The sequence below is a fragment of the Oculina patagonica genome, chromosome 2 (assembly GCF_052425735.1).
Source record: "Oculina patagonica isolate OP01 chromosome 2, crgOcupat, whole genome shotgun sequence".
Classification (NCBI taxonomy): Eukaryota; Metazoa; Cnidaria; class Anthozoa; order Scleractinia; family Oculinidae; genus Oculina; species Oculina patagonica.
The window spans coordinates 22,073,971-22,190,134 of record NC_135759.1 but is presented as its reverse complement, the minus strand read 5'-3'; the positions used below and the strand labels follow the sequence as shown (position 1 = coordinate 22,190,134).

General features: G+C 38.0%; 7 protein-coding genes across 9 annotated transcripts; 3 read left to right on the top strand and 4 right to left on the bottom strand.

Annotated features, from left to right (window-relative positions):
• The first annotated feature begins 758 nt into the window (after positions 1-758).
• LOC144643507 (mannosyl-oligosaccharide glucosidase-like) lies at positions 759-5,810 on the top strand. The gene is made up of 3 exons (XM_078502784.1): positions 759-1,130; positions 2,782-3,037; positions 3,685-5,810. Exons 1-3 carry the CDS (start codon positions 772-774, stop codon positions 5,563-5,565), a joined length of 2,496 nt encoding a protein of 831 aa, XP_078358910.1. The 5' UTR covers positions 759-771; the 3' UTR covers positions 5,566-5,810.
• A 1,258-nt stretch (positions 5,811-7,068) lies between these two features.
• LOC144643513 (small ribosomal subunit protein mS39-like) lies at positions 7,069-34,997 on the bottom strand. Of its 2 annotated transcripts, none has more exons than XM_078502792.1 (31): positions 34,922-34,997; positions 32,381-32,433; positions 32,001-32,043; positions 30,992-31,037; positions 30,813-30,896; positions 30,159-30,254; positions 28,893-28,956; positions 28,624-28,686; positions 26,567-26,664; positions 25,055-25,144; positions 24,227-24,288; positions 23,592-23,679; positions 22,407-22,467; positions 22,073-22,152; positions 20,658-20,706; positions 19,371-19,478; positions 19,088-19,174; positions 18,436-18,537; positions 17,791-17,819; positions 15,836-15,936; positions 14,962-15,043; positions 14,721-14,811; positions 13,109-13,191; positions 12,668-12,732; positions 12,025-12,093; positions 11,407-11,448; positions 10,711-10,774; positions 9,971-10,065; positions 9,032-9,072; positions 8,305-8,377; positions 7,069-7,709 (listed from the first exon to the last, which is right to left on the bottom strand). In XM_078502792.1, exons 1-31 carry the CDS (start codon positions 34,990-34,992, stop codon positions 7,688-7,690), a joined length of 2,202 nt encoding a protein of 733 aa, XP_078358918.1. In that variant the 5' UTR covers positions 34,993-34,997; the 3' UTR covers positions 7,069-7,687. The 2 variants fall into 2 exon arrangements, with proteins under 2 accessions (XP_078358918.1, XP_078358919.1); XM_078502793.1 differs by having other exon boundaries at positions 30,813-30,881.
• A 75-nt stretch (positions 34,998-35,072) lies between these two features.
• Positions 35,073-42,839, top strand: LOC144643572 (copper homeostasis protein cutC homolog). Of its 2 annotated transcripts, none has more exons than XM_078502881.1 (8): positions 35,073-35,222; positions 36,048-36,107; positions 36,941-37,109; positions 37,899-37,939; positions 38,124-38,159; positions 38,533-38,666; positions 39,206-39,233; positions 39,659-42,839. In XM_078502881.1, exons 1-8 carry the CDS (start codon positions 35,171-35,173, stop codon positions 39,877-39,879), a joined length of 741 nt encoding a protein of 246 aa, XP_078359007.1. In that variant the 5' UTR covers positions 35,073-35,170; the 3' UTR covers positions 39,880-42,839. The 2 variants fall into 2 exon arrangements, with proteins under 2 accessions (XP_078359007.1, XP_078359008.1); XM_078502882.1 differs by having other exon boundaries at positions 35,147-35,222; positions 36,048-36,111.
• Positions 42,840-42,963: 124 nt separating this feature from the next.
• LOC144643540 (uncharacterized) lies at positions 42,964-47,329 on the top strand. Its single transcript, XM_078502838.1, has one exon. It carries the CDS (start codon positions 44,285-44,287, stop codon positions 45,428-45,430), a length of 1,146 nt encoding a protein of 381 aa, XP_078358964.1. The 5' UTR covers positions 42,964-44,284; the 3' UTR covers positions 45,431-47,329.
• An 8,488-nt stretch (positions 47,330-55,817) lies between these two features.
• On the bottom strand, positions 55,818-73,940 carry LOC144638267 (uncharacterized). The gene is made up of 10 exons (XM_078497492.1): positions 73,791-73,940; positions 73,584-73,682; positions 72,949-73,122; positions 72,087-72,194; positions 71,591-71,690; positions 63,531-63,691; positions 58,835-58,933; positions 58,066-58,239; positions 56,708-56,818; positions 55,818-55,936 (listed from the first exon to the last, which is right to left on the bottom strand). Exons 1-10 carry the CDS (start codon positions 73,938-73,940, stop codon positions 55,829-55,831), a joined length of 1,284 nt encoding a protein of 427 aa, XP_078353618.1. The 3' UTR covers positions 55,818-55,828.
• A 5,610-nt stretch (positions 73,941-79,550) lies between these two features.
• Positions 79,551-88,310, bottom strand: LOC144642219 (uncharacterized). Its single transcript, XM_078501200.1, has 7 exons — positions 88,214-88,310; positions 86,659-86,750; positions 86,428-86,526; positions 85,732-85,905; positions 82,959-82,973; positions 80,045-80,137; positions 79,551-79,658 (listed from the first exon to the last, which is right to left on the bottom strand). The coding sequence occupies exons 1-7, from the start codon at positions 88,308-88,310 to the stop codon at positions 79,551-79,553; spliced, it is 678 nt and encodes a 225-aa protein (XP_078357326.1).
• Positions 88,311-103,197: 14,887 nt separating this feature from the next.
• LOC144642218 (uncharacterized) lies at positions 103,198-105,253 on the bottom strand. Its single transcript, XM_078501199.1, has 5 exons — positions 105,104-105,253; positions 104,873-104,971; positions 104,172-104,345; positions 103,737-103,844; positions 103,198-103,305 (listed from the first exon to the last, which is right to left on the bottom strand). Exons 1-5 carry the CDS (start codon positions 105,251-105,253, stop codon positions 103,198-103,200), a joined length of 639 nt encoding a protein of 212 aa, XP_078357325.1.
• Positions 105,254-116,164: the final 10,911 nt, after the last annotated feature.

The window sequence follows — 116,164 nt, the reverse complement described above, 5'->3', positions numbered from 1 at the left end:
TCTGTTGGGCTTCCCGACTCTCCTGAGGGGCGGGGGATTCTGTGTTTGGATGACTCTGTCGGGGTGTGCGCACGTCAGTGTCTTTCGCCCTTGTTGTTCAGAAGTGATCTCTGTGTCTGAATCTCGCCGAATTTTATGGTCGGTGGTGTTGTTGCTGTTCTGGAACAGGTCTTGTCTTTTTTGTCTTTTCCTAGGGAAAAATATATCATAATTTTTTCCCAGGAATATTCTATGAACAGCTGGTAAAAAAATGAAAAAAAGAAAAAAAAAAGAAAAGGAAAGGAAAACAAAACAAAAAAGAAAAAAAAAAAAACGGCTGGTCAAACAAAAAAAAAACAAAAAAAAAAGGAAAAGGAAAAAATTAAAACAGAAATGAAAAAAAAAGCAAAAGCAAAAGCATTAAAAAGAAATGAAAAAAAAAAACGAAAAAAAAACGGTTGGTGACCCTCGGGCCGCCGTATATTTCTTTGGGTGTATTGATTTAGGAAAGGATTTTTTTGGGTATTGAAAACAATCACAAGATTTGAAGCGAAGTACCAAGGGTAGCTTTTACAAGGTAATATACTTTAGCTTTTGGAGTATTTTTTCTCTGAGTATCCACGCAGGAAAATTACCTTCAGTCTCCATACAATACGTCTTTTAATAATTGGGTATCTCGCATTTCTTTCATTCGTTCGTTCTTCGCGCGAGAGAACGCGCGAGCAGCCCGCGTTCGTGCCCAGTTCTTTCCAGCTGACATCACAACTCGGTCACATGCTATCAATATGGCGGATGCTTTGTAAAAAGTTTCGTGGCGTTTTCGGACCCTGTTTCGTTCCTTTTGTTTATATTTTTTCAAAGATGGTGCGACAGAGGAGAGGGAAACATAGTGTAGATTCTTCAAAAGATCACGTCGATAGGACTAAATTCACTCGCCGCCGAGGAAAGGAATCTTCTCTCAAGCCTTTCCTCTTGCTAGCAGCTGTCCTTGGGGTTCCTTTGTGTTTGTTCGGAGCGTATAAATTCTGGAATTACAAATTATCTGCACGTCTCTACACGCCACTTAATGCACCATTAGTTATAAACAAGACCGAAATGGATATGAGCCGATTCTGGGGAACCTATCGTTCAAATTTGTATTTTGGGCTAAGGTAAGACTGTACACGTATAAAGGTGTATAATGTTAAATAAACTAATAATTAACTCTGTTAGCTTTAACTTATTCATGAATTTAACGTTGTATGTAAAAAAGAAAATACTCCATAAAGTCATAGTAAGCATATTCAAAAGATATGGGATATAAAAGGTAGTTTTACCGGTACGAAGGTTGCAGAGAAATTTGAAGCCATATAGTACACAAGAGGAGAATCCTGTACTATATTCAATAATTTTAATTAACACTTGTTAGTGTAGATACCCTGTCCTCACTAGCATATTTAAATGTAGTTTGCACATTCAATGCATGGGTATTTTCTCCTTGGGTAGTTAAAAGGGGGTATAATTTTCCCAGCCAGATTTATGCCCTTCCCCATAACTTTTCGGTGTATTCAGCTACAGTTTTGGAATACAAGTTCACCTACCCAATATGCTGAGGCAATAATTCTGTAAATGTCATCTAACTTCAAAGTGAAATGGTATCTTATGGGATTAAGAAAGGCATGATGGTCTCCCAGGGGGGTACTTGGGATTTCAAGTGACGGGGATGATCGAATGGGGGCAAAAATCAAGACCCAAAAAAATCCCTAGGGCTTCCACCAATACCCAAAAATATCCCTGGACCAAAAATCAACCCCCAAGAAATAAACAACAAAATACTTTTGTTTGTACTTACTACACAACTAAAGCACTACCACAAATCTTAAGATCATTTTAAATACCTAAGAAATCCCTTCTTTAATAAAAAAAAATACATGGCAAATTTTCCTACCCAAAAAAAATCCCAGAATCAAAGCATTCAAACCCAAAAAAATCCTTCTATCATCCCTGTCACTTTAAATCCTGAGTACCTCCCCCCCCCCCCCTCCTGGGGATGGTCTCTTTTAGGGTTGGTACCATTTAAGGGGTTAAGATTGGTCTCATTTAGGGTTGCATATGAAAAAATATAAAACATATGGGGTGTTAGCCTGCACATACAGCCGCCTCTCCGCACTCCCCTTGCTTGCGTGTTGACCTAGGCTAATGGGGTGTTGGCATCGAGAGGGATCAGGCATGTAAAATGGTATCTGATGGGACTAGAAAAGCAGACTGGTCTGAACTCAAAACGTCAAAAAAAGTTTTCACTTCATATGCACTTTTATTTAAATTTTTTGATGGACATCCCTATCCTTTTCAATATTGGAGTTCCCCCTTGTACAGTATGTTGGGGGCCACCTTTGGGACCAGAAGTAAGTGTCTGCTAAGAAGAGGTGCCTGCTTACAGGAGGTTAAATATAATTTATACTGTTTGTGTGTACGACTTTGACTGTTAATGAGTGCTCTAAAAGCCTGCGAACAGGCTCCCGAGGGGGTTACGCGAGCTAATTGAGTGGAAGAGCTGGGCGGCTGAGGGGGACTACGGGGGCCCCCTCAGGCCTCACGCCCCGCTCTTCCGCTCACTTCACTAGCGTAACCCCATTTGGGAGCCTGTTCGCGGGTTATCTTAGAAGAGGTTCCTGCTTGTAGGAGATTGAAACACAGTGTTAGTGAGTAACCATGGCAGTGTGTGTGTGTGTGCTTGGAAGAGGTATCTACTCATGGTAGGTCCCTGTCAGCCGAGGGTCAAATGTACTAACATATCTTCTCCTACCGTTTTATCTTTTACAGAACAAGGAGTCCTAAGTCCCTTATGACAGGTCTGATGTGGTTCCCTCAGTATGCAGCTGATGGTCAACTCACCATTCGCCACACCTGTGAACAGTCTGATGGGCTTCGTAAATATGGCTGGCTTAAACATGATGGCACTAATTTTGGTTCCCAAGAGATAGTCGACAAAGATTTTGTATTGAATACAGAATTTGTGAAGAGATCAGGTGGGGATCATGGAGGAGACTGGACTGCAAGGATTTCAGGAAAGGAAATGGTTAGTGTTTTTGGGCCCTTTTTCTCTAGAAGTACCCAAGTTCAAACTTAGAGCAAGATTCCTGAGTGTCAATTTGCAAAAATAAAATATTGCAAAACAAAGTCTGAACTGTCACATGAAAGAACAGCTTGTGACTGCAGTCTGTGTAGCAGCTTAAATAATTGCAAAAAGGCAGGAAAAAGTCTTAAAAATCCCTGAAGAGGATTTGAAACCACTAGCTTTGTGTAGCAGCTTAATAATAATCTAAAAAAAGGACAGAGCTGCTTGTCCCCCTTAGCCGGCGGAGCCTTTGCACAAAAAAAACATGTGGCTCTAGGGACACAGGATTTGATTGTCTACATTTTAACAAAGGGAGTTTCAAAGCAAGCCAATCAAATCAACCGTTTAACACGCTACATTTGATTGGCTGTTTCTTTTGTTAGAATCCAGCCAATTAAAATCACGTGTCCCCACAGCCACCTGTTTCTCATGCACAAGCTCAGCCGGCTAAGAGGGGCAAACAGCTCTGGGGACGGCAATTGAGAAAGGACAGGAAAAAAGTTCGAAAACACCTCATTGAACAGGATTTGAATCCACTACATGTAGCTCTATAATCGGCTTCAGGCCACCTCAACTATTGTTAATTTGATCTTGTATCCATTTTACAGGGCAATCCTAAACAAGTGGTGTCCTTGCTGTTCTATGCTACTCATGAAGGAGATTCTCAACTGCAGCCCGTTATCCAGAAAAACACACTCACAGCGCTGCGAGGAAACTCGCCCGAACTTGGATCATTCACTCTGCACTTCCCACGCCCTCCAAAAGTCGTGTTTTCCTCGTTTCTAGCTGCTCACACGCCGCACGTGCATTCTGTCAAGGATATCGTGATGCAGAACATGCGCCTGGCAAAACTCAAGAGTAACAAAAACATTCAGGTGCTTGCCTTAGCTGGTCACGTAACCCAGCGTGACCAGGAAGGGCGCGAGTTACCGGTGAACCTCTTCGTCCAGCTGTGGACCCTTGAGCTGCCATTCGACATGGAGGTCGCATTTGAGTCTGGAAGTTTTATAACCAGAGGGGAAAGGTTGTTGGGGTCTTCGTTCTTGAAACTCAGAGACAAATACAGCTCTGAGTTTGAGAGGAAGTTTGAAGAGAAGTTTACGCTAAAGGCGAAAGGGTTTGGCAATGATGAGATCCAGTTTGCACAGGCAGCCCTAAGTAACATGGTTGGAGGTATTGGGTATTTCCACGGCAGCTCGAGAGTGATTTCTCGATACTTCAAGGAACCAACGGATTACTGGAATAGCGCGTTGTACACTGCGGTACCTTCGCGGCCATTCTTTCCTCGGGGGTTCCTCTGGGATGAAGGCTTCCATCAGCTGCTCATTAGCCAATGGGACACGAGTATCAGCAAGGATGTTATCGGTCATTGGTTAGATTTGATGAACATCGAAGGCTGGATTCCTAGAGAACAGATTCTCGGCGACGAAGCTCGAACGAAAGTGCCTGCAGATTTTGTTGTGCAACACAACGAAAACGCAAACCCGCCAACTTTGATTCTGCCAATTAAGTCGATGGTGGATAAAGGCGTTTTGGACGAAGAGTATCTGCGAAAAATCTTCCCTCGACTGAAAGCTTGGTTCAACTGGTTTAACACCACGCAATTGGGAAGTCTGCCGTCAACGTACAGATGGCACGGAAGGGATGCCAAGACTGACAAGGAGTTGAACCCCAAGACGCTTACGTCCGGGTTAGATGATTACCCCCGGGCATCACACCCCTCAGATGATGAAAGACATGTTGATCTGCGATGCTGGATGGCATTCGCCTCTGGGTTGATGGCCGACATCGCTGAAGCAGTGGGTCAAAGGTCCGATGCTGTCCTGTACAGATCCACGAATCTCTATTTGTCAGACAATGCACTACTGGACAAATACCACTGGTCCTCCAAGGTGGAGTCGTACAGTGATTATGGAAATCACACAAAACTTGTAAAACTTGTTCAGCGTTTAGTTCAGCCAGCTCAGCCGGGCTCACCGAAGAAGACAGTTCGTATCGTGACCTCGAAGCAGGGACCTTCTCCGAGGTACGTTAACGCGGTCGGTTACGTCAGCTTGTTTCCATTCCTGCTCCAGATCCTGGATCCTGCTTCACCCAAACTTGAAAAAGTCCTCAAAGATTTAAAAGACCCCGAAAAGCTGTGGAGCGAGTATGGATTGCGATCTCTGTCCAAGAGCGATCCGATCTACAAGAAGTACAACACAGAACACGACGCTCCTTACTGGAGAGGGGCCGTGTGGATTAACATCAATTTCTTGGCCGTTAGAGCGCTGAACCACTACGCCAGCACTTCGGGACCTTACCAGGGCACGGCTCAAGCGATTTACACAGATCTACGGCACAATTTGATCAGTAACATCTTCAGCGAGTATGAGAGGTCGGGGTTCATTTGGGAACAGTATGATGATGGCACAGGACACGGTAAAGGGTCGCATCCATTCACTGGGTGGTCCTCTCTAGTGGTACTCATGATGTCGGAACATTTTTAAAATGAACTGGAGCTTAGTCTATTTAAATCACTTATAACTTATGGAAAATTACCTGTAACTGGCTCTTGGTCTCTTAGAAAGGATACACCAAAATGGCGCGTCCTGGAGCTAGGAATTAAAAACTAAAAAAACAAAACAAATAAACAACAAAATAAATAAATAACACGGGCCACAATTGAGCTATTCAGCCTTATGTGCGACCTCTTAGGCGCGACGAGGATTATTTATACAATGAGCTGAATACGGATAGCAGACCCAAAGAACTCTTCAGTCCCCCCGGTGTCCGTAATAAAGAGGTTCCAATGTACATGCATGTCGTTCGATTCCAGTCTTAGGTCGGACACCTTACCTAAAACAAACGAGTTTCTAGGGTCTTCCCGCTTTAAAATTGTGACTTCCAAAAACGCGCTCGAAAGTTGAGATACAACTGTTTCGTTTTGTTGTAAACAGGTGGAAAACGAGGCTCCATCGTTTAGAGCAATTGAAAACGGTAGCGTGGACAAAATATTTTGCTACGTTTTTAGCTCGAACGAAAACGGAGGCTTTTGAATTTGCTTTCATTTGACGTTGAAATTTCATCTTTGATATTTATCTTTTAAACTTTTTTCATCAACTTAATTAAAGTGAATCTATTTCATAACTTTTTACAGTTTCTTCAATTATCCGGACAGTATAATGACTTAGTTAGGATATGTAAAATAATAAGGAAATGAAAATAAATTTTCTCGCGTAGATTGTTTTGTTTTTCATTTGTGATGGTTGGTTGGGGAGGCGTTCGAGTTTACTTTATGCCGGTGGTGTCCAGTGTCTCTCAACCCAAATGTAAATGCCGGAATTGCCTGGGTACCAGCGAATTTCGGTCAAGCTGTCAATGTCATGGGGTGTGGGGAGGAGGGGTTGACATTTGGGGTTTCTTAAACCCCAAATTCATGATAACTGCTTCATCCAATGTGCTGGTGAAATCTATTAAACTCAATAAATCAGACACTACATCATACAAATAAAACTATAGTAACTTTATTGGTCAGCGTCACATCCGAAGTACAGTTAAAACCCGCATATCAGAACCTAGTGATTAAGAACCTGTTCCACTTAGACCTCATTTACACAAGATCTGTTGAAGCCTAAAATTTGAAACAGGTTCTTATTTTATACAATTCAGTTGGCACTTAGAGTTTCCTATACCAAATAATCAGTTAAGTCCTGTGTTTTCTTGACTGTGTAATGGGTATAAAGGGCATAAAAAGAAATAAGATAACCTAGAGTGGGGTTTGTTATTGTTAAGATTGCAGTCATCTAGACATAATAAGATGCATATTTTATATAAAGAAGAAATCGCACCAACATTGTACCAGCAACAAGCACCTTTTTTAAAATAAGAACCCGTTTAAGAACATAAATAGCCTAGTTTTCCAGTAAACACCAATTATATCAGAACCTATTTTATCTTAGACTCCAAGCCAAATCTCATAGTGAAGTAACGATAAAATGTTTATTAAAAATACTAGACTTATGCACGTTTGTGATGGTTTTTCCTGATTATTTTTCTTCCTTACCCCGCCAATTTTTAAAAGTTTCGTTCGGATTGTGGCGAGGTTTTTTCCTCTTCGGCCGTGACTCTACTGCTTCAGGGCGCGGTTGTTCAAAGCACGATTTAGTTAATCCAGGATTAGTGTGGATTTTAATTTCAGTTTATAACTTGTTACAAGAGTTAATATTGTCTTTAACCTCCAGTTCTGACGTTGACTAATCCTCAATACTCAACAAAACATTAGCAATCGTTGTTGTTGAAAAACACTTTTATACAAGAGAAAATAAAACCTCGATCAACTTTAAATCCCGGATTAGTCGGTAATTCGGCTTTCGAAAAACCTGGCCCAGATTACTTGCTATTCCTTCGAGTTCTAAGATGGTGGTTTCGTAAATAATTTGGTTTTAGTTTAACGACAGGAATGAGAAAACCGCTCTTAACCGGACGATGATGCGATTAACTCTAACACAAATATTTCCATGACAACTGCTTGGAAAATAAAGTTAACGTGTGTTCTGAATTTTCCAAGCTTTCCTCTTTGCTCAGTGGTCTTAACGACTTTTCAACCTCAGGTTCTGATCATGGCATCTCTTACGAGTCCCATGGGCTATCACTACAAAAGGAAAAACAACATAAAAAATGTACGTTGAAAGTAAATATAACAGGGATAAAGTAGAGTAACATTTGGAAAGGAACGGGAAAAAATGACCAAATTTTCATCAATTGGTTATATGACCATATATTTATACTATGACAAGCTCAACCTCGTTCCCAGGAACGAGGTTGTGACAAGCCCCCCCCCCCCAAAAAATAATATCCGTCCCTAAGCTTGTTGAGGTTTTCCTAAAACGAAAAGGGCGTATGACAACTGACAGTAGTTTAAGACTAGTTAGGACAGCTTAGGGGTGAGAGTGAGAGCGAGATATATGGTGAAAAGAACATCCAAAAATTCAGTTAAAAGGATTTTCTTCCTCCTTCTTTTTTCTGCTTTTTCCAATAGTCAAACTGCTAATATCTCACACTCGTAATTCTTCATCGGGCATTTTTGTGTCTTCTATTTCTTTATTTAATGCTGGTCAAAGAATAACTTCCTTGAAACGCAAGACTTGTCCTTTTTCTATACAAATCTCTAACATAAACACAACTAAAATAATGTATAAATAAACTACAAACAGGTGTTAAAATCTGTCGATTAAGATAATTTGTACCTCGTTTTGGGATCCACCTCTTCTGTCTCGTATTTATTTTTAAACCCTGCTTGATACTTTCTACGTCTTTCGTCTAGCATAAAAAAGACAAAACGGAGAGACTGTTACGTCGGCTACAGTCATTATTCTCTTGACAATGGTTCTTTGGAACAACAACAAGACGAAGCCTACTAAGCCTTAACCTGACTGAAGCCCTGCCAGGGGGGTTCTCGTGTCGCTTGTCTAAATTTAAAAATGTTCCGTGTCGCTGTTTTATCGGTCTTCATGTCGCTGTCGGTCATTAAATTGAAGCAAAATTGCTTGTCCTTGTCGGAATTTAAGTTTTTCCATAAGGGTTGTCGTTTGTCGCGGTTTTATTTTATGTGCTGTCGCTCCTTTTTGGGCCACGTCGCTTGTCGGAATTTACCCTGGCAGGGCCTCTTAACTTAAAGTTAAGGCTTAGTAGGCTTCGTCTTGAATGTCCGTTCCAAACGATATACTGTGGAACCCCGATTTCTGGAACTTCCAGACAACTCGAAACAAAAGTCGTTTCCCTTGGATTTGATTCTCTTAGTCGAACACTAATTTTCCTCCCGATTTCTCCCGTAAATTTCCCTTTCCCTTGAAGGGAGGGGGAGGGGGAGGAGGGGGCTCGAGAAACCGGAATTCCACCGTAAAGTTTATGTCCATGCCAGGATAGAGCAAGTGTACAGTCGTTGTCCCCCAAAATGGACTCTATACGACTTACCAAGAACGCCTAGGTCTTCAAAAAGAGCATCCAAACGTGTTCTAACAAATAAAACAAGAATGAATAAGTTAATGAAATATTATATGACAATGGTTTATCAAGCGAGCAGGGTATTCGTATGTTGTGAATATTACATTGCCTTGAACACATAACTGAATACCGAGATTTTACAACTGATTGAGCAACGGATTATACCGTAAAATTCCGGTTATAAGCCCCCCCGCTTATAAGCCCCCCAGGTTATAGGCCCATCAACCTGGAAACAAAAAATACATCCGATTATAAGCCCCCCTCTACCGGATGACAGTACTGAACAGGGCTAAATGTTGCTTTTTGTGCGTTTTTAACTTAAAAACGTATTTCGATCAACACTCCCGAGGCTCGTTTCGAAACGTTTTTTTTATTCCGCTTATAAGCCCTCCCGGATATAAGCCCCTCCGCTTATAAGCCCACCCAAAAACCCTTACGAAGTTGTATAAGCCCAGGGCTTATAACCGGAATTCTACGGTATTTGGTCGAAATTCGGTTTACATCGTTATCTTACCCTCACTCATATAGCCTGCTACGCAGACGTTTTTTTTTTGGCTCGTCACGCAAATCTTTCCTCCGCAGCGTTCATTGAGGAGAAATGATTGCGTGACGAGCCAACAGAACGTCTGCGTAGCAGGCTATCATTCAAAATAAGGTGCGCATTTTGGACGAACAAGTACTGAATATCGAAAAGAGAGAGAAGGGATTGGGTGAGTGGAAAAGTGACAAGAGAGTGGGGGACGGGTTGAAAAGCGAGTCATCGAGGAGAAAGGGGATGGGGCAATTCCAGCTGCGTGAAGCTTCTTTTTCTGCTCATCCACTACCAACTATCCAGTGGTTCCTTTCGGTTGGTTTTGACAGCGTGGTTGTATATATGTTTGATATTTTATTTAAAATGCTAACACTTACCTCTCAGCCAGAGGAATGTTCGCTGTATCATAAAAGTGATTTCGCTTTCTCTGGTGCAAGCTGTAACCAAACTTGCCAAACATTTCAAAACATCTCTGTGGAAAAACAATCAAAAGTTATTGATGCTAACAGAACTGATCCGCCGAGATACAAAAAAACAAACAAACAGACAAACAAATGCACAACTTCAGGCAGAATTGTTGAATGCATTTTCACTTGTACATTTATATGCAAAACTAATGAGAAACTCCTCCGGATGAAAAAGCGATTAGAGGATAAATGTGATACCGAGTAAATGCATTGTGTCTATAATACAGGTAACAAATGCAAGGAATGTGCATTGGTGTACTTAATTGTTTTATTTCGATATAATTCTATATCATCTTCAGAGTAAGGCGACAAACAACTAAAACAAGTAGCTTAGATTTAAATACTGGACGTTTAACTGAAATTCTAAAACAAACACAACGCTCACACCCCCTTCCTCAATCAACGTTGTTGCCTAAGTGAGTGGGTGAGAACTTTATTAAAGTGTCAAAACCTAATAGCCTGGGAATAATACACCATACTAATTAGGGGACACTGCTTAAAACTAAAAGAACTACAATAACGTCCCAACATTGATTAGGTGAGCAGGGAATAAGCCTTTTTGTGAGAGCTTTAAAATAGCACAAAACCGGGTATGTGTCTCCAGTCCTTTTTGCATATGATTGAAGGCAAAACCAATCTTGTTCACTCACCACTACTTTGAACTGATCCATACTATCCGCAGCAAGCATCATTATGTTAAGGAGAGCAGAGTAGCTTGAAACAAGAAGATAAAAAAAAAATCGTTATTTGTAGTTACAACAGTCAAATAACTTTAGAATAAACAAATAAGAAACAAGTACCATTTTTATATGGCCTGAAGCACGCAAGAGAAGTGCAAAAACCTGTTAATTTAGTGAGCAGTTGGTACGGTTTACACAAGAGTGCTTTAGAGTTTCCTCAAACTCACTTGATGAAATGATTTCGTTTCAGCGTATGTCATCACAAACCTAAAGTTTTTTGTCAGATTTTTGTTCATGAGATACAGAGAGAAAATACTGAGTGGAAGCGCTTAAACCCGGCGTGTTTTTATTTAAGAGAGACTTCCCGTGTTTCAGCCCATCCATACAGCACGCAATTTTATGACCTTTCCAAATCATTTTTAAAAAACAGGACAACCAGTCAGAATCAACGTTGCTATGAACAAACTAAAGAAGGGAGGGGAGGGGAGGGAAGCGGCAGAAGAGGGAAAGGAAAGGAGAAGAGGGAGGGGAGGCTCGTTGAAATCTTTTCTCATGGGGCACACATTGTAGCAATCTTCTTCGAGTTGCTGAGGCACGCAACAACAGATATAGAGAGAAATAGAGAAACAGTTAAAAGATACCGGCATAAAAAATGAATAAACTTACCTTGGCGGAACTCTCTTTTTCTCAAACATGTCCAAAGTTCTCCTGAAAGAACAAAAACCAATAAAACTCTTTAGTTTCTAGATTGAAATTTCGAGTCAGCGTTCACACATTTCTTAAACTAAAGGATCCAAATGGAAAGGATCAAAATAATTATTTCAGCTTAAAGAACAAAATAATTCTATCGAGGGATAGGCATGTCTTATCCTAAATCTATAGCCACCATGCTTATAATTCGACAGCCATTGTGGTAAAAAAAAAATTATCAGCCCTCATACATGTATACCCCACTAACGCCACCTCGTCCCCAGTCGCTAGCGATCGTTAGGAGAAATGCTAGTTAATTATCGAGGAAAGCGAGGGCAAAGGGGGACACGGGACTCATTTCTGTTTTTTTCCCTCCAATCACCCACCGCTCGCCCCGCTCGCTCCCAATCCTCCCACTCGTGCTACGCGCTCGCTCCCAATCCTCTCACTCGCGACTCTCTATCATAATCCGCGCTCAATCGGCCTTGGAAAAGCCTGTGGGGGAGGCAGGCACTAACGTGGCCAGAATTTGGCGAAAGTTTTCAAAGCCAATTCCCGTTTAAATCCGTTCTGTACAACGTTCACCTAACCTACCAGGCCTCCTGAAGCTTGCCGTTTAAACAGTACATATGAATGATACGAGTGATAATGAAAGGAGAAACCCTACAAGAAATAAAGATTTAGTGCATCATTAGCGACTTCAAACTAGAGCAATAACAAGGACACCCTGCGAAGTATATCAAGTATATCAGTGAAAAAGAAAGGGCTCTGTTCGCAAGGTGTAACAAGGACTGAAATACTATGACCATTTCCAAATTCAAGGAAGATAACAGACCCACAATAAAAACTTTTTTACAGTATCCCTTCCCTCCCTCTTCCAACCCCACGTCAGAAGGATTAATGCTAAACTTGCTTACAAGTCGAGCTCACAGAGAGAGAAGCGCGAAAGTGAGCACTACCAAACCGGAAACGAGAAGCGAACGACTATAAGAAAGTCTAGATTAATGCAATCATTGCTTCCAGCTCGGTATCATTCATTGCAAGCCCTAAAGTCTGATTTATATGTACAAAGCTGTACAACTACGACTAGACTGAAATCATTTCATCCCAATCCTGCCTCTTTTATGCCATATTCGTGAAGTACCCCATCCGATTTAGGTAGAAATCTCGTTGGCACCTGTGTGGCACTAAAATAGAATCTCTCCATCAGAACAGCGATAAGAACGATAAAACTTACTCCAAATTGAAGATCTTCATCCAGCGCAAAACATCAAGCATTATGTCAAGGTTCACCTTGAGATCCTACAATGGTATACAATATACAGTTAATACAAATTGCTGACTCACTCATTTCGCTCAAATTTTTTGTGAACTCGAATTTAGTTCATGTTAACTACTGCATTCATCATCGATCCTTATCCGCCATGGCGCGGCCTCTAACTACTGCATTGGAATTCATTATTTCCAGGCCAACAACGTTTGTTAGCACCCAAAACAGTCACTGGCTTCTATTTATCACACATGTTTCGGTCAGGTCAGATTATTGAAGCAATGTTTGCGCACATCGACCAATAAAGGTTTTCTTCAAAACAAAAAGAAAACGGCCGCAAAGGATGTACATTGATAGGGCTATATTTCTCAGTTTACAACTGTCACATCAAGAAGCAACTAAACAAACCTCGGATTTCTCAGCTACGCTAAGGGCTCTAAACAGAGCTGTCGCTACAGTCGTTGACAATGCCACCCTGTTCATGCGCATATCTGGCGAGAGACAGATACAATACCGTAAAATTTTGATAACAAGCCCCCTTACCCCCCTCTCCCAACCCCGACAATAGGCACCCCAGCTCTTTGTTCAGTTCCCACAAGCACAAAATGTGACAAACTACATGTACAAATGTATGTCTATGACACGAGGAACTGTGCAGCTAACAGCCAAACTGCCATAAGTGGAAGTGGAAGGAACCCTCGCGGCTTCCCCACTCGCGCGTGGTATCGCGCGTGTGTTCCCAAATATGAGCCTGCTCACAGGCTAGTCTCGTGTTTCCAAGAATTGACTGAGCCCCGGTTTTCGGTCGTGACCGCTTAGGAACGACGCGGGCCACGGTAACGTGATGTTTTGCGTGGTAATCGCGAGTGGTCCAAAAATAATTTGATTGGAGAATAACACCAGGGAACTATCTGTTCAAGTGAATTTGTAGCCAGGGGATTACTACTTATCAAGAAGTTTTGAGCTTGGGAAGGAGGTCATTAATCAGCTCGCGCACATAAGAAAAGTTATTTGTGGGCGGGGCGCCCCAAAAAAAAAAAAAAATAATAAAAAAAAAAAAGAAATAGAGAGAAAATGAAGTAAATAATTTTTTATTTTAAAAATTTTTTTGAAAATTTTTGAATAATAAAAAAAAAAACCCTCACATCAAACTATTTTACCAACCGGCCTACGGCCCGCGGCTAAGACAGGCGAATCCGCGCGATTTCGCAGGATAGCTGTTAAATATACATGTAGGAGGCAGTTTAATGCTGAAATAACACATCACAAAAAAGTAATAAATAATAAATGTGGGAACGGACCACCTCAAAATAGTTTTTCCTTATAGAAAGGGGCGCTTATGCAAAGAGGACGAGGTTCTTGAGGAGGGTTTATCGGACAGGGGGGTTAAAGACACGGAGCTTAACAGAGCTTTTACTGCATTTGTTGGATTTTATTTGTGCGCACAATATCTCTGTACTGAAAATTGCAGTTATAACGAGTTTTAGTTCAGACATACCTTATTATAGGAAATTTTAAAATGCTTGTGTTGATTAAGGTATTTAAAATTAACGCGACTGGGTAACATTTCAAAATGAAGTAAATTAACGCGACGAGCATAAAGAAACAAACCCGTTGAGACAACAAGAACGAGTCTATTTCAACACTAGGCGTATAATCCTAAAAGTAGGTATTAAGCGAAGGAATCTGACCGCCTCGAGCGTTTTTCACAGTTTCAGTGATACCGGCAGATTTCCACCCTATGAAATAATGCCTTTTCCTAGGAGTCAAGAACGCCTGGACTGTATCGAGAAATTGGGGCCAAAATGTTGGAAATTAAGGTCATGGAAATTAACGCTCCACTTAATTAACGGCACGAAAATTAACGTTAACGAAAATTGCTTTAATTTCATGTAGCGTTAATTTCCTATATAAGGTAATTTAACATTACATTACATTACTTTATTTATCCTCAAATCTTAATTAGTATCTTCGAGAGAAGAAAACGTTTAATTATAACAAGGTGAATGTGTCAACTTACCATCGTATAGTTTTGGAACTATTCCTGGGTTTTTGGTTCTACTGGCCAGGTTGAACAAGGCAGTGTAAACATGGTCTTTGGGTCTTAGTTTCTAAACAACGAGAAATTTTGTTAAAAGCATACTGGAAACAAAGATTAAATACCTTGCCGATCAAGAAAGAAAGACAAATGTACTCTGTAAAATACAAATACAAGTCAACTAAAGGCGTTGAAAAAAAAAAGATGCATGAATCGGATTTACCTCAGGAACAATTTCTTTGTAAAAGTCAAACAATATGGGAAATGCGACTTCAGCCGTTGCTAGGGTCAAAAGAAATGCCGAGCTGCAATAAACAACAACTTAATTAATATTTAATACACAAACCAACAAAAACGAACACAGATAAACAAACAAATAAACACCTCTTGTCAAAAAAATACACAACAATTAATTAATTAGTTCTGAGAGTAGCAAGGAAAGGTTGGTTGGTGATTTCAGTAAAGCGTGACTATTTCGTATTACCAACACAAACTCGATAAGGGACTGACCATTATTTTTTTGGAGGGGGAGGGGGGATGAAAAATTGAAAAATGTTTGCAGGGCCTAAAAGAAAAAAAATTGTTGCAAACCGATACGTATAACAAAAAATACTAGAAATTCGAAAAAAAAGTTTGCGAGGTGCATAAACTAAAAAAAAGGTTGCGAGGAAAATTTTTCACCCCCCCCTCCAAGAAATAATGGTCCGTCCCTAAGGCAGTTTTCAATAAACTGTCTGGACGTTGGTTTTAAACAACTCGCGCCACCTACTTAACCAATCACATACACAAACCAAAATTACGTTACACGTTTCTTTCCCGCGGTTTTTGAATTTTTCAGGTCAAATCTCTAATTTGAAGGGGTGGGGGTGGGGTGGTACAATTGAGGTCCAAAAGGAGAGGGGTTGGTAGATTTGAGGCACAAAGAGAGATATCTGTCACACTCAGCTTAAGCAGTCCACTCAGGTGTGCTTTCATATTGAGATGGTAACTATCCGCTAAAAGAGAAAATATTCCCTGCACCCCCGCCGCACTTTAACCAAAATAATTGAACAGAAACCAGCAGGGCAAATCAGAAAGAGAAATAATTTCATACTTACTAAAAAGGAGCTTGTTTTTCACCAAGAAAAGCTATGTTGCTCTGTTTCTTTAACAAGCTGTATATGCGTGTTGCTATATGTGCGTCCACACAAAGAAGAGCCTTCATAGAGAACAATGTAATTAAGTTAAAATGATAACGTGTTAGCGCTGGTGTTGTAGCTGCTGACCTTTGTAATAGACCATTTGCATTATGACGTAAAAGCGCAAAACTTCTGGTAGTTGTAGTTTGGTTCGCGGGAAAAAACCATCTCCTTATGATTGGCTAAGGGCAGCCAAGCGTGGGTGGACATCCAAGACTTTTATTTTGATCTGAAGTTGAGCTGCAAAGTTTACGCTCTTGTTGCTTCGAAATTTGTTTATACATTTATTTTTTCATACCTGTCAAAATTGAAAAGATGATAGCTTTGGAATGAAAATTGACTGAGTTCTGTGTTTTAACAAGAAAATTTCGTTCGGTGTGGCGGAGTTGACTGCTGGATTGGCTTATGCCTCCAAAGCACTGGAAAAATGCTTGAAAGGACGAGTCGAGGATATAACTAAATTGTGTGGAATCGTGAAGCAAGGCAGCCATTGACTTTGTTCTTAATCGATTTTCAGACGTTAAAAAATCGCTTCCTCGATCACGTGATTAATTTCACTGAAAAGCTAGAACATATCGTATTGCTCGCGGGACGGCAGTTTATTTTTACAGTGAGAAGAGAAAGAGTCAAAATTCCTCGTTCTCGGCTTCATCGTGTCTAGGGTTATTGCTGATTATCCCTTGCGGTGTCAGATCTTTTTTTTCTTATTATTTTTTCGTCCTTTCTTTTTAAAGATTTTTGCAGGTGGTTTCCGCGGGGCGCGAGCATTCCTTCTTGTTGTGAACGACTTGTGCGACTCGGGTGGCCTCAATTTGGTGATTTGCCCCATTTTGGGTAAAAATTGCATCTTCTATTTTTGTCTGGTAGCAAAGTTTTAGATACTAAACCGCGCGACTGAGACTGGAGGAAAACTCGTTGAACTTCACTACAAAACACATATACAATTTCTTGATGCTTTTTTCATTCGGGCTTGGTTTACTGAGAGGTTGTTTTTGCCCTTTAGGCCACGGGACGTCTCTTCGGTGGGTAATTTTCTTACCTCCATCACGATTTTCTTGGGCAAGCGAGCTTGATGACAATTCAAAATTTCCCGCGAACCTAACTACAACTACCAGAGTCTTTGCGCTTTTACGTCATAATGCAAATGGTCTATTATTTCCAGCGAACATGCTATGTTTCCTCTCCTTTTTAATAGCGACTTACCCTTCCTCATATCCGGAGCCTTCGTTCCTCTTGACCAGCGGTCGGGAAACGAGCGTTTCGTCAAGCGTGCGCAGTTAGGAACGAAGACTCGAGGTACGAGAATGATCGGGACTTCGATTACGAGTGTTTTCCCGCGCTTGGCACTAGTTGCAAGTGTTTGTAATCTCGGTTTCTGATTGGTTTATTACATTATAAGCACTTGTTGTAGTTGCCAGATGTGAATAAGAAAGCCATTAGAAAACGACTCTAAACCAAAAGTCCATCAGAGCGTGCGCTTTTTTCTTGGACCCCCTTTTCTTATCCCAGTTTTTTTCCCTTTTGCGCAGGCTTGAAGTTCCTGACCGCGGGTGAAAGGGAAAGAAAACCCTGGGTAAGAGGATGCTGGAACCCTTGTATCTTCCAAAAATACGAGTGCATCAGCAGCTACGAGCAAATGGCCTTATTCCTTGACAGCTGTCTCTTGTCCCCTGCTTAATTCATCTATTGAAGATTAAAGTCCTAAAATTTTTATACTGATGATGTACACGGTATATCTACAATGATCCGTGTTAGCTTCTCAGACTGGCTGATAGTAAAAGTCAAGTTTGGCTTTTATTTTAAATGAGTGTGGTTGTAAATCCCAAGTTGTACAATCATGTAGCTAATAACTTATTTGTAGAACAAACGCTTACCGCACTCATGGCTGTGCCAAAGAAGACAGCTGAAAAGACAAGGGAAATGAATTCATGTTAATATTCAGTTGGCAATCTTATGTCATTTTAAACTGAATTTCTATTATATGATATATCTTTTTTTTTTTCGCCCCCGGGGTTTTTTTTTTTTTTTTTTAAAAATTTTTTTTTTTTTTTTAAAAAAAAAAAAAAAAAAAAAAAAAAAAAAAAAAAAAATTTAAAAAAAAAAAGGTATTAAAAAATCCTCTTTTCCCTTTTTTTTGGGGGGGGGGGGGGGGGGTTTTTTTGGGGGGGGGTATTAAATTTTCCTACCTTTAGGGGGGGCGCTTATCGAGGGGAGCGCTTCTTTCGAGGTTGGGAGCTTAATCGAATAAATACGGTATAAAGGATATTCACTAAGAATATTGTAATTCCTTAAAAGGCTTGGTATAACACAGACGGTTTCTGGTTATCATACATGTGTACTACATTTCTGGTTGACAAACAAATTATAAATGCAGCAAATGAAAACATGTCAATCAAAAGATAATCCTGTGATGAAGATTTATTTCTTCGTGTGCAGAGGGTAGGGGTTCCTAGCTAGGGTTAACAGCACACCCCCACTAAGTTATCTACGGAACACCCCCTGGGATAAATTGCACTTACAATCATCTGGATCCTCTAAAGGTGGAAGCTTGGGTAGCGATTCTAGATGTGTGATAACCATATCAAGAACTGCAGGATTTGCAATCGACCTCGCCTTCTCTTCTGCAAAGACAAGCAAGCAAACAATTAACAATTATTGGATGAGGTTGAGCATGATAGCGATAATTATCAAGGCCAAAGTTTCTATTATCTGCCGAAGCCGAAGGCTGAGGCGGATAACAGAAACTGAGGCCTTGATAATTATCGCTATCATGCGAAAACCAATCCAATAATTGTTTTATTATGCACATTCCTAGAGCTGCACTTGTAAAGACAAGAGCGCGCACAAAATATACTTTTATAAGCTTACAACCTTTCGTCACTTCTGCATGCATAAAACTATTGTCTGTAGGTATGACGTCACTTCTACATATGTAAAATCTTATGTCTGTAGGTATGACGTAAGAGAAACAGCAAGCAAGAATTAGCTGCATGCTTATAGCCAATCAAAATCAAGCTGGTGACACCAATGTATAATAATAGTGAATTCTGGTTTGTTTTTGGCCTGACTGAATGACTCAGTCTGCTGGTCTGCCTGCCTATTATCTTCCCAACATCAGCAATGCCTTTTGCATTCCTAATGCAGATGGCAGTAACTAGTAAGAACACTCACCTTCATTTACTTTCGGTCTCCTCTTTTCTTCCCAACCTGGGAGATACTCTGCCCGTAGTAACTGGTTGTAAGTCTCCAATGATGGCTCTAATAAAAAATAATGTTTTGGTGAAGAAAATAACAATGCAACAAATCTACAATAATTATTGGTGTAAGGCAATTATTTTAGTGAACTTGGAAAACGGAAATTTTGTAAATTAGAAAACTAATTTTAATCTGTATTATAAACTGTTTTGTCAAAACAAAATTGCTAAAAAATAGTTTAATATGAAATCAACTTTACCCATTCCTATAGCTAGCATGTCTCTTATCAGGCCCAGGGCAAGCTGTGTACTGGTTTTGTCTTCAGTAGAGCTCACCACAGCTATCCTTACAAGAGAATTGAATGTTTCTAGTGACAATAAAATAAAGGAAAAGAACAAAATTAGGCCACAAAATTCTTTAACATTACACACAATGTTAAGCTAACATCCAACAATTTTTCTGAGTCTATCCTGGTCAAATAGCTGTTATTGCAGTTGAGCCAGCGATAATATATTCTTTTGTTAAAAAGGTATCCGAACGAGGCGAAAGGGTCAACACATCAGTGAACACAATGCAGAATGACCCTTTAGCCCTCGTTTGTATGTCAAACCGCTGAAAACTGCAATAACAGCTATTGAAATTTGGAAATGTTAGTTTTGTGGAGGAAAGGAAAACTGCAGTACCCAGAGAAAAACCTCAGAGCAAACCAAGAAACTCAACCCACATATGGCACCATGAAAGAATTGAACCCGGGCCACATTGGTTGGAGGGGACCATTCTCACCACTGCACCTTCTCTGCTCCCCCGATATAACGAAGGAGCTAGAGCAAAAACAACAATCGAATTTGGCTAAATTTAAATTGTACAAACTCAATTCTGCTTTTTACGCGCTAAACACTTTCTTGTTTTATTTCACTGTCTTTCTCTCGTTTTTGAAAAATAAACATGCAAAAAGACAAGTTTTGCTGGCGCGGCGTCTTTTTGACTTTTCTTTCACTAACGATCAAAGGAAACCTTTGTTAAAAAAAAGGAAACCTTTTGTTCCTCAAAACAATGAAGTCAGCTAAATTTTTAGGTTTTAAAATTTTTTAGGGTTGTTTTGAGAAACAAAAGGTTTCCTTTGTTTATCGTTAGTGAAAGAAAAGTCAAAAACACAAACCTTGTGTTTTTGCATGTGTTATTTTTCAAAAACGAAAGAAAGACCAGTGAAATAAAACACAGGACAGTGTTTAGCACGCGTAAACAAACTTGCATGCGAAATCTGGAGCTGTTTGTGACAATTTTAAATTTAGCCGAAATTCGATGTGTTGTTTTTGCTCTAGCTCCTTCGATTACTATCGGGGGTAGCATGAGAATTCCGTGTCATCTTGTTACAGTGGAGTAAGTACACAATGATGACTGGACATGTGATTTTTGTGAAACAGAATGCCAAAGTTATATTCATGATTGTGCAACTGTTGCCTCCATGCTGGTACTCTAGTTTCAAGTTCCATGTCATGAAACATCATTCAGTGAAATATCTTTGTTAATGAACGTTTAAACTCACTGAGATTAGGAAGGACAATAGGTTCTTCACCCATGAATTTGACCAAACTCTGTTGAAGAAAATTCATAATAAAAGCTTAGTAAAAACACCAATGAAAAGGAAACAAACTAACAATAAATATGAGTACTTTGAAAAGAGTTTGAAGAAAATTTTTTATAAAAGGGTTTACATCACGAGGATTTAGCAAATTTTTAATCCAAACTGCTCTGAAATTAGTGGTAGGCAACTTTACCCATGGAAATCATTATCTTTGAACATCTAAAGGAAGATGCAACAATATTTTGCTGTGAGGGATCAAACTACACCTAAAAATTTTGATTTTTTGAAGACTCGCCGAAACCATTTGAAAAATTAAGCCTTGATGTTTCAATTTGCAAACCATTTCCCCCGAGCCATCCGCAGCCAAAGACACTTGTTCACAGTTTCAATGATCTAATATACCAATTGTTAATGAAAATGGACCAATTTTTATTACGACACAAAAAAATTTTCGCTGTTCATAATTTGGTAGCCATGACAAACCCCTTCAGTGGTGGTTGAGGGGCATCAGTCCACCTTCTCTCTTCAATTTTAGAAAGTTTTTCTTTTTTTCACTTTTTTACATCCTAAACCATCTTCGTATTTGGAAAATATGCTAATAACAGCTTTATGAACGGCGTACTTGAGAGGGGACTGGCACTAGTAGTTACGGCATTTTGCTCAAAATTACCCGTACGCCCTACCTCAAAATTTATAAAGAATTGGCTTTGATTTATAATTCATGCAAAATAAAAAAAATCTGTAAGAAGAGAAAAGGAAAGTGAAGCCGATCTCTTTATTTGCGGTCCACCATTGTTATATCTCGGCGGGCGGCGCGCGTGTTCGGCGGCGGCTTTGTGTCCCGCGGTGTCGCGCCCGCAATTTTGTTGGCATTATTATTTTATTTATAAGCAACTGGTCTGATTTCGTCTGCATGATAATTAGTACCCTATTCCTACATCTTCTGGGCTTTGTGGGGTACGCTGTGTGTGTGGGTGGGAGAGAAGGGGGGGGGGGGGCGGGACACTGCCCACTTTTAGTGTTAAGGGTTGGTAATGTAACTTCTATCTGGTGTCTTCATCTGTTAGATAAAGTATGGTGTTCTGCCTTTAAAAATGTAAAGTATTTTGGCACCTTCTGTTGCCCCTCTAAAATGACTAATAGATGAATAAATTTAAGTTCTAAAACTTGTGACGGTCCCTGAGGGATACAATTAGTGGCAAATACACTTTAGGGCTTCGGTGTTCACGGTGGAATTCTCAGAGTGCTTTATATAGTTTAATTGCATGGGGTATATCTGGGGAAGGGATTAATCGAACAATGGGCTGGCTATGACTGCAAACAAGGATTTTAAAGTAACACATTAAAGAAGATCATTGTAAAGTTACTTGACCAACCTGTGCTTTCTCCCATTTGTCCTTCAAATCAAAGGATCTCGAAATCCCCATGAACATCAAGTTGTACGTCATTCCAGAGGCTGTAATAATAAATTAACAAAAAAATAATATTCTTTTTAATGATGCAAAGTTGTGAAATTGATCTTTATTTAGTGGTATAGAATAGTTCACTCCATGGCTTGTTGAATGATAGTGGCTTATTAATTTGAACATGATCCACCAAGACTGCCAAAAGAAAGGTTGAAATATGGCTGAAAAAATATACCGGTAACAATCATATTTTTTAGTTTTTTTCCTTTCATCCACAGAAAGTTACAAATTATAAAAATCTCACCTTGGTGTCCAGTTGCTTTCATTTCCTTGAACAACTCATAAGCCTCAGCATAACTTCTATGCTGTATAAAAAGATAAGCTTGTTATTACAATGTTCACATACAGTCCAGAAAGTAACAATTAAAAATATACATTATAATACTTTGAAAATTATAAATAAACATAGTCAAAGAAGCCATACATTTTTGTGGGTGGCAAAAGATGATATCCTTAGGCTGTCTGTTCAGTGCATTGGGAAGGGTTGTTCCAGTTAAGTGGATGAAATGGTTGTTTATGAGGTAATTGTGAAAAAAAGAAATGCAAAAATAATTTCTACCTCAACAAAGACAATGGCCGCGGCCGCACTGGCGAGTACCAAGTTATTCCAATCAAATCCGGGTGCGCGGCCGCGTTGGCGACTCTAACCAGGTAAGCGGTTCCCATGAAATTCGGACTGGTTAGGTTATCTTACCTGGGTCGTCAGGTGTGGCTCCCTTTTTTCTGTCATCTCTCCTTGGGATTTCTTTTCCATCACACGCACGCGCACTGGTGGCTTCCATTCCTTTGCTTGACCCGGCGGCCGGGCTCTCTGTTTCTGTGTCTCTTCCGTCTCTCACCGTTCCTTGGAACGTGCACTTGAAGGTCGGGCGATTCGGCGTGGCCGCTGCTGAGATCAACATTCGAAACAACTGGGCGGCGAAATCGGTGGCGGTGTAGCGAGAATGCATGAAAATCTAAAGCAGGAGAGGGAAGAAATCTGGCCGGTCGCCTTGTTTTCGCTATCATACTCACTCCTGGTCTGTCGGCGGCCGCAAAAACCGGGTGGTCCATACTTTAACCTAGTAAGTGTGGATCCGGGTTTCTAAAACCCAGTAACTTCAAGTGCGGCCGCGGCCAATAAGGCTTGTTTTATTAGTGAGGATTTTGCACAAATTCATTCATTTATAATAATTTGAGCATTTGTATGCCATTCCAAATTCTATTCCTTTCATGCGAACATTAGCCTGCGAATACAGCCGCCTCTCTGCACCCCGACCCACAAAATTTATTGGCCTGCTGCAAATGTGTGGTTTCAATAATACCTCAGGGACCTCAGTTGCTAATAAAAGCATCACAATAGAAACATTTATATCCTATAATTTAAAGACCTGAATTATTTCAAGCTTCTTTATTTCTTGAAATAAATGTCATTTCTTCACTTTATTACCTTTAACAAACCAAGAACCATTGCCTCGTATGTCCTGCCATCTTTGGTTGTCATACTTTCAAACATTTGCTCAGCATAGTTGCCTTTTCTGATATAAACACATAACAATTATTAGCCATCATAACCTTCAGTCATTAATCAGCAATGGGACATATAAAGCCACATTAAAACCCATATTTTACACATAACATGATCTTTGGTGGCTATCTCATAATAACAGACTTAGAAAAAATTAATGTCTGAGTGAGCCGCACATAAATTTGTTAAAAGTACATGTACTTCTCTATACAATGCATACATGTAAAAAGTCTATGTATAGAATTTGACAATATTTCTATGGGAAGGAGTAACTTGATTGCACATGTATACAAAAAGGATTATACCATTATAGTTTGTTACAAGTAGGTGGTGAAAACAAACAGAAGTTTGCTGACAAATATACTGTGTAAACAGGGCTCCCATTAAGATCAGCACTTGTCAGAGCTAGGGTGGGCATTTAGTCATGATTCATGAGATGTTTTCAGCATGTTATCATTCTTGCTCTTTAATGGCTGCCACACAAGAACAGCTACCCACTTCCAGTCTCATTAAAAACCTGAACAAAGGCCTATTTGTAACTTATATAATTCACTCACATCCACAGGATGCCACCAGAATTGTCTGCAATTTCTTCATTTGTCGTCTCATCAACAACATACTATAATAGGAAGTAATTAAGACTATCATAATGTATTCCCTCAAAACAAATTATTATAAATGTTTAATATATTTTAAATGATTATTAAATTACTGCTACATATACCTCCCTTTTCTGTTGGCGTGGTTGTGGGTGCGGTTTCGGCGTGCTCCGTTCGCGTCCCCCTTCCTCCCTCCCGTCGTGCTTTTGCTCGCCCCCGCCTCTCCCCTCGGCATCACCTTCTCTTCGGCTGTCCGTGGTGGTCTTGGGGGGGTTACTCACTTCGGGTGGTGTCGGGTGGCCTCCGGCGCCCGGCGGGGGCGGAAAACAGTGTTAAATGAATACAACTGGCCCAAGGTATAATATACATGTAACCGGTAACCTAATTTATAATATTATAAATGAATACTTTTATATGTTGTGTAATGAACAATGAAGCATCAGCAACTGATGAAATAAAATTATGTTTGTTTGTGCTGTTGTTAAATCTGTCTTAATGACAAATTATCTTTTCAGAAAGCAATTTGATGTACCAGTTTTTTTTTATACACAGTATTTCTGTCTTGTTAGAAGACCTTAGAAGAATTTTATTGACATCAACAATAGTTATTGATTATTATCCAATTTGATTTGGACAGTGTCAAAATAAAATAATTTATTCTCTTTATCTGAATGAAATAATAATTTCTCAGTCTGTATTATAAATTATTAAATTCAACATTACACAGCATATATACCACTGAAATTAAGTGTACATACATGATATTTGAGACAAAACATTACATACCTCTTCATCTACTAAATCTGAATTTTGTTCTTCATCACCACTGTCTGCTTTTTCTTCTTTTGGCTCAATAGTTAAAAAGCCTGATCCAGCCTGCAAGCATGAAGTAGAGTGTATTTAGAGCAGTTTTCAATTGAGTGTCGTAAAACCAAACCAAAGTAATCTCTCCTCACCCATCCAGTACCATCACCCTCATGTGGCACGCGCGGGACGCGCGGGTCACGATGGTGGTCCCGGGCGGCGAATCCTCACAGCGTAGTGAATGCACCAAAGCAAACGCAAATACTCCACTCAGTGACCGCTCTAGTAGACTACTTCTCAACAGACACCTAAAACAGATACTGTTACAAGGGGGATACCTCTCTAAGAAGACACTTCCCTTATACAGAAACTGATTAAAAACATACATTTTGTTCTTCAAAATGAATACCGTATTTATTCGTTTAAGCGCCCTGGGCGCTTTATTTGGCCTTGGGTGGGCGCTTTTCGGGTGGGTGCTCGGGCTGGCGCTTCCCTTTCGCTGGCAACGTGAGGTCACGAGGGAGTGGGCCGTCCGGTCTCGTGTCCTCATTCCACCTCTCTTTTCTTCGCAGTTTGGGGGTGGGGGTGGGCGCTTTCGGGCTGGGCGCTCTTTTCCTCCTCAGGGTGGGCGCTTTCGGGTGGGCGCTTATTCGAGGTGGGCGCTTTCGTAATACGGTACCTTTACAAGTAAGTTGAAACCTTTCTGACATGTACTGTAAAGGCAGCATGGCCTAGTGGTTAGGGTACTGGACTTGTAATCCACAGGTCCCTGGTTCAAGCCCTCCTCCCTGTCACTAGATGGATTTCTGTTCTGTGGTCCAGAATTCTACTTCCCCAAGTTTTGTATATGGTGAACTCGTCAGCCTCTCACCAGCTGGGATTTTTAACAAGTTCCTGTTTATTTTAATATTTGTTTATTTATTTAGTGTCCTTAGTATACGTAAGCTCAATACTTTGTTGACACTTAGGCCCCCTCCACACTGACCCGGGTACCGTAAATTTGAAAACACATCTTTTTTTACATGGATATGCCAACCGTCCACACTGAAATGGCGTTTTTGGTCACCGAAAATGGAGCTTTTCAAAAACGCTCTCCAGAGTGTGTATCGTTTTCAAATTTACCCAGGTTAATGTGGACGGAAAACATTTTACCCGGCGTTTTCAAATTTCTCCATTTTCAAATTTACCCGGGTTAGTGTGGACGGGGCCTTAATAAAGTGATTTAGTTTTTATTCATTTTGAATGTACCTCAGTCACTTAATTGACAACCTCTCTATATCAGACTACTTTCTACTACTGTAATTGGTCAGCTTAAGTGTACAACCATGTTACCAACAAGGCAACCAATTTTGAAACAAGCGTGTGCAAAATTCAAAACAAAACAAAGCTGTGATGCACCAAGCACTTATTGGTGAGGTTGAAATCGTTGAACACGGGGAGCAAAAAATTTTAAATAATTTTATTATGTCATGTACATGTATTATTTCCCTTTACCTCAACAGGCTCCAAAGCTTCTTCTGCAGACATATTTCCCAGATGTTGAGCAGCAAGATCAAGTAAATCATTCTGTGTTTCCAGTGAGACTTCAACCCCTAAAAGACATGCCCCATATCATCATCACCATCATCATCATCATCATCATCACTTTGTTTATCCTCGGATTTTGCAGAGTAGTTTATACAGCTTGTATTTCCGAGCATTTCACAGGACACCGCACAGTGGGCAAAGACCAGACCACAACACAGGGAACTCCATGCCCTACTCTTTACGATAAGTGTGTGGGTTCTCATCATATACAATGTGTGTTATATTCATCAGTTTCCCTAAAATGTACATCTCTACTAATTCAAGAGCCAGTGAATGAACATTTGATGTACATGTCCTGTCGCTGTACTTTAAGATTCATTACAAGAACAGGATGTTTATGAAGATAGTGATGAACAGGATGATGATATGTCTGATCAGTATAAGAGATTTTATTTTCTACTTGATCTAACAACTCAGTGAAACATTTCATGTACTAATATTTAATTTTCTAACATTTTATTTTTTGCACGGAGTTTTTTTTAACGAAAATTTGACATCAAGAAAATTTCCTGTAAATTATATCATGGTAAAACATTAAGCAGAATTATATCAGTTTTCAATTGAATGATGAAAGTAATATGCAATTGCCTTGGTCTTGCCTTACCAATGTTCTTTGATTGGTTTGAAAAAAAAAAAACTCACCACTTTCTTGACCAATCAGGTGAGAGTGATTTCTTTGGTTTTGGCCTAAAAACAACACTAACTGATGAAAAAAAAAAAAAAAAAAAAAAAAAATTGGGGGGGGAAGCGGTTTTTTTTTTTATTCTGCAAAGGGAATAAAAAAAAAAAAAACAAAAAAAAAAAAAAAAAAAAATTCAACAAAGAAAACCGCTCTAATAACTGCTCTAATGCATCATGATCAGATGTATGGGATAATTGGTCACAACGTGAACAGTGAAATATTGTGAGACACGACACAAATGTGCAACTATCTAGTTGTAATACTAGTGGCCCTAACCACAGGTTAGAAAAGGTGCCGGGCCTAGATGCACCTTTCTCGGTCACCTCCATGTGAGAGAAGCGCAATCTCAGTTGACAAACTGAATGTTATTGACACTTTCTTCGCATTCTAAACTTAAGGGACGACGGGGAAAAAACTTCTCAACTTCCTGTTTGAACAACTAAAAAAAATATCAAAAAACACATTTTCGGATCCTTTTGTAATGTTGCAAGAACAAATAACTTAGGTCACCTCATTTTCACGCCGGAAATTATTCCAACAGGTCGCGAAAATTTCTCAGAAGTGTCGTTAAATCGCTGGACAAAAGACAATTATTATTCCAAGTAACGCGTCACGCAAGGAATGCATGATTTAATCGAGCATGCGGTGTACCCGGTCGGTGTAATCGAGATGTGATCTTGTTTGGTCAGTGAACTCGCTATAGTTATCAATGTGATAAGGAATCATTCGTTTTGCCGTGGTTTATCTGTGATACAGTCATAGTAAATCTTCTCAAAACCAATGCCTAAACAACGTCGGCCAAACGTAGTTCCAATCTTCCATGTGACAGAAGCATTGATCTTATGTGACAAACAGTTAAGATTGACTTATGTTTCGCATTCTAATCGTTCTTGAATAACAGATTTTCAACTTCCGGTGTTTCAACAAACTGCAACTATTGTGATTGACACATTTTTCGCATTCTGATCGTTCTTGGTGGAAGAACAAAATTTTCAACTTCCGCTTTGCAGCTAGCCTTTATAAATGTGGTGCGCACACGTTATATGCAATCCGCTGGTCACTGTCAAGATTAGGGTTGCGGGCCTCTCTTGGGGCCCGACACACATATTATTTGTTATCAAGTCAGTCAGTTGTCATCTTTTGCACAGGAGACTTGTAGAGTTTAAAGGATAATTAACAAGATTTCATTTTCTGCATTTAGTATAATTACAAAGTAACTGTACTGTAAATTGAAAGCGGGGTACCACAATATTATTGTTAAAAGAAAAATTAAAATATCAACCTTGTTCTATGAGTCTTTCATAAGCCTGCACAGCATTTCTGGCATCCTGTGCCTTGATAAAACCTAAAAAAGTCAATCAATGTTTTAATCTAGATGTCATTATTTAAATTTCTACTTTCAACAGTAAGTCAAAATAATTGTTGTTTCTGAATTTTCACTTAGTCCCTAGAATTGTGTTTCATAATATTGTGACGAATCATTTATCTGAAATTTTCAAAGAGATATTCCGTCTTCTCCTGCCCTCCTGTTAGCTTGCCAACATAACTCACTTTTCAAGTGATCTTCAGTTTGAACATCTGCAATGTCCATGATTATTTCCTCTGTTTCCCACATCTGCCATGAAAAAAAAATGACTAATTTTAAGAAACACCAGAATTCTGTATGTGTTGCTGTTGAAATTTGTTTGTGGTTGATTGGGAGGATGTCACATGTACATTTAAATAAAACTAAAAATCAAACTGTTTTAAAAACTTTCAACTCCAAAACAATTGTGGCACACTGCTACTTGTGTGCACCAAATGTACCAGTTTACACAGTACATACATGTACATGTACTACAATGTACCTTGCACTTTACAGGGTTATATTTTGTGCATAACCATGAATGTCATGTAATGTATTTAAACCTGTCTGTGGGCATAAGGAATGTATATAATAGATGTATGTCAGGTCTAAGAGATACATCCAAGTTTGCTGTGTGGCTTAACACTACATTAATTTCTACTTTTAATCTATCTATAAGTAAAAGTCAACAACAGCTCACCAAACCAAATAGGTGTCGCTATATAATGTTGGGCTAACTACATGACTTAAATAATGTATGCTGTTTTTTTTTCTATAGGAATATTGATTTCTAGCGCAGGCAGAATATTCTCATTTTTCTGCTGATTTTAGGGCTGAAATATTCTTGTGAATATTCTTAGATTATAAAGTATGACATTTTTGTTTTAAAATGTATCTGGTATCGATTACAAGTGTACAACTTCTTGCAGATATGTTATTAGAATCAAACGTACAGCTAGTACTGCTTTTGTTGCTTTTAGCTAGTTTCGCCATTTAGAGAAAGGAACAATTTTAACGATTGAGTTGAAAACATGTAATTAATGTATTGTATTTACACATTTTCGATTTACAAAATTATGTTCTTTTCAAAATCTCAGCCTGGGGTTTACTCTTAAAATATTCTTAAAATTTTGCAAATTTCAGCCCGGGTATTGTTATAAAAATGTACTCTTGTTAAATAAAAAAAAGAGTGTATTGGCAGTTTGGAAAGATCTGCCTAAATCAGCTGACAGATATCTTTCAGATTGCCAACAGTTATCTGTAGGTTGGCCAACCATTGGTACTTTTAATCTGCTCTTGTCATATCTGGGCAGGATCAAATTCGACGAGAGCAGATAACAGTCAAATTATAGAAGCCTGTGAAATTCAAGGTCGAAGAGTGAGAGTTTAAACTCTTGTCAACTTGTTGACTCTCTGATCTGGTTTTTATATTTTATTTTTAATTATATTACACATCTCAACAGTGAACTTACAGGGTTTGGATTCCTGAGTGGAAAAATCCCAGGACACTTTGAAATCACATACTTAGCAGCTTCTTGTCCTGACTTCTTGGCCAGTAAACATTCCGTCTATACACAACCAGAAAATAATTATTACAGCCAGTCTACATGCAATCATATACTTCCAGTACATAAGGAAACATATTAACAACACCCCATAACAATATCCTCATGAACTTCAATATTACACATTACTGTCACATTTTCATCAGTGTGTGGTTCCCACCGTAGTACTCGCAAAAAAATTTCTCAGTCAAACTTAATACTTGTTAAATTTAAGTACCTCCACCACCTCAAAGGAAAACAAAATTAAACATGGTCGACTTGAAAAATTATTTTACAAATGGATGCATGCCAGAAACTTTGTTCCTTCTAGAAATGTAAAAGTTTGTTCAATTTCAAGTGAGTTTGTTCTTTTACTGAACATTTACTTCCATCTTAGCCATAATTATGTTCATTAAAACTGGTTTACCGATATCTCTAACTTTTCAAAATACTTGGAAAATCTCTAAATTAAATGGTCGCTAAATCTTGCTCAGAAAAAAATCGCTAAAATTTGTAGCCACTAATAGTAACCTTAAGGTACATGAATATCAAATTATAATCCAAAAAGTGTGTATAACAAACCTGTAAAGCCTTTGATCTTGGTAGCAAGAAATTATCTTCAATAAACTCTGGATTTGGCAAGGTAGGATTCTGTTTTGATAAAAACTGATTTAACATTATTTCACAGTTGTCTTATTAATTGCAGCTGCAATAAAATCCTAATAGTAAATGACACAACTTAGTAAGCACAAGATACTCACAGGTTGCACAGTTGATGCCAGGGCTTTTAGAACAGCCATTGGATCTCTATGACAATAGAAAAAATCCATGTGATAGTACTCTAGTAACGGAAAGTCTGTGTCGAGCCAAGTGGCCCATAATGCCGGAGCTTAACCCATTAAGCAACTAGGTTGGGATGCTAGTCCATTGCAGGGTTATCCCCCAACATTAGTTCACTGTTACCCATTTATACATCTGGGTGGAGGGAGGCAATACCGTAAAATTCCGGTTATGCCCCCCCGCTTAAGCCCCCCCTTTGGCCCATCTTCTCCACATCCTTTGCCCCCCCCCCCCCCGCCCCTCTCCGGATGACAGTCTGCAGGGCTTGTTGCTTTTTGCGTTTCGATTTCGATCACACTCCCGTGGCTCTTTTCAACGATTTTTCCCCGCCCTCCCGGTTGCCCCTCCGCTTATGCCCCCCCCCTCGTGTTGCCCAGGGCTTACAATCACGGTATGAGAGTAAAGTGACCCCAACCAGGGCTCAAACCTGGACTGCTCAATCCAGAATCCAGCATGCTAACCATTAGGCTGACATGTCTCCCTTGATAGTACCTGACAGGGCTCGAAAAAAACTTGAATTCCAACTTGCCCATAGGGCAAGTAACTCTCAAACTTTGCTTGCCCAGGAACTTTCCCCCCTTGCCCAGGCTCTCAAACTTATTAATAATTCATGAAATTAAGTTAATTGATGGTTTGCCAGGGCCCTTGCCCGTCGGGCAAGTGAGCATGAAAAGTCACTTGCCCGGCAGGAAAATCTACTTGTCCTGGATGACCGGACGGGGGTTTTGGTGAGCCCTGACCTGAGGTTAATCTCTTGAGTTTAATACCCATTCTCATTTCTCCTTAATACAGGAAATAGGAAATACTTTGCATTGATGTATACTTTTTGGGCCTTTTGTATTAGATAGCAAAGTAATAGTAAAGAAATATAATGCATCTCTCCTCCTTCTTTGGTTTTCTAAGGTCAATAATGCTGGTATGGCAACTCACCTTTTCTTGGGAGAAGTAAATAATGACCGAATGTCCCCTGAAACTTAAAGAAGAGCAATAACTTACACTCACAGATACATACATGTATACAGTATTGACTTTACACGTAAAGAACATTTCTTGCACATGTAGATACACATACATGTATGTTCACAGCTTTAGAACTGTTAGTTTGTGGTTTATACATGTAATGTAACAGTACATTTAGCCAGGCTTTCGATAAGCTCTGAAGTAGGTAGCTGCCCTTGTGGTGGCACCCATTGACATCACCTCACCATCCACTAAGAGATGCATACATGTACATGTATACTCTCTATCCAAATAAAATCCCAATGAAAAATTTGAACAAAATATAAAATGCTTTAAAATTAATGACTTACTTTCATCATCAACTTCATCAGATGATGATTTAGAAGATGCAGTGCACAGTGATCTGAAAAGATAAAACAAAACAAAAATAGCACGCCATTATACACATTTATTATTTGGCTACAATAGTACGCGCGCTCTGATTGGCTGCTGAGCGGGCATTATTTTCTTGTAATGACCGGGCATTATGAAAAATTTTCTCGGCTTGGCGGTTTTTTGAGTTGTGAGTAAAAGCTACTAGCGCAATTGCGAGAACGACAATTAAATACCGACAAAATGTAACAACAACTGAAAGAAAAATATTAGCATACCGATACTTCTAGTGAGCGACGAAGAGAGCCACAGAGAGCAGGAGCGAGTTTCACCTTGTTGTTTTTTAGATATTTCAGTTTAGAATAGCGCTAAAAGGCCATATAATAAATAACTTATTAACCTTGTCTGTTCGGTCATTACAGGGGAATCCCAGACCTCGGCCTTGATGTATTGACCCCGCTATCGCTCGGTCAATACATCAAGGCCTTGGTCTGGGATTCCCCTGTAATGACCGAACAGGTTAATAAGTAGTATGTACATTGTAACATGGCCATAGATCAGGTAACTGTCAGAGATAATCAACGTTGAAGGTGTTGAGGTGTTGTGGTCTTAAGGTTGCTTGGTTAAATTTTGGACCTAGAGGTACAGGTTCAAGCCCTGTCTTGGTGCATTCTACATTGTATGTAGGTTACGCTGAAGATCTTCGGCCTGGATTTCAAAATTACGTGGTATATTGGCATACAATTGCACTCGTCACCTTTAAACTAGCGTACAGATGACTTATTTGAGGTAAGAATAATAGAAAACCTTGGCGTAGACCTATAAAAAAAATTGGCATATCTCCAGCGTGGAGTGTACACGCCTTGCACCCTGGCAGTTCCTGGGTTTATGAAGTCCTGGATGTTGTACAAACACTACACTGACATAGAAAAAGATAAATGCCTGACAAAATTATGCTAGGGGTATGGAAAGGGGAGGGGAGAAAAGAAAAATGCCTGACAAAATTAATGCTAGGCCCTAGCATTAATTATGCTAGGGGTATGGAATCATATACCATGTTATGATGTACGGTGGCTTAATCTGGGGGTCCACCTCCACTAATAATATAAGAAGGTTGTTTAGGTTGCAAAAGAGAGCCGCAAGAGTAGTTCTCGGAGTAAGAACAAAAGAGGAGAGGACAAATAAGCTTTTTAAGAAATTGAAATGGCTACCATTTTATGATGAAATTAATGTAATCAAGTTATGCTTAGTGTTAAATGCCTTAATGGCCAATGCCCCAAGTATTTGTCCAATACACTGACAAGGGTTAGTGATATTTCTACGAGACAGTCGAGGCATGGAAGCATAACCCTGAGATGCCCGAAATACTTGCGTGAAACCGAGGGAGGAAGGACTTTTGCAGTCACGGCAGTGAAAGAGTGGAATAAGCTCCCTATTAACATTAGATCTAGTCAGAATGTTAACCTTTTCAAAAATAATTATGTAAATTACCTTAAGGAATCATACGTAGGTCTCGACCATTTCTCTATTTCTTAAGTTAAACTCTATTTTAGTATTTTGTTTTTAGTCATTTCAATTGTATAATATAATGAGGGCCACTAGTTTCTCAGTTTTTAACTGTAAAGTGTTTTTACCCTCGTTAAATAAAGTTATTTTTATTATTATTATGAAGGGGGAGGGGAGCCAGGGTGCATTCTGTGTACATCCCATGCCGAAGATATGCCAAGGTTTTCTTTTTAAGTCTACGCCAAGGACCTAAATCCTTGCCAGGGCTGGAAATAACGGCCGCGACCGGCCGCCCCGTCCCCTCGTCCCCCCCCCCCCCCCCCCTCCCCTCCCTCTCCCTCTCGCCTCGCTCCCCCTCTCGCCCCCCACTTCCCATCCCCGCCCCACCCCCCCCACCCCCCTCCCCCCCCCCCCTGTCTCATCGCCTCCCCTCCCACCCCACCCACATCCAGTTCCCGGCTCGGGGAAAGAGACGACAGATATGGACGTCTGGGAGGCCGAGCTGCACACATCGTCGGTCAGTTCCAACAGTGTCCGACCAGTCCTACGTCACAACCAGGGGCGTCTCCCAATCAGACGACAGTCGTAGGCGTCCAGCCCTCTCAAAGATCTTTGGTGTTACCTTCATAAAAAATTAGCAGTCTGGGAGAGGGAGCAAAATTGGAATTGACAGGGCTGTATAAATACTTAGTGCAGGGATATGAGTAAAGCCAGGTTTATGAAAACCAAGCAATAATTTCCCTGACACTATAGATAGGCTTTTCTAAATAAACTCTTGATGTTACAAGGCACTAAACAAATTAAGTAATAGACGCTACTATTGTAAAGCTTTCAGCTTAAGCTTATATGAGCTTATACATGTAGCAGATAGCCCATAAATTTGAACTTGAAGTCGAATTATTAGCAAAAGTGTCAAGAAAGCTGTTTTCTCTGGCACGATTGAACCGAAATCGTGACTTCTCTAAAGAGCACAGCTTCTTGATTACTATCTACATGTTAGTTGAATGTTTTACCTTAATGATCTGTTCCAAGCTATGCGAAGATGTTGTAGTTTTCGCGCACATCGACCACACATGGCCGCCATCTTGAGTCTTGAGAGCCCGCGATTCGGGATGCCGCTGGTTAGTCACCAGCTCTCCCCGTTTTGGAGGAAGGCCTGCACGTTTTACGTTTTGTGTTTGTGCAGGTTTTCGGTTTCTGTTTAGTTGGACGCTAAAATGTAATGTAATGACTTGTTTCCATTTTTCAGCGAAATATTCAAGATGGAAGTCTGTGTAGACTCGGTACAGTCCACTTTAAATGCCGAAAGAGGCGGTGAGTATTTTATTTTGAATGTTTATCAGCAATATCTATCAGCTAGTTGACAGCGCGCGAAAATGAAAGCCATTTTGCACACTTTCTCTTGTTGTGTCTGAACGCATTTTCGTTGAAAGAATACCTATAAAGGTATTCCCTATAAATTATTCAAGTTTCATTGTTGTACCAAATTGGAATAATGTGTAGTTAAAAAAACCAGTTTTGCATGCACATATATTTTACACTCCACATGTAAAAGGGTAGTAAAGATCAGTAAAGAGTCCATCTGAGTGGCAGGAAACTGCACGTCCGGCCAATGTTACAAAGTTATAATATTATACGTGCTACAAATGGGCTACCGTAAAAATCAGGTTATAAGCCCCCAGCTTATAATCCCCTGGTTATGGCTTATCTACCTGGAAACAAAAAAAAAATGTATCTACATATCCAGTAATAAGCCCCCCTCCCCTGGATATAAACCCCCCTGGATATAAGCCCCCCTCTGCTGGATGACAATACTGAACAGGGCTAAATGTTGCTTTATTATGACTTTTTAACTTGAAAATGTACTTCGATCAACACTGCCGTGGCTCGTTTTAAACATTTTCTTAGTCCACTTATAAGCCCCTCCATTTATAAGCTGACACAAAATCCCTTACAAAGTTGTGTAAGCTCAAATGTGCAATATACAGATTGAGAGGAGATGGAATTCTTTTGATCAGATTGCTGAATTGGGAAATGTCCACTTAGTTATCGGGTCTTGGTATGGATTTCTGTATGTACTCAATGACTGATGGCTGTTCGCAATTCACTTGTTAATAATTACTTGTACAACAATTACAGGGGCCGTTCGTGTTGAACTGTGCTCTAATCTGATGGAAGGTGGAACTACACCATCTTTAGGCAGGTGAATTGTATTGTGTTGTAACTAGGGCTACAGTGTTTATGCTAATTGTTCATTTTCAGCTCCAGAGTGCCAGGAACATGAAATACATTTTATTTATTGCCTCAACAGTCTCTCGAGTAAATGTTGATCCTATTCCTTCACACTTTTACAGAGGATCAGAACTTGCAACAAAAAGAATGTTTTGTTTTCAAACTATAAATTTATTGATTGCCAAGTCTTACAAATTTACTAGCCAAGTATATTTTACAGCAACAGTTACACACATGTTCTCACTCTGTACAGATTAACTAGCTGCCGTTAGTTAGAACTGCAGTGTAGTAATATTTAGTATCTTTCATGTCTTTTCATCTTAGTTTCTTTTCATTTTGGTACATGTGATATACATTGATATAATTGCAAGGGTAAATTTATATGCAGTTAAATGCAAGTTAACGGAGTTAACAGCAATGCAATTTAACAGAGTTAATAACAAAGAGCGTCAGTGTTCCTTCGTGGTCAGCGGTGTTTGGATATGCCCATGCGTCAGGGCTCCATGTGCTCTGGATTTCAGGCGTGTGTTTTTATAGTGTTGGCCAGGCCAGTGAAGAGTTTGCCCAGAGTTTAGCATTAAGTCCATCTAGGAGCTGGCTGTCAATAGTGGAAGCTCCCGGATGTCCCAGGCACCCAACATCCATTTAGCGATGCAGTTAACTTCATAAAACTTCATAAAATCATATTAATGTTGTATCAACTGGCCAGTAGACACATTACTGTATTACTGCACAGTCACATTACTACACAGTCCCATGAAACTTTAAATTTAAGTATTTATCTTTTCTTTTTTTTGCAGGAATGCTAAGAATTATCAAACAGAAGTCACCAATTCCAGTATTTGTGATGATAAGACCAAGAGGAGGTGACTTTCTTTACACTGAAGAAGAATTTGAAGTCATGAAGGAAGATATCAAAGTGCTCAAGGAAGCTGGGGCAGATGGAATTGTGTTTGGCATTCTTACAAGGTTTGTTAGTGACTGTGTGTATTTAATGAGGCTGCCGTGGCATAAATTTCTTCTCCCATCTTAACAGTCTCTGGATATGACTCTCAACTCATTCTGTTCATTCAGTCCTTTCCCTCTTTTCCCACTCCAGTGTCCTTTGTCAGGTCATTTGAGGCTGTGTTGCAGATACCGTATTTTCTCAATTAAACGCCCCCGGCGTTTATTTCAAACTTGGTTCTGTGGATCCAGCGTTTATTTGAATGGTGCAGTTTATTTGAGCAAAATGTTTATTAAACAAGGGTTTTTAGTCATTATTTGTGACATGAATGTACCTTGCCATCATACCTAAAGCATATTACACCTCAAATAAATGCCTAAAAGGCTTACTTACCACTCTGCCTTGGAGGCCCGGCATTTATTCGGGGCCCGGCGTTTAATCGAGAAAATACGGTATATTGTCTAAGAACAGATGAATAATGCTCACCATTCATAGGTGGTGTAATAAGTTCGCTTAGTCTAGTTACCAGTTGGACTTTGAGCAGCCCCTGTTTTCTTGTTAGTCTGTCAAGTGTGAGGTGAAAAAAGCGCGGTTGGAAAAAAATAATGGCATGTGCCAAACTTGAAAAAAAAAAAATGATGCAAGAGAGATGTTTTCCTTGATCCAAAATAGCTAGCATCTTACAAAAATAATCAAACTTGGCTTAATGATGTCAAAATTTTGGTAGCTAATTGGTGGCAGATTTACAGAGGTCCAATGTGTACAATTTATGCATTTTTCCAGCTAAAGATGTTTTCTTGTCTTCTAATCAGTGAAGGTGCAGTGGACATTACAAGATGCCAAGAACTCAAAGGTTGGAATACTAAATTTATTTTGTTTTAACATGTTATGGTATAAATTTTCTAAGTAATAATGCTGTACCAGTATCCCCCCCAACTTTTCTAAAGAGAGTAAACTCCAGAGCTACAAATCAGTAAACTGCCCATGCCTTATCTAACGTGTCTTGTCCGGTATTGATTTTCATTTCTTTTTGTCAGATTTAGCAAGTCCATTGCCAGTGACTTTTCACAGAGGTATGTTCTGTTTCTACTTTTCTCACTCATTATAATGATAAGTTGAAATGCCATTGATCATGCTGTGAATTCATGTATTTACCGGTAGCTTTGTACTCTGTCAACATCTGATCAATGTTGTGACACTGCTCAGATGAAGCTTTATTCAATTGTCTTATCCATGTTGTTCAGCTTGATGGTGTTACGTGTTATGTACAAGAATAAGCACATCATTGAATATCTATTGATTGCATTGTCACTATCAGCCAAAAGAATCCTCAAGCTAACAGCCTTATTGGGAAGTTTTTTAAGCTTATCAGTTGTCAAGACTAGGCACTGGAGATGGAACTATTTGACAGACCTGTTTTTTTTTTTTAATTCTCAACTTTTGCAGCATTTGACATGGTTAAGGATCCTTACATATCTCTAGAGATACTTATTAAGTTGGGTTTTGAGCGTGTTTTGACCAGTGGCCAAGACTCATCAGCGCTGGAAGGGTTATCAACAATAAGACAACTTGTTGAAAAGGTGGGTGTTGATGTAATTATTTGCAACAGCGTTGTGCATTTAGTTCTTTTATAATTACAGTCAATGAAAATCATTATTCACTAGAATGAAGAAACTAATAGAATTTTCAAAACTCAAAATATGTGCATGGTACTGTGTCATTTTTTTAAACACAGACACCTCAAAATTGCCAGTTACCATCCTCTTTAGTTCTATTTGACAGTTCTTACATACAGTCAACCCCCGCTTTGCAAACACCTTGTTGTTACAGACACCTTGTGTCTAATTGCAGACAGGAGTTGAAGTCCTGGCAAATAAGAATTACTGAAAATAGCTCCCACCACTACTGCAGATACTAAATTGTGGTCCCAAAGGCGACCGTTGTAGAGAGAGTTGACTGTAACCAGTTTAAGGAGAGACAAGAGACAGGTTCATCTTTGTCCTCCTTACATGTTAGTAGGGGGCAAGCGTACTTTAGTGTTCCAGTCACATTAAGCTTTAAAAGTAGGATTTAGATTTTTCTTTCCGCTCTTTTAAGTGATAGTCTTCTGTTCTTTTAGGGAAAAGACAGGATAATTATCGTCCCAGGTAAGTTGGCACAATTTGTTCCACTACCCCTTCCCCTCCTTATTACATTTGTAAGCTTCTCTTTAGAATTTTTATTTGTTTCCCTCTCTATTAAGCTCTTGTACCTTCCAATACATTTTATGAACCATAAAAAATCATTTTACACTGTATCTACATGTATAATTATAAAAGAGTTATTATTAAATTATAATTATCGTTATCTCGAGGTTGCGATATGTTTGTGGAATGACCTGTTCTGCTCACCACATTCGGTTATTGTTGCTTCATGTTTTTGTATAAAGATTTCTATGCTATTTTGTGTCATGTCAGAAGGACACCAGGAGGGTTTGCCTTGTTACCAACCTCCCCCCCCCCCCCCAATGTACTATTATTGTAAAATAAAACAGTCCCAAAAGAAAGTGAATAGTCACCTGTTATTTTCCCAGGTGGTGGAATAACTGAACGCAACTTGGAACGTATTCTGCAGGAATCTGGTGCCAAGGAATTTCATTGCTCGGCACGACATTCCGTGCCATCCTCCATGGAGTATAAGAATACAAACACTGCTATGGGTGGGACCCTGAGTCCACCTGAGTTTGTAACAAAAGTGGCAAGCTATGAGAAAGTGAAAAATCTTATTTTTGTTGCAAGATCAGTGTTATCATGATAATAATTTACTAATGTGGTAACCAGGTGATCTTGATTTAGGGAGCTAATTACTGTCAAACAGTTTGTTCATTATTTACACATACAAAAGATTATCAATAATTTATACCATTTTACAATGTGAAATGTTTACAAATCAAACCATTTATTTTTCACAGTACCACTACAAATTGCAGATGCAATCATTTTCCTCATCAGTCATACACTTTAAAGTTACCATTCAAATTATTTAGTACAAACCTATCAAATACAATTATTCAAAGTATTTGACTTATCTAACAATTACAGTTTGTTTGAATAAACATTTAGATACCTTAAAAGTACTGGTACAGTTCCAATTTCTTTTACCATCCCTAAAATTTACAGTGCAAGCCATTTACACCCTGTCAATGTTAAAAATTCAATTATTTCACACTTACAAAAAATACAGTTCCAATCATTTACACCTCAAAAAATAACTTTAATCCATATTGACACCCAAAACTTTCATTTCAAATCATTTCCATTGCCAAGAACTACAAGTCATTAATCATTCACACCCCTACAAATAACAGTTCCAATCATTTTACACACCTAAAGATTGCAGTCAGAATAATTCCATGCACCTAACAAGTTACAACTTAAATCATATACACAAAAAAAACAATGTTATTCAAATCATATCACACCCCTCAAATTAGTCCTTTCCAAAAACAGCCCAAAAATTATAGATTGAACAAATTATGTTTAACACCTAAGAAATATTCCAATTCAAATTACAAATGAAAATAATATTAATTATTGAACTCCAGTTACACTAAAAATAATACAGTTCAATTCATTATATCACATGCTTGAGACATATTATGATGTATTTATGAGTATTTATTTATTTATTTATTTATTTATTTATTCATTCATGTCATCACACGTGCATTGGCCATTTATTTGGTGGATCCACATCTCCTTACACATTGCCGAGACTTTACAGTCCCAGCCACAGCTCCCATATGTTTCCATATGGGGCTGGGGTTTAAAGTAACCTTCGAGTTTGCCTCTGGACTAAACGGTGGCTCAATGATGTTATGTGAGACCCTTATGCCTGGCTATGTCATGCTGAAGAGTCCTAACAAGGACGAAACAGCTGTCCATGGCTGCCAGTCCATGGGTAATAGGCTGTGCGCATGCATGTACCAGTAAGTCTTGGCCAGACCGTGGAGATGTGTAGTATGACCTTTGCATTCAGATGGTTTATTATGCCTGAGAGTCATTCATTTATTATTATACACCCCTAAATTACACTTTTAACTTATTTTACACACCAAAAATTACTCAGTTAAAATACACATTAAAATATTGCAATTCAAATCATAACCATTTCATATCCTCTTGCCTGCCCTCCCTCCCTCCATCCTTCCCTTCCTCCTCTAAATTTTTCGCATGCTATAAGTTGCGTTTTGGAACCCTTTGCTAAGTATTTATGCGGTATTATTTTAACATATGGTTATGATTAATGTTAATAGAAGAATAAGGGTTTATGTAAAAAAAGGATTTGTATGTCGAAAAGAATAAGTAAAACCCCAGGGGGTACTCCGGCTTGTAAATGACGGGGATGATCCAAGGATTTTTTTGGGTTTAAAGTTTTCGATTCTGGGATTTTTTTGGGTTGGAAAATTTGGCAAGTATTTTTTTGGGTGACTTGATTTGAATAAGGGATTTTTTGGGGTATTAAAAACGAACTAAAGTGCCTTGGCGTATTTATGGTATGATGAATAAAAAAAACACCAGCGTTAAATTTTTTATGATCTTCTTTGTGTTATATTATTGCCCCTCCTGGCAATTTAGGGGTAATTTGACAAGGGATTTTTTTGGGGTTATTTTTTTGGTCCAGGGATTTTTTTGGGTAATGTCGGAAGACTTGGGGATTTTTTTGGGTCCTGCGTTTTGCCGCCATTCGATCATCCCCGTCGTTTACAAGCCGGAGTACCCCCTCTGGGAGTAAAACTAACAAATGGAGCAGAACGACAAGTTACCCTCAGTCTGATACTATGGTCTGATACTTTGTATTTTTAATTTTTAGGGTCATATTAGACAGAATCTTCATTCCTTAGTTTATTTACTAACACGTAACTGCTATCTAAAAGTGAACGTTTGAGGGTTTTTGTACATGTATGGTTACTGGTGATCAATAGAAACTGATCCAGTAGCCAAGCTACATGTACTTGGCTATCCGTGGCACTTGTGAGATATGAATATTTAAAAATAGAAAACCAAATAAAAATTGACAACAGAAAAGGAGTAGAATTTTAAAAGTTAAAAAGTAAACAAAATAGTAAATGTTTACGACCATTTTTTAGTCAGGAACTGAGGGTTTAGAATTTTGCTGTTTTTTTCCCCGTGAAGGGGTGTCTTTCGAAAGTGCATTCGCGTTCAGGCATGTTCGGTTGGGCAGAAACTCCTTCTTTAATTAGTTCATGTGCTATTATCGACTCTTTTACGCTCTCATCGAATGTGAACATACTGGAATTTTTATGAGAGTTTTAACGAGAGTTTTTGTTTTTTGGCCCGTTTGAAGGCGCATTGATCATTTGATCATAGTGGACTGTGAGTTGGAATGAGAAAAGTCTTGTACAGCTTTTACCTTGAATTCTTCTCTCCTTTACTAACCTACCAACTAATGTAATGAAACAAGAGCATTCTGTTTTTAATCCTATATAGATTTTTTTAAAATACTTTTTAACCCACAACAGTCCTAATCGGCGGGTTTTTTGGGTCGCAAATTCAGGGCTTACGCACCGAAGCCAGTTTGACGTCATCAGTTTATACGTCACAAGGCTATTTTAATAAGCGTCTGATGCAAAAATTAATACCTTGAAAGCATATTGGTACAAACACGAAAAAATAAACACCTAGTGTCATTCAATTAGTTCTTTTAGCTGAAAAAATAAGAGGATATAGCGACAACGTAAATAAGGAAATGTAGAGAAAAAAAGGACTAAATTACACGTGCGGAAAAACAAATATTTCCAGTTTGACCTGTAAAGCTTTATGCAAGTGTTATACAATTTGATTAAAGCGTTTAATTTAAAATTGGGTTACTTTTGGGTAAAAAAAGGTATTAAAACTGAGTTACTTATTGGTAAAAAAACAAAAGGTAAGCAGCTTTAAAAATGCCATTTTTGGGCCAAAGCTTGGTGTCTCTAAAAAGGTTTAATCTTTCTTCTGCGTCAGATGGATACAGATTTTAGTCTTCAGATTATTTCTTTGGCATCCCAGTCATTTCAAAACACTTACTTTGTGTTATTGCTGCTGAATTAATTGTTATTGGTAGACAGTCATAAATTAGGTTTAACGTCATTAAACGCGCTTCGTTGCGTCAACCTCGACCCCAGAGACGTAGAAAATCGGCTGAAAAAAAATTTGAAGGGAAAAAGAATTGAGTTTATTGACTATATATGCCTTTTATGATTGTGCTGTGTACTCTACTCTTACTAAAAGTTCCTGATAGAGTTAAGTATAATGTATACTAAACATTATCAGCCATTAAATTGTAATAAATAAATGTACTTTAAAGTAGCCTTGCAATTCGACATAAAGAGTAAACTACCTCTTTTGTTAGTTTCCGGCAGTTCTTTAGTATACAAGTCTTGATTTACTGACGATTCTTGCGATGTGAAAGTTTTAGTTGTGTAACAATACGCGCGACTTTCAAAGTTCAAAAGGTACTGCAGATCGTTTAATGAAAACAATTGTATTGTGGTGTAACTCCTTTTAACACATTGAACTTCACTTGGCATGTGTTCCGCTAATATTGTACGTTTCGCAAAGAAGAATCAGATGAACTGCGAAGTTTACTAAACCTCCTCTTTTTTAGGTCTAAAAACAGTGAGATCCAAGGCCTTCTCCTTTGCTCCGGCTGCGTAGAGCTGCGATTTTATCGCGCTATAATTGGAAAATGTGTTCAGCGTTATTTTTCCGTCATGAATTTCTAATGACGTCTTTTTGTAAACCGCTTTGGAAATAGAGTACAAAGAAGACAATAGGATTAAAACAATACCGTTTACATGCAAATCGCTTCAATTGGCTCTGTTTACGCGCCTGATTGATTGCAAAGTCTTATTAAAATTTAATTTCAAGCAGTTACGTTTACGACAGCATGCATGCACTGTTTCAAGAGCAAAGGAGGCCAGACTCGACAGGCTTTTGTCTAACAAGTACTAATTTGTGAGCCATCACAGTTATCAGCGACACGTGATTATAATTCCTACATGTTCGTGAGGACAGAAAAGTTCCAAATCACTTTCGTTGTTTTGTACATCGCGCGTACGTAGGAAGTGAACACAAAAGGCTATTTACCCAGACAACATTTGCTAGCGGCTACAAAAGGTTAACAACAGTAAAACACGAGCGAAGGAGACAACGCTTTCATGACTAACGAAAGACTACTGTGTGATACAGATGTAAGGTATGGCCCACGTCTCTGTTTACCAGACGCTGATAAAGGTCCTGTAAAATCTGCTGTTGTGAATGGCGTTATTGGGCAAGACCGTTTAATAATGGAAAAGACGACAAAGAAAGACAATTCTCCGTCAGCTGTAGAGCGAATATTGGATTCTTTAAAATTATCGCCCAAATGGAGACGCAGTCCACCAGGAAATAAAAAACCCAACGTGGAAAAGCGTATCACAACCAACGCTAATAGTTGGTCAACAAGCGAACACTTATCGCTTGATAAGCGTAAACACGCAACAATATCAACATCGAGTTCCGACTGCTGCCCCGAGACAGAAACTTACGACTCTTTCTCCGATTCTACGTACTCGCAGAGTTCAGAGGCATCGGTCAATTCCGCCGACCGGAGATCGCTCAATACAACTTCAACAGACTCGGACAACAACCGAATATTTCAACAAGGGATTTCGCCAAGGAATCGGATTTCGTCGAAAGGCGATACTGATGTTATAGACGTGGACGAGGGATTCTTGAGGAGAGTTTTAATGTTAATGAAAGTTGTACTGTATCTGAGACACAGCTTTCCTCTGACCTTGATCCGCAGAAGAAAGGTTTATCCAGCTGAGACACGCAGAAATCAACTGACAATTCACGACAGTCCCAGTTTGAGTTCCAGTTCAATGGATTCACAGGACTCCAGTGAATTTAGCGGGAAGAGCCCGCGTACTCGAAAACGCATTTCCTTCAGTCCCAAGACATTACTGTTTTCCGCCATTACGGAAAAGGCCTTTGCGGAAGCTAAAACTATTTTGGAAGAACAAGATCTTGACGTGAATTCTCAAACACCAAACGGACAATCTTTTCTCCACATCGCTGCAGCAAATGCGGATTTGAAATGCATTCAGCTTCTTTTACAATACGGAGCGGACGTAAATGTTAAAGACTCTAATGGCTGGACTCCTTTGCACGCGGCAGTCAGACGCGGAAACTGGAAAAGTGCAATTCTCCTTATAGAAGCAGGTGCAGATTTCGGTGAATATGCACAGACAAGAATTCAGGAGTATAATCAAGTGCTGCAAATGTCCTCCACGTTTTACCGATCAGTGGAGATATTTGTTTAGTAAAGTGGTGTTTGACCACTTTGTATATATATAAGTACAGTTATAAATATAAGTACACTTTATGTACATTTTTCTGTATTTTATACCAGAGCGACAAATTCTGAATAATCATCCGGTTTATTTTACATAATATCAGAATTGTGCTACTCGATATATTGAATATATAGGGGCTATATAATCACTTTTTAAATAAAAGAATTTTTAAACACCAATTTCGATTAGGGATTTTTGTTTCAAATTCAGTGTTTGCTATGGTTCGTATAACTTATCTTACCCGTCAGAAGTCCATAATCTACTTATGGACTTAAACAAAAAACACAGTTGTACGGCACGTTTCACTTTCAATAAGCCGTAGGTCAAATACGATCATGATCGATGTTTTTCATAACTATTAGGACAATTCAAAATATTTGAAAGCGAAGAGCATTAGTACCCAAAGGCCACCCATTCAGATTTAAAGCACATTAAAATGTACTTTGTAAGAATTGATTTTAAAATCCCTCTTTTTCAGTGATAGTTCTAAAGCATTTTGTGGCAAATGAAGAACTAAAATGCTCGCTGCTGAAACTCAGACGATACAAGTAAATGGCACATGACTAATTATTCTATTAAACTCGATATTGCTCGAGTGGTCTTGACAACTGGAGAACAAGACTCTCAACTAAATATGGTTTTTGTAGACTAAAGCTTGATGCCTTGTTAGTCTTGTTCAACGCGGTTTAATATCTAGTTGTAAGGAGGTAAATCTTGTCTTTAACACGTAAAACATATTTGCCGTTAAGCAAGGGCTGTAGAGGGAATCATATAGTCAAATATTGGTCGTCGGATCACGTCCAATGCTTGAATGAACAAGAATTCGAAGAACGTCTGTCTACAAGTGTGCTGGTCATTAAGAACCCATTCAGAACAAGGTCTTTCGGGGGTCAGTCGCAAAATGGACATAATAGGTTTATCAATAAACTCATTGGCAGCTACTCTTCCTTTAAGTTCTGACACTAAACAGAACTGGACGCTTTGGTCCTCAGAAGAGTAGCCAATTTTGTTGTACTCAACCGGTGTTGATCAAGTTTCAAGTCGTAAAAGCATGGATATGGGAATGACCCTTTTGTCGTTAACGTTGAGCTACAACAGTTTCAAGTGACCGTGACGAGTTTGCATATTCTCATATTAGTCTGTGGTTTTTAGAAACCACACGTAGCCATATCATGCATCATCGTTTGCTTAAATTAAGTTCATTCGTCATCCGATCAAGTAAATGATCCGGCGGGCTTCATATGTCCAAATGGAGACACGATAGAAACCCTGGAAGGGTGTGTGTGTGGGGGAAGGGAGGGGGGGGGGGAGGGGAGATATTTCCATGGAGCCAATATTATTACGTGCGCATGTCGTCCTTCCCAGAGGCAGGGATGGTCAAGTGTAACGCGGGCTCTAGAGAAGAAACTGGAAACCACACGCGGCCGTATTTCCCAAGTAAACTGCCGCTGCCAAATGCAAACTGCTTTTGTCAACTTAATATCCTTCCAAAACCTTGAAAAACTTCCCTTTTACGTGAAAAACTTTGTAAGTATTATAAGAAAAAGCAATTTTCGCTTTCCTAGCTATTAAGCTGGTGCCCTTTTAAGACCTTTTAATAGTAAATGTAGCCGTTCATGCAGAGGGAATCCATGTACAAACTCTTAGCTTTCTGTCACTGAATGGGAGAAGACTGATCTCTGGTCATCTTGCTTAACTTATTACGGTTGAGCTAACCTGCATCATTTACACAACGTACAACTGACTTGTAATCGGGAATGCTGTTTTGGGTCGTTTTAATATTTTGTTATTGACTTTTTTTCTAGTCACTACATTTAATACACGTTTATTGTTACTTTAAATAACAACACGCTTGCAATATTTACTGATTCAAAAAAGTTCTAGGCATAGCATAATAATAAATCACTGATCCTGTTAAAGATCCAACGGGTAAATGACAGATATAATTTTACAGTATTATCAGTTGTTCGAAAAATTGTGATATTGAAAAAAAAAACTGTACAATGTATATCATAAATAGGGATATCATTTATTATTTCCATTCCCTGATCCTTCCAGAGTGGATGTCGTCAGTCGATTTTAAAGGATCGTTTTCCATTAATAGTTTAATATGCAGCTGTTACTCCCAGATTGAAGGAAGCCTCAAAATAATAGTTTTTAAAGTAGAAAACACTAAAGAAGTGGTAACAAAACAAAACAAAACAAGAATGGCTACGATTGAGGAAGATTAAGGGCGCGTTTTTTTATATTCACAATTCTGGAATTGAGAATTGCCAGAATGTGAAATACGCGAAATTTTGTTATTGCGCATTCCTATTCCATCCATTCTGCTACCAGGGCAGAATGAACAAAATGTTGCGAATGAAAACATGTTTAAGATGGCTGTCGGCATAGCCTGTGATTTGAGGGATGTGTCTCCTCTTCTTTGTAAATAACACTGCCAGAACATTCGGCTATTCCATTAAAGTCTTTATACTTTCTACCTCCTCTTTATTAAGTAGAAAAATTGCTGCAGTAGTGGCCATGGAGCCTCTTCGTCGACCGCCATTTGTTACGCAATGCTTACTCGTGCTTGGACCGCTCAAAGCATATCATCTGGACTACATGGGCGTTTTTTAATGCAGGCAATCCGAATTATTCCAAGCATTCTGTACTAGCCATTCTTATTCCTAAATTGTGGTTAAAAACGCACCCTAAGACGGATTTAATTGCGGACGACATCACAACAAATTTGAAAATACTGGCTAAATTTCAAACTGCACCGTTCAGTACACTGTTTTAATGAAGATATTAGACGGACCATTTCTCGGGAACATGATTTGTCCGCAAAGAGTCCAAGCGTTATAGGTGGGTTCTGCAGGTTACTCGACGCGTTTATGAATTGGTATAGGCCTTTAATCTGCAAAGATTATGAGCAGAGGTTAACTAAAAAAATACGCAGGGCTTGAGATATATATGGGTTATTGACCAAGCGTGAGATCAGCATGGCGGGATATTGGCCAAGGAGGGATAACTTCTCTTCCAATCCATTATCTACCGAGCGTTTATATGAGAAAAGTTGTCCCTGCTGACCTAGCCAAAAAATAGCCCTCCTGTTTCGAGTGACCCTCCAAACCCTTCCCCCGAGATAACTTTGTGATTTTTCGTGCAAACAGTTCGTTGCTTTTTCTAAACCAACGTTTAAGCTTCCCTTGTCCGGGTCGGCTCGGAGTGTGGGGGAACTGTCAGATATGTCCAGGATTGAACGCTAATGGTATGCGCGTTCCTCATGACAGGTATCACAAAGTGTCCTCATTAATAAAAGTTCAACAAAACACACCCAATTCTGTCAAATATGAAGTAATATGGAAATGTCAAATTACACAGTCAAACATGAAGTACTTGTTAAATAATACTTGCGTTCAATCCTAGACATAATAAGTGAAAACTGTCCACCAAGGAAAACTTTTCTCCACTGAAATAAAAAGGTCCCAAGCTCACCAGTGGAAAGTAAATGGAAGATATTATCTACCTCTGCAGTGGCATTTATTAGGAGTTTTGGGATGACAAAGTTGACTAAGACTTGAGCCGTAGATAAGGAACGAGCTTCTGCGCCCAGCGTGTCTCCCTCGCAGCCGTTTTTAGTGTCGTCACGCAACATTCCTCCCCAGGAGGAATTTTTGTTGCGTGACGACACTAAACGCTGCGAGAGACTCGCCCAGCGTTGCACTGACGACAAATATCGCGGTAAATATAATGATAGAGAATGATCCCATTCCTAGCTTGAAGGAAAAGTAAACTCGCTTTCACAAATTTGTTATCTTTATGCACAGAGATTGCTTTGATTTCGCGATTTGAAGGACAGATAATGCTTGATGCTAACCGCTGGCGAACACAAGTTAAAAGATATGTTTATAATTAGGTTAATATATGAAAGGACATTTTTGTCTCAGCTTTGGCTTCACCCTAAATTAAATAGCGAAGAATAACATTTATTTTGGTACGTAACGTAAGTTGAGTTCATATGTTGTGGCTCGTCTTCTCGGTGGGTGAAGCGAACCCAATCTTCTTTGACGTTTTTTTAGGCTCTATCTTCTCTGTTTTGTGCATAAAACGCACTGGCTATCAATGATTTGAGTGTAAATTTCCAATATTAGTCGAAAATTAAAAGTAAGCTATTGCCAGTTAGTTTGACTTGCGTTTTCTGGATAAGTTGAGTTGTCTTAGTTAATCTTTCCATTGACGTTTGACAGCTTTTGAAGACCAAAAAGACCAAAATTTTTCCTTCTTTTACATCAACTTGATGAAGGGAAGTTTCGCCACCTGTTAAGTTTAGCGATTTTAAAAGAAAGATACTGCGCGTTAATTCGGGTGTTTTTGAAATTTGGATAAATTTTCTTCACTTACTTGTTCCTTCTATCTGGATGCTAAGGAGAAAACCAATAGCTATGAATGAACTTTAACTCACGTCTAACATTTCCAATAATATTCAAGCAAAAATTATAATCTGCTTACCAGCCTCTTTACTTGTGGATATATTCTTCTGTCGTGATGAAGTTTGATTAATTTGTGCTCTCTGGAGACGTTGACGTTGAGTTGCCTTTAGGACGCTATTTTATTTCTTTAAGAAAAATATTGTACGATAGTTCACGGAATTTTTGCGAACAGAGACTTTTTCACCTACTTCTTCTGATCTTTTTAGAATCGCCAAAGCAATAAATATTTCCTACTGCCACACTAACACTAGCAAAATGTTACAATTAGTTATAATGTTATGGGGCCAAGAAAGGAAAAGTTTGCTTTTCATGTTAACTAAAATGTATTGTGGTAAATCGAAATAAAGCCATTATACTAATTTTGGCCCGTAATCTATGTAAATTGACTTTCCACTATACTATGATTATGGTTCGTGCTTTATGTAAGTGAAAAGGAATCTTTGTAGTATTCTTCTTCCTCAGGTTCAAACCTCTCTTCTTTTTTTAACAAATTAAAGCGCATTGATTGTGAATGAACAGAGTGTACCAGTTACATCTAACATTTGCAAGTTTAGTCTAAAATTAAGAGTTAGCTACTGCTTACCCTTCTGTTTACTTGCGAGTATATTCTTCTGATTGCGGGAAGGTTCAGCCTATATGTTTCGCTCAGTCAAGAAACGTTAATCTGACTGTCTATTGGAGAGGCAGGCCTACAAGATCATTTTTCGTTTTTATTAATATTCAGTTAGTATCGTGGACCAATAGAAAGCTAATTGCTATTCTTTTACATAATTTTACATCATTTTATAGCGTGTGACATCATTTTACATCATTTTAATGGGGTGCCGCCGAGAAGTTTCGCGACCTGGCCACGTAGCAGTTTGGAAAGAAAAATAGTGCGCCATATTTTATACATGTTGTCCACTTCGTTTTTATTGAAACACAAAAGCTATGAATAAACTGTGCGTAATATTTTCTTCCATCTAACATTTCCTAACCATAAAGAGCTAGTTACTGCTAGTGACGGCTTGACCGCCTCTACTTGTGGATATATTCATCTGTGTTGAAGTTTGATTAGTTATTTTCTGCTCTCTCTCGCAACGTTGTCCCCCTATTGCAGGTTGAGGTGCCTTCATTTGAAGACAAATGGAACTTACCTTATTCTCACTTAATTTCGCGAGTACTAAATTTCGCGATTTTCACGATTTTGAAAAACATTGTGTCTAGATACCCGGCAGCCGGGAAGTGTTTTCAAAATACTACATACCCGGCAGTCTGAAATTATTCTAGAATTTCCACGGAAAAACCAATCCAATCCTCCTCAAAACTATAGATCTTTGCTTGGAAATGCCAAGCGATTTCAATTATAGTTTTGGCTTTGTGTTTGAGGAAATTTTCGAGCTTGGGCATACTACAAAATCTTGATTCTTCGACACTTAGAAAAAATTCGTACTCTGACTCCGGTGTCAACTCTTATAGAATAATTTCTACAAAAACTGAAGTTGAAACCCTGCGAGAGTATTCGATATTTGCTGAGAAATGCGAAGCTATTCTAAATAATGTTTTGCTTTTGTTGTGGACGAATTCTCTTGGCTTCGGCGTACTATAAAATCCTCGACTCACGGGCACGGTTGTTCAAAAGACTAGATACCCGGCAGTCAAAAATTCATGAATAATCAATACATTCAATATCCACAAAAATGATCATTGAAACCTAGCTCCCGAGAGTATTTCAGTATTTCAATTTTCGGTCGGAAATACCAAGCGAGTTTTTACAATGTCAATTTGGTTTTGCACAAATTGTACGAACTTTATGTGACTCACGGGCACGATTTTTCAAAGACTACATACCCGGCAGTCAAAAATGCTTCCCGTTTTTCCATCAAAATTTCCATTTGAACCTGCTGAGATGTCGGTGTAGAAATACCAAGCGATTTTCCAACTTAAGGCCTCAACAATTGCCTCGGCAAAGTAGTACAAAATAGCTACAAATTAAAACGCTTGAGCGTTCGGTGACGAAAGTCCGCCACCGATGTAACTTCCGGTGTGACACTTAAGTGGCGTGACAAAGGTGGCACGTGGTGTTGGTTTTCGCGCCAAAACGAACTCAGCGTTGGAAGCGACGAAGTTCTTCTTCTTCAAATTCCCAGTTTTTTAAGACAATGAATGATTAACTACAACGAAATGACAAAAACATTGATGTTCTTTCGCTCCGTGTAGCTTGAAATCGCTCTTTCTAACTCTGCGAATATGTTACTTGCGAAGGGTTTCTTACCTTATTGATAAAACGTTTAACTTACCTTACAAATAACTAAGAAAACCGAGAGCTTCGTCGCTTCCAACGCTAAGCCGTTTAGCCCACAGAAGAACTTCGTCGCTTCCAACGCTGAGTTCGTTTTGGCGCGAAAACCAACACCACGTGCCACCTTTGTCACGCCACTAAAGTGTCACACCGGAAGTTACATCGGTGGCGGACTTTCGTCACCGAACGCTCAAGCGTTTTGTAGCTATTTTGTACTACTTTGCCGAGGCAATTGTTGAGGCCTTAAGTTGGAAAATCGCTTGGTATTTCTACACCGACATCTCAGCAGGTTCAAATGGAAATTTTGATGGAAAAACGGGAAGCATTTTTGACTGCCGGGTATGTAGTCTTTGAAAAATCGTGCCCGTGAGTCACATAAAGTTCGTACAATTTGTGCAAAACCAAATTGACATTGTAAAAACTCGCTTGGTATTTCCGACCGAAAATTGAAATACTGAAATACTCTCGGGAGCTAGGTTTCAATGATCATTTTTGTGGATATTGAATGTATTGATTATTCATGAATTTTTGACTGCCGGGTATCTAGTCTTTTGAACAACCGTGCCCGTGAGTCGAGGATTTTATAGTACGCCGAAGCCAAGAGAATTCGTCCACAACAAAAGCAAAACATTATTTAGAATAGCTTCGCATTTCTCAGCAAATATCGAATACTCTCGCAGGGTTTCAACTTCAGTTTTTGTAGAAATTATTCTATAAGAGTTGACACCGGAGTCAGAGTACGAATTTTTTCTAAGTGTCGAAGAATCAAGATTTTGTAGTATGCCCAAGCTCGAAAATTTCCTCAAACACAAAGCCAAAACTATAATTGAAATCGCTTGGCATTTCTAAGCAAAGATCTATAGTTTTGAGGAGGATTGGATTGGTTTTTCCGTGGAAATTCTAGAATAATTTCAGACTGCCGGGTATGTAGTATTTTGAAAACACTTCCCGGCTGCCGGGTATCTAGACACAATGTTTGAAAAAATCGCGAAATTTAATACTCGCGAAATATAGGACACGCGAACTTTAAAATCGCGAAATTTAATATCCTACTGAAAATATAAAAAAAATAATGAAACTTGATGTGTCTTATCATAGTTATTTTAACATTTCTGAGCTTCATGTTTAGGAGTTTTTTGTTTATATTTAATTTTATCCATTAGTTATCTCCCATTCTATCAGTCGCACTGTTCGGACTGTTCTCTGCCGCCAAGTTCCTCAAAATCTCGCTCTTGCAGTCGTAGATGAACCTATTAGGGATTTAGACTGTTTCATAAAAATACCTTATGTTTTGTTATGTGTATATTGTTTTGTTTGCTGTTTTTACGATGACTTTCATATTAATTATGTTGTTACAGTTACGAGGTCAAAGCTTCATATTGAAGAATAGATAAAAATCGCGAAATTTAATACACTCCAATTGTACCTTCCTCTCAAAATCGCGAAATTAAGTACTCGCGAAATATGGCTCTTGCTTTTTCGCGAAATTAAGTACTCGCGAAATTTAGTGAGAATAAGGTAGCTATTTGACCTTTTTTTAGCACTATTTACAATTTCAAGGGAGGAACAGTTTTGCGAACTGCCAATTTAACGAATATATTGCACGATCGTTGATGTATTTTTACGATTCCACAGATTTTCCTCTTCATCAGCACACACTTCTTGTGATCAATCGAAGCACCATTTCGACAATGTTTTGTGCTTACCTTCAGTAATGCAACCATAACGTGAACTTATTGACTTAACACACCCTGATTCGTCTTCTAGATAAGGGAAACACAAATTTTATCGATACTTTTTAAAGCCCCAAGCTATCCATCAATAAACGCATTGACTATAAATGAAATATTTCTTTCGAATGACATTTCCAAGAAATGCACCATTACCTGTCTCTATACTTGTGGATATATTCTTCGGAGTTGAAGTTTGCGTGTGATGTGTTTGTGTGGAAACGTCGATGGCTTGATTGGGAAGGTAGGATGAAGAGCAACAAGAAGCAATTTTCTTAGATCTTACATTTCCAAGAAATTCTACCTACTTCTTTCCCGTTTCTTTACTTGTGGATATATTCCTGAGTCGAGGCCTGAATGCATTTTTTTTAATATCATTAGAAAGAATTTTCTTCACTTCTTGTGATCGTTTCTGAGTGTAAAGAATTGAATCTGACCGAGAGCAAACTTATGATTACTTTCGACAATGGATGGAAAACAGCTCTATTAAAATCAAATCAAATTTATTCTGCAATTCAATCTTGCTTGCTTTCGATACTTATTATGTCAGGAATCAAAAGCAGGAAGTCGAAAGGTATCCCAATATTTTCAAGGGACATTTCTAACCAAAACTAGTCTGAATTTATCCGCGTGTGTGTTAACCATCGCGGTAGAAGAGGCCAAACGCTGACCATTTCCAGGCGCGCATATGGGAGAGTGATGTCATTTGCGGACTGCACAACAATTTCACTACTGGACGATGCAAGCTTAATTTAGTAAGTTAAATTCCTTTTTCAATCCTTCTATGTTTTTCTATATATCGCCAGTTATCCTTCTGTAGTTTGCGTAATCTTTGTTTAAGAACTGCAATCGTGAATGCTTTCGGAATGTTGTACCCTATTTTGATTCCAATGATTGTGAATAAGCTGTGTAACAGGTTATGGCTTCAGTTTTAATATGTAATTGATTTTTACGTTTTTAATATAATTTAAACATATGAAGTAGATTCCCATTTTGAAGCTATGCAAATAGGGTATGGTTTTGAATTGGAAATTAATATCAATTTTATAACTTGATGTTTGTTTTTAACAACGATATTGCTATTGATATTGATATTGCGCCTTGAAATAATTCCTTGATATGGTCAAGCCGATCGATCAAGCAGCTGATAAGAATAACAAACTAGAAAGATAAACCAAAATGATTTAGTACCCAATTTTCGGAACTAAGGTTGACAGACATGTATCAGCCTGAGAGTTTAGTACTAGTAGAATGTAGATTGAGTTAAGTTACTCATGATTTCTCCCTTCCATACCAGAGGATTGTTTCAAATTATTCACGTGAACGAAAGTATCAAGGTCTATTGATAGCTTCATTTATATATTTCTAACCCTGTTTTCCCCGCTTATAGCGCCACATTGTAGAAATTTGCTTTAAAAATTAATTGAAGGGCGAAGCAACTACAAGCCAGCAAACTAGTTTTTTTAAATATATTTTACTTACTTCATTCGTAGGCAGTGCAGAAATTAGACCTCAAGTCGTTTTTTTTTTAAATTGAGACACATTTATTGTTACTTTAAATAAAATGATTACATGTTTACTGAAACTTTATAAGTTCTATCTGTAATATCAAATAACTGATCCTGATCAGTTAAAGATAAAATAATATATTGCAAAGTGAATATCTCTCACAGAGAGCACCTTCAGTAAAAACGATATAAATAGTTTAACTCTGCTTCTTTAAATATGTTATAAATAGTTTCAACTTTATTTTATTTCAAGAATAAACACTATTTAATTGCAAATTTTCTCAAATTTTCCGAAACCGATATTTGGATGTATGTAATAAATAGGAATATTAATTGTCTTGCTACTCCCAGAATGCATGACGACAATTGATTTAGACTCCAGCTACACACGTAAACACCTCACTGATGACGTCATGTAATGTGTATAGGATGACGTAGTTTCTGTAAATCTTCACTACATTATCGGTAATGACAAGGGTCTGTAAAAGAATAAGAACGCGGATTAAAATGAATACAGCGCAATATAGTACCGTCAAGCTCATTTACAGATACATTTATTAAGGATATTTTGATCGGAATAGAGAACGTGTGCGAAAACAACTTTGGAAACCAAGTGCGGTGCTCATGATAATCACATGCCACGCTAATCTCGTTTGCAGGCCCCTCTCTTCCAATTGCTCAGCAACAGGGTGGAGCGGGAGCCGTGGGGATGAGATTTGTTTCAAAGTAGATTTTGTACTCGTTCACACATTTGTACTTTCATCTGAAGAGCAATATAAACGGTAACAACAACAAACACAACAATTTAAAAGACTAGTATGCTAATACCGTAAAATTCCGGTTATAAGCCCCCCCCCCCCCCTTATAAGCCCCCTCGGTTATAAGCCCATCTACCTGGAAACAGAAATATACATCCGATTATAAGCCCCCCCCCCCGGATATAAGCCCCCCTCTGCCGGATGACAGTTCTGAACAGGGTTAAATGTTGCTTTATTATGCGGTTTTAACTTCAAAACATATTTCCATCAACACTCCCTTTATTATGCGTTTTTAACGTTTTTTTCATTCCGCTTATAAGCCCTCCCGGATATAAGCCCCTCCGATTATAAGCCCACACAAAACCCCTTCGAAGTTGTATAAGCCCAGGGCTTATAGCCGAAATTAAGGTACAAGAAAAGGAGAATAGTTTACAAAGCTCATCTTTTTTCTGAAATTCGGTATAACTTAGTTGTATATACAACGAAACTTACCAGCACTTTTCTGTCGACAAGTATTTGTAGGTATTCACGAGTATATTGATTCAGTTGCTTCTCCTCCAAAATAACTTGGCCAGCGGGCAAAGGGAATTTCCTCCGCAGCAGCTGAAATTCAACCAGTAAAAAACAGGATTAAAAGTTGTTCCTTGTAGGATGTTTACCCTCCATACCGAGCAACCCCCAAATGGCCCGGGTGCTAAGCAAACCAGGGAATTTGTTCTACAGGGCTCCAAGATCTTGGACAAATCACCCATTTGGAGGGATTTAGGAGCTCGTGTTATGATTTGCACTCGCAGGGCATCCAATCTTAGAGACCTTTTGTACAAACGTAAGGCTATTTCTTTGTCTGTTCCGGGTGAGAGCAAAGGGACACTTCCATGTGGGGTTAAACGATGTTTATCCTGTAATTTAATTAATCCCATCAACACCGTAAATAGTACCACTACAGGGAATTCTTTTCGTATTAATTGCAAATCTTCATGTACTTCTAGATCTTTAGTTTATATGGCAGAATGTATATTTTGTAAAAAACAATATGTAGGTAACACAACCCAAAAGTTGCGTGACCGCATTACTGGGCATAGAAACAGCAAGGAGTCTGCCCTTAAAATTCATTTAGATTTCCATAATTCCACTTTTAACCAAACATTTAAGTTTGTAGTATTAAGCCATTCTTCTCCTGAGAAGTTAAATGAGTTAGAGTCCATTTGGATAAGTAAGTTGCGCACTAGTGAACCTGATGGCCTTAATAGGGTTGATCCGTGTGCATTACGCACCGGCGTTACTTAATTTTATAAATATCTCGACACACCCTATCTGTACTGTAATATCATGTTACTGGTCGTTGCCATTTCAAATGTTACTACACTGAAGAGGACCGTTACGGTCGAAAGGCCTATGTAGTTTATTAAAATCGTAGCTGTATGGCGATACACAATTTGTTCTTTTTAGTATATTTGAACCCCCAAATAGCTGCGAAATGTTTAAGTGGGAAAACTCAAAGTTGGCTTGCTTGGGGAAGGGGGAGGGGTGGGGGGTGACCATGGGTGGAGGGTCACTCGCTTTGGTTCTTTTGACACGTCTACCAGGGACAAGTTTAGACATACAGAGCATGCGTGGTCACACTTTTGGGCTCATCATCATGGTCGATCTAATGGATCTAGAATGCATACACGGCAAGGTTTAGTTATGCATCTCTCGAAAAGCATATTTGTTAAGCCTTTAGCTTCGGCTGAAGATGGGGTGGGGGGGGGGGGGTGGTTTCGTATGCTGGTAGCTGTAGTTGTAATATAATAACTTGTTTCCTTGAAGGGTTGCCCTAAGGGAACATTAAAAGGTCCCTAATGACTTACTTCATGTCTTAGAGTTGTAACTGTACTATTGAGATAAAAGCTTGTCTCCCGGAGCACTTGTGCCAATTGAATGTGCTGAAGTCCTTGTTTTTCCTCATAAGAGTATGCCATGTACAGCGGACTGATGTAGTTAGACAGCTTCATGTACGCGACAGTAAGTTTGTCTTTCAGTTGCTGGAAAAAGAATAAAATATAAAAATGTATTTCTTAGATATAAACCATTCAGCCATTTCCAAGAGACTTAAATTACTGAAAAAAATATTTCGGCCATGTGGGATGAACTGAACAAGAAAGGTACAGTAAAACAAACAGTGTTTTCTAACTTCTTTGGACATAGAAATCGCACAAGAAACTTAGGCAGCCAGAATACTAGATTATTGGAGCTGACAGGGCGCTCATTCGGAGCTGGCGCTCATTTCAACAACAACCCACAATAAACTTTGAACTTTATTAAATCTGCTTCAATAGATTCAACTACTCTTGACTAAGAACAAAACAAGTAGTCGTCAAACTAACTGATTCGGTAAAAAGAGAGCTTATATTGGAAAAGGACGGTGTTGAGTGCAGAGGTAGCTTGCCGAAATAGAGGGCGCTTGTTAGAATAGTGGCGTGAGAAATTTATTTGAGAGGTTCTCAATCGAATTTTTATGGTATGCAGCGGTTTACTGCGTTTATATTGTTTTGCTTTAATAGTTTAACAGGCAGGTGACATGCAGCAGTCATGGCTTAGAGTACGGTAATACTGTTCCAGAGAAGACTTCATACAGACCTGATTTATAAAGCATCTTTTTGTGACCACGACTCCAAGCATTAGCATTGTTTCCTCAAGGTCGTTCGTTGAGGTTATAAACGGATATAGGTTTTTTATCTGCAAAGATTTCAAAGTAAAGGTTAACCGTTTAAAAAAAAAATCGAAAAAATTATTGGCTTTCTGACTGTCGCTGGAGCATTGCATCAGCATTGCGCGTGTCATTTTTTCGACTTTTTTTGCTTGTTTACAAGCAAAAAAGTAGAATAGCGTTTACATGGGCTCAAATCTGAACCGGAAGGGATCGCATTTTTGTTAACTCTCAAGGGAATACTTTCCGCTGTGGGTGATCAAAGCGCGTGACTTGTAAAGTGTCACTCTATAGTTGTGCTTCAGCACTTCCGTTCTTGTAGTAAAAACGTGGCTTGTCAAATTTACAAACATTATATAAGGATCAAAAACGTGAGTAGCCCAAATCTTACGTCACATAACCAATTAAGAATGTAAGCGGTTCAGCGCAATTTTTACTAGTACAAGTCTTTAGGCGCTAATATTAATTTAACCTAAAACGATAAACAACGCAAATTTGTACTCGTACAAGTCTTTCACACACTAAAACGTTGCTAATAGTTAACCAAAGGGAACTCATTTCGTGACAATTGATTATTTCTGCTGAGTTGCACAATTTAGAATTGCACTATTACTAAAAATAGATTTCGCTGCATGATACCCCTCGCGTGAGTCGGACAACAATTTTAGTTTCGGCAGAGGCTTTGTATGGAGGGACGCATTCTTGACAAAAAAAAAGGGCGAAAAAGGCACAATTTGAGGCCGAGATTCTCGAAAGGCTCGAAAAATGATAGATTCCAAACATTTTTGCTTTAGTAAGTGAAAAACAGATTGAAGGTATCCAAAAAATGGCCCAAAATTGAATTTATTAGTCGAACAGTCAGGCAATGACACCTTGATTCCCACTGCAACATTATTCAGGCTGCCGAGAAATTTAAGCGGCGGATAGCGAATTACTATCGAATTATATAATTGCGAAGGATAGCACTTGTATGTTCGCTTCATTTAGGCCCCGGAAAGATCGTCGGTTGCAAGAAATTCAGAATTCTTCCCGAATTTGACGGCACTGATCGCCGGCCATCCGTTCTCAGTCGACACATGATAGATAGAGGGCGAAAATATTATGCTATTCAAACGCCTTTCTAATGGAATTGACGGCAGGGTTTGATTTTAATAATTTAAATTTATCCCCATTACTATTACAGACTGCAGCTACAGCTGCCGAACTCGATCAGTCTATATTAAATACGCGACAATTGTGTAACGAAATTGACCTCTATAAATATTCGGGTCAGGCAAGGAGACCGATCGGACGAGCGTTTCTTTGTGTAATTTTGTGGTGGCATAAATCTGAGGTTAGCTCTGTTGTGTTGCAAAATGTGCCACTAAGAACAGTGTAAACGTTTTGCATTTCTCATAAAAATAAATGTTTTCTTTCAGCAAATCCCGGCAGCAAATCGGGCCTTTATAATCCATTCAATAACTGAAAGTAAAACATTTTACACATTTATTGAATAATCACTCTGTTTGACAAACCTTTTGTTTCAAACCACGGTTTAAGCTTTCTACGTTGTACAGGTAAGGCTTTCTCTCGAATTCCGAGCCAATCTGGCCATGGTTTTGTGCCTGGGTTTTGTGAAACAATCGCCAAATATGCCTCCGAAGTGCCCGCCAACCATATCATTGTTCTTACAGAGAGCGGTTTGTTTGTCCGAATTTTATCTGACTCACACCGGGGGTCAAATTCTGTGACGTCATTAGTGCGCTTCGCTAATTGCAACATCATTAAATGTGTTAAGTGATATTTACAAGTGTTTCTGTAGTAGGCCTTTCTCGATTATGCTAGCATTTTTTCCGGCATTTTTTGGGAAAACGAGCATTTTTTTTCGTTTTTTCTTGAAAAAGAATTGCTAGCATTTTCTGTCATTTTTCATGACTGTGATCCATATTTCAGAACTCAGAAGGATAAATAATCCTAAAGTTTCACAATTTTGACTACTTAATTTGATTGTTTTCTGTCTGTTTCGACTGTTTGTGCGTTGTGTTACTTGTTTACTTGTGTTGTGTTACTTGTGTGTGTTTTTTTAATTTTTTTTATTTTTTATTATTTTTTTTTTTTATAAACAAACAATTATTAAGTATCACCTGTTGTTGACTGATATGAGCATATAATGTAAGAGTTTGTACGTTTTGTTTGAAATAAAACAGAGCATTCTTTGGAATTCAAGTGGCATTTTTTAAAGAAATCAGGCATTATTTTAGCATTTTTTTGGCTTCATGCGAGAATTTCTAGGAGCATTAAATGCCAGTTTTACTAGCATAATCGAGAAAGGCCTATTCTGTAGCCTGTTGTGAAATTACTTCCAGTGGAAGCAGTAAACCCCCGGGGGGGGGTGCTCCCATAAATTTCGGATAGGGGTGTGCCCCCAAGGTTCTTAAACCCTTACCCTATTCAAGGATAAAGAACGCGAAAATTGATACCCTTTTTAAGGGTCCAAACCGAGAAATGACACCCTATTCAAGGGAAGGAGACGCGTTCCGTGATGACCCAAATAACGGCTAACCGCGCACGGCCAAACACAAATCTTTATAAAATCGCTTTACTAATACTTGAACGGGTAGTTCAGTTTTAAGATACCTTTTTTTGTTTATCTGGGCATTTATTAAAGCTGATAGAATATAGGTACCCTATCTAAGGATCACACCAGGAACAAAATGCCAAAAGGAGCAAAAATGATACGCTATTTAAGGACCGAGAACCTCAAAAATCATACCCTATCGGGCGGCACATACCTATATAGCCCATATATGGGAGTACCCTCCCCCCCCCCCACCCCGGGCAGTAAACGCTAAACGTTTCTTCTGTTCTGAATTAGAAACATTAGAAAAATAAACAGCAACGGTTTTACTGGAAATGTAGTCGTTAGAAATGGCATGTGTAGCCGTAAGGTAAAGAATAACGCGAGGAAAAGCGGCTTTTGGTAATATTCAAACAAAAATGTACTTCTCAATGTGGGGTTAAGATTGCGTGACGAGACAAAAGGTAACTCTGTGGTGCGTAACCTAACGTGCGATCAGGCGTTATTTTTCTCGCTCAACGGAAAAATGAGCCTTCCCTGAGCCTTCCCTCCGCCTTTTTAACCAAGCCAAAGTATATGAATCGCAAAGCACCCAGCCGTCGCGACTGACAAATACAGCATTTCCTCCGCGAAAATAAAAAAAATGCTTGAACTGAAAGACGTTTGAATTCTTCCATGATATGTTCGAACAACAATGCCCAGCATAAACCTTTTACTCATACTAACTTCATGCAAAAAAAGTCGATATCTCGAAGAGACCTTTGATTAAACGACGTGGCCACACGCTGTAATATTTGTAAAAAATTCGTGGCGTGGTTAGCAAGTTAGTTTAGCATGTTTATATTTACCTTCCAAAATGGCTAAGGTTTAACGATAAAGTAGTTAATTAGGAAGAACAAACCGTGGCAGCTTGGTGGAGGAGAAAAAAAAAAAGAAGAGAGACAGATTGCCGTTGTCGGGTTAGAGATCGGACAGGCAGGGAATGGCTTAAAGTTGTGTCACGTGATTGCGTGCAATATTGCAAATAGTGGGTATTCGTTGAAATTGTTTCGTGCAATATTTCAAATGTAATTTTGCGTAACGTTGTGTGCAACGGGGGGGGGGGGGGGTACTCCCTATAGGGGAATATACGGGAGGCTCCGCCCAAAAGGGGTACCTTTTTTGTAAGTATATTTAAAGGTTAGGGTTTTCTCGGGATGAGGTATATAAAAAGGAACGGTAAACTGTATTTAGGTATTTAAAAGCACTTTTCAAAATATCTCAAACAAACCCCCCCCAACCGGTCGATTCATTTAAGTGATTTAAAGGGTTTGTCAAGTAAAAAATTAAGAAAAGAGGTGGAGTATCTCTTTTGTTAGTATGAGAAATGATTACCAAAATTTTTCTATCGACGGCATATGAAAGGTTTACCTTTTCTGTCAAAATGGTATATAAAAGACATAAAAGGGTAAGGGTTTTGACCTCAGGGCGGAGCCTCCTCGTATAAATATGTTTTGAGTACCCTCCCCCAGTGTGCGTAACAGCTTCGGGATTAGACACGTGGTGCAACATTGCGCGCGATGTCGCAACTTCTAAAAATTTGATGGTACATAAAGAAAAGCTTTCTTAGTTGATCATTTTCTTTACTCTCATTAACTGTCTGCGTGTCAATAATTTGATGATGCAAGGAGAAGCTATATTTTGATCGCTCGAAAAAAGCAAATATTTGAATTATTTTAAATTCTGGTAATTTTTGTGATCGTTTCATAAAACTTTAAAACAATTTTTAAATTTAGTGATTGCCTAAATTAGCATATTGTCATAAATTGGCTAAATTAAGTAGTTGCTAAAGATAGCAACATAAGCATAGTTAATTGGGCTATCTTACGCAATTTTGGCGACTGTCGTCAAAACAGTTAAGTAAATTTATCAATTTCAGTGTAAATTTAAAGACAGAAAAAATACTACAAAATCTTTGAGAAGCACAAATTCAAGATTATAGATAATAGTAACCACACAACAGGAACTTGTTCACCTTGTAATAAATCTCCTTAGAGTCAAAACTTCTTCAGTGGATATCAGTAACTTACCTCTTGGGTTGCATTAGCGACTCGCGGTGCAAGGACCACTTTGATAAGAAGTTCAGTTCTACTTGGCGGTGATTTTAATGAAGATGGAGCACTTTGAACTGCTACGTTCAGAGTTATAACAAATATTGCGGAAAACACGAACTTAGGGAAAAATTCCATTTCTAGAATGAGGAAAAAGTAACACAAATTTAATAGTTGCCTTTATGTGGGGAAATATGGCGGTTAATTTTTCACGATTTTAAAAGAAAGATATATGCTGCGCGATTCTATATGTTTCCATTTTTTGTGATTTGCAAGAAATAGCTTCATTACTTGAGATCCTTATGTCAAGTCGCAAGCGCAAAAAGATTTTTTCGAAATGGTGAAAGTTTTCTCTGAATTACGATAATGTGAATAAAAATAGGAAAAAAAAAGAAGAGTACGTGAATTATTTTTGATATCCTTTTCGTTTTCTCGAGAAGTAAAAAACAATCTTAAAGAACACTTTGCATCAAGTTCAAGACACTTTCCTTTTTAAACTTAAAACGCAAAACCATCAATGAAATGGGTGTACTATTTTCTTACATATAACATTTTGAAAGATTTTTCTTAAACCAAGAATTACTTAATACTTACCCTTCTCTTTTGTTACTCAGTAATTTTTCTTCTGATTTAGTGAAGTTGATTTGGGCTCTCCGGAAACTTTGACTGCCGATTGCAGGTGGAGTTGCCTTTTTATTGTGGACCAGATGGAAGCTATTTTTCCTTCTTTTACATCATAGTTTTCCATTAAGATTCTTCCGCGCCGGAATTATTTCCGTAATTCATCAGTTTCTACTACTACTAGGTCCTCTGTTTCCAAGAAATCCCAATCCTGCCAGTTGGAATTGTGAAAATATTTCGATGATAATGATGTTTGGTATTCAATAATATACTTATTACGCGCGTGAAACTAACCATAATCCATTAATAACCGTAAAAGAATTTCACGACTGTTGATTCCGGTTATGGAACATGGTTGAAGCGAGTTGAAGTTATTCCACAACGAAAGTCCTCTTAAACCCAATGGCACGCTATAAACACCGTGGCTACTATAAAAAGAACTCTACCCTCTTTATTTCAACAGCATTTGATTTGCTTTTTTGCAAAATGTTTGCACTTGCTCAAGTATTTTTTATAACGGTAATAAGCAAGATAAAATATCAATTAGGTTTATATTACAGATATACTCAAAGATAATGCTCAAAAGAAGGAAGCATGAGTTCAATTAAGAAATAAGAATTTAAATTTCGCGTTAAAGGATTTTTCAAGTAATATATCAAACATGAGAGACAGCCGTTTCATCGGGATATCCAAACAACCGAGAAGAGAAATACGACGCGCAGCGGAGTATTTTTGACTAAATTCGAGGTGTTTGGATAGCCGATGTAGCACTGTCTCGAGTGTTTGATATATCTTCTCAATCGAAACAAAAACTACGGAGTAAACGGAGAAATAAAATCGTAAAAATCTATGCTCATTAAGACCGGATAGCCAAACCTCCTTTACGGTTAAGATTTCCCGGCTTTGTTTTAACTTAAAGAGTTTGAGAAGTACAAGGAAATTGAGTTCCTTTGGTAAAAGGTAATTGAGTTCCTGACGTAGAAACCAAGCTTTTTCGTTTGATCCCGCATTGAATTACTAAGAAGGAATAAAAGGTTCGTTTCGTGACTTCGTAGTTTATATTAGGCTATTCATTTACGTCCTTTTGCGTCGAAATTTAGAAGTGTCAAATGAAAGTTCTGTTTTGGGAAATATGTAGTGTAGCATATTTTAATGTTAAGCAGGTGTTGTTCAGTCAGATTTTTTGAATTGTTTAAGTTTTTATAAGTATAAGGAACATGGCTGTGTTAGTTGTACTTGTACAGCTATTTAAAGTGCGTTATACGATTAATTTTATTAACTAGAATGTAACAATGTATGTATCATATCAAATGCATGTACCGCATTTTTCATATTTGAATAAAGTACAAAAAGAGACCATAACATTAAACTCATTTAGCGTTAATTGAAATAACAAACTCAGCATACGACTTAAATTTTCGCGAGGTTACTTTAAGAAAAAAAAATGCACTTAATTGTAGCGATGATTTGATTTCATATTATAAATAAGTATTTTGCTTTCCAATTCATAAAAATGTGTTAAAATATTTGACATTAATATATGACTGAAAAAAAAAATCGAAGAAAACTTGCACAGTTTCTTTCATCACTACTTTTGAGCTATTAGCGGGCTAACTCGACGATGACATACAAGCCATATTCCCTGCACTTTCATGTAGTCGCTGTGAATAAAAAAAAACGCGCAATCTGATTGGCCACAGAGGTACCGGATAATGATCGATACAAACGCGCGCATGGTTTCATGCAATATTACATAACTGAACATTAAAAGGACTGTGTCACGGCTGAGTTAAGTTTATTTTAATAAGTATACCAAACACTCGCATGAATCCTTAAAATGATGGAGAAGATATTACTTCTATGGATCTAAATGACAAAACCATAGCTTCATGATCATTACAACCAGATATGTCCCCGGGCGTTTTAATTTAAAGCTATAAGCAAACGCGATTAAACTTTGAAAACTGTTCAACCTAATAGTATTTCAAAAACCTATATTGAAATCCGTTTCAATCTTCTTCACTTTTGGCCATCCGTACCTTCTTTTGTATTTTCTGTGTTATTGAAATGTTCCTTTACTGTTTTAAGCGATTTTTGGGATGAATTATCCTCATGTACCCTGCATCCTAAGCCGAGCTAACATCGTCGGGAAGTACGTACTGTACAAAATTGGAAAAATCTCCCAGCATCAGCCGGGACAAAAATTTCTCAACTAATTGTAACAGTAAGAGACTCAGCTTGTAACAGCGTCTGATGATGATGATGATGATGATTCTATTCCCAGTTTTGCATGTAAATGTGAGTAAACTTGGCCGGAAAACATTTCGTTTCTAATCTCGCTCTTAAACTCAAACTAACTCGATGTCAAGCAGGTGAAAATCGAGAAATATTCTGTTCCCTGGGAAAGCCCCTGATTATATTTGGCCTTTAATTTTCTAACATGTTAGCCCGCTTGCAATGCCAGTGGACACAGTTTCTAATATAGAAAACATCAACGGTGATTCTTTGACAAATAGTCTTCAAATCGAATAAAATTCTCAAGGCTCAAAACGATGAAAAAGAAAACACGAAGAGATTTTAGGAAAAAGAAGAGGTCATTTGATGCTGAGAACTTATCAAGATCAAAATAGATGGTAAACAGAAATAGGGTTACTAGCGTGGTTTTGTATGAAAACATACTATAGGTTGCTCTGATTCCTATAGCCGAGATCTCAAACGTTGACTTGTATTTTTACATTTTTAAGCTTGAATTTCATATGCAAAAATTGCAAGATGTAACCTTATCCTTTCCATAAAATAAAGCACTTCTAACCACTTCATCTTTAGTGTTGAAAACTTTTGTCAACCGTATAAAGGCTCATGACCTCATCATATTCATAAGAGTCTCCTATAAGAGCCACACTCAGCAGAAAAAGTGTTCTTAATGCATCTTCCATAAATTTAAGAGCGTTAACGAAAGAAAGAAAAAAAAAGGGTTTGCATGGCAGTAAAACTTCCTCTACGAAAACATATCAAATATACAATGTTGACAGTGTATCGTGCTTCTGTCGCTTTACTAAGATCAGACAGATTTATAAAACTCGAGGCTGCAAGGGGGCTTGTTCACCGGCTTTTACATTGATGTATAAACAAAACATTTTTATGGATAATTAGGTCGCGACTGGATTTCTTTTGTAGACTTGTCTCAGGTGGCTAGCTGACTCCAAAGTGTCCTTGGGTCTGGTATTAAAAACAACAATGAAACAAATATGACATGTCTGTGTCATTTTGATAGATGTATCATATACAAGTTCGCCATGTTTTTATTGTCATTTTTATTTTTTATCAATTGTAATTAAATTAGGTTATCCTTGGCGTATTTTTATCTGATTGTAATTTAAATCGGGTTTTTATATTTTTACTTTTAAATTTCAAATGTAAACGCACTGAGACGTATGTAAAGTGCGTGCTAAGAACTGTTATTATTATTTATTATTATTATACGATATATGTTGCCTTTAGACGTTTCAAAACATCGTGTCCAGACAAGTCGCATCTGCAACGCAAACGTTAGCAAACTGGACATATTTGTAACGTAAACGAAACATTGTTCCCACTTGTAACGCAATCGTAAGTGTTGATCATTCTTGTAACATAAGCGCAAGAGAAGATTCTCACATCTCTGCTATAAAACGATCTCAAGAGCTTGATCAAGCAGTGCTCATTGTTTTAATACCAGAAAAACAACAAATGCTCATTATTCAATATTGCAAAGCAAGAGTTCGCTGGACTAATTGTTGTAACGTCAGAGCAAGTAATGCTTACTCTTGCAACGCACGGGCACACAATAATCCTCCTTGTAACCCAAGCGCAAGTAATATTCACTCTTGTAACGCAAGCGCAAGCAATGTTTATACTTGTACCGCAAGCACAAGCAACATTCACTCTTGTGAATGGAAGCGAAAGTAATATTCACCCTTGTAACGGATGCTTAAGCATTATTCACACTTGTGCCGCAAGCGCACGCAAAATTTACTCTTGTAGCGCAAACGTAAGGGATCTCTTGTCTTGTAACGCAAGCGCGAGAAAATGTTACACTTGTACTACAAGCGCAAATAATGTTCACTGTTGTAACGGAAGTATAGGCAAAGTTCCTTTTTGTAACGCAAGAGCAGGCAATATTGAAGCACAAGCTATATTCTCTTTTGTAATGCAAACGCAAGCAATATTACACCTGTACCGCGAGTGCAGGTAATGTGCACTCTTGTAACGCAAGCACAAACATTGCTCATTCTCGAAACGCAAGCGCAAGTAATGTTCAGTCTTGTAACGCAAACACCAGGAATGTTCAATCTTGTAACGCAAACGAAAGCATACATTTGTAACACAAGTGTAACCAATGTTCACACTTGTAACGCATGCGTGCATCCAATTTTCACCTATGTAACGTAATCACAAGGAATGTTCACACCCGGGGAGGGGTGTAATCCCTATAATGGCCTATACAGGGAGGCTCCACCGAAAGGGGTACCTTTTTAGTGCAGAATGCACTATTGTGATGGTTTGGTGGGTTGGCGCCTGCTAAACCCCTAAACCACTAACCCACTAAACCGCTAACGCGGTGTAAACTTTTAATCGCCAATTAATTAATTAATATCAATTAATTAATTATTTCTGTAAAGGGGGTAGGGGATGGAGAGCACCTGACCGTGTGCCCTTGGTAAATCGGGGAGTACATTACGATACTTACAATTGAAGAACTCAAGGTATATATTTGTTTCAGAAAGCACTATGCTCTACTTGTGGTACAATTCTTTCTGGAACAAAATACTTTGTGCTAAACGCATGCGCAGATCAGTCTACATCACGAACATTGCGTGTTTCTTCTGCAGAAGGATTCGTGTAGACTCCATGGCGCCAAGTTAAAACCACAAATTAATTGAATTAGACACTAAGGCGTCATAGCAGTTCATGTGAAATAATTCTTGATATGGCAACGCTGTTTTCTTAGAAAAGGTGATCTAACATCTCATAATTAATTGATAATATCTGTGTTATAATCAATGCCGCCTTGTTTGCAGAAAATAAATCACGTTACCATATCATCATGTTACATCTGTTTTCGACAAAAAACAAAAGTATCTCGTTTGCTGTTTCAATATCAAACTGAAATTTAAGCTATCGAAAACTAAAATAACAGGGACGTGTTTAGAAATTTTGTATTAAAGCCTAACGTGGTGTGCTTTTCAATGCGGTAGAATTCCTGTAGAATCTGTGGCGTTAATTTAATTAGACTTAAAAGGCATCACAGCGATCTGCGAGAAAAACAACAGTATCATGTTACATCCGTCACTTCCTTTCCTTTGATTTGTTCTCCATCGGTTGAACTAACCTCCGTTTTATTTTGTTAAACCTCTACCTCTTTAGTGTTTGAAGATGCTTTCGTGACGGTTCCGACATTTCTGGAAAGAAATCTTCACACTACGTGCTTCTCGGCTTCATGCTTGAGTTAGCGTGTGACGTGTTCACCAGACCGTGGCGGGAGCATGTTCTAGCGCGCGAAATGCTTTAGCGACAACTTCGGGGGAAAAGCCGCAATTTTAGCGACAATTTCGGGGGAAAAGTCGCAATTTCGACATTTTATGCATTGTAATTAATAGTTTGTGCTCTGCTCGTGCACTGTTCTGAAAATTTGTAATTTTTTAGGTCTTTTTCTTAATGCTGAAAGGGACAATGCGGTAAGATTCTTGCAGAATCCGTGGCGTTAATTTAATTAGACTTAAACGCATCATAGCAGTCTAAGAGAAAGACAAAGGTATCATGTTACAAACCTTTGCACCAAAAGCACAAATATCACGTTTGCTGCTTCAATAGTCTTTTATAAAACCAAGTTAGCGAAAGTTGACAAAAAACAACGGGTTCAAATGATTGAAAACTTTCTTTACTAAAAAATTGTGCTATTGGAATGCCAACTAATCGCCCGCTTGTGTGACGTTTTAATTACGCTAAGCTTTTTCCCGGATGTAGGTTGTCACGTGATTCAGTTGTTTGCTACATTTCTTACGATCTGCCATTTTGGAAAGTGGAAGGAGGTAGGACAGCTCGACTGATCTGCTGATTAGTTCGTGTACAAGAATAATCTGAATCTAAGCTCACTTACTTATTATTCTGTCAATTGATTTGCCATATTGCATTCTGCACTAACCTTTGCGTCTCTGAGTTAATGCTTCAGGTATATAACAGGGAAGGGATTTCACAAGTCTAGGTATACGAAAGGGTAGGGATATCGGTCATTTAGGTATTTAAAAGAAACTTCAATTAAAATGTTTTGAACATACGCACATTATTTTAATTCAGTAAACGCTACATAAAAATGACAACAAGACTTTCTGTTTTACGTGTATTTCATGTCTTTTAGGTATATGGGGTACCTTGTTTCAGTAAAAGGTATACGAAAGGGGTACCTTTTCTGTCAAAATGGTATTCAAAAGGGTAAGGGGTTGGACCTCGGGGCGGAGCCTCCCCGTACAAAATTTGTTTGAGTAGCCCCCACCCGACCTCCCCGCTTGGTTCACACCCATAGCATAACAATACGCAATGATAGCTAACTCAGATAAAGGAAAAGCAAGCGAAGGGAAAAGAAATATAATCACTATCAGAAACTTTCAACCAGCCCTAACGTGGTCCATTGGTTAGTTGCAACACAAAACGAGCAATATAACAGTACTATGTTATGCAAAGTGAGACATCAGATTTATTTTCTTTCAAACGCTTTATTGTTAATTTAACAACAACACGCTTACAACGTTAAATAAATTATCCGTAGGAAATCTGTAACAGATTAACTTATACACTGATCCTGATCAGTAACAAACAATAATCTCAATATGGACTTGAATTCCTCTAACAGAGGGTAGCTTAATAAATATCTTATCATTAAGTCACGACATATTTTTTTATAATCGCAAAGCAACATATCGAGTTTTTAACTTGAAGACAAACGGGAAATCGTAAAAGCTTTCAGGCGTAACCATAACGTTTTGCAGAAGGTAAACGTAACGGTGGAGTTCTTAATTAAATTTTTAACAAATTGAATACCAACAACGTCAACGCAATTGATTCACAAAGTTGGATAAAAAGTTTCAATAAAGTGGTTCAATGTCTGCTTGGAAGTAAGACTAAAGTAACCAAATTCCAAAAGGAAAAAAAAGATGGCTTTTTCAATTTCCCATGCTTTCGTTAAACTTGCTTAAGTACGCTTAAATATATAAATAACATATGTAGGCTTTCCCATATAATATGAATTTTACACACAATTGTTTGTACCTAACAATTACACATCTTTCTTCTATTATTTCGATATCGGTAATAAAATAGTTAACATTTCATCTTGCTTCTTCCAGAGGGCAATACGTCCATTTGTCATATATATTAGATACCATCTACACAGTCTTGCACCTCCTTGATGACGTCATGCAGTGTGTAGAGGATGACGTAGTTTCGATAAATCTTTACCACATCATTAGTAATTACGAGGCTCTATAAGAAGGAATGATGTGATTGATTAAATAAAGTCAAGAACATAAACATTACAGCAACAACAAAGCCAAAAGCAGTGCTGGTAGAACTAAAACAACAACTACAACAACAACAACAACAATGCTGTCAGTTACAATATGTACAACCACACAAACATTTTCAATTGATATCATCAGCGTTATCGTTATCGTCATCATCATCATCATCATCATTATCATCATCATCATCATCATCATCATCAGCAATAACAGCAACAATAACAAACGCTTTCTTTAAGTTGGTGTTATATTTTCTTTCCGCTTCTGGCATACATAAAACCCTTAATTTTAAAATTCTCGGCAAGCCGGCAGTCTTCCTCAAGAGAATTATTCATGGATGGAAATTCATACAACTTACCACTAGTTTATGGTCGACAAGTGTTTGTAGGTATTGACGAGTGTCATAATCCAGATCCGTCTCGTTCACATTTGGACCGGCGGGCGGTTGAAACTTGTTTTGCATGATCTGAAAATTGATAAAAAGTAGAACAATAAAGAAGTGCTTGTATTGTTATCACAACGTGCGTTTAATTTGATCTGGACATTTTTTGCAGGCACATTATTTTAGATTGTGTTACTAAATGTTACTACTTTACACTTCAAGAGAGCTGATCGGATTTTAAAGTTTGTAAAAGTGATTTTGGAGTTGCAGTAGAAGAATTAAAAAAATTGTTCTAGTTTGCAAAGAACCGATAGTTTAAGTCCGTACGTGTCAGTCCTCAGACCCTCAGTATGTGAGATTGTCTAATTGGCGTGCGTCGTGGGTCGTGCGTCGTGCGTCGTGCGTCGTGCGTCGTGAGTCGTGGGTCGTGGGTCGTGGGTCGTGGGTCGTGGGTCGTGGGTCGTGGGTCGTGGGTCGTGGGTCGTGGGTCGTGGGTCGTGGGTCGTGGGTCGTGGGTCGTGGGTCGTGGGTCGTGCGTGTATAAGCCGAGTTACCAGCTATCTCTGGATTTTTAATTTACCGAAAAATGTGTGACGCTTAACAAGGCCGAAAATTTGAACTCAGCCATTCAAAGACCTCGGATGGAGGTGTTACAATATACAGTATGTTCTTATATATTCCTGTGCATCAATTGGTGGGATAGACAAGCTGTGATTGATGCTTGTATTCCGCACATAAAACCATAGCCTCACCATTATTTTTTTAAAGCGTAAAATCAACCGCTGTTAAAACAGCGATTCGTAGTGCTGGCATAAATTAAAGTTTTCAAGTAACTGACCTCGTGTATTAGAGTTGAAACTGTGCTATTGAGATAAAAGCTTGTATCACTGAGTGATTGAGCCAACTGAATGTGCTGAGATCCTTGCATGGCTTCATACGAGTATGCCAAGTACAGTGGAGTGATGAAGTAGGACAGCTTCGTGTATGTGATAAAAAGCTTGTCTTTTAGTTGCTGTAAAAGGGAACAGAAGTAACAAAATTTTAATATTCTATGGTCGCCTATGACTTACAGACACACAAGTGCTGTCAATATATATCAAAATATGTATCTTTTGTATTTTTTATATAAGTATTTACTACAAACGTTGCTGATCTACTTATTCCTTCTGAGTGTTAGAAAGATAGCTGGCTATTGTCGGCGAGAATCAGACACTTAAATAGAAAAAGGCAACGCAGTAAAAAAACATGCAATATAGACGGATAACTTAATTAAAAACTTATTGTTTTTCCAAACATTTGTTTCCCTCTTGAAAAATTGTCTTTTAGTTTTAGTGGTAGAGAAAGGTCCTACAATATGTTAAAAAAATGTGCAATTGGACCCTTAAAGGGAAGTGTTTCAGAGAAGGGTACTAAAAAGAAAGCTTTTCATGTAATACTATTGTAGAAAATGCACAAAAAGTTACCACTACAAACCATGTTTATGGAGCATGCTGGTGTGACGCCAGTTCCAAAAACCAGCATCGTGTTCTGGAGATCAACGTCCGAGGCTATAAATGGGTAGATGTTTTTTACCTTTGGAAGGAAAGAACAGAGTTATTAGTTTACGATATATAGCGACAAAAATAAATTATGGCCCTTTTAAGGCATAAAACCACATTGGAAAATCAAAGCATTTCCTACCTCGTTAGTGGCGTTAGCGAGTTTTGGTGCAAGACCAAGTTTGATGAGAAGTTCAACTCTTCCTAATGGTGAGCTCAGTGGGGCTGCGTGGGCTACTGAGCTCAGCGCAACAACAAATATGGAAGCGATTAGGATCTTGCAAAACTCCATGGCTATTTCTAGTTAGAAAAATGATAGATAAAGTATTGTTAGAATAAATATTATTTATGTTTTGTGATTCAGTGACCAGGGAAATAAAACTGACTGTTTTGTACTTCCAGTCTCCAGCGAAGAGACCCGCCTCAGCCCTCGCCAGCGCCCACTACGTCAGGGACTGCCACTTCCGCATCGGTCTCCACAGTTACAACAGACGCTGTTCTCGGAAAAACACCCAGGGCCCATCTCCTCTCTCCTCCGCAGAGGTCTCTTTCGTGTTTCGGGCTGGGAAATAGGGAGAGGAAGGGGAGAGGTAAAAAGTAAGCGCGCGGAGCCTGGAGAGAATCGAAACGAAAGCGCGCGGGGCACACTGGGAAGGGGAAAGGAAAGGAGCGACTCCTTCGCTCTTCCCGTCGTCCTCCGCGCTCCCCCTATTTTTTATTTTTCGTGTTTTCGCCTTCCTTCCCCGTGTTTTTTTTCGCCTTCCCCCACGAAAGAGGCCTCTGCGGAGGAGATAGGCACATCTCCATAATCCCCCGGGATTGACGGATGCCTACTATTTCAAGTTAGCATTGACTACTCAAATCAAATGGAGTGACTGAAACGTTTACTGGCCTCCCACCATTCATCTTATAATGAGGAATCTTAAGTACGTGGTTTTCGCAAAGTCGTCTAAATTTCTTTTTAAAATGCTATAAACTGGTTTGAAAATATAAAAGTGTGTTCATTAATACTTGGCCTCTTGTTTGCATACAGTTAAAGACATTCTAGCAGAAGTAGTTCTTTTTGTCTCTGAGGACAACCTAATAGTTATCGCTTACCTTTTTCTTAGTTCTTTGTGGGTAAATTTTTCTGAGTTAAAGTGAAGTTTGTGTTGCTTTCTGGAAAGTTTAACGCTTGAGGGCATGTTGACTGCCTTTTATACAAAGCGTATGGGAAGTTGTAATGCTGTTTTACATCATTCTTTCTCATAAAAATATGTTCCTTCTATACAGTATAGTTCCATGACTCATCTTCGAATTCCCTGCGCTGAACGCTTTCTAATTAAATCATTTTATATTCTCGGAAATTTCGTCAAATGTTCCTGCCACGACCACTGACGTTCTACATACGTTACAACAGTGTGGTTTGGTATGCAATAATTTACTTTACACTGTTATACATAAAAAAAGAAAGAAAGCAATGCGATTCCGCAATGTCAATTGAAAAAAAAAAGAATCATTTTATTTCATTGGTCTCACTCGGGAGGTCAATTCATTGAGAGGGTTTACCTTATTTACCTCCTCTAATAACCGTCACTTATCTGTTTAGAATAACCTAACTACTCTAAAAAGCCCCAAGACAAACGTATCCGGGGTTATTATATGGCTATCGGATGTGGTCGATATTTTCCGTTATGTCACCAATACAAAGTTCCAATCATTCTCGGCCCGATATACGTATTTATTTCCACTGTTCTGTAAAGTAGTCTATTATTAGTTCCTGGTTGTAAATGAAAGGTAATGTTCCGTCTCTAGAAGACGTACGCGTGTTTCCCAATTTGTAAGTGAAATCGTGGATGGATCAATATGTGTTCTAATAGACGACAGTCGCCCAAGTTACAAGACCAGCCCGAGAACCTAAAATCAGCCAAACTTTGCATTCGGCTGTTTGACCCATGTTTGATATTGCCAATATTGTAACATACAAAGTTACTCGCACGATAGTTTTGAACTGACCGCATGCTAAAGCCAATACAATCAAATCAGTTTAACATACTAGATCTTACTTGTTTCGATTTGTCAGGTAAGTCAGGTAAATGATCATTTAGGCAGACCTACCGTGGGTTTATTAAATTATCTGATCGATACTGAAGTAGAAATTGTCTGCTTGTAGTTTATACACACAGTGTATACCTTATAAGGTTTCAGGGAAATTGTTGAATGAAAGTATGATTGTTAAAGCTGCGTTTTATTCTAAAGCGCAGCTTTTAAGATTGTAACACGGCTTATTAAAAGGATTAAAACATTTTTAGTCTCTTTAAAAAAGAAATAAGCGCGTTACAGCATTCAGTCATTGTGATTCAGTACATTTATCACTGCTGCTGCTAACTGAAAGGTTTTTCCTTGAAAGGCAACAAGATCAACAGTATTATTATCAACGGAAGTACGGTTGTTAGTGTAAGCATTCCTAGGCCAATGCTTACAAGAACGACATATTTTACTGTGTCTGCACGTTTCAGTTACAGTTAACATTTCTATTGTAGAAACAAACTTCAGTTTTTGATAGCGCTGCATTGAAGTACGAAGAAGGAACATGATAGAGCATCAAAACACCGTAATCGTAGTCAAGCATGATTAAAAATAGTAAACATTGTTGTCACTGACTAATTTCGGAACAAATTGCAAGAACTTTAAATCAGTTCAACGTAAATGCCGCCCACAACTCGTAAAGTCTGTCGGCTCAATCCTAAAAAACCTAAAGACAAGTTTGATCAAGATCTATCGACAGGACTTGTTGATAAAATTAGCTGCAAAGACTGTAAGAAAATTCACGTCGGACAAACATTACGCGCACAAAGGTCCAGAACAAGAGAACACAAAAGAACTGTTTTCACAGGTGACAAGAACTCCCTGTTGGTGCAACATTGCGCACAATTTAATGACGATTTTAATTTCGACGATGTCGAGATTGTGGACCGCTTTTCGCAGTGGTCACGCACACCGTTTTTAAAAGCATGGCATTTCATCCGTGAACTGAACTCGTTCAACGAACACGTGCACTACTGAGATGTACAAAATCCTGGCCAATCCCTAATGGATTCTCGCCCTTCTAAAAACATGTTGTTTCCATCTGGACGCCATTTGAACTTACGTTGAAAAAGGTTACAGTATTTAAACCGAAACGTCCGCTTTCAAATTTTTAATCAGTGACAACAATTTTTTTTTACTATTTTTATAATAGAGTATCGTTTAATGGCTTCCTAGGTTATCTAAGAAATTTTAATTATGTCCGTCCAATATCGCTACGTCAGTGTCACTGAATTGTTGTTGTTTTGTCGCAGATAGTGGTAGTGTTTGGTACGAATCAGCTAGCTGTTTGGTACGAATCAGACTCTAGAATGTTTTCACTGTGCTTACATATAGTGTATTTTGAAAAATAAAAATAGCGCGCGTTTACATAGCCTGATGCAATCATGAAGAAACGTTTCGGAGAAATGAAAATTATGTGTGCGTGAACACAAGCTGAAAGGCGAGTGTTTACATGCGTATTTTACATCGCGGTTCTTTTAGAACAAGTTTCGATTGCGCGTCATGAAACCGAAACCAAAATAATCACGCTGGCCACATCATAAAGGACACAGATAATCCAGTGAACCAATCAAATATCCAAGCAAATATATGCAGTCAGCACAAAGCGCGGGAAAACGTGTGTGAGTGAGTCACGATTGATTTTGGTTTAACTTTTGACTGGCTGAGAAAGTGGCGCGAGATGCTTACATAGTACAGCAAAACCAATGCAAACGCGAATTACTTTCGATACTCAAGTGAAAATCGCTCTATAATTACTCATAGCCATATTTACGCAGGCCCCTACACAGCCAATCAGAGCGCTCTTTATGTGGTCAAAATTTTAAAGTCTGATGTAATTTTAATCACGAAAGGAAGTTGGGAGAATTGAAAAGTTTATACCAACTCGAGCCGCAAGCAAGGGTATGCAGAACTACTTTTAAATTCTTCCGAACTTTCGAGTATTTAACAACTATCACCGAAGTGGAGGTGGTTAGTGGTGAATATTTTCCGAGCCGCAAAGCGGCGAGGTAAATATCCACTACTGGCCACCTCCACTTCGGTGAATAGTTTTTTTTTAGTATACACTAAAACAGTGAGATAATATATCCCGAAACTGATAAGTTAAGATAAGAAGATAAGATAAGAGCTTTAATAATCAGCTCCCCAGAGGGCTTTTTTTTTATCTCGCGCGCGTTGCTCGGAGGTGAATAGTTAACAATTATCCTGCGAAATCGCGCGGAATATCGCCTGATACTTAGCCGACGAGGCCGTAGCCCGAGTGGGCTAAAATCAGACGATATTCCGCAAGATTTCGCAGGATAATTGTTTTATTATTCAACAAATTGTCAACGGAACACATTTTGCAGATAGAAAAACTGTAATTATGTTGCGCTTTACAAGATTTCGGACGAATTTTCGCAACCTACGTATATCGCAGGGTATCTGTTATGTACGAATGTTAGATAACGTCAACATTTTAACCATATATGGGCAGCGCGCGCATTTGTTGAATAATAGCAAAGGATATTCGGAGTTTGAGTAGCCATCAGCGCGCGCCACGCAAACGCAGCTATCATTCACTCTTGTAACGTTAGCACAAGAGATATCGCTTCTCGTTATTAAACGTAAGCCATGTTCACCATTTTAACACGAAACAAACTGAAATTGTTATTATTTTAATATACCAGAGCTAACGTTGCTCAACCTTTTAACGGGAGTGCAAGCAATATCCACTCATGTGAGAATATGGTGACAATGGTTACACTAACGGAGGCAAGGAGAATGTTTCTTGTAACGCAAGCATATTGAATGTTCATGCTTACAACCCATTAAGGTACAATGACGAAGCTTCAAAATCATCGCGCTTCCCTTTTCTAGATCTAGGAGCGAGAAAGCGAGGGAAATAGAGCAAAGGAAAGAAAACAAGGGGTGCGGGAAGTCCATTATATCAGTTTGTCTTCCTCGGTTTATGAAAGTGGTATAGGGAAAAAGGTAAGTGGTTGGGAAACCTTTTTGCACGCAATTCAAAGTTTTGTAGTCAAATAACGCGCATCTCGTTCACAGGGAACCACGTTGGGAGGACGCAAAAATTGTGCGAGAGCGAGCCGAGGATTAACAGAAGATCTGCAGACAATTTACCTTATGAAAGAAAACATTAAATAACAAAAAAAATTCAAAGAAACTCTTAAGTGGAGAGTAGAACACTACTATGCACTGAAAAATGACTTCATATTCACTTCTTTTTCAAACGTTTTATTGTTAATTTAACAACAACACGCTTACAACGTTAAATAAATTATAAATTATTCGTAGGAAATCTGTAACAGATTAACTTATACACTGATCCTGATCAGTAACAAATAATAATCTCAATATGGACTTGAATTCCTTTCACAGAGGGAAGCTTAATAAATATCTTATAACATAATCACCTTCTTTTTCTTCTATTCAATCACAAAGCAATCGAATTTTCAAGGAAGATGAGCGGGAAAATGTTAAGGCTTATGACAAAAACAAATTTGACAGCTACAAACCAGCTGATCCGTCAAATTTGATAGAGAATACACAATAAAGTCGTACAGCTTTTGCTTGGAAGCGAGATGAAAGGTTTCCAAAATGTCAGAACTTTTTTCTTTAAGTGACTAAAAGGTGGCTTTTACATTTTCCCACATCTTTATTATTGCAAGATAAAAACTTGCTTATAGTATGTTTGAATATCATAAATAATATAGGTAGGTTTTAAAAACATCATTTTACACAGAACTCTTTTCTTCTTCTTATATTTCAATATCGGTAATAAATAGTAAACATTCCAGCTTGCTTCTACCAGAGGGCAATGCGTCAGTTGGGCATCTTAGAAACCAGTCACACACGAGTACACTTGGCTGATGACGTCATGCATTGTGTAGACGATGACGTAATTTCGATAAATCTTCACCACATCATCAGTAATTGCCAGGCTCTATAAAAAGAATAATTATGACTATTTAGTAATGACATCTTGGGTTTAAAAAAGTGCAAATTAATGCAGTAACACAAACGACAAATATGACAACAATAAAAACAACATCAATACGTGCAACAACAAACACCTTCATTTGATATCATCACCAACATCGTTATAAACACCAACAAGAACGATATCGAGAAAGTAGAATATAAACACTTTGCTTGTTTGATCGAGTGACATTCTAATTTAAAGTTGACCTTATATTTATTACATTACCGCTTCAGCATATATATAAAATCTAGACCATTTTAAAACTTCAGCCATTACTCCTAAAGAAAATTCTATATTTTTGTTTTTTTCTTCTAAAGCGTATCATTATGGAAAGAAATAGAACTTACCACTATTTTATGGTCGACAAGTGTTTGAAGGTATTGACGAGTATAACGATCCAGATCCGTCTCCGACACAGTTTGACTGCTGGGCACAGGAAACTTGTTTTCCATGATCTGAAATACCACAAAAGATAATACAATTAAGAATACCGGTCTCCAAGAATCAGACAATTTCTCGATTTCGCGGCAAGAGGATGGAACTTCGATTTCTTTCATACTTTTATGTTAGATAGGCTAGGGTATAACTTAAATCACTGTATAGTTCTTTCGATTGAATATCCTTTTATTTTAAAGAAAAATGCAAATAACAAAAATCCGTTAAAATCGTCATTTGAGGCGCTAAATTATTCATGATTTTTGCACGAGTTTGAGAGCCTCGCGTGCAAAAACAAATCACTCTACCGTCTTTTAAACACTCAAACCATAGTTAGCAATCTCTAAACATCTACTGAAATGATTTTGGGAAATATTGCGTTGTTCTTTGTAGACAAAATAATTTTATTTCGAAGGCATACAATTCACTGCCGTAAAAGTACTTGGTAAATAAAATTAATTTTCACCATGTGCGAAACCTTCAAATCGTTTAAGCTTCTGGTGGTTGAATGTTAGAAGAATGGTGTATAAATCCCTGTAAAAATTTCTCCGGGCAAATGATTAAAAGCGACGTGAGATCTTTTCGAATTCGGTTAAATATGCAAATATTTGACCTTCCGCGGTCAACTTTGAAGTTACGGGTCAGAAATAATTTTTGTTCCGTGTTCCAAGTCCTAACCCATTTAAGACCAAATTAAGCATATGAAAAAAATATGTAATTTTCTAACCTTTATCTGCTGTAAAGGTAGGTTCGAGGCCATTTTAGCATGATTACGGCTCTTATCATCGTCGCATCTGGCTTCGTTTCCTTCCGCGGTCAACTTTGAAGTTACGGGTCAGGCATGAATGACATGAATATTTCAACCCGTGCACAAGTCTTAACCCATTGTGGGTCAAAATAATCACACACAAAAACATTATGAAATATTCTAACCTTAATCTGCTGTAAAAAGCAGGTTCGAAGGCCTTTTAAGCACGATTCCGGCTCTAAGCATCCGTAGTAATTTGAGCTTCGTTTGTGCAAGTATGTCATATTTAGTGGTCGAAATCCAATCTGTGATCAACTTTCGGCGCTTCTCGTCACCACTGCTCTTCTTCGACGGCATACGCCGATTGTTAGTATTGCCTCGTTAATAGTACACAAAAAATAACATCTGATCGCTAAACGGCATGATGTCGGCGCTTACAGTAGCTTACAGTCCCATCTTGCAATGGGCCGTCTGTTCGTCACGCAATACTGTGTCATGGACATTTTTTTAGGGGGTGGTAGGTGGGTGTGGGAAAGGTTGAATATGCGGAAATGCTTGATTTAATACTTTATGACAAGTACGTACTCGAGCCAGCAACAACAACAACAACAACAACAACAAGTACAGTGATATCTTTAGGCAGACAAGATAAAGCACACGTACTGTCAGTTGACAAGCGTTTGGTACAGTGTAATGCAACTGTTCGCGAATTCTGTTGCTCGCGCGGGGTTGGTTGTAATACCGGGGGTGGAAGGAGGATATAAATCTTTACTAAACAAGTAGAGTTTTTAAGTAGTTATTCCCTTTTTTACTGTAGAACCGAAAACGAAGAGAAAAACTCGCGTCTATGTTTTTTGGGGGGTGAGGGGGTGGGGGCCGGGGGGTTCTTGGTTGGTTGGTTAGCAAAGTTTTATTTTTTTTCACAAAGATACCTAACCAAATATCGCATGTCCCTGTATAAATGGTTAATGATAGAAGTAACGATAAGTTTTGATTTTTTTTTTCGTGATCGAGTGGCAACTTAATAAAAACATTGCATCGCAATTTTTTTTCGCCCTACGGTAAATCTGGGTGACCTGTGGCTTCGGGTGGTCATTCGTCAACCTGTAACAAAGTACTTTCTTGGGGTGCCGTTTTGAACATGCTGTCGAATTCATGATGTCTAAATTCAACAATAACTAATTTGAAGTTTAAACGAAATTAAAACATGTTAAAAAAAAAACTCAGTGCTAAAACTCTTTGCTAAAAAGGATAAGCAAATTGCTATGGCAATTCGGCGTGTGAAAAAATCGCCAAATTTAATTTAGTGGCTTCCTAAGTAAACAAAACCTTGGTCGTGCTAGTTATTGGCACCGTCTGTTTGCTTAAAGGCAGCGCGTGAACATTTTTTTCAAAGTTCAGTTTATTTCACTGGAAATGGAAGGTTGTTGTTCTTTTAAGGCCCTTGTTCGTGGAGCTCTTGACAACCTCGTTATACAGTTTTAATATAGTAAAGAAGTAAATGGTTTGAACCCAGTATCAGGTCGTAAAGTGTGATCGTCCGGTTGAGAGTTGCTCTGAAAACTCTAACCTGCGATTAGGCTTTCTCCGCCGCGAGAAAAATAACTTCTGATCGCAGGTTATGAAAACTCCTGGATAGGGAATATTTTTTGAGGTTCTCGGTCCATAAGTAGGGTATCATTTTGGCAATGTGTTCCGGGTGTGATCCTTAGATAGGGTACCTAAATTCTATCAGCTAAAATAAACGCCCAGCTAAACGAAAAAAGGTATCTTAAAACTGAACTTTTTGTTCAAGTATTAGTAAAGAGATTTTTATAAAGATTTGTGTTTTGCCGTGTGCGGTTAGCCGTTATTTGTGTCGGCAAGGAACGCTTTTCCTCCCCTTGAATAGATTGTTATTTTTCGGTTTTGGGCCTTAACGAAGTTTTCAAGAGCTGCCTTGAAAACACCAAACAAATAGCTAGCTTCTGAAGTTTGGTTTTTCACGGGAAAGAGTCATGTTAGAGTTAACTAAATTAATACTGGGACTTGTGACTGCTGATTCCTTCTCACACGACAGTAGAATCAAAACCGCAAACTCCACGAACAAGGGCCTTAAAAGAACAACAACCTTCCATTTCCAGTGAAATAAACTGAACTTTGAAAAAAATGTTCACGCGCTGCCTTTAAGCAAACAGACGGTGCCAATAACTAGCACGACCAAGGTTTTGTTTACTTAGGAAGCCACTAAATTAAATTTGGCGATTTTTTTCACACGCCGAATTGCCATAGCAATTTGCTTATCCTTTTTAGCAAAGAGTTTTAGCACTGAGTTTTTTTTTTAACATGTTTTAATTTCGTTTAAACTTCAAATTAGTTATTGTTGAATTTAGACATCATGAATTCGACAGCATGTTCAAAACGGCACCCCAAGAAAGTACTTTGTTACAGGTTGACGAATGACCACCCGAAGCCACAGGTCACCCAGATTTACCGTAGGGCGAAAAAAAAATTGCGATGCAATGTTTTTATTAAGTTGCCACTCGATCACGAAAAAAAAAATCAAAACTTATCGTTACTTCTATCATTAACCATTTATACAGGACATGCGATATTTGGTTAGGTATCTTTGTGAAAAAAAATAAAACTTTGCTAACCAACCAACCAAGAACCCCCCGGCCCCCACCCCCTCACCCCCCAAAAAACATAGACGCGAGTTTTTCTCTTCGTTTTCGGTTCTACAGTAAAAAAGGGAATAACTACTTAAAAACTCTACTTGTTTAGTAAAGATTTATATCCTCCTTCCACCCCCGGTATTACAACCAACCCCGCGCGAGCAACAGAATTCGCGAACAGTTGCATTACACTGTACCAAACGCTTGTCAACTGACAGTACGTGTGCTTTATCTTGTCTGCCTAAAGATATCACTGTACTTGTTGTTGTTGTTGTTGTTGTTGTTGCTGGCTCGAGTACGTACTTGTCACAAAGTATTAAATCAAGCATTTCCGCATATTCAACCTTTCCCACACCCACCTACCACCCCCTAAAAAAATGTCCATGACACAGTATTGCGTGACGAACAGACGGCCCATTGCAAGATGGGACTGTAAGCTACTGTAAGCGCCGACATCATGCCGTTTAGCGATCAGATGTTATTTTTTTGTGTACTATTAACGAGGCAATACTAACAATCGGCGTATGCCGTCGAAGAAGATGCAGTGGTGACGAGAAGCGCCGAAAGTTGATCACAGATTGGATTTCGACCACTAAATATGACATACTTGCACAAACGAAGCTCAAATTACTACGGATGCTTAGAGCCGGAATCGTGCTTAAAAGGCCTTCGAACCTGCTTTTTACAGCAGATTAAGGTTAGAATATTTCATAATGTTTTTGTGTGTGATTATTTTGACCCACAATGGGTTAAGACTTGTGCACGGGTTGAAATATTCATGTCATTCATGCCTGACCCGTAACTTCAAAGTTGACCGCGGAAGGAAAACGAAGCTCAGATGCGACGAATGATAAGAGCCGTAATCATGCTAAAATGGCCTTCGAACCTACCTTTTACAGCAGATAAAGGTTAGAAAATTACATATTTTTTTCATATGCTTAATTTGGTCTTAAATGGGTTAGGACTTGGAACACGGAACAAAAATTATTTCTGACCCGTAACTTCAAAGTTGACCGCGGAAGGTCAAATATTTGCATATTTAACCGAATTCGAAAAGATCTTACGTTGCTTTTAATCATTTGCCCGGAGAAATTTTTACAGGGATTTATACACCATTCTTCTAACATTCAACCACCAGAAGCTTAAACGATTTGAAGGTTTCGCACATGGTGAAAATTAATTATATTTACCAAGTACTTTTACGGCAGTGAATTGTATGCCTTCGAAATAAAATTATTTTGTCTACAAAGAACAACGCAATATTTCCCAAAATCATTTCAGTAGATGTTTAGAGATTGCTAACTATGGTTTGAGTGTTTAAAAGACGGTAGAGTGATTTGTTTTTGCACGCGAGGCTCTCAAACTCGTGCAAAAATCATGAATAATTTAGCGCCTCAAATGACGATTTTAACGGATTTTTGTTATTTGCATTTTTCTTTAAAATAAAAGGATATTCAATCGAAAGAACTATACAGTGATTTAAGTTATACCCTAGCCTATCTAACATAAAAGTATGAAAGAAATCGAAGTTCCATCCTCTTGCCACAAAATGTTGGATTCTAAGCGACCGGCATTCTTAAGAAATTCTTGCTGCTTTTAATATTATATGCGCGAAATTAATTTAGAAATTTAATTGCGTGAAAATTTTTGCATTACACTTCATAACGACAGTCGCACTAATACATTCCAATCGTTTTGTTCTGGAAATGTATTCTTTCCTTTCCAAAGCAGTGGCTTACAGTGCAACTACTCCAACCAAGTCTACCCAAGCAAATTCTCTGCAAATAACCAATAGTGTTTGAGTGTTGAAACCGTAAAAAAAGGTCATAAATTTATTCCTTCTGTAATGAGCAGCTTGCTTAGATTGATGATATGTCGCAAATCTATTTTTAACGTCCGAGGTTTTCATTTATTAATTTGCACAAAATTTTGTCAAGTGAGGTGAAGACACATTGCAATATGCATTGACTTTTGACTTCAGACCCTCACACTACACCTCCTAGCCCCTTATCCAAAAGCATAAATGAGTACCGTTAAATTCAAGATGCAACCTGAAAAACATACCGAAGATGGACGAGCTGCGATAGACTCGTACTGCCCGCAGAAGAAATAGCGTGTTCATTATTAATTTGTTTAAACCAATTGCTCTTAAATTAGTTATTTAAGGGGAACAAGCAAAAGTTCTTTTGGTACTTACTTTATGTCTTAGCGTTGAAACTGTGCTATTGAGATAAAAGCTTGTATCCGTGAGCGAATGAGCCAACCGAATGTTTTGAGGTCCTTGCATTTCTTCATACGAGTATGCCATGTAGAGCGGACTGACGAAGCTAGCCAGTTTGGTGTACGAGATAGAAAGCTTGTCTTTCAATTTCTGTTGAAGAAAACAGAAGTTTAGCAAATAGTCGCCTGTGACTAACAGACATACAATAAACTATATCTATATTTTTAAACAATTTTGATTAAAAAACTGCTTCAAAACGTATCTTCTTAGAAGGAAGCTTGAGACGAAAAAATTGGCATTTTTAAAAACAGCCCGACCAAAAGCGACTAATAGTAACATGTATTGGAACAGAACCCTAGTATAACGAACGCCCATCATAAAAAACACATTTCCATATAATTAATGGAAGTTTTGACTTTATATCAGAACACTTCATCACAAGAAGGTAACAATAAAAGTACATACAGTAGAGACATACAGTAGATAGATAAATTGTCCAATCAATTCCGTTGTGCAAATATAAATTACTGAGGGACAAAAAGCCGGAAGTGTGGCGTTAACACGGAAATCATAACAAACACAGCAGATTTATTTAAGGAGCCTGATCTCTTTTTGGTCAAGTAGAAAACAATTTGAAAAAAATGGCCTCACTAATATTCAACAAATACATACCAGATTTATGGAGCATGTTGGTGTGACAACGGTTCCAAGCATTAGCATCGTGTTCTGAAGGTCAATGTTCGAGGCTATGAACGGGTAGACACTTTTCATCTGTGAAAATTAGGAAGGAAAGATTAGGGGAATTAGTTTACAAGACATCAGCCGCGAGAAAAGTAAATTATGCCCTCTCAGAGCCAACCAAATAATGACATAAAATTCATTAGAAAGTCATAGTATTCCTACCTCTTTAGTGGCGTTAGCGAGTTTTGGTGCAAGGCCAAGTTTGATGAGAAGTTCAACTCTTCCTAATGGTGAGCTCAGTGGGGCTGCGTGGGCTACTGAGGTCAGCGCGACGAACAAATATGGCGGCGATTAGGATCTTGCAAAACTCCATTCCTAGTTGTAAAAATGATTCCTTTCTCTTGTTTCTCTGTGAGTGAATTTCTCAGCTGAGTTGAGGTCTAGTTTGTGTTGCTTTCTGAAGCGTTTGATGGTTGAGTGCATGCTGACTGCCTTTTATACAGAACGAAGGGGAAGTTGTTTGGCTGTTTTACATCATTTTTTTCTATTAAAAAAATAGCAAAGGATCTTCTTATAGGTATATTCCCGTGATTATTCTTCCTTGTAGAGAACGCTCTTTAATCAAATCATTTTATATTCTCGGAAGCTTCATTAACTGTTCCGGCCCCGGCAGTTGACGACTTCTGCTCAGTACGACTACATGGCTTGGTATGCAATAATTTACTCAACAAATTAAAACAGAAACATTTATACATTATACATCATATAACGTGGAAATGTGGCAAAAATAGTTTGTTATAGGTTTTATGCAAGAGGTTAATTCAATTAAAGATCGATATTTTTACTGTTGTCGCCCCCTTAAAAAAGCCCTTAGACAAACGCATCCGGGAAATCGTGAATCGGACACCATGTGATCGATATTTTCTTTTATTTTCTTTTATGATAAGTTCCAGTACCTTATTATGGGAATATAACGAAAGTTTTTACCAACGCAAACAAAATTTACGCGTAATAAAATGAACGCGAATTTAAGAAACATTCTTATTGTGAACGTGTTTACCTCGATAAAATTAAAGCGAATTTTTGAAATTCTCGTTAATAAGATGTATCGTTAATTTCCTATAATAAGGTAATTCTTGACACGGCAAATGTATACTGACGTCACCCACTGTGACGTAGTTTCTCTGTTAAGAGTTTATTATTAATTCCAGGTTGTAGATGGGTGGCAATGCCGTTTCCGGATGAAAGTGTTTCCTAATTATAACTGACAATGTGAATATGTTCTACACGAGAACATTCGGTCATGTGACGAAGGGAGCCGATCGAGAACCGAAAATCAACCCAACTATTTTGCATTCAGTAGTAAGCCCATGCTCGATGTTGCTGAGATGTTTTTTCAAGGAGTCCTTCACTATAGGTTTGATCCAAGTATATATCGGGGAAAGAGGGAGGGCGATGAGAGAAGGAACAAAGAACACGATAGAGATATACGGTTTGCTCATACACAAACCTCCGCAGTTTCGAAGCACGTTAACGAAACGGGGCACCTTTTTTATGGAACGAAGTCACGTTTGTTGATCGTGACCCTCACTGGTACACACGCAGGGTCAAAGAGGGTATCCATATAAGACCCTATCCTAATAACATCAATAGAGATAATGGAATCGAAATTCCTGAAGCTTGGATTCCTACGATCAGAAAGCACAACAGCCGACCAACGTCATAGTGGACCTATTAGGGAACAACTTCTAATAGTCGGTATAATAATGAGGATTACTGATTTTAAGTTTCTTAAGGAGTTGAGTAGCATCCATGGACACCAAGCCCTCACTGCTCCCGCTTCGTAGATTCGCGGTGTTCGATTTTAATGGCATGGATGGAAGTGTAGACTGTTCACAGTCTTGTGTGACGTTCGTGTAGGCATTCTTGGGTAATTGCTGCCAAGGGCGACAGCTATTTGACTGTGCAAGTTTCAGGTCGGCACGGTGATAGATCGTTTGTGCAGCTTTCTTTCTTGAGTACGAAGAAAAAAGATGAGCACATTGCACATAATGGCTTTATTAAATTATCTGATAGATACTGGAGTAGAACTGTCGGCTTGTATTTTTACTTTATTACTTTACTAGAAAATAAATTATAACATAAGCAAGATTCAGGTTTCATGGAAATTGTTGGTTTATCTAAAGCGCAGCTTCCAAGTTTGTAACATGGCTTATTAAAAGGATCGAGTCTCTTTATAAAAGGAAAAAAAACGTTACAACCTTCTGTCTTTGCAATTAAAAACATTTTTACCAGTACTGCCTACTTAAGGTTTTCCATTGAAAGGTACCAACGGAAATGTGTTGTTAGTGTAAGCATTTCTGAGCCTAAGGACAACAGACTTTACTGAGATTGCAGGTTTCAGTTACAGTTAAAATTTAAATTGTCTTTATTTTTGACCTTAAATACCTCGACCAAACTGTGAAGAAATGTTCACCCAAAGGAATTTTCAGGTGATATGGATTTCAGTACATGACGTATAATACAATGTTTTTTAGATAGAGTATCATTTCATGACTTCCTAGAATATCTTAGAAATTGAAATTTTAATTTTGTTTGGTTAAACGGAAGCCATGTTTACAATTTTACCACGAAATAATAAGTGCTCATGGTTGCAACGCATCAAGAAACTGACATTGTTATTATTGTAATAACAGAGCTAACGTTGCTTAATCTTGAAACGCAAGGGCAAGCAATATCTACTCAGGTGAATATAAGGACAATGGTTACACTCAGGGAAGCAAAGGCAATCTTCACACTTGTAACGCAAGCATATTAAATTTTTATGGTTGCAACGCACGAAGCTACAAGTCATCGTGCTGCCCGTTTATAGACCTAGAAGCGAGAAAGCGAGGGAAATAGAGCAAAGAAAAGAAAACAGGGCGTGGCGGGAAGACCATTATATATGTTTGTCTTCCTCAGTTTATGAATATGGTGAAGGAAAAGGGCAAAAAGCAAAAAGGAAGTGGTTGGGAAACCTTTTGCGTTCAATTTAAAGTTATGTAGAAAAATAAGGCGCATCTCGTTCACAGGGAACCACGTTGGGAAGACGCGAAAATTGTGCGAGTGCAAGCCAAGTCTTAACAGAAGATCAGCAGACAATTTACCTTACGGAAGACGAGACCTTTAAGTGGGAAGTAGAACACTTCAATGCACTGAAAAATGACAACATTTCACTTCCCTTTTGAACGTTTTATTGTTAATTTAACAACAACACGCTTACAACGTTAAATAAATTATAAATTATTCGTAGAAAATCTGTAACAGATTAACTTATACACTGATCCTGATCAGTAACAAATAATAATCTCAATATGGACTTGAATTCCTCTCACAGAGGGGAGCTTAATAAATATCTTATTACATTATCACTTTATATTTCTTCCATACAATCACAAAGCATCGAATTTTGAAGGAAGACGAGCGAGAAAATGTAAAGGCTTAAACTTATTGGCGGAGGTTTTAGATTGAGTTTTAACAATTTCGAAAGCAACAAGCCAGCTGAACCGTCAAATGTGATACAAAATACTCAATAAACTAGTACAATTTTTGCTTGGAAGTGAAATGAAAGGTTTAAAAAAATGTCAGAACGTATTTCTTTAACTGAGTCACTTAATCCAAAAAAGGAAAAAGGTGGCTTTTACATTTTCACACATCTTCATTATTGCAAGATAAAAAACTTGCTTAAAGTATCATAAATAACTTAGGTAGGTTTTAAAAGCATGATCATTTTACACAGAACTTTTTTCTTCTAATATTTCAATATCGGTAATAAATAGTTAACATTCCAGCTTGCTTCTACCAGAGGGCAATGCGTCAGTTGGGCATCTTAGATACCAGTCACACACGAGTACACTTGGCTGATGACATCATGCATTGTGTAGACGATGACGTAATTTCGATAAATCTTCACCACATCATTAGTAATTGCCAGGCTCTATAAAAAGAATTAATAATAATATTATTTAGTAATGAAATCTTGGGTTTTAAAAAAATTAATGCAGCAAAATCAACATCATTCGCAGCAACACAAGCGACAAATATGACAGCAATAACAACAATATGTACAAAAACAAACACCTTCATTTGATATCATCACCATCATCATTACAAAGAACAACAAGAACAATATCGACAAAGTAAAATAACACTTTGTTTGTTTGATCGGGTGACATTCAAGTTTAAAGTTGATCTTATATTTCATTACCGCTGTAGGATAAATATTAAATCTAGACCATTTTAAGCATGAAAATAATGAATCTCTCTTAGCCATGCATCCTAAAGAAAATTCTATATATTTGTTTTTTCTTCTAAAGCGTATTATTATGGAAAGAAATGGAACTTACCACTATTTTATGGTCGACAAGTGTTTGAAGGTATTGACGAGTATAATGATCCAGATCCGTCTCCGACACAGTTTGACTGCTGGGCACAGGGAACTTGTTTTTCATGATCTGAAATTCAACAAAAGATATTAAATACAATTAAGAAATTTTTGTCGTTTTTATTATTAAGGGGGGGGGGGGGGGTCCTTCTTTACTACAGATGTAGAGCAGTTGCTAAGGAATTGCTCAAGATGGCTTTTGGTGGCAAGCTATTTTGAAGCGTTGGGCAATGCTTAACGGTGAATTTTTGGTGGGGAGGACAACTGAATTGAAAAAATTGATATTGCAGGCGCTTAACTAGTGCCAGTCTCAAACCAACTGCTCTTGAATTAGTTATATAAGGGGAACAAACAAAAGTTCTCTAGGTACTTACTTCATGTCTTAGAGTTGAAACTGTGCTATTTAGATAAAAGCTTGTATCTGTGAGCGAATGAGCCAACCGAATGTGTTGAGGTCCTTGCAATTCTTCATATGAGTATGCCATGTAAAGTGGACTGACGAAGCTAGCCAGTTTGGTGTACGTGATAGAAAGCTTATCTTTTAGTTGCTGTTAAAAGGAAACAGTAAATTAGCAAAGAGGTACCCGTGGCTTACAGTCATACAAGTACTGTTAATAAACAGTATCTGTATTTTTAAACAATTTTTTAATTAAAAAACTGCTTCATTATGAATTTTTTTGAAAGAAAGCTTGAAAGAAAAGAGTGAACAGCATGTATCTTTTGACCAAGGACATTGTAACCCTGATATAACAGACAATATTTTTCAGCCCGCCCAAATGTTACTAATAGTAAAATACACTGCAACAGAACTTCGGTATGTCGAACCGTCGTTATAAAGAACTCATTTTCCCAATCCCAATAAAAGTACTTACAGAAGACAAGATAACTCTTTAAACATTAAATTGTCCAATCAAATCCTTTGTGGAAATATAAATTACTGAGGGACAAACAGCCGGAATTTGGTGTTAAGACGGAAATCATAACAAACACAGCAGATTTATTTAAGGAGCCTGATCTCTTTTTGGTCAAGTAGAAAACAATTTGTAAAAAAAAAATGGCCGCACTAAAATTAGCAAATACATACCAGATTTATGGAGCATGTTGGTGTGACAACGGTTCCAAGCATTAGCATCGTGTTCTGAAGGTCAATGCTCGAGGCTATGAACGGGTAGACACTTTTCATCTGTAAAAATTAGGAAGGAAAGATCAGGGGAATTAGTTTACAAGACATCAGCCGCGAGAAAAGTAAATTATGCCCTCTCAGAGCCAACCAAATAATGACATAAAATTCATTAGAAAGTCAAAGTATTCCTACCTCTTTAGTGGCGTTAGCGAGGTTTGGTGCAAGGCCAAGTTTGATGAGAAGTTCAACTCTTCCTAATGGTGAGCTCAGTGGGGCTGCGTGGGCTACTGAGCTCAGCGCAACAACAAATATGGCAGCGATTAGGATTTTGCAAAACTCCATTTCTAGTTGTAAAAATGATTCCTTTTTCTTGTTTCTCTGTGAGCGAATTTTTCAGCTGAGTTGAGGTCTATTTTGTGTTGCTTTCTGAAGCGTTTGATGGTTGAGTGCATGCTGACTGCCTTTTATACAGAACGAAGGGGAAGTTGTTTTGCTGATTTACATCATTTTTTTCTATTATAAAATAGCAAAGGATCTTCTTTTAGGTATATTCCCGTGTTTCTGATCTTCCCTGTAGTGAACGCTCTTCAATCAAATCATTTTATATTCTCGGAAGCTTCATTAACTGTTCCGGCCCCGGCAGATGACGATGTCTGCTCAGTACGACTATAGGTCTGGTATGCAATAATTTACTCAACAAATTTAAGCAGAAGCATTTGTACGTTATAAACCAAATAACGTGGAAATGAAAGCCACCAATTGTGGCAAAAATAGTTTGTTATAGGTTTTATGCAAGCGGTAAATTCAATTTTAAATGACATTTTTACTATTGTCAGCCTCCTTAAAAAAGCCCTTCTTAGACAAACCCATCCGGGAAAATCATGAATGGAACATCATTTGATCGATATTTTCCTTAACGCCGCCGGTACAAGTTCCGATAATTCTCGACCCGGCAAACGTATACTGACGTCGTTTCTCTGTTAAGAGTTTATTATTAGTTCCAGGTTGCAGATGGGTGGCAATGCCGTTTCCGTGATAAAAGTGTTTCCAAATTTATAACTGACACTGTGAATGTGTGCTATACGAAGACATTCGGGCATATGACGATGGGAGCCGATCGAGAACCGAAAATCTACCCGACATTTATTTTTTTGCATTCGGTAGTAAGCCCATGCCTGATGTTGCTGATATTACACTTTTCAAAGTGTACTACACTGTGGATTTGAGCCGACTACAGTCAACTCTCGTTATATAGCGGACACGCTCCGGGCGTCGTTTATTGTCCGTAATAGCGTTAATAGGGAGTCATTTCCAGTCAAATCTCTTTCGCCGGGGATCTGGATTTTGTCCGTAATAGCGAGTGTCCGCAATAACGGGGTGTCCGCAAGGCGAGAGTTGACTGTACTATCGTTTAGATATTTTACCTGCTTGAGTACAGTTGTCTCGTACATCGCGTTAAGGCTTGGTTATTATAAGCTCTAAATACTGAATTCGGACATCCTGAGACTGCACAAACTGTCAGCATGTAGCTGCACCTTATGAAATTTTGCCAAAAAATGAATAAACACCTAAGCATCGATAAGCAATAAGGTTCAAAGCTTCAAGGAGATCGTTAAATTAAACTGTGGTTGTTGATGCTATGGTTTTTTGATAGCGCTATTGATAGCGCGTAACTGTGCCTGTCTACAAAACAGCTTTACAGGCTTCCGTTTTCTTGTGGGGAAATATGTACCACTACTTCTGTTAATTGACGCAATTATTATTTCTATTTAACGGCAACAAGAGAAACAGTTATCAACGGAAGCGTGTCATTCAACTGCGAGAAGTAACTATTTTTTCTAATCAGATTTTCTGACATCCATGCACACCGAGCCCACACTGCTCGCCCCTCGTAGATCTTGCTATCTTTCGCGGCGTTCGCTCTATGTGGCATGAATAAAAGTACAGCTGACTATTCGCAGTCTTGTGTGACGTTCGTGTAGACATTCTTGGGTAATCGCTGCCAAGGGCAACAGCTATTTGTCTGTGCATCTTTCAGTTTGGCACGGTGATAGACCTTTTGTGCAGCTTTCTTTCTTGAGTACGAAAGAAAAATAGATGATCACATAGCACAGAAAACTAAAGGTGCCATATCTGCTCAAAATAAACCAATACTCCATTTAGGGAGACCAATTGTGGCTTTGTTAAATTATCTGATCGATACTGGAATAGAAACTGTCGGCTTGTAATTAAACCTTATAAATTTTAGCAGCAAATGAATTACAACATAAGCACGGTTTCATGGAAATTGTTGAATGAAACTGTGGTTGTTGAAGCTGCGGTTTATTTAAAGTGCAGCTTCTAAGTTTGTACCACGGCTTATTAACTGGTTTAAAACATTTTTGAGTCTCTTTACAAAAGAAATAAGCGCGTTTTAATTCCGTCCTTGTGAATCAGTACATCTACCACTACTGCTAACTGAAAGTTTTTCACTGAAAGGCAACAAGAGCGACAATTATAAACGGAAGTATGTTGTTAGTATAAGCATTCCTATAGGCCAATGCTTACAAGAACGATAGATTTTTACTGTCAGTCTGCACGTTTCCGTTACAGTTAAAATTTCTATTTTCTTTATTTGTGACCTTTAGAATAGAAAAGAAATGCTCACGTTGCACATGTAAGGCCCCGACCAAATTGTGAATTAAGTATTCACCCTAGAAATTTTTTTGTTTTTTTCCATGACGTAGAAAACAAACTTTTTTTGTTAGCGCTGCATTAAAGTCCTAAGAAGGAACATGATAGAGTATCGTTTAATGACTTCCTAGATTATCTTAAGAATTTTAGATTTTGTCGCCGTTTTAAGTGTCACTGAATTATTGTTGTTTCGTCGCAGATAACGGTAGTGACGAATAGGCGGGAGGGAGAGACTTTTCATTGGTAGCTGTTTGGTCCTGAATCTCTATATTGTTTTTACTGGGCTTACATTAAGTGTATTTTGAGAAATAAAAACAGCTCGCGTGTATACATAGCTTGATGCAAACATGAGGAAAAGTGTCGAAGAAATGAAAATTAAGTGTGCGCGAAGGTATACAGAACTTAAATTCTTCCAAACATTCGAGTATTGCTTCTAAAATGCAATGCGAGGGCAGGAAACGTTCACATATCTGACGCAAACGCAGCAATCATTCACTCTTGCAAACATAATGTTAGCGCAAGAGATATCGCTCCTCGTTATTAAACGTAAGCCATGATTACCATTTAAACGCTGAAGGAACTGAAAATTTTACTATTGTAATAACGGAGCTAACGTTGCTTAATCTTGTAACGCAAGGGCAAGCAATATCCACTCAGGTGAATATAAGGACAATGGTTACACTCAGGGAAGCAAAGGCAATCTTCACACTTGTAACGCAAGCATATTGAATGTTCATGGTTGCAACGCATCAAGGCACAATGACGAAGCTACAAAGTCACCGCGCTGCCCGTTCCTAGATCTAGAAGCGAGAAAGCGAGGGAAATAGAGCAAAGGAAAGAAAACAGGGCGGGACGGGAGGGCCATTATATCAGTTTGTCTTCCTAAAATTATATAAGTGGTATAGGGAAAAGGCAAAAGCAAAAAGGTAAGTGGCTGGGAAACCTTTTGCATACAATTCAAAGTTTTGTAGAAAAATAACGCGCATCTCGTTCACAGGGCACCACGTTGGGAAGACGCGAAAATTGTGCGAGAGCAAGCCGAGGGTTAACAGAAGATCTGCAGACAATTTACCTTATGAAAGACGAGACTTTTAAGTGGGAAGTAGAACACTTCTATATACTGAAAAATGACAAGATTATCACTTTCTTTACAAACGTTTATTGTTAATTTAACAACAACACGCTTACAACGTTAATTAAATTATCCGTAGGAAATCTGTAACAGATTAACTTATACACTGATCCCGATCAGTAACAAATAATAATCTCAATATGGACTTGAATTCCTCTAACAGAGGGTAGCTTAATAAATATCTTATAACATTATCAATTTATATTTCTTCTATACAATCACGAAGCAATCGAATTTTGAAGGAAGACGAGCGGGAAAATGTAAAGCTTATGGCATGTTGTACAAAATAACTTTAATGGCGGAGGTTTTAAATTCAATTTAAACAAATTCGACAGCTACAAACCAGCTGATCCGTCAAATTTGTAACAACATACTCAATAAACTAGTATATTTTTTGTTGGAAGTGGGATGAAAGGTTTCCAAAATGTCAGAACTCATTTCATTAAGTGTCTAAATCCAAAAAAGGTGGCTTTTGCATTTCCCCACATCTTCATTATTGCAAGATAAAAAACTTGCTTATAGTATGTTTAAATATTATAAAAAACAACAGGTTTTTAAAAAGATAATTTTACACAGAACTTTTTCTTTCTTCTAGTTTTTAAATATCGGTAATAAATAGAAAACATTCCAGCTTGCTTCTACCAGAGGGCAATGCGTCAGTTGGGCATCTTAGAAACCAGTCACACACGAGTACACTTGGCTGATGACGTCATGCATTGTGTAGACGATGACGTAATTTCGATAAATCTTCACCACATCATCAGTAATTGCGAGGCTCTATAAAAAGAATAATTATAACTGTTTAGAAATGACATCTTGGGTTTAAAAGTAGTGTAAACAAATGCAGCAACATCAACGTCATTCGCAGCAACACAACGACAAATACGACAACAATAACAGCAACATCAATACGTACAACAACAAACGCCTTAATTTGATATCATCACCATCATCATTACAAAGAACAACAAGAACAATTATATCGACAAAGTACAAAAACACTTTGTTTGTTTGATCCGGTGGCATTAATATATTCAAACTTAAAGTTGATTTTTTATTTATTTAATTACTGCTGTAGCATATATATTAAATCTAGACCATTTTTAAACTTAAGCATGAAAATAGTAACTTTCTCTTAGCCATGCATCCTAAAGAAAATTCTATATTTAAAGCGTTTTATTATTAAAAAGAAATGCAACTTACCACTTTTTTATTGTCGACAAGTGTTTGAAGGTATTCACGAGTATAACGATCCAGATCTGTCTCCGACATACTTTGACTGCTGGGCACAGGAAACTTGTTTTTCATGATCTGAAATTCAACAAAAGATTATACAATTAAGAATTTTTTATCGCTTTTATTATTAAATGCGCGAAATTAATTTAGAAATTAACTGCGCGAGCACGTTTTACGTGACAAATGTTGCTTTTCACTTCATAACGACAATCGCTATTATACATTCTAATGGGCTTGTCAGTCTGGAACGTATTCTTTCCTTTGCAAAGAAGTGGCTTAACATCCATTGACTTTTGTCGAGTACTGCCCGCAGAAGGAATAGCGTCTTCATTATTAATTTTTGTTCAAAACCAACAGTCTTAAATTAGTTATATTATGGGAAAAAGTTCTCTATGTACTTACATCATGTCTTAGAGTTGAAACTGTGCTATTGAGATAAAAGCTTGTATCCGTGAGCGAATGAGCCAACCGAATGTGTTGAGGTCCTTGCAATTCTTCATACGAGTATGCCATGTAGAGCGGACTGACGAAGCTAGCCAGCTTGGTGTACGAGATAGAAAGCTTGTCTTTCAATTGCTGTTAAAGAAAACAGTAGATCAGCAAATAGTCGCCTGTGACTTACAGACATACAAGTACTGTCAATAAACAATATCTGTATTTTTAAACAATTTTTTAATTAAAAAGGGAAGCTTGACAGAAAAAGTGGTGTAGTATTTAGAATCAAGTTAACTGCATACATCTTTTGTGCAATGACAGTGCAACCCCCCAACGGACAATATTTTTCAGCCCGCCCGAATGTTACTAATAGTAAAATACACTGCAACAGAACTTCGGTATGTCGAACCCTCGTTATAAAGAACTCATTTTCCCAATCCCAATAAAAGTACTTACAGAAGACAAGATAACTCTTTAAACGTTAAATTGTCCAATCAAATCCTTTGTGGATACATCAATTACTGAGGGACAAACAGCCGGAATTTGGTGTTAAGACGGAAATCATAACAAACACAGCAGATTTATTTAAGGAGCCTGATCTCTTTTTGGTCAAGTAGAAAACAATTTGTAAAAAAAAAAATGGCCGCACTAAAATTAGCAAATACATACCAGATTTATGGAGCATGTTGGTGTGACAACGGTTCCAAGCATTAGCATCGTGTTCTGAAGGTCAATGCTCGAGGCTATGAACGGGTAGACACTTTTCATCTGTAAAAATTAGGAAGGAAAGATCAGGGGAATTAGTTTACAAGACATCAGCCGCGAGAAAAGTAAATTATGCCCTCTCAGAGCCAACCAAATAATGACATAAAATTCATTAGAAAGTCAAAGTATTCCTACCTCTTTAGTGGCGTTAGCGAGTTTTGGTGCAAGGCCAAGTTTGATGAGAAGTTCAACTCTTCCTAATGGTGAGCTCAGTGGGGCTGCGTGGGCTACTGAGCTCAGCGCAACAACAAATATGGCAGCGATTAGGATCTTGCAAAACTCCATTCCTAGTTGTAAAAATGATTCCTTTTTCTTGTTTCTCTGTGAGCGAATTTTTCAGCTGAGTTGAGGTCTATTTTGTGTTGCTTTCTGAAGCGTTTGATGGTTGAGTGCATGCTGACTGCCTTTTATACAGAACGAAGGGGAAGTTGTTTTGCTGATTTACATCATTTTTTTCTATTATAAAATAGCAAAGGATCTTCTTTTAGGTATATTCCCGTGTTTCTGATCTTCCCTGTAGTGAACGCTCTTCAATCAAATCATTTTATATTCTCGGAAGCTTCATTAACTGTTCCGGCCCCGGCAGATGACGATGTCTGCTCAGTACGACTATAGGTCTGGTATGCAATAATTTACTCAACAAATTTAAGCAGAAGCATTTGTACGTTATAACACCAAATAACGTGGAAATGAAAGCCACCAATTGTGGCAAAAATAGTTTGTTATAGGTTTTATGCAAGCGGTTAATTCAATTTAAAATGACATTTTTACTATTGTCAGCCTCCTTAAAAAAGCCCTTCGACAAACCCATCCGGGAAAATCATGAATCGAACATCATTTGATCGATATTTTCCTTAACGCCGCCGGTACAATAAGTTCCGATAATTCTCGACCCGGCAAACGTATACTGACGTCGTTTCTCTGTTAAGAGTTTATTATTAGTTCCAGGTTGCAGATGGGTGGCAATGCCGTTTCCGGGTAAAAGTGTTTCCAAATTTATAACTGACACTGTGAATGTGTGCTATACGAAGACATTCGGGCATATGACGATGGGAGCCGATCGAGAACCGAAAATCTACCCGACATTTTTTTTTTGCATTCGGTAGTAAGCCCATGCCTGATGTTGCTGATATTACACTTTTCAAAGTGTACTACACTGTGGATTTGAGCCGACTACCCCTCTTTATATAGGGGGGACGCCCCGGGGGCGTTTTTTTCCGTAAAAGGGGGAGTAATTCCACAAATCTCTTTCGCCGGGGATCTGGATTTTGTCCGTAATAGCGAGTGTCCGCAATAACGGGGTGTCCGCAAGGCGAGAGTTGACTGTACTATCGTTTAGATATTTTACCTGCTTGAGTACAGTTGTCTCGTACATCGCGTTAAGGCTTAGTTATTATAAGCTCTAAATACTGAATTCGGACATCCTGAGACTGCACAAACTGTCAGCATGTAGCTGCACCTTATGAAATTTTGCCAAAAAATGAATAAACACCTAAGCATCGATAAGCAATAAGGTTCAAAGCTTCAAGGAGATCGTTAAATTAAACTGTGGTTGTTGATGCTATGGTTTTTTGATAGCGCTAGGTAACTGGGCTGTAGCGTGTAACATTTGTGCCTGTCTACAAAACAGCTTTACAGGCTTCCGTTTTCTTGTGGGGAAATATGTACCACTACTTCTGTTAATTGACGCAATTATTATTTCTATTTAACGACAACAAGAGAAACAGTTATCAACGGAAGCGTGTCATTCAACTGCGAGAAGTAACTATTTTTTTTCTAATCAGATTTTCTGACATCCATGCACACCGAGCCCACACTGCTCGCCCCTCGTAGATCTTGCTATCTTTCGCGGCGTTCGCTCTATGTGGCATGAATAAAAGTACAGCTGACTATTCGCAGTCTTGTGTGACGTTCGTGTAGACATTCTTGGGTAATCGCTGCCAAGGGCAACAGCTATTTGTCTGTGCATCTTTCAGTTTGGCACGGTGATAGACCTTTTGTGCAGCTTTCTTTCTTGAGTACGAAAGAAAAATAGATGATCACACTGCACATAGCACAGAAAACTAAAGGTGCCATATCTGCTCAAAATAAAATACTCCATTTAGGGAGACCAATTGTGGCTTTGTTAAATTATCTGATCGATACTGGAATAGAAACTGTCGGCTTGTAATTAAACCTTATAAATTTTAGAAGCAAATGAATTACAACATAAGCACGGTTTCATGGAAATTGTTGAATGAAACTGTGGTTGTTGAAGCTGCGGTTTATTTAAAGTGCAGCTTCTAAGTTTGTACCACGGCTTATTAACTGGTTTAAAACATTTTTTTGAGTCTCTTTACAAAAGAAATAAGCCCGTTACAATTCCGTCCTTGTGAATCAGTACATCTACCACTACTGCTAACTGAAAGTTTTTCACTGAAAGGCAACAAGAGCGACAATTATAAACGGAAGTATGTTGTTAGTATAAGCATTCCTATAGGCCAATGCTTACAAGAACGATAGATTTTTACTGTCAGTCTGCACGTTTCCGTTACAGTTAAAATTTCTATTTTCTTTATTTGTGACCTTTAGAATAGAAAAGAAATGCTCACGTTGCACATGTAAGTTACAAAAAAAACAAAAAGCACATAAGCCCCGACCAAATTGTGAATTAAGTATTCACCCTAGAAATTTTTTTGTTTTTTTCCATGACGTAGAAAACAAACTTTTTTTTGTTAGCGCTGCATTAAAGTCCTAAGAAGGAACATGATAGAGTATCGTTTAATGACTTCCTAGATTATCTTAAGAATTTTAGATTTTGTCGCCGTTTTAAGTGTCACTGAATTATTGTTGTTTCGTCGCAGATAACGGTAGTGACGAATATTTCATTGGTAGCTGTTTGGTCCTGAATCTCTATATTGTTTTTACTGGGCTTACATTAAGTGTATTTTGAGAAATAAAAACAGCTCGCGTGTATACATAGCTTGATGCAAACATGAGGAAAAGTGTCGAAGAAATGAAAATTAAGTGTGCGCGAAGGTATACAGAACTTAAATTCTTCCAAACATTCGAGTATTGCTTCTAAAATGCAATGCGAGGGCAGGAAACGTTCACATATCTGACGCAAACGCAGCAATCATTCACTCTTGTAATGTTAGCGCAAGAGATATCGCTCCTCGTTATTAAACGTAAGCCATGATTACCATTTAAACGCTGAAGGAACTGAAAATTTTACTATTGTAATAACGGAGCTAACGTTGCTTAATCTTGTAACGCAAGGGCAAGCAATATCCACTCAGGTGAATATAAGGACAATGGTTACACTCAGGGAAGCAAAGGCAATCTTCACACTTGTAACGCAAGCATATTGAATGTTCATGGTTGCAACGCATCAAGGCACAATGACGAAGCTACCAAGGCACCGCGCTGCCCGTTCCTAGATCTAGAAGCGAGAAAGCGAGGGAAATAGAGCAAAGGAAAGAAAACAGGGCGGGGCGGGAGGTAGGCTTTTATAGATTGTGCTAGCATAATTTTTGGCATAATTGGAGCTAAAAAGCATAATTTGTGAAACGAGCACTGCCACGGCATAATTAGCAATTTTTAGCACTTTTTGGAGCATAAATTCATAATATGTAGTAAATATGGTGTACTTTCTACAGAAATAAATGAAATTTAGGTAGTTTGTTCTTGCAATGCGTGTTTTAGCTATACAATTGTGATTGTTAAGTCGTTGGAGGCATTTTACAAACGGTTTAGAGATGCGAGCAGCTAATTTGGACAGCTGACGGCCGTGATAAACTGCCATAAACACAAATAAATTTACAACAACAGTTTATTTAAAAAACATCATAATTTGGTGTCGTTATTGCGCACCTCTATGTATAGAATCTACGTCATTTTGTGAGCATAATTTCGGAAATCAGAAGCATAATTTGGGAATTCTGGCATAATTTTTGCATAATTTGGCAAAATTTTGAGCACTGCTAGTAGCATAATATGCCACTTTTAGGAGCACAATCTATAAAAGCCTAGCGGGAGGACCATTATATCAGTTTGTCTTCCTAACATTATATTAGTGGTATAGGGAAAAGGCAAAAGCAAAAAGGTAAAAAGGTAGTGGTTGGGAAACCTTTTTGCATACAATTCAAAGTTTTGTAGAAAAATATAGCGCATCTCGTTCACAGGGCACCACGTTGGGAGGACGCGAAAATTGTGCGAGAGCAAGCCGAGGGTTAACAGAAGATCTTCAGACAATTAACCTTATGAAAGACGAGACTTTTAAGTGGGAAGTAGAACACTTCTATATACTGAAAAATGACAAGATTATCACTTTCTTTTCAAACGTTTATTGTTAATTTAACAACAACACGCTTACAACGTTAAATAAATTATAAATTATTCGTAGGAAATCTGTAACAGATTAACTTATACACTGATCCTGATCAGTAACAAATAATAATCTCAATATGGACTTGAATTCCTCTAACAGAGGGTAGCTTAATAAATATTTTATAACATTATCAATTTATATTTCTTCTATACAATCACGAAGCAATCGAATTTTGAAGGAAGACGAGCGGGAAAATGTAAAGCTTATGGCATGTTGTACAAAATAACTTTAATGGCGGAGGTTTTAAATTCAATTTAAACAAATTCGACAGCTACAAACCAGCTGATCCGTCAAATTTGTAACAACATACTCAATAAACTAGTATATTTTTTGTTGGAAGTGGGATGAAAGGTTTCCAAAATGTCAGAACTCATTTCATTAAGTGTCTAAATCCAAAAAAGGTGGCTTTTGCATTTCCCCACATCTTCATTATTGCAAGATAAAAAACTTGCTTATAGTATGTTTAAATATTATAAAAAACAACAGGTTTTTAAAAAGATAATTTTACACAGAACTTTTTCTTTCTTCTAGTTTTTAAATATCGGTAATAAATAGAAAACATTCCAGCTTGCTTCTACCAGAGGGCAATGCGTCAGTTGGGCATCTTAGAAACCAGTCACACACGAGTACACTTGGCTGATGACGTCATGCATTGTGTAGACGATGACGTAATTTCGATAAATCTTCACCACATCATCAGTAATTGTGAGGCTCTATAAAAAGAATAATTATAACTGTTTAGTAATGACATCTTGGGTTTAAAAGTAGCGTAAACAAATGCAGCAACATCAACGTCATTCGCAGCAACACAACGACAAATACGACAACAATAACAACAACATCAATACGTACAACAACAAACGCCTTAATTTGATATCATCACCATCATCATTACAAAGAACAACAAGAACAATTATATCGACAAAGTACAAAAACACTTTGTTTGTTTGATCCGGTGACATTAATATATTCAAACTTAAAGTTGATTTTTTATTTATTTAATTACTGCTGTAGCATATACTGTATATTAAATCTAGACCATTTTAAAACTCAAGCATGAAAATAGCAACTTTCTCTTAGCCATGCAGCCTAAAGAAAATTCTATATTTAAAGCGTTTTATTATTTAAAAGAACTGCAACTTACCACTATTTTATGGTCGACAAGTGTTTGAAGGTATTCACGAGTATAACGATCCAGATCTGTCTCCGACATACTTTGACTGCTGGGCACAGGAAACTTGTTTTTCATGATCTGAAATTCAACAAAAGATTATACAATTAAGAATTTTTTATCGCTTTTATTATTAAATGCGCGAAATTAATTTAGAAATTAACTGCGCGAGCACGTTTTACGTGACAAATGTTGCTTTTCACTTCATAACGACAATCGCTATTATACATTCTAATGGGCTTGTCAGTCTGGAACGTATTCTTTCCTTTGCAAAGAAGTGGCTTAACATCCATTGACTTTTGTCGAGTACTGCCCGCAGAAGGAATAGCGTCTTCATCATTAATTTTTGTTCAAAACCAACAGTCTTAAATTAGTTATATTATGGGAAAAAGTTCTCTATGTACTTACATCATGTCTTAGAGTTGAAACTGTGCTATTGAGATAAAAGCTTGTATCCGTGAGCGAATGAGCCAACCGAATGTGTTGAGGTCCTTGCAATTCTTCATACGAGTATGCCATGTAGAGCGGACTGACGAAGGTAGCCAGCTTGGTGTACGAGATAGAAAGCTTGTCTTTCAATTGCTGTTAAAGAAAACAGTAGATCAGCAAATAGTCGCCTGTGACTTACAGACATACAAGTACTGTCAATAAACAATATCTGTATTTTTAAACAATTTTTTAATTAAAAAGGGAAGCTTGACAGAAAAAGTGGTGTAGTATTTAGAATCAAGTTAACTGCATACATCTTTTGTGCAATGACAGTGCAACCCCCCAACGGACAATATTTTTCAGCCCGCCCAAATGTTACTAATAGTAAAATACACTGCAACAGAACTTCGGTATGTCGAACCCTCGTTATAAAGAACTCATTTTCCCAATCCCAATAAAAGTACTTACAGAAGACAAGATAACTCTTTAAACGTTAAATTGTCCAATCAAATCCTTTGTGGATACATCAATTACTGAGGGACAAACAGCCGGAATTTGGTGTTAAGACGGAAATCATAACAAACACAGCAGATTTATTTAAGGAGCCTGATCTCTTTTTGGTCAAGTAGAAAACAATTTGTAAAAAAAAAATGGCCGCACTAAAATTAGCAAATACATACCAGATTTATGGAGCATGTTGGTGTGACAACGGTTCCAAGCATTAGCATCGTGTTCTGAAGGTCAATGCTCGAGGCTATGAACGGGTAGACACTTTTCATCTGTAAAAATTAGGAAGGAAAGATCAGGGGAATTAGTTTACAAGACATCAGCCGCGAGAAAAGTAAATTATGCCCTCTCAGAGCCAACCAAATAATGACATAAAATTCATTAGAAAGTCAAAGTATTCCTACCTCTTCAGTGGCGTTAGCGAGGTTTGGTGCAAGGCCAAGTTTGATGAGAAGTTCAACTCTTCCTAATGGTGAGCTCAGTGGGGCTGCGTGGGCTACTGAGCTCAGCGCAACAACAAATATGGCAGCGATTAGGATTTTGCAAAACTCCATTTCTAGTTGTAAAAATGATTCCTTTTTCTTGTTTCTCTGTGAGCGAATTTTTCAGCTGAGTTGAGGTCTATTTTGTGTTGCTTTCTGAAGCGTTTGATGGTTGAGTGCATGCTGACTGCCTTTTATACAGAACGAAGGGGAAGTTGTTTTGCTGATTTACATCATTTTTTTCTATTATAAAATAGCAAAGGATCTTCTTTTAGGTATATTCCCGTGTTTCTGATCTTCCCTGTAGTGAACGCTCTTCAATCAAATCATTTTATATTCTCGGAAGCTTCATTAACTGTTCCGGCCCCGGCAGATGACGATGTCTGCTCAGTACGACTATAGGTCTGGTATGCAATAATTTACTCAACAAATTTAAGCAGAAGCATTTGTACGTTATAAACCAAATAACGTGGAAATGAAAGCCACCAATTGTGGCAAAAATAGTTTGTTATAGGTTTTATGCAAGCGGTAAATTCAATTTTAAATGACATTTTTACTATTTTCAGCCTCCTTAAAAATGCCCTTAAGCTTAGAAAAACCCATCCGGGAAAATTATGAATGGAACATCATTTGATCGATATTTTCCTTAACGCCGCCGGTACAAGTTCCGATAATTCTCGACCCAGCAAACGTATACTGACGTCGTTTCTCTGTTAAGAGTTTATTATTAGTTCCAGGTTGCAGATGGGTGGCAATGCCGTTTCCGGATAAAAGTGTTTCCAAATTTATAACTGACACTGTGGATGTGTGCGCGCTATACGAAGACATTCGGGCATGTGACGATGGGAGCCGATTGTGAACCGAAAATCTACCCGACATTTTTTTTTGCATTCGGTAGTAAGCCCATACCTGATGTTGCTGATACTACACTTTTCAAAGTGTACTTCACTGTGGATTTGAGCCGACTACTATCGTTTACATATTTTACCTGCTTGAGTACAGTTGTCTCGTACATCGCGTTAAGGCTTAGTTATTATAAGCTCTAAATACTGAATTCGGACATCCTGAGACTGCACAAACTGTCAGCATGTAGCTGCGCCTTATGAAATTTTACCAAAAAATGAATCAACACCTAAGCATCGATAAGCAATAAGGATCAAAGTTTCAAGGAGATCGTTAAATTAAACTGTAGTTGTTGAAGCTTTGGCTTATTGATAACGCTAGCGTAACTGGGCTGTAGCTGTATAAGGATAAAAGGGTTTGTGTCTGTCTACAAAACAGCTTAACAGGCTTCCGTTTTCTTGTGGGGAAATTTGTTCCACCACTTTTGTTAACTGGACGCAATTATTATTTCTATGTAACGCCAACAAGAGTAACAATTATTAACGGAAGCGTGTCATTCAACTGCGAGAAGTATCTTTTTTTTTTCTAATCAGATTTTCTAACATCCATGCACACCGAGCCCACACTGCTCGCTTCTCGTAGATCTTGCTATCTTTCGCGGCGTTTGCTCTATGTGGCATGGATAAAAGTACAGACTATTCGCAGTCTTGTGTGACGTTCGCGTAGACATTCTTGGGTAATCGCTGCCAAGGGCAACAGCTATTTGTCTGTGCATCTTTCAGTTTGGCACGGCGATAGACCTTTTGTGCAGCTTTCTTTCTTGAGTACGAGAGAAAAAAGATGATCACACTGCACATAAAATTTAAGGTGCCATATCTGCTCAAAATAAAATACTCCATTTAGGGAGACCAATTGTGGCTTTGTTAAATTATCTGATCGATACTGGAGTAGAAGCTGGCGGCTTGTGATTAACCCTTATAAATTTTACCAGCAAATGAATTACAACATAAGCACGGTTTCATGGAAATTGTTGAATGAAACTGTGTTTGTTGAAGCTGCGGTTTATTTAAAGTGCAGCTTCTAAGTTTGTACCACGGCTTATTAACTGGTTTAAAAATTTTTTTTGAGTCTCTTTACAAAAGAAATAAGCGCGTTACAATTCCGTCCTTGTGAATCAGTACATTTACCACTACTGCTAACTGAAAGTTTTTCACTGAAAGGCAACAAGAGCAACAATTATAAACGGAAGTATGTTGTTAGTGTAAGCATTCCTATAGGCCAATGCTTACAAGAACGATAGATTTTACTGTGTCAGCACGTTTCCGTTACAGTTAAAATTTCTATTTTCTTTATTTGTGACCTTTAGAATAGAAAAGGAATTCTCACGTTGCACATGTAAGTAGGCTTTTATAGATTGTTCTAGCATAATTTTTGGCATAATTGGAGCTAAAAAGCATAATTTGTGAAACGAGCACTGCCACGACATAATTAGCAATTTTTAGCACTTTTTGGAGCATAAATTAATAAAATGTAGTAAATATGGTGTACTTTCTACAGAAATAAATGAAATTTAGGTAGTTTGTTCTTGCAGTGCGTGTTTTAGCTATACAATTGTGATTGTTAAGTCGTTGGAGGCATTTTACAAACGGTTTAGAGATGCGAGCAGCTAATTTGGACAGCTGACGGCCGTGATAAACTGCCATAAACACAAATAAATTTACAACAACAGTTTATTTAAAAAACATCATAATTTGGTGTCGTTATTGCGCACCTCTATGTATAGAATCTACGTCATTTTGTGAGCATAATTTCGGAAATCAGAAGCATAATTTGGGAATTCTGGCATAACTTTTGCATAATTTGGCAAAATTTTGAGCACTGCTAGTAGCATAATATGCCACTTTTAGGAGCACAATCTATAAAAGCCTACATGTAAGGCCCCGACCAAATTGTGAATTAAGTATTCACCCTAGAAATTTTTTTTGTTTTTTTCCATGACGTAGAAAACAAATTTTTTTTTTGTTAGCGCTGCATTAAAGTCCTACGAAGGAACATGATAGAGTATCGTTTAATGACTTCCTAGATTATCTTAAGAATTTTAGATTTTGTCGCCGTTTTAAGTGTCACTGAATTATTGTTGTTTCGTCGCAGATAACGGTAGTGACGAATATTTCATTGGTAGCTGTTTGGTCCTGAATCTCTATATTGTTTTTACTGGGCTTACATTAAGTGTATTTTGAGAAATAAAAACAGCTCGCGTGTATACATAGCTTGATGCAAACATGAGGAAAAGTGTCGAAGAAATGAAAATTAAGTGTGCGCGAAGGTATACAGAACTTAAATTCTTCCAAACATTCGAGTATTGCTTCTAAAATGCAATGCGAGGGCAGGAAACGTTCACATATCTGACGCAAACGCAGCAATCATTCACTCTTGTAATGTTAGCGCAAGAGATATCGCTCCTCGTTATTAAACGTAAGCCATGATTACCATTTAAACGCTGAAGGAACTGAAAATTTTACTATTGTAATAACGGAGCTAACGTTGCTTAATCTTGTAACGCAAGGGCAAGCAATATCCACTCAGGTGAATATAAGGACAATGGTTACACTCAGGGAAGCAAAGGCAATCTTCACACTTGTAACGCAAGCATATTGAATGTTCATGGTTGCAACGCATCAAGGCACAATGACGAAGCTACCAAGGCACCGCGCTGCCCGTTCCTAGATCTAGAAGCGAGAAAGCGAGGGAAATAGAGCAAAGGAAAGAAAACAGGGCGGGGCGGGAGGTAGGCTTTTATAGATTGTGCTAGCATAATTTTTGGCATAATTGGAGCTAAAAAGCATAATTTGTGAAACGAGCACTGCCACGGCATAATTAGCAATTTTTAGCACTTTTTGGAGCATAAATTCATAATATGTAGTAAATATGGTGTACTTTCTACAGAAATAAATGAAATTTAGGTAGTTTGTTCTTGCAATGCGTGTTTTAGCTATACAATTGTGATTGTTAAGTCGTTGGAGGCATTTTACAAACGGTTTAGAGATGCGAGCAGCTAATTTGGACAGCTGACGGCCGTGATAAACTGCCATAAACACAAATAAATTTACAACAACAGTTTATTTAAAAAACATCATAATTTGGTGTCGTTATTGCGCACCTCTATGTATAGAATCTACGTCATTTTGTGAGCATAATTTCGGAAATCAGAAGCATAATTTGGGAATTCTGGCATAATTTTTGCATAATTTGGCAAAATTTTGAGCACTGCTAGTAGCATAATATGCCACTTTTAGGAGCACAATCTATAAAAGCCTAGCGGGAGGACCATTATATCAGTTTGTCTTCCTAACATTATATTAGTGGTATAGGGAAAAGGCAAAAGCAAAAAGGTAAAAAGGTAGTGGTTGGGAAACCTTTTTGCATACAATTCAAAGTTTTGTAGAAAAATATAGCGCATCTCGTTCACAGGGCACCACGTTGGGAGGACGCGAAAATTGTGCGAGAGCAAGCCGAGGGTTAACAGAAGATCTTCAGACAATTAACCTTATGAAAGACGAGACTTTTAAGTGGGAAGTAGAACACTTCTATATACTGAAAAATGACAAGATTATCACTTTCTTTTCAAACGTTTATTGTTAATTTAACAACAACACGCTTACAACGTTAAATAAATTATAAATTATTCGTAGGAAATCTGTAACAGATTAACTTATACACTGATCCTGATCAGTAACAAATAATAATCTCAATATGGACTTGAATTCCTCTAACAGAGGGTAGCTTAATAAATATTTTATAACATTATCAATTTATATTTCTTCTATACAATCACGAAGCAATCGAATTTTGAAGGAAGACGAGCGGGAAAATGTAAAGCTTATGGCATGTTGTACAAAATAACTTTAATGGCGGAGGTTTTAAATTCAATTTAAACAAATTCGACAGCTACAAACCAGCTGATCCGTCAAATTTGTAACAACATACTCAATAAACTAGTATATTTTTTGTTGGAAGTGGGATGAAAGGTTTCCAAAATGTCAGAACTCATTTCATTAAGTGTCTAAATCCAAAAAAGGTGGCTTTTGCATTTCCCCACATCTTCATTATTGCAAGATAAAAAACTTGCTTATAGTATGTTTAAATATTATAAAAAACAACAGGTTTTTAAAAAGATAATTTTACACAGAATTTTTTCTTTCTTCTAGTTTTTAAATATCGGTAATAAATAGAAAACATTCCAGCTTGCTTCTACCAGAGGGCAATGCGTCAGTTGGGCATCTTAGAAACCAGTCACACACGAGTACACTTGGCTGATGACGTCATGCATTGTGTAGACGATGACGTAATTTCGATAAATCTTCACCACATCATCAGTAATTGTGAGGCTCTATAAAAAGAATAATTATAACTGTTTAGTAATGACATCTTGGGTTTAAAAGTAGCGTAAACAAATGCAGCAACATCAACGTCATTCGCAGCAACACAACGACAAATACGACAACAATAACAACAACATCAATACGTACAACAACAAACGCCTTAATTTGATATCATCACCATCATCATTACAAAGAACAACAAGAACAATTATATCGACAAAGTACAAAAACACTTTGTTTGTTTGATCCGGTGACATTAATATATTCAAACTTAAAGTTGATTTTTTATTTATTTAATTACTGCTGTAGCATATACTGTATATTAAATCTAGACCATTTTAAAACTCAAGCATGAAAATAGCAACTTTCTCTTAGCCATGCAGCCTAAAGAAAATTCTATATTTAAAGCGTTTTATTATTTAAAAGAACTGCAACTTACCACTATTTTATGGTCGACAAGTGTTTGAAGGTATTCACGAGTATAACGATCCAGATCTGTCTCCGACATACTTTGACTGCTGGGCACAGGAAACTTGTTTTTCATGATCTGAAATTCAACAAAAGATTATACAATTAAGAATTTTTTATCGCTTTTATTATTAAATGCGCGAAATTAATTTAGAAATTAACTGCGCGAGCACGTTTTACGTGACAAATGTTGCTTTTCACTTCATAACGACAATCGCTATTATACATTCTAATGGGCTTGTCAGTCTGGAACGTATTCTTTCCTTTGCAAAGAAGTGGCTTAACATCCATTGACTTTTGTCGAGTACTGCCCGCAGAAGGAATAGCGTCTTCATCATTAATTTTTGTTCAAAACCAACAGTCTTAAATTAGTTATATTATGGGAAAAAGTTCTCTATGTACTTACATCATGTCTTAGAGTTGAAACTGTGCTATTGAGATAAAAGCTTGTATCCGTGAGCGAATGAGCCAACCGAATGTGTTGAGGTCCTTGCAATTCTTCATACGAGTATGCCATGTAGAGCGGACTGACGAAGCTAGCCAGCTTGGTGTACGAGATAGAAAGCTTGTCTTTCAATTGCTGTTAAAGAAAACAGTAGATCAGCAAATAGTCGCCTGTGACTTACAGACATACAAGTACTGTCAATAAACAATATCTGTATTTTTAAACAATTTTTTAATTAAAAAGGGAAGCTTGACAGAAAAAGTGGTGTAGTATTTAGAATCAAGTTAACTGCATACATCTTTTGTGCAATGACAGTGCAACCCCCCAACGGACAATATTTTTCAGCCCGCCCGAATGTTACTAATAGTAAAATACACTGCAACAGAACTTCGGTATGTCGAACCCTCGTTATAAAGAACTCATTTTCCCAATCCCAATAAAAGTACTTACAGAAGACAAGATAACTCTTTAAACGTTAAATTGTCCAATCAAATCCTTTGTGGATACATCAATTACTGAGGGACAAACAGCCGGAATTTGGTGTTAAGACGGAAATCATAACAAACACAGCAGATTTATTTAAGGAGCCTGATCTCTTTTTGGTCAAGTAGAAAACAATTTGTAAAAAAAAAATGGCCGCACTAAAATTAGCAAATACATACCAGATTTATGGAGCATGTTGGTGTGACAACGGTTCCAAGCATTAGCATCGTGTTCTGAAGGTCAATGCTCGAGGCTATGAACGGGTAGACACTTTTCATCTGTAAAAATTAGGAAGGAAAGATCAGGGGAATTAGTTTACAAGACATCAGCCGCGAGAAAAGTAAATTATGCCCTCTCAGAGCCAACCAAATAATGACATAAAATTCATTAGAAAGTCAAAGTATTCCTACCTCTTCAGTGGCGTTAGCGAGGTTTGGTGCAAGGCCAAGTTTGATGAGAAGTTCAACTCTTCCTAATGGTGAGCTCAGTGGGGCTGCGTGGGCTACTGAGCTCAGCGCAACAACAAATATGGCAGCGATTAGGATTTTGCAAAACTCCATTTCTAGTTGTAAAAATGATTCCTTTTTCTTGTTTCTCTGTGAGCGAATTTTTCAGCTGAGTTGAGGTCTATTTTGTGTTGCTTTCTGAAGCGTTTGATGGTTGAGTGCATGCTGACTGCCTTTTATACAGAACGAAGGGGAAGTTGTTTTGCTGATTTACATCATTTTTTTCTATTATAAAATAGCAAAGGATCTTCTTTTAGGTATATTCCCGTGTTTCTGATCTTCCCTGTAGTGAACGCTCTTCAATCAAATCATTTTATATTCTCGGAAGCTTCATTAACTGTTCCGGCCCCGGCAGATGACGATGTCTGCTCAGTACGACTATAGGTCTGGTATGCAATAATTTACTCAACAAATTTAAGCAGAAGCATTTGTACGTTATAAACCAAATAACGTGGAAATGAAAGCCACCAATTGTGGCAAAAATAGTTTGTTATAGGTTTTATGCAAGCGGTAAATTCAATTTTAAATGACATTTTTACTATTTTCAGCCTCCTTAAAAATGCCCTTAAGCTTAGAAAAACCCATCCGGGAAAATTATGAATGGAACATCATTTGATCGATATTTTCCTTAACGCCGCCGGTACAAGTTCCGATAATTCTCGACCCAGCAAACGTATACTGACGTCGTTTCTCTGTTAAGAGTTTATTATTAGTTCCAGGTTGCAGATGGGTGGCAATGCCGTTTCCGGATAAAAGTGTTTCCAAATTTATAACTGACACTGTGGATGTGTGCGCGCTATACGAAGACATTCGGGCATGTGACGATGGGAGCCGATTGTGAACCGAAAATCTACCCGACATTTTTTTTTGCATTCGGTAGTAAGCCCATACCTGATGTTGCTGATACTACACTTTTCAAAGTGTACTTCACTGTGGATTTGAGCCGACTACTATCGTTTACATATTTTACCTGCTTGAGTACAGTTGTCTCGTACATCGCGTTAAGGCTTAGTTATTATAAGCTCTAAATACTGAATTCGGACATCCTGAGACTGCACAAACTGTCAGCATGTAGCTGCGCCTTATGAAATTTTACCAAAAAATGAATCAACACCTAAGCATCGATAAGCAATAAGGATCAAAGTTTCAAGGAGATCGTTAAATTAAACTGTAGTTGTTGAAGCTTTGGCTTATTGATAACGCTAGCGTAACTGGGCTGTAGCTGTATAAGGATAAAAGGGTTTGTGTCTGTCTACAAAACAGCTTAACAGGCTTCCGTTTTCTTGTGGGGAAATTTGTTCCACCACTTTTGTTAACTGGACGCAATTATTATTTCTATGTAACGCCAACAAGAGTAACAATTATTAACGGAAGCGTGTCATTCAACTGCGAGAAGTATCTTTTTTTTTTTCTAATCAGATTTTCTAACATCCATGCACACCGAGCCCACACTGCTCGCTTCTCGTAGATCTTGCTATCTTTCGCGGCGTTTGCTCTATGTGGCATGGATAAAAGTACAGACTATTCGCAGTCTTGTGTGACGTTCGCGTAGACATTCTTGGGTAATCGCTGCCAAGGGCAACAGCTATTTGTCTGTGCATCTTTCAGTTTGGCACGGCGATAGACCTTTTGTGCAGCTTTCTTTCTTGAGTACGAGAGAAAAAAGATGATCACACTGCACATAAAATTTAAGGTGCCATATCTGCTCAAAATAAAATACTCCATTTAGGGAGACCAATTGTGGCTTTGTTAAATTATCTGATCGATACTGGAGTAGAAGCTGGCGGCTTGTGATTAACCCTTATAAATTTTACCAGCAAATGAATTACAACATAAGCACGGTTTCATGGAAATTGTTGAATGAAACTGTGTTTGTTGAAGCTGCGGTTTATTTAAAGTGCAGCTTCTAAGTTTGTACCACGGCTTATTAACTGGTTTAAAAATTTTTTTTGAGTCTCTTTACAAAAGAAATAAGCGCGTTACAATTCCGTCCTTGTGAATCAGTACATTTACCACTACTGCTAACTGAAAGTTTTTCACTGAAAGGCAACAAGAGCAACAATTATAAACGGAAGTATGTTGTTAGTGTAAGCATTCCTATAGGCCAATGCTTACAAGAACGATAGATTTTACTGTGTCAGCACGTTTCCGTTACAGTTAAAATTTCTATTTTCTTTATTTGTGACCTTTAGAATAGAAAAGGAATTCTCACGTTGCACATGTAAGTAGGCTTTTATAGATTGTTCTAGCATAATTTTTGGCATAATTGGAGCTAAAAAGCATAATTTGTGAAACGAGCACTGCCACGACATAATTAGCAATTTTTAGCACTTTTTGGAGCATAAATTAATAAAATGTAGTAAATATGGTGTACTTTCTACAGAAATAAATGAAATTTAGGTAGTTTGTTCTTGCAGTGCGTGTTTTAGCTATACAATTGTGATTGTTAAGTCGTTGGAGGCATTTTACAAACGGTTTAGAGATGCGAGCAGCTAATTTGGACAGCTGACGGCCGTGATAAACTGCCATAAACACAAATAAATTTACAACAACAGTTTATTTAAAAAACATCATAATTTGGTGTCGTTATTGCGCACCTCTATGTATAGAATCTACGTCATTTTGTGAGCATAATTTCGGAAATCAGAAGCATAATTTGGGAATTCTGGCATAACTTTTGCATAATTTGGCAAAATTTTGAGCACTGCTAGTAGCATAATATGCCACTTTTAGGAGCACAATCTATAAAAGCCTACATGTAAGGCCCCGACCAAATTGTGAATTAAGTATTCACCCTAGAAATTTTTTTGTTTTTTTCCATGACGTAGAAAACAAATTTTTTTTTTGTTAGCGCTGCATTAAAGTCCTACGAAGGAACATGATAGAGTATCGTTTAATGACTTCCTAGATTATCTTAAGAATTTTAGATTTTGTCGCCGTTTTAAGTGTCACTGAATTATTGTTGTTTCGTCGCAGATAACGGTAGTGACGAATATTTCATTGGTAGCTGTTTGGTCCTGAATCTCTATATTGTTTTTACTGGGCTTACATTAAGTGTATTTTGAGAAATAAAAACAGCTCGCGTGTATACATAGCTTGATGCAAACATGAGGAAAAGTGTCGAAGAAATGAAAATTAAGTGTGCGCGAAGGTATACAGAACTTAAATTCTTCCAAACATTCGAGTATTGCTTCTAAAATGCAATGCGAGGGCAGGAAACGTTCACATATCTGACGCAAACGCAGCAATCATTCACTCTTGTAATGTTAGCGCAAGAGATATCGCTCCTCGTTATTAAACGTAAGCCATGATTACCATTTAAACGCTGAAGGAACTGAAAATTTTACTATTGTAATAACGGAGCTAACGTTGCTTAATCTTGTAACGCAAGGGCAAGCAATATCCACTCAGGTGAATATAAGGACAATGGTTACACTCAGGGAAGCAAAGGCAATCTTCACACTTGTAACGCAAGCATATTGAATGTTCATGGTTGCAACGCATCAAGGCACAATGACGAAGCTACCAAGGCACCGCGCTGCCCGTTCCTAGATCTAGAAGCGAGAAAGCGAGGGAAATAGAGCAAAGGAAAGAAAACAGGGCGGGGCGGGAGGTAGGCTTTTATAGATTGTGCTAGCATAATTTTTGGCATAATTGGAGCTAAAAAGCATAATTTGTGAAACGAGCACTGCCACGGCATAATTAGCAATTTTTAGCACTTTTTGGAGCATAAATTCATAATATGTAGTAAATATGGTGTACTTTCTACAGAAATAAATGAAATTTAGGTAGTTTGTTCTTGCAATGCGTGTTTTAGCTATAAATGTGATTGTTAGTCGTTGGAGGCATTTTACAA

What these genes read in the sequence shown, in the direction of transcription:
- LOC144643507 (XM_078502784.1), top strand. Translation starts at nt 772, where the DNA reads ATGCTTTGTAAAAAGTTTCGTGGCGTTTTCGGACCCTGTTTCGTTCCT. An exon ending in AATTTGTATTTTGGGCTAAG is followed by an intron (nt 1,131 to 2,781) that starts GTAAGACTGTAC and finishes TATCTTTTACAG; the next exon opens with AACAAGGAGTCCTAAGTCCC. An exon ending in GGATTTCAGGAAAGGAAATG is followed by an intron (nt 3,038 to 3,684) that starts GTTAGTGTTTTT and finishes TCCATTTTACAG; the next exon opens with GGCAATCCTAAACAAGTGGT.
- LOC144643513 (XM_078502792.1), bottom strand. Translation starts at nt 34,992, where the DNA reads ATGGCGGCCATGTGTGGTCGATGTGCGCGAAAACTACAACATCTTCGC. An exon ending in GCTTGGAACAGATCATTAAG is followed by an intron (nt 32,434 to 34,921) that starts GTAAAACATTCA and finishes TTATCTTTTCAG; the next exon opens with ATCACTGTGCACTGCATCTT. An exon ending in TATTGTCCTTCCTAATCTCA is followed by an intron (nt 19,479 to 20,657) that starts GTGAGTTTAAAC and finishes TATTGTCACTAG; the next exon opens with AAACATTCAATTCTCTTGTA.
- LOC144643572 (XM_078502881.1), top strand. Translation starts at nt 35,171, where the DNA reads ATGGAAGTCTGTGTAGACTCGGTACAGTCCACTTTAAATGCCGAAAGA. An exon ending in TGGAACTACACCATCTTTAG is followed by an intron (nt 36,108 to 36,940) that starts GCAGGTGAATTG and finishes TTTTTTTTGCAG; the next exon opens with GAATGCTAAGAATTATCAAA. An exon ending in TAAGACAACTTGTTGAAAAG is followed by an intron (nt 38,667 to 39,205) that starts GTGGGTGTTGAT and finishes CTGTTCTTTTAG; the next exon opens with GGAAAAGACAGGATAATTAT.
- LOC144643540 (XM_078502838.1), top strand. Translation starts at nt 44,285, where the DNA reads ATGACTAACGAAAGACTACTGTGTGATACAGATGTAAGGTATGGCCCA.
- LOC144638267 (XM_078497492.1), bottom strand. Translation starts at nt 73,940, where the DNA reads ATGGAGTTTTGCAAGATCCTAATCGCTTCCATATTTGTTGTTGCGCTG. An exon ending in AAAGATGCTTTATAAATCAG is followed by an intron (nt 58,240 to 58,834) that starts GTCTGTATGAAG and finishes TTCTTTTTCCAG; the next exon opens with CAACTGAAAGACAAACTTAC. An exon ending in TTACAACTCTAAGACATGAA is followed by an intron (nt 56,819 to 58,065) that starts GTAAGTCATTAG and finishes GTTGAATTTCAG; the next exon opens with CTGCTGCGGAGGAAATTCCC.
- LOC144642219 (XM_078501200.1), bottom strand. Translation starts at nt 88,310, where the DNA reads ATGCCATTAAAATCGAACACCGCGAATCTACGAAGCGGGAGCAGTGAG. An exon ending in CCTTAAGAAACTTAAAATCA is followed by an intron (nt 86,751 to 88,213) that starts GTAATCCTCATT and finishes TGACCTCAGTAG; the next exon opens with CCCACGCAGCCCCACTGAGC. An exon ending in TTGTCGACCATAAAATAGTG is followed by an intron (nt 79,659 to 80,044) that starts GTAAGTTCTATT and finishes TTCTTTTTATAG; the next exon opens with AGCCTGGCAATTACTGATGA.
- LOC144642218 (XM_078501199.1), bottom strand. Translation starts at nt 105,253, where the DNA reads ATGGAGTTTTGCAAAATCCTAATCGCTGCCATATTTGTTGTTGCGCTG. An exon ending in TCGCTAACGCCACTGAAGAG is followed by an intron (nt 104,972 to 105,103) that starts GTAGGAATACTT and finishes TAATTTTTACAG; the next exon opens with ATGAAAAGTGTCTACCCGTT. An exon ending in TTGTCGACCATAAAATAGTG is followed by an intron (nt 103,306 to 103,736) that starts GTAAGTTGCAGT and finishes TTCTTTTTATAG; the next exon opens with AGCCTCACAATTACTGATGA.